The 129,480-nt window shown below is 54.0% G+C and overlaps 1 protein-coding gene and 1 pseudogene across 1 annotated transcript; one reads left to right on the plus strand and one right to left on the minus strand.

The window, feature by feature from the left end:
- Window positions 1-60,887: 60,887 nt before the first annotated feature.
- Window positions 60,888-71,301, minus strand: LOC123614888 (uncharacterized; annotated as a pseudogene).
- On the plus strand, window positions 71,104-119,690 carry LOC123614872 (twist-related protein 2). Its single transcript, XM_074364628.1, has 2 exons — window positions 71,104-71,817; window positions 118,976-119,690. The coding sequence occupies exon 1, from the start codon at window positions 71,300-71,302 to the stop codon at window positions 71,780-71,782; it is 483 nt and encodes a 160-aa protein (XP_074220729.1). The 5' UTR covers window positions 71,104-71,299; the 3' UTR covers window positions 71,783-71,817; window positions 118,976-119,690.
- Window positions 119,691-129,480: the final 9,790 nt, after the last annotated feature.

Here is a 129,480-nt window from a genome sequence, read left to right on the forward strand (position 1 = left end):
GCACCCACTCCTGGCCTCACCCCCTGCAGCTCAGATCTGCTCAGTGCCACTTGGTAGTCGGAGGTGACTAAAAATCAGACCCTTGTTTTGCAGTCCCTACCGTTTTTGCTGGAGATTAACTGAAGGTGTCGGTTCCTTGGTGACAGCAGAGGTGATCTGGAGGACAGCTCCAGGACCGTGAAAGGAATCACTGCTCAAAATCTAAGGAAGCAACAACTGCCATTTCTCCCTTTCTGCAGGACTGTCTTCTTTTAAATATACGAGGCCGCCTGCATTGCCTATGGGAACTTCTAGAAGAAACCGAGCAAGTGGGCGTTGTGGGGGACAGCCCACCTGCAGTCTCATCAGCCAGTCCTAGTCAAGCTGAAGTTAAGGGCAGTTCTGGAGACTGACCCTTGGCGCTGGGGAAGGCTCAGGACTTTCTGCTTTAACTCCTTGTGGTTTGCTTAGACCCAGAACAATGGGATTGGAGCAAGGACTCGTGCAGTCAAATTTCATATTTGCGAATTCTAAATTTGTATTCACTCTAATTCTAAGAGTGCATTTAAAGCCCCTGGGGCAAGGCTGAGCTTTCTGCAAGGCAGGAGTGAGGCTCTGCTCCCTGTGCCCCCAAGCCCCCTGGATGGGCTGAAGAAGAAATGCCCACCACCAGGAAGCGACTTGGGATGGGGGACGCCTTGGGGTGTGCAATGGGGAGTAGCTGAGCAGTTTCTACACAATTCAAAACAGGCAGAGTGAAGCCAGAGCAGCCCTGAAAGGTTCCCTTCCTCTCTGCTGGATTTCTGTCTTCCCTAAACCAACCAGGTCTGCATGAACTTCTCCTGGAAATAAAAATCAGTCTTGTTCCCAAACTACCCAAAGCAATCTACAGATTTAAAGCAATCCCTATCAAATTACTCAGGACATTTTTACAGAGCTAGAACAAATAATCTTAAAATTCATATGGAATCACAAAAGACCCAGAATTGCCAAAGCAATACTGAAGAAAAAGAACAAAGTTGAAGAAATAATCCTCCCAGACTTCAGACAACACTACAGAGCTGCAGTCATCAAAATAGTGTGGTGTTGGCATAAAAACAGACATATGGATCAATAGAACAGAACAGAGAGCCCAGAAATAAACCCAGAGGCCTATGGTCAATTAACCTCCAACAAAGGAGGCAAGAATACATGATGGAGAAAAGACAGTCTTTGAGGCAAGTGGTGTTGGGAAAGCTGGACGGCCACATGTAAATCAGTGAAGTTAGAACCCCCTCACACCACACACAGAAATAAACTCAAAATGGCTTAAAAACTTAAACATAAAACAAGACTCCATAAACCTCCCAGAAGAAAACACAGGCAAAACATTCTCTGATATAAATCACAGTAATGTTCCCCTAGGGCAGTCTTCTGAGGCAATAGAAATAAAAGCAAAAATAAACAAGTGGGACCTAATTAAACTTACACACTTTTGCATGGGAAAGGAAACCATAAATGAAATGGAAAGACAGCCTATGAAATGGGACAGAATATCTGCAAATGACGCGACTGACAAGGGCTTCATCTATAAACAGCTCAAACAACTCAATAGCAAAAAACCCCAGCCCAATCCAAAAATGGGCAGAAGCCCTAAAGAAACATTTCTCCAATGAAGACATACAGATGGCCAACAGGTACATGAAAAGATGCTCAATATTGCTAATTATCAGAGAAATGCAAATCAAGGCTACAATGAGGTATCACCTCACACCAGTCAGAATGGCCGTCATTCAAAAGTCCACAAATGGTAAGTGCTCCCAGCTCTCTGCCCTTAGAGCCCCTTGGACCCTGAGCCACTGATCACAGCCCGTCAGCAGCCAGACCTCTACCACTCTCCTCTTGCATACTTGTCCCCCTTGACCTCCTTTTTCCTTCTGTCACCACCCACTATGGGCTCCTCCCCCTGGGACAAGGAGACAGGCCCCTTGGCCTCCTGGCTCCAAGAGCTTCCCCAAGTGCAGGGTTGCTCACCCCATCATCGCTGCTCTATGCTGTCCCGTGGCTTCCTGCCCCACCCGCAGCCCCACCCTCAGGCACTGCCCTTCCTGCACAGACTCTGAACCCACCTGAACTCACTTGCTTCCCAGGTGCCTGCACTCCCTTGGGGTCCTCCCCGTACTGTCTGCTGCCACTTCTGCCATGGGGGATGCTCAATCCCAGCACCTCCTTTACCACAAGGCGTGGCCTCCTCAGAATTCTGCTCAAGAACCTCCTCCTCCCTGAATGCACGTCTCATCCTCATGATGCAGCCTTGGCTGAGCTTGGGTAAGCAAGGGGTAGCAGCACCAGCAAGAGCTCTGGGATGGCAGCCCTGGGAGTGATGAGGAGACGGGAGATGGAGCACACCGGCTCCTGGGTCCAGATCCTACAGGTGCTATCAAGGGTCGCACTTGGCCAAAGGATCCGGTTCTGCAGTAGTCTGTCTAAGTAAGGGGGGGAATGGGCAGAGCGTGCCTGCTCACAGCATCCTACAGGAGCCAACACAGTGACCATGGCGGGAGCTTCCCCGGTCCTGAGCCTGGTCCAGAGACGTTATGTATCCTCACGATGACACAGCATCCGAGGAGGAAGGGACTGGTGCCGTCCTCACTGTAGAGATGGTCAAACTGAGTCACGGGGGTTGGAGGGGTGACTGTGCAGGCCACATGTCTGGCACGGGATGGAGACCCTGCAGCCAGACGCCAGGGTCCATGCTCACAACCACCATGCTCGTGTTGAGGTGCACAGGCGAGGTCAGGGGCCCTGGGCTCAGCCTCTGCAGACCCTGCCTTTAGGGACATCCCTTCTGCCACTCCACGGGCATACGCTTGGGAGCCTGTCTTCTCGTCCCCTCCAGGCCGCACCACTGCCGCTGAGCCCCCTCCTCAATCTCCCGCAAGCCACGCCGGCCTCCACGCCCGCACTGCCCCGCGGTGTCCTTGCCGGCCTGAAGCCCAGTCCCGCCCTCCAACCTGGGCCCCACGTTGATGATTCTTCTAAATTCAAGGTGGGCCCCTCCCTGCTCCCTCCCTCTCTGTACCCCTGGGGTGCAGCCTCCTCCTCTGCCACCCCCAGCCTGGCCCCGCTGCAGCCAGGCTGAATTCCCCGCGTTCTCTGCAACAAAGCCCTCCTCCTGCACCCACACTCTGACCTGACACTGTCCTCGCTCTGCTCCTCCCTCTGTAGGTGGCTCTGCCCGCTCCCCAGCTCTCAGGTGGGCCGTCACTCCCTGTGGAGCAGCCCTCACCCCCAAGGACTGGCTGAGGCGCCTGCCCGTCCCCACACAGCCCTGAGACTTCCGGCCGTAGCACGTCAGCAGGTGTGGCTTACATAGCCACATGGCCCCCGTGCATTCCCGACTCCGAGCTCCCGGGGCAGGACCTGCCTGTCTTTGGAGGGGTCTGCACTCCGGGCAGAGGCAGCCCGTGCCCCGTCCGCCCCCAGGGTGAGGGCCCCGTCCAGAGGCAAGGCCGCCCCATGCTGTCTCCTGCCGTCTGTGCTGACGCAGCTCCTGGGGCGCCCTGTGCATCCGCCTCCGGGGAGCTGTGCTCCCAGCCGCGCAGGCGCAGGTGGTGGGGGCCTCCCTGAGCCCGGGAGCAGGGAGCCGAGCCTGGAGAGGGCAACTGGGACATGGCCGGTGCCTGGAACCTGCAGGCCACCTTCCTTGGGAATGCTGATGTTGCCACTGTCCCCTGAGAGCGCCCCAGGCTCTGAGAGGTCAGGGGAGGTCTCAGCCAGGTTCTGCTCTGCCTGGGACAAGGCAGGTGGTACATCAATGCGTGAAGTTGTACATTTTCTGCCGGTGCCTCTCAGACCCGGCAGAGGGGAGCACAGGGCGCTGGGCCACCAGCCAAAAAGCCGGATTCCATCCTACCCCTGCCCCTTTGTAGGACTAATTCCATCTCCCCTGGGCTCAGTCTCTCTGTTTGCAGACAGGGGCAGTGGTCCAGCTCTGCCCCTCACAGGCCATTTGAGGACCAGCCAACACCAACAGTGCCGGTGGAGCAGCATCCTGGAAGCACCATGACCAGGAGCAACGCGGAGGCCAAGGCCAGGCTGGCTGAGGGTCCCTGGAGGCCTGGAGCTGAGTAACATGGCGCCCAGAGGGTATCCTGGCTTCTTGTGGTGATTGCCCGTGATGACGTCCTGGTCTGCATTCATGACCTCTCCAAGCATGACTGTCATACTTTTTACATCTTAAATATAGACCCTTTCCATCGAGGTCTTTTGATTAAATCTTGTCAACGATGCGGCAGACAAAGGAAAGGGGCTGCAGGACCAAAGGGGTGAAGCACAAAGCATCCTGCCTCGCGTCTTCCTGGGGTGAAGAGTTGGCCCCCATTAGTGGGCCGGCCCCAGCGCTCGCACAGACATCCGCCAGCTGCTGCTCTGGTTTACGTGTGAGCATCTGCCGCCTCACAAAGCAGCCGTCGCAAGTCACCCGGAGTCACCCCGTAAATCTGCACGGCAGCCCGGGGGGCTGGGAGGGGCCGGCAGGTTTATGAGGTGCCATCTCTGCAATTCATGGGGCCAGGGGTTTGCAGGAGGGAACGGGGTGAGAGAGCAGGGGGTCAGGAGGGGAAGGACCAGAGATCAAACTTGAGTGAGAATGCTCATACACTCACATGTGCGCACACACACACACACATGCACACACACTCACATGTGCGCGCACACACACACACTCACATGCGCACACACGGGATTGCAGGCCTTGCCAGATTACTCCAGGGACAGTGAATGCATTCCCTTTCAGAATTTCCTTCATGGCCTGCGTCCGCCCCATGCTAGAGTAGAACATTAAAAAGCGGGGAACGTAATGGGGAAATCCAGATACCGGCCATGCGTGAATTAGATGCCATTAGTACAAACTGGTTTTCTCCAGTTTGGAGTTTTATACTAGGTGTTCGGGTATTAAATAGGTGCTTTTAGGAAGAACCTGTTAGGTAGTGTTCTTAGTTGGAAGGCAGAGGAAAACGAGAGGAAGTAACCTTCACTGAGCACCTGCTACGTGCCAGAGCCCCTCGCTGTCCCACCTTTGCTTACATCTGCCATCTCATTTAATACTCACAGCCGCTCTTTAAAAGGGGCATTGCTTCCACATTTTCCAAGTGAAGAAAATGAGATCTAATGACGTGTCCCAATTGACGTAAAAGGACAAGGCTGGCTTGTCTAGTCCACCCCCTCAGGCAACGTGCGCCTATCAGAGTGATGACGCCATGTGACTGCAGCCCGACAGACCCCTGCAGAACCTGGCTGGCGCCTGCTGAGGGTGGGGCCTACGTGTGGAACAGCTTCCCCTTTGAAATCCTTCCCTTCGCAGCTTGTCGCTGTGCTTGGAGGCGCTGTCAGTGCCTGGTAAGCACTCAGCTTCTTCGATTCTCAGAGCTTGCAGCACTGAGACCAGCAAGGCCCACCCTGGGAGCCTTCTCAGGCCCCCGCCTAGGGCTGCATGGCTGAGGTGCTCATCAGATGCTTGTTAATCGAGGAGTGATGAGATGCAGGCACGCATAAGTGAGGTGCACTTTTCTCAGTTTTACAGTTGAACAGGTGGGTGCACATTTGTCAAATTCAGGGTCGTTAGAAATGAACTAGTGTGTGACACGAAGGACCATCACTCTGGCCATCACCACTCATGGGAGCGGCAGCTCCATGGCCACCAGTGCCCCTGAGGCTGGCTCACAAGAGGCTCACAAGAGGCAAAGACTCACCTGTTTGCACACAGGGAGCAGCCATCCTCTGACAGCCTGGTAATGCAGGCAATACGTAGAAGCCACCATCTGCAAGAGGAAGGAGGCAGACGTCCCCCGAAGGCTGCAGAGCAGTGAAGAGCTGGAGACGCTACTGAGATGGGAAGATGGCTTGGAAGCTGCTGTAGCTGGTCCAGCAAAGGTGATGAGGCTGCAGGGGCAGAGATGGAGGAGGAGTGGGGACAGGCAGACGAGGAGGATAGCGCAGTTAGACTTCAGGTCCCCCTGCACGTGAGGGGCGAGGAAAAGTCTGGGACGGCTCTGGGTGTCTAGCTTGGTTGATGAGCTGAATAAATGGTGTGGTCTCTCTTGAAGAGAGGGGAAAATGACGGAGGAGAATATGGTCACAGAAACCAAAGGAGGAGAAGAGTTCAGAATGGAAAAGTGATCTGCAGTGCCAATCTCGGGTTCAAAACCACTGAAACATGGAAGGAAGCAGGGATTCTTCTGTTCCCTACCGTGCCTGGAGAAATCCTCACCACGGGATGCCCCAAACATTGGACGGAGCATAAAAAGAAAATGCTTTAAGTATGCACGACTGGGTTAGTGGAGCTGGAGGGAGATTGTCAGAGCCTGAAGCAAGCCTGAATCTGGATAAGGAGTCCAGTCACTGGAGACGGTACTTTCCTGGGGACAGCGACTCATCCCTGTTGGCCGACTGCCTGGGTTTAATAGGCCACGTGATTCAGGGAGAGAGCACAAACCTGGGGGCTTGAGACTGGCTGGGAGTCAAATTAAAGAAGCTTAAATAAAGCCAGAACCCCTAAAATGTGCCTCTTCAGTAGGTAAAATTTGGGGGAAAAACAAAACAACTTGTCTTGCTGAAAGAGACGGTCTTACCCTGGATGGATCTGAATAAAGGAAAAGAATGCTCTAAGAATTCCTAATGTAAAGCCAATATTCACAGGATTTGGGACTGGTATCCACACTATGACACTCCTTGTGTGGTGGAAAGGAGCCAAAAATTTACTTTAAAGAAGTCGCAGGTGGGTCAGTTCCCCAGGCACCTAGAAGATGCGAATTTGGAGGATTAAACTTTAGACTTGAGCCTCAAAAGATCAAATCCTATGGACTATGGTATTCATAGTCAAATACCCAGTTCACACAGAGAAACAAGCCGCCAAGAGCGAGAGTCAGCAGAAGCTACAAACTGCAGAATGTGACCCACAAAGATGAAGCTGTCGTCCTTATGCTAAGATATAAAATACACTTCTTTTATCTGTTTCAAGAAATAAAAGAAGACTTTGAAAGTATTATAACATGAAGTTATGAAAGAAATAAACAAGTAGATACAAAATAGAACCAATAAAACTGCTAAATAGGAAAGACATAGCTAAAATTAGAAACTCAATGGATGGCATCAACAGCTGACTAAATACAGCTGAAGAGAGACTAAGCAAATTAGAAGACAGAACTGAGTAATTTACAGAGAGTGTAAAATGTAGAAGAGATGGAAGTTATGAAAGGTGAAGAGATGGGAGGTAGAGAGAATGTGAAAAAGACAGTATTTGAAGAGATAAAGGAAGAGAATTTTCCATAACTGAGGCTCTAACGCTCAGATTAAGAAACTAGTGAACACCAAGAAGAATAAATAAAATCACCTGAGAAGTGACCTGAGGAACCCCAAGACAAAGAGCATCCAACAGCAGAGAGGGAAGACAGCTCCCTAACGATGCGGAGCAGTCTGAGCGCATTTCAGCGACAACAGAAACTGCAAGATCGAAGAATAGCATCTTCAAAATGTTTTGAGAAAACAATGATTGATCTAAAATTCTATGCCCAGAACAACATATGTTCCAAAAATAAGGGTGAAATAAAGATTCCTTAGATTAACAACAATGGAGAGAATTCACAGCAGATAGACTTTTGGGAAGGTAATTCTGAAGGATATGCTTTAGGACACATGGCCCCCAGTGTTCACAGCAGCACTAGTTACGGCAGCCAGGACATGGGAGCAGCCTGAGTGTCCACGCACAGAGGACTGGATAAAGGAGCAGTGGTGTATTCGTACACTGGAATACAACTCAGCCATAAAAAAGAATGATAGAACGCCATTTGCTGCAACATGGATGGACCTGGAGATCGTTGTTCTAAGTGAAGTAAGCCAGAAAGACAAAGACAAATGTCATGCGATATCACTTACGTCTGAAATCTAAAAAAACACTAATTCTATTTACAAACCACAAACAGAGTCCTGGACATAGGAAACAAACTATGGTTACGAAAGGGGAAAGGGAGGGGGAGGGATAAATTAGGAGTTTGGGGATTAACAGACACACATTAGTATATATTAAATAGATAAATGGCAAGGACCTACTGAAACTAACACTGTAAATCAACTACACTTCAATCAAAAATAAAATTAAAAAAAAAAGAAAAAGAGGATATACTTTAGGAAGGAGAGTAGTTCCAGAAGGAAGGTCTGAGATTCATGCAGAAACAGTTTGTGAAACACAGTAATGAGCACATGGGTCAGTCTGGACCCCATGAACACACTCATAATAATGCCTAGTCCGTGGATGCAGGCAAGGCAAGACAGCCGTACGTTAACGAGAGGAACAGCACACAAACTGGGGAGCAAATCACGCCTCAACAGAGGTCAGAGAATTTGCGTCCCAGACCACGTGCTTCACCCGTGCTGCGGTTAGGCTGTAAGTCAGTGGCACAGATGGTTTGTCTATGGACCTGTGACTGATTCTAGCACAGACTTGCTGCTAGGCTGACCCGGCAGGTCGAGGGGACCAGGTTAAACCATCACGTCTAGTGATGGATGAGAGGCAGCTGGTGGCACTGGTGTGGACTGGCTATTCTGCAGGCCCCTCATCCTGGAACTTATCCTCACCATCGGCCTGCATGCCGAGGGCTTCTGCACAAATGCCGTATAGTCGTTCAACCAATACCAACCAGAGTTTCTGAAATTAAACATGTTCCCATGTCACCTTCTTGTTCTTTTCCGGTTCCTGGGCAGAGCTCCCTGGACACCAGCTCTCAGACCCGCAGCCACCCTGGGCCTGGGAGCAATCAGCCCACCCCCGCCCCATTTCCTTTCGAGCGCCCCGCTCCGCAGGCTGGAAGGCTCGGCAGCCGGCCCCGAGGCAGTGGATGAGGTGCAGGTGTGCCCCTCTCGAAGGAGAACGCCTCCCAGGCTCCTGCCAACTGCTCCCCCGAGGAAACCATCACATCTCGTCTTCAACCGGGGCCTTGCGGCAGGACAACCGTGTGGCAAGTTCTCCTGCTCTGAAACTCCAGTTTATAAGGGGTTTATGGGAGATGCGGGGCCTGGGCTTCTGCCCGACAGCAGAGGGCATGGCTGCAATAACCACCCGAAACATCTGTTGGAAACAGAAAAAAATATTTTGAAGAAAGTACTTCCACACCCCCTGCCGTGGCTGTAGACCACATCTGCCCGGTCTGCGAAGGCTGAGGTGGGGGCACATGAGTGCCCGTCACGCATCCTCTTGCTGCTTTGCACTTTGATTCAAGGGCTGGTTGCACTTCGGGTTCCACAGGACGTGTGTATTCCGGTGTGTGTTAGCCAGGGTTCTCCAGAGAAACAGACCCATAGGCGGAGAGGGGATTTATTAGGACAACTGGTGTTACGTGGTTACCGAGGCCGGGAGGTCTGCGATCTGCCGTCCGCGGGCTCCAGCACCCGAGGGCTGTTGGTGCAATTCAGTCCAAGCGCAGAGGGCTGAGAACTGCGGGGGCCGCCAGCGTCCAAGGCCTGGAGTCTGAAGGCCAGGGAACTGGGAGCTCGCATGTTCCGGGACAGGAGAAGCAGGCTGTCCCAGCTCAAGAAGAAAGAGACAATCTGCCTGCCCTCTGCCTTGTTGCTTTGTTCGAGCTCTCTGCGGATGAGAGGGTGCCCACCCGCGTCGGTGGAGTGAGTCTTACTCAGTCTGAGACTCAGATGCTAATCTCCTCCAGAGACCCCCGCACGGACACACCCAGGAGTGACGTTCCACCACCCACCTGCGCTTCCTGCAGCTAAGCTGATGCATCAAGTGAACCATCCCATGAGGGGTCATTCACTTAGCATTTACTGAGGGCCTGTCAACTCCCGGCTCTAGTAAGATGAAGATGGGAAAACGGAGCTCCTTCTTCCTGAGCTGATGAACAGACTGAGGGGCTGGGGGAGCTAGAGACAGCGGGGCATTGCCAGTGATGGGACCAGGGCCTGGGGCAGAGCCGTGCAGGCGCAGACTGGAGGTTACTGCCCTCTGCTCTGTGTGTGCACGCGCGCGTGCATGTGTGTGTGTGCACGCGTGCAGTTGTGATCTCACCTGTGCTGCTACAGACTCTGCAGAAGCAGCGGCGTCTGGGGGAGGCCCTGCAGGGTAACTAGCAGCTTTCTAGGCTGAAAAGAAGAAAAAGAACTTGTTGCAAAGAAGGAAGAACCAAGGAGGAAAATGAAAACATGATTTCACAACCAACACCCATTCAGCCATTTATTCCTCAGCCAGGGGCAAGCAGGGGCACGGGGGCAGTCAGACTGGGGTCTGCAGACGCGATCTCCGGCAGAACTGTAAAATTTTGATTCATTTTCTGGATCCACTAGACGGCTGGCTTAGAACCAACCGAGCCATGTGATTTCAGCACCAAGTCTGCGTTGCGTCCCTGGTGGAAAGGAGTAGGCATAGCACTGCTCAGAGTTACAGAGAACGAACAAAGGGGCCCTGTGCAGCACAGGGCGTCTGCACAGGTGGGAGAAGCAGCTTTCCACACAGCACGTGGACCGGGGGGTGGGAGGGGCCCAGGGAACAGGTCCTCCCACCAAGCATACCGTTGTCTTTGGAAGAGAGACATGAATCTCAGCAAAAGAGCTTCCCCCATTCATCAAGCTGATGCTGCAAATGAGGCTCTAAATGGTTCTGTTTTATCTGTTCTTCTTACGCGTATCTTTTCATTATTTGTTGTATAAAACCTTTATAACAAAGGGTCAATGCTTTGGCTTATGTTTATGTCCTATACAAGTGTCATTGTAATAAAAATAATATTAGAAACACTGGGTATCCATAAAAATTGTTTTTCCTTAAATGGATCCATATATTCTTCAAGTTTGAGAAACCCCGATCACTTTATTTTTCTTTTTAAAAATAATTGCATCTATATACCATAACACTAATATACCATAACATATTGCTTTCCTCTTATTTTTTTCAATGTTTAAAACTCTGCTTTTCATTATCAAAAAAGCCAGGCTGCTCTCTTCTCAGATCCACACTGTAAAACAAAGAACATGACATTCCGTTAAATTAGGCTTTATAAAACATCGCGGCGCAGTTAAAAAAAAAAAAAAGATGATGAAAAATGTGAAAACATCAATGACTTTTTATCAGAGAAATTTCTTTCACCTCCAGAAAAGACTGGAATTAATTTATGGAGCCCTGGATGTAGACAAGGGGGGCTGAACTGGCCAGATCCTTCTTTTAAGTAGTAAAACGAAAACTCTTCAGGACGGATTTTTCGCATTGTTCTCATACTGGCCGAAGTACCGCCCTGGGCCCATGGCGTGCTCTCCCTCTGATCTGGACAGAGCGCGGCGCTGCCAGGTGAGTGATAACTCACGCGGGTGTGGGTGAAAACCAGCTCACCCCGTGGATCGAGCAGACTTCACTTAGAAGTCATTGCAGCTTTTCAAAAGAAGATCGTGTCCCTTTGAAATTCCCTTAGAGAAGAAATTCCATCTCTGCTTTTTATTATACGATTGCATTAACTCTTACATTGGGATAAAAAGAAACACATTCTGTTCTTCAAACAATAGAGAAGGAAAATGTCACTCTCACCCGGCTTTTCTTTTTGGGGGATTTCTGACACGTTCGTATCCTCAAAGGCATTTTTACTCTTTGGGGGAGATTTGAGGGCCAATTAATTTGGAAATAGAGTAAGTGCGTTCTTTCCTGTGCCTTGAAAACCACCCCCACTCTTCTGATTTTATCTTAATAAAGACACAGATACCACTTAAGAAGCTTGGAATCCAAATGGTCAGAAGCGAAGAACGTTGAGGTAGCTCTGTGCAGGGTTCTCTGGGGGGAGAGAAGACGTGACACGTCCTAACCTGGAACCGAGGAAGTTCTGGCGGTCACAACGCCTCCTCACTTCACCAGCCAGCCCTGGACGGTGGGTGTGGGTGTGCAGGGCACACGGGGGTGGGGGGGTGCATCATTCTGTTCGGCTTTGGGGTAGAAAGTGCTCACTAAGTCAGTCCTCACGTCTTCAACATGGGGTCTTGATTAGTGTTACAAGAATGAGCAAGATTTTTTTGAATTAGAAAGTGAGTTTTGAATGGAAATCTCAGAGATCTCAGAGAAGCAGGAAATTTCAGAAGAAATCTCAGACTGTGAAGAATAGTGGATGATTTAATATTATTTTTAGGTCTTTACTGGCAATAACACTCTTTTTTTGTTTTTACATATGTGGCTTTCTATATATTTTACGTCTTCTAATCACATTTTCATTGCCACTGTTGTGTCTAGAAATAGTTGCCTTGAACATCCCAAGTACAAGCTAAGCCACTGTCAGCGTGTCCTCTTACCAGGTATACAGTCTGTGATAAAAGATGTAAAAATATAAGCCAGCTTGTTTTTGAGAGAGTCTGTCAGCTTCATCACAGCAAGAAGCACTGGCATTTCGGGCACATGCTCACGGTGGTCCCAGGGTGGGCCTCCTGCCCGGGACTGGAACTGGTTGGTGAGAGGCTTACTGCTGATCAGCCGATCTGCGGAGATTTACCAGGCAGCGACCTTCACTTCCCAGAGATGACAGTCCCCTTTATTAGCTGGCTGTCGTGATAGCTTCTGCCTGCCTTCCGTGTCAGATGGCATAGAAGACGGTGCGGGAGTGCCCTGCAGTGTGCAACAGCCCCCCGAAGTGCGGCAGCAACGCCGTCTTTGTATTTATCGCCATCTCCTCCTCCTCTTTTCTAACTACTCCATGGGCGATGGGGAGTGTCTGCCTGACCGGTTTTATTCTCTTCTCTTGCTTGTTTTGCCTACCAGCCTCAGCCAAGTAATTTATCGGCAAATCGGTAATGTAGTTAGGTTTCTATGCCGGCCGTAGGTAGGTTGGAGCTGATTTGCAAGAGACTATGCAAAACAACCTAACTCTGAGAACTGAAAAGTGCAATATTTGAAATAAAACCTCGCTGGATGGGCTCACCAGCAGGCTGGAGTCAGCAGAATAAAGGTCTGTGAACCTGAAGACAGGTAAAGAGAAATGATTCTGTCTGGAGAGTAAAGAGGAAAAATAGGAAAGAGGGAACAGAGTTAGGGCCTGTGGGCGTGATGAGCCTCTGAGCGGCCGTCTCCACGCCCACCCTCCCCTCTTCCCCTTCACACCGCACGTAACCCCACTCTGCTCCTTCTCCCCGACTCAGGACTGGATCCCAGCTGCTCTCGCTGCCTTGAGACCAAGCACTGCACATCACATGTATCCAACACTCAGCAAATACGTGATACATGACTGGGTGGGCGCTGTTTGCAGACTTGCCTACAAGGGTGAAGCAATCCACATTCTCCAAAGTAGGGAAATGCTTAAATTATGTAGATCTGTGTATGGAACAGATTACAAGCACTGAAAACTTTAATTTTGAATAGTACTGATGACATAAGAAAGCTTTCACAATATGGTGCTACATGACTATAGGAAGACAGACCACTTCACATACAGTGTGGCTTTGCCTTTCCTTGCAAACTATGTCTTTTCATTTATTCATTCAGCAGAAGTTGATTCATGCACAATATTGTGAAGTGTCACTGTCCTAGGTGCCAGCTGATGTGTGTGTGTGTGTGTGTGTGTGTGTGTGTGTGTTTGTGTGTGTACATCAAGCAAGCCATGTCCTCATGGAGTTTACGTTCAAGACAGAGCAGAGAGACAGCAAACAGAACAAACAGCTGCACATTTAATTAGGTGACAAGCACCATGAGTGAAAACAAGACAGGGAAGAGATGTAAGTGGTTCTCAGGGGAAACTTTAAACAGGGCTCTCAGGAGAGTCACACAAACACTGAACCTTGACTTGAAGGAGCCACATGGACATCTGAGAGCAGCCCATTCCAGAAGGGCTAGGAAGCTCAAGGGATCTGAGCCGAGAGGAGACGGGTGTGTCTGAGGACTGGCGGGGAGGCCGGTGGGGCAGCAGCAGGGAGGACAGGCACCGAGTGGCCCCGGATGCAGGCAGAGGGGCCCAGGGCACCAGGCTCCTGGAGGGCCTGGCTGCTCCCTGTAAGGACTCTGGTTTTTACTCTCTAATAAGGCAGGTCGAGCAGACAAGTGATCTGACTATCTGACTGAGTCTTGAAAGAGTTACTCTGGCTGCTGTGTTGAGAAAAGATTCAAAGGGGCCAAGACTACAGTGTGTGTGCATGTGTGTGTGCGTGCGTGTGTGTGCCTGCCATGTGACTGGACAAGGTGTGAGGCGGTCACCTTCAGGAGGAAGTCTCAGTCTCACATCTCGGAAATGAACATCATATCATGGCTTGTGTAGTTTTTCTGGGGGAAGAATTTGCACGAGCCTGCAGTGAGCTGTGAGAGGTCCCGGAGCGTCAGTCACCTACATGGTTGAAGGGGGGCTGTACTCATACTTTTGAAACATAACGACGTTTTCAGTTCTTTCCCTGAGATTAAGCCCAAGCAGTAGGGGAGAGAGCAGTTGGGAGTAGATCGGAGTGACCGTATCTTGGGATCCGGACCACCCTTGACGATGGGAAATGGTCCAGAGAACTTGTGAGACTCTGTGCTCACAGGAGCCCCTTGGCAGCAGAGTGTTTCCTCGTGCTTCCTCGATGGGCAGAGGCCGCGCTGGGGAAGTGCTGGGTGTCCTTGGGTCTCGCATAGAGTGGACACTCATGTGTTGTTTCTCAAAGCTGTAACCTCATTACCAGGGGAGTAGAATAAGGAGAAAGCTGACTGCCCCTCAGTGGTTCTGACGTTTGTTAATTGCATGCTAATTCCCAGTCCACAGCAAATTGTAGCTCTTATCACTCCTTGGTGTTAAGATTGTTAACTTTTTCTTTTTCACACCCCTGTCCCCTCACCCTAAGCACTTAAACATGTGAGCATCTTTATGTAGTTGCTCCTATGAATTTTAGCTGGAAATTAAACCTGAGGAAGGAGTTCAAAAATGACTTTAATACAACTTTCCGTTGAAAATTGCTTAAAACTCAATCCTTTCATTCTGTCCTCTGCCCTTCACTGGGGGGTCACCGCTGGTAATGCAGGGAACAGCTGCCCCGATCCCATGTGAATGCACAGCTGGGCCACCCCAGACTCCTGAAGCCCGTGCTGTGCGTCTCTTGGTTTCATGGGCGGCTCTGCCAGATGTGGTCTTGCTGATGCCAAGCACAGTGAGTCTCTCCAGCAAGGCAGACATTTGAGATCATTAAAGTAACACATTTTCTCCACTATGTATAAAAATAGATTCAAAAACAAATGTCTTCTGTAGAGCACAGGGAACTATATTCAGTATCTTGTAATAACCTTTAATGAAAAAGAATATGAAAATGAATATACGTGTATATATACATGACTGGGACATTGTGCTGTACACCAGAAATTGACACATTGTAACTGACTAGTATATACTTCAATAAAAATAAACAAATAAAAATAAAAATTAAAAAACAAACAAAAAATAACAACAAAAATAAGATAAAATAGATAAACAACAAGGACCTACTGTAGAGCACAGGGAACTATATTCAGTATCTTATAAAACCTATAATGGAAAAGAATCTGAAAAAGAATATGTAAATATAATTATAACTGAATCACTTTGCTGTACACCTGAAACTAACACAAAATTGTAAATCAACTTTATTTCAATTAAAAAAAAGCAAAATAAATGAAGTGACACATTATAGGTAGCCCACCTATGATTCTGAGCAAGACCTTTCATTGGATTTTGACTGCTGGGGCCCGACGGTCTTGAACTTCCCAGCTGCCACATCAGGGGGACAGCTTTCCCTCGGCTGCTCATCTCGGGTGGGTTAGTGGCTCCCGGGCACACCCCTGAGTGCCCACCTCTTTGAGGCAAGTTGCCGCCCGGGTCTGGGTGCCCAGGTCGTGCTGCGGGAGGGTAGTGCTGAAGAGGACAGCTCCCTGCGGGCCCCTTTGCAGGACGGCAGCCCCGGGCTTCAGAGGCGGTGCCTCTCTCTGTCCCGAGGCGTGGAGTCAGAGGCCAACATCAGGGCGAGGAGGTCAGTGCTCAGGCATCCCTGCCTTCTGTGAGCTGATGCCATGTTCTGACCCTTCCATATGAAAAATGGCCCGCTAAAATCAGCACCCTCTGCTCTGTGGCTGCCTGTGTTGCCTTGCTCAGTGACATTCTCATCTCAGGCTCTGACTCCAGACCATACGTAGGTAGACGAGAGCGTGAAGAGGGAGTGCAAGTTTCAGAAGAACGCCACCTGGAAGATGAGCAGGGAGAGGCTGGTCCATAATTGTCAGCCTGCGACACGTAGACAAATGCTGCTGTGCAGGAGTGTAACCATTCAAATTCACAATGGAGACAATTTAAATGCTGTTTCAAAATAATATCCCACAGAGGGGTGTGCCAATAAATTGTATTAAAGGAACATTTAAATCAACATATTTCATAAGTTCATAGAAAGCAATTGTAAGTCATTAATTTGAGGGTTATGAAAAATATCTGGTATTTGTCCTTGCTTTTGTCTGGACTGTATAAATTTAGATTTGAAAGGTCTTCACAATCCAAACACGAGTTGACAATACATATTTCATTGTAGATGGTCTTGAGGTTCTGTTCTTTGAAGTGTCATCAGTTTTAATGGTGCCAAAATGAATTACACTCACCTAACAAAAATGTTAGGCACTGGGAATTCTGAGTTGAGTTACAGATGAAATTTCTAATTACAGGAGAGTTACCTGGTGACTATTCGTCTGAAACACTACGTGGAGCCCTCGCTCCCAGCCTGTTTCACAGCTCATCACCATCGTTCCTGCCTAGCTCACCTCCCGTGCCCTCCCCCTCCCCGTCACCGTCACTGTCCTTACTTGCACAGCCACCTGGTGTCAGCGCCTTACCTGGTTTGTAGGAGGAAAGAGCACGACACGCCGACCGGTCTCTCTGCTGGCCTCCCTGACGCTCCGTGGGCCTCGAGCTCCAGCCGCGCCCCTGCTCCCTGAGCTCTGACCTCACCTGCAGCTCCCCGCCTTCTCCGAGGTCCCAACCCTCCCAGCCCCGCCCTCTCCACGGCAGGTGTCCAGACAGCCTACAGCTTGGGTAAGACCCCTCCTCCGCTGGCCTCCACACACTGCTGGCAGCAGGGAGGTGGGCCCTGAGCTCTGCAAGCCCCCGACAGGCCCACTGCCTCATCCCTCCCCACGTCTTCTCCTGACTCCCACCTCTGCCACGGCTTTGACGGCCTCCATCTTCCGTGAGGCCACCAGGACTAGCCCCAGGGTGCTCTCCCCACCTGCTTCCCCAGCCAAGAGGGGAGCTCAGGGGCCCAAGCCACCTGCAGCCCGGCCTCGGCTTCCCGCTCTGTGGGGAGCCAGGCCCGGCCCCCAGGCCCGCTGTCCCCCGCCCAGCTTCACGTGCCGCCAAGCGCTGAACCACCAGTGACCTGGGATTGTCTGTCTGTCTACACACCAGAATGTACGCTCCATGAGAGCAGGAGTTTTGCCATTTTATTCACAGCTGTCTCCCCAGTTCTTAGCTCAGTCCTCGGCGCAGGTAGGTGGTCACGGCGTTTATGTAAGAGACAAACGAATGACTGCTCGTGCTGCGCTACTGGCCTTGCTTCTGTTTCTTGAGAAGACAGAAGGCACCAGAGGAGAACTTCCACGTGCCCCACCACCTGGACCAGCAGGTAACTGTACCTGACTTCTCTCCTGCATTGAACACGATTCCACCTTATCTGCCCTGTTGGCTTGTTTGCTGTAAATCCATGCTGCACAACCACACGGGACACAGCGCTGTGTCAGACTCCACTTTGAGGCGGTGCCAGTCCTCGCCCTCCCGTACCATGCAAGGGGACACCCCTGTCTCCCTCCCCAGCCTCAGTGCTCCTGCCATGCATTTTACACCTGCGTTTATTATAAACCCATGATACAGTTCATTGATTTTTGATGACATTAAGACATTTAAAGCATCAAACAGTAAAACATTTAAGAAGACAACGTTCTGAAGATGGGTGGTAGTGATAATTTTCCAATAATATGAACAAACTTAATGCCACTGAGCTGTGCACTTACAAATGATTGAAACACTAACTTTTGTTATGAGTATCTAACCATAACTAAAGTTTTTAAAGATAACTCAAAAAAATTTTTAACCATATGTATATTATTTTATTTCTTGAATGATTTTTAAATGCTAACATTTTACCACAATGCTTCAAATTTTTTAAGAAATTAAATGTCAATAAGTAATTTTATTACATAAATACCCATCATGCACTCATGTATTCACACACCGATTACTTATTTTTATATATAAACATATAAAACATTATTCAATGAATAAAATTTTAGAAATGTTTTATCATTCAGCAACTTTATTCTTTTCCTTAACGTAAGTTTTTATAATTCTGTATATTGATACATGTAGGCCTGATTCACTCTGCCTGTATAATATTCCATTATATGAGTAATGCAGCAATCTATACATGTGTAGATCTAAAAGATAACTCAAAATTTAAAAGGAGAGTTGAAGCAATGATTTTCTGTTCTCAGCCTGAGTTCCGACGTACCTGGGCCTGAGCCATCCTGGTCGCTCTGTGTGGTCTGCTGGCCCCGGGGCCCCCACCCTCACCGTGAGCGGGTGCCCCCCGATGCCCTCCCCCTGCAGTGGTGGATACAATGCATGCTCTGCTCCCTTGGAACTGAGGAAAGCGGAACTCAACACCCAGCTCAGACAGTCTGAAGCCAGGGGCCAAGCCCGTCAGCCTGGACCTGGACTATCTTTCCCTGTGATAAGCACCACTTCTTTGTGCCATGTTAAGTTTTTTAATAGTAAAACTGAGGCCTTTCAACTTTTTCCTGTGAAATGCTGCACTTGCGCTTAAACCGCCCCCCCAGGGGGCTGTGAAAGCGGGGTTCTGTGGCAGCGCGGTCTCAGGGAGAGACGCCCCGCGGTCTCGGCTGAGGATGCGGGCTCCATCCGAATCTGCAGTGAGAGGGGCTGCCAAGGAGACGCTCACGGCACCTGCAGACATGGGGGTCTGGAAGGGAACCGGGGTGGCTGCTGCAGTGTCCTCTGTGTCCCTCTGGCCTCACTCGGAGCACGTGTTGAGTCCCAGGGCCCTCACAGTGAAGGGGTGTTGACCCTCAGGGAAGTGAGGACAGGGGACAGGGAAGGAACACCAGGAGCCGTGCTGGAGAGACAGTGCAGACGCGTGGAGGGTTTTGCTTGGAAAACGGCACAGAAGACCATGCAGAGGCGGCCTCTGGGTAGCAGAAGGCATCACACACACCATTGGTCTCTTGGGAGATCAACTATTTTTATTTTTTTAATTAAAAAAATTAGCTTTAAAAAATTGAATAGTCAGTTTACAATGTTGCATCAGTTTCTGGTGTACAGCGTAGTACCTCAGTCATACATGAACACACATGCATTCATTTTCATTACAGGTTGCTGCAAGATGTTGACTATAGCTCCCCGTGCTGCACAGGAGGAACGTCTGTTTTATACATAGTAGTTATGTCTGCAGATCTCGAGCTACCAACTTATCCTGCCCCACCCGCTTCCCCGCTGGTGAACATGTCTGTTTTCTACGTCTGTGAGTCTGTTTCTGCTTTGTAAATAAGTTCACTTGTATTTTTTTTTTTTTTTAGATTTCACATATAAGTGAGATCATATGATATTTCTCCTTCTCGCTTACTTCACTTAGAATGACGATATCCAGGTCCATCCATGTTGCTGCAAATGGCGTTATTTTATTCTTTTTTATGGCTGAGTAGTATTCCATTGTATATATACCACTGCTTCTTTATCCAGTCCTCTGTGGATGGACACTTAGGTTGCTTCCACATCTTGGCTGTTGTAAATAGTGTTGCTGTGAACATTAGGGTGCAGGTATATTTTTGAATTAAGGTTCCCTCTGGATATATGCCCAGGAGCGGGATTGCTGGGTCATGTGTTAGTTTTTTGACCAACTATTTTTAAATCACAAATAAACAGGGAGACAGAGTGAGTCTCACATACACACATGCAGGAAGGGCCACTCGGAGTGCACGGGCCCCTCCCCGGCACCGTCAGTGTGCGAGCTCTTCTGGGGACGTCAGCCGGACCTGCTCCCGAACGGGCGCAAACCCAGAGCCCCCAGCTCGCGGAGTCGCAGTGAACGGAGGAGCTGCTGCTGCTGCCGAGACGACGGACCCTCTCAAGCCTTAAAGGGGCTCCTGTCCCGTCGGGTGCAGGGTGAGGACTCTGCCAAGTGGACCCAACAACAGGAAAAGGAAGGAGGGAGGCAAGGACGGGGGCAGGGAGGTTCTGGGGAGGATGAGCTTGGGCGGAGGGGGAAGCCGGACGGTTGCAGAGACCTGGCTGGGGGGAACCTGGGGTGAGGGCGGATGCTGGTGGGTTTGCCTGGAGGACAGAGATGCGAGGGAGCCTGGGGGAGAGGAAAGCTGGGCCAGGAGGGCCTTGAATGCCGCATTGAAACGATGGGATGGGCTCCCTTCGGGGAACCTGGGTCGGTCTGGTCCCCGCCTGAAGGCTCCCCTGGTGCCTCGGGACCACACGCTCCCCTGAAGGAGCCCCCTTCCTGAAAGGATCCTGGCATGAGTGGACCCTGAGATGCTCCCTCAGGAAGAAAGGGCAGCTTGGCCATCAGAACACGAGGCAGGTGGCAGGGGGTGGGGAGTGGAGGCATCATGGTGGCCCCATCTAGCTGGGTGATGACTTTGGGGGGACACATGGGGCCCAGGTCCAGCCACAGTTGCAGAGAACAGGGACAGCAGGTGGCGCTGCTGACTTGGTCAGCGCAGGTGATGGGACCCCCCCCTCCCTGGGCTTGCCCTCTGGCTGTGGCCCTGCTGCTTCCTCTGTTGCCCTGGGAGGAGAGAGGTGGCCAGACCCCAGGCAGCTGAGGCCCGCCACTTCTGGGGCAGCCGTTCTCAGCCTGCCCCAACCCCAAGCAGCCCCGCACCAGGGCCCGTCCGCCTTGTCAGCTGGGGAGACCACGGGACACCACGTTTCTCTGGGACACGGGCCTTTCGGGGGGTGGGTTGGTGTCCCAGAGCACCTAACGAAGCAGTGGGTGGCTTAAATAGCAGAGGTGCACTGTTTCCCTGCCCTGGAGGCCAGAGCCCAAGGCCACGGTGTCGGCAGGGCTGGTTTCTCTGAGGCTGTGCGGGAGAAGCCGCCGCAGGCCGCTCTCCTGTTTCTGGCGGTTGCCAGCGACGTTTGGGTTTCCCTGTAGATGTGCCAGCCCCGTCTGCATCATCGCAGGGCGTTCTCCCTGTGAGCCTGTCTGTGTCCAAATTTCCCCTTTTCATAAGGACACCAGCCACATTTGATGGGGGCGAACCCTCCTCCAGCGTGACCTCGTATTAAGTAATTACATCTGTGACCACCCAGCTTCTAATTACGGCCACAACCTGAGGTCCTGGCAGCTGGTGCTTCAGCAGGTGAATTGCAAGAGGCCATGGTTCCGCCCAGCCCAGCTGTGGCTCCCGGCCCAGGAGCAAGCTGCCTTGGCTTTCCTTCTTCTCCATCCCGCCTGGCTTCCCCTGAAGCAGGCTGGGACCGAGGCTGCAGGTACCGGGCAAGGGGGCAGGTGTCGGGGACACTGGGACACACCCACTGAGCCTGCCTCAGCACCGGTTTCCTCCGCAGGAAACGAGCGCTGTCCGGGACGTTACTGCTCACGGTCTCGTCCCATCACTTAACCCCTTAAAGGGGTGGAAGATCTCCCCAGGCTCTAAAAGGAGACCCCATCCGCCCGCAGTTCCCACGAGTCACCCCCCTTGTGAGCAAACGAGGACAGTGTGAGGGGCAGCCTGACACCTGCCTCGGGTGCTGGGCCGCGCGAGGCCGGCTGTCCCCTGCGGTCACGTGGTGCTTCTCATTCAGCCCCTCTCCACCAGCCCAGCGTCCTCCCCTGCAGCCCGCTGCTCCCTCCCGGAGCACGGAGCCCCCCACCCCACCCCAACCACTTCGTTAGCGTTCATTAGGGAGCAAGTGGGGTTTGACCTCGGGCCCTCAACTCTGCCCACTGGGCAATCAGGGCAAATTCTAATTTCAGCCACAGAAACAGCTAAACTTCGCCAAAAGGGAGTCCCTCGCCCCGGCCCCCACACAATGATACGTACTTCAAAAGACCGTGGATGTTTTCAGAAGCAATCACAGCCAGTCAAGAGGCCGTACGGAGAACGTGTGGGTTAAAAACATCACCCGTGAATGATCCAAAGGGCCAGCTCGCTGCCGAGCTCCAGGCCCAGGACCTTGTGGCCGGGGTTGGGGGTGTGGGGGGGGTGCGGCTCCTTCCCATCTCCCTGGCTCTTGCCTTTGTGTCCTGCACACTCCAGATGCCCCACCCAGGCCCCTGTGGGCAGATGTGGGTGCATTCATGGGCACGACTCTGCGACTGCTCAGGAGAACAAGGGTCCAGTCTGCCTCCTCAGGGCAGCTTGCCAGCCCGACAGCCCAGGCAGCCACAGTCTCCTGGGTCCGGGAAACTAGAGACAATGCCTTTTCCATGCAGCAGACATCAGCAAAAGGCCAGCTTCTCAGCTGAAGGCTCCCCAGGCCCCAGACAAATGTGTCGCCAGATTCAGCATCTCAGGTGCTGCATCTCCAGGGGGAACTAAAAAAGACAGGGATTTCCGTGTCCTGAGCTCAGCAGAAGAGCAGAGGAAGGGATAGGAGAGAGCAAACAGTGAGCAGCGGACATCCTGGAAGACTTCCCAGGGGAGGTGATCTTTAAGGATTCCAATGGGCAGAGAGTCATGTGAAGAGATTTGAATAAGCATGGCTACTTCAGGAATTAACTCATTTGATTAATAAGTCTTTGCTGTGCTGACTGCATGCAGGGCAGGGCGCCGCGGCTGGGGGGGAGGAAGCCGGCCAGCCCTGATCTTGCGCGGCTCATACTCCAGTAAGAAAGGCCAAGCTGCAGAAGTAGCTAGTGTGATAAATTGCCAGGCACTGCGGCCAAGAAACAAACGAGACCTCGTGCCGAGGAATAATGGGGTGGGAGTTCCTCCTGAGACGGGAGGTCCTGCACCCAGGGGAGCAGAGACCTGGAGTTCAGGAGGTGGGAGTGTCCCAGGGAAACGCAGCCACGGAGTCAGCGCTGGGGCCAAGAGTGGAGGGCGGGGGCCAGCGGGGGCGGGGCCGGGGCAGCAGCTCCTGCCCGGGGGAAGCAGTTCAGGTTCTGCTCTGAAGCACTCGAGGCGCCAGCCGGCTGTCTGAAGCACTCGAGGGACGGATGCTGGCTGTGTGCTGAGGCTGCCCCGGCTGCAGCCGGTGTGCAGAGGCCAGCAGGGGATAGTCAGAGATGCTGCTGTCTGCGGCTCCGAGGCCGTGGGTGTGGAGAGAAACAAAGGAACCCAGGAGCTACTGCCTGGACGCAGGGGAGAGAGGAGGGATCGCGAGCTCTCTTGCTTCTGCGCCAAGCGGTGGGATGGACAGTGGACAATTTAAAGCGATGGAGTCATGGGCACTTGACCTAAGATGCGCCTGGCCCATCCGAGTGGAGACGCCGAACCCACAGAGGGACATGTGAAACTGCACCTGGGGGCCAGGACCACCCTGCGGTAGTGGGTGTTCAGGGGAAGAGCCACCCGAGGTGGAGGGAAGCTGGGGTTGTGGCAGGCGAGTTGCCCGTGTGACCAGAGGGATTGTTGGAGGTCCCAGCACCCCGATCTGGCTGCAGACTAGCCTGCGCTCTAGGGCGGGGTGAGCCCGCCAGGCACCGAGAGTCCTGCCCGCCACCCCCAAAGCCGGCCTCTCCTCTCTGGGAGCCAGGACCCCTGCCCGGCTTTGCTCCGACACTTGGGCCCCTGGGGAGGGCCCACCCCTCAGAGGACGGACCCTCACTGTGGGTCAGAGATGCCGTTCGACCCTGAAGCCACGTCCGTGTGGGGGAGCATGGTCACGATCCTCCTATTCTGGTCATTTCTGAGAAGGCCGGCATCCCTGGGTCTCCGCCCTGCGGCTCCAACAGGATGGCAAAAGCAGCGCCGAAGACAGCCCTGAACTCGCGGGGCCTCGGACCCGGCGCCTGCCCCGCGCTTCCAGCCCAGCCGTCCCTCTGCCGTGACAGAAGCGTCCCAGAGGGTGGGACACTGGTCGCCCCTCCTCGAGCCTCTCGTCCCCCACCAGAGCTTGTGCTTTCCGCAGCCACGTGTCCGCAGAGGCCCCTTGGAGGAAGCGTGCCTCCTTCAGCAGCCACTTTCTACGGAAGAGAGTAGGGACACGGCCGGCAGCCCCAACCGGGGAAGGGACGGGGCTCCTGCTCCAGAGCCCGGCCGGGCAGCACAACTTGGTTAACGAGAAACACGCTCGCTGTTTCTGGCTAATTTGGTTTCCTGCCAAGACAAACCAACCCGAGGTGTTCCCACCTCCCTGGTCACACAGCTGCCCGGGGTCTCCTGGAAACTGAGCACGCGGAGGAGGATGCGTCCTGCGCTGTGGCCACGGGGGCAGCTGTCCCTCGCTGATTGCCTGGGTTTTTGCTACTTGGAGTGGGGCCTGGGGGGGCTGCCTCCCTTTGGCACCAGGCCTCTCAGCCCCGGCCTGGCCCTCCCCTCTGGAGTCCTGGGTGGAGAGGGTCCAGGAGAGAAGAGGGCTGCGGGTGAGCCCAGCCCCACTGGAGGGAGCGCCACAGAAGACACCGCACGGCCCGGGATGACAGCCCCCACCTCCCACTTCACCCAAGACCCTCTTGCTGTCGTGTGCCTTAGACAGGCCCGGAGCCGTGCCCCCGCCACACTGGCCCACGTCCCAGCAGAGAGCAGGACTAGGTGGCCCGCTCGGGGGCGTCTGAGGCCCGGCACGGTGGTGGTCCTCAGGCACAGCCCGAGAAGAACTGGGGTCTAACTTCATGCTGAGGCAAGACCAGCTCAGAGCTGGTGGTGCCCGGCTCACTGACGGACACTGACTGCGCCCCTGCCCTGGTGCCCGCCTCAGTGGGGGGGGGCAAGAAAGTGGGTCTCAGAGTGGTGGGGGCCAAAGACTGGTCCTGCCCCCTCCCATGGGGGCCAATGGCTGCAGGCCTTTTTGTGAAAGGACACCTAGACCTGGGGGTGAAAGGTCAGACTTGCAACTCAGGTGGGTAGACGCCCCGAGCGTGGGTGCGTGTGGCCTGACCCAGTCACCCACTCAGATGAAGCTCCGATTGCTGGCTGAGAGCAGTGGGGACACTGCTGCGACTCCATGCCTGCTCGCCTGGGCCTTTGAATTCCGGCGGACTAGTCTGGAGGCCGCCGTGGGCAGAAGAACCGGCCTGAACCAGTCTGAGGAGGTGGACGTACACCTGGTGGGCTGGGCACCATAAACCCAGACGCAGGCGGTCCAGCCACAGGTCTTCGGTGGCCATCGGTCGAGCCAGGAGGAGGCAGCGCCACGGTCTGGTTGGACGGACCTGGCGGAACAGCTCTGCAGTTGGAGAAGGCAAAGCCGAGGTCAGAGTGCAGCGTGGGATGGAATGGGGGGCAGGTAGGAGCTGGCCTGGGGCTGGGAGGACCTCCTCACCAGGGGCCACAGGCAGGAGCAGCACCTGGGCTGCTGTAAGTCGTGGGCTTACTCATCCCTTGTTCAAGGAGGCTCTGTTTTCCGGAATTAGGCTGAGCCCACAGAGGACACTGTCTGAAATTAACTTACGTGTCCTGGAGTGAACTTGTTCCCAAAGGCACGTCTTCTCCTTCACATCTAGTCCTTCCTCCTGCTCTGCCGGCAGGTCCTTCCTCGCAGGTCTTTTCTGAACCGCCACGAAGACGAAGCCCGGGTGGTTCTCCGTCAGTCGCTCTCTGGGGTGTGACGCTCCAGGGCTGACGGGGGTGCAGCCTCTTCCGGAAACACGGGTGCCCGGGAGGCCTTGACCGGGAGGAGCTTCTGGGTTGCGTGGGGGCTTCCTGTTTCGGTGGCCTGGTTTTCTGACTTTGAGTGAGGGGCTTCGTCTGTCACCAATCCAGATTCGAGCTCATGTTACCTGTCGTTCCTTTTCCAGAAGCAGCAAAGGAGAAACTTCGAACTCCGGCCCCGTGACCCAGGTCCTGCTCCCGCCTCTGCGGCTGCAGGGCTCCTTTTCTCAGACACAGGCACTGTCTCCTTCGACACCAGCTGAATTTGTTGTTGGAAAGAGTTCTTGAGTGAGCTTTGGCAGTTTGTGTCTTTCAGAAAGACTTGGTCCATTTCATCAAAGACAGTGAATTTATTGGCATAAAGTTTTCATAAAATTCCTTTACCCTTTTAATTATTCTTTTAATTTCTCGAATGTCCGGGGTGGTTGAGCCCTCCTGATGGACAGACCCCTTTGTCGCCATGAAATAAGTTTGTCCTGGCTGATAGTCTTTGCTTCGAAATCTACTTTGCCGCTATTAACACAATCATGTGATCACTGTAGGTTTGTGTAAACCAGCCTGGCTTGGAGTATCCTCTCTCCATCCATCCTTTTGCCTTTAACCTACTTGTGTCTTTATACTTCACGTGGTTTTTTGTAAGCGGCATAGTGTTTGGGTCTTGCTTTCCATCCAAGATGGTGACATCTGCCTTTTAATTGAAGCACTTAGACAACTTACATTTAACGTGATTATTGATATGGTTCGATTTGAGGCTATCTTCTTGATACTGGTTTTCTATTTGTCCCAGTTGTTCCTGTGGGAATAATTCAGTAGTTTCTATGATTCCTTTTTATCCCCTTGTAAGGCTAGTTAGCTATATATAGATCCTTGTTTTATCTGAGAAATTGCCTTAGGGTCTGCGCTGTGGTCCTAAAGCTAACACAGTCCGTGTGCTGTGGGCTGTCCCGCCCCAGGGAGAGCAGACGAACCTGACAGCACTGTCCTTCCACTTCTCTCACTTCTATCAGCTTATGTTTTGCTGGAAAAAAAGCGAAAAACGCTTTGTTTTACTTTCATTTGAGGAAGACATTGTAGTTGGGTATAAAATTTTAGGTTGACAGTTTTTTGGTTTTGTGATTTAAATATGTTGATTCATCACCTTCCCATTTGCGTAGTTTCTGATGTGAAATCTGTTCTTGTCTTATTTTTGTTCCTCTGCGTAAAACGCCCTCGTCTCTGGCCATCGTGTGGACTTCCCTCTCCTTCACTGGCCTCGAGTGATTTGTTATGATGCGACTCAGTGTAACTTTCTTCACACAGTTTCCTCAGGATGAAGGTTCACTGAGCTTCCTGGGTCTTTGAGTTGGTCATTTTCACATCAGATTTGGAAAAATTTTTATTATTATTTCCTTTTTTCTTCCAATAGTTTTGTATCTTCTATGTCCTTCCTTAATGTTTGGAACGTATGGAATGCAGTTACGATGACTGTCTTGATTTCTTTGTCTGCTGGTTCTAACATCTGCACCAATTTCGGGCCTATTTCACATTATTGATTTTTCTTCTCAGTATCGGTTCTATGTGTTTTTTGTCCTGCTTGATAATCTTTGATGAGATGCCAAATATTGTAAATTTTATCTTGCTGGGTGCTGGGTGTTCTTGTATTCCTGTAAATGTTCTTGAGATTTGTTCTGGGATGCAAATGAATCGCTTGAAAACAGTTTGATCTTCTTGAATCTCGCTGCTGGTGGGACCAGAGCTTCGTTTAATCTGTGGTACTGATTCTCCATCACTGAGGCCCCCAGAGGTCTTCCGGTCTGGCTGGAGGAAGGACAACTCCCAGACACGGGTGAGCGCTGGGCACTGCCCCCTTACCCTTCTCCTCCTGGTCGTGGGGAGACTTCCTCACACACATCTGCTGGCCAGAAGTCAGCATAGCACTTCAGAGTTAGCTTCTGTGGACCTCCAGGTTCTCCTCTCTGGTACAATGCCCTGCAAAACTCGGAACCCTATCTTCTCAACTCAGCAAGTCTGCTGGGACCTGCCCGCCCACCCCACCATGTGTGGCCTGGAAGCCCAAGGCTATGGCGGGATTCACCTCATTTCCTTCCCACCCCATGGGGGTCACTGTCACAGCTTGATTCCAGTGTCTTGAAAGCAACTGCTGCCCATTTGTGGTCTGGTTTTTGTTTCTTTTCATTTCAGGTGGAAGGACGTGGCGAGGTCTTTATTGGATTTCAGCTCTGTCCACGTCCGTGATCTGTCTTCCTCAGCGTCCACACCCAGGGCTGCATCGGGGCTGGGCGCTCGGTGGGCGCTGGGCGCTGAGTACGTGTTGAGTACACGAGCACATGAGCACGTTAATTTAACCAGGGAGGAACAAGCACGTAGAAGGCATTCTTCACAAGCCTGAGGAGCAGCCTTTTGTGTGCGTGCGTCTTATTTCTTCTCAGTGCAGATCTTGAGGCCAAGGAGCCTGTTGAATGGACTCTTATAACACCCTTAGGGAGGAAAAGCTTGGTCTTGTGTACTTTAGGCCTTTAATAAATATTTGGTCAATGAATAAACAAACAGGAGACATTTACGTGTGTGTGTAAACAAATATGGTTCAGCCCCAAAGCTCACAAGTCTGCGTTTAAGCCTGGCAGCGCCGCCCGTTTACTCTCTGCCCGGCACGTGCCGTCACAGCGGCAGTCAGTATCCACCGAGGGCAAGAGGGCAACTCGGAGGGCGCAGCGGGCGGGCCCCTGCAGCGGAGGCTCTTGTAGTGCCGCCTTAGTCTTTTCAAGGGGCTTAGATTCTCTGGGGATGGAAAGTGAGGGCAGAAAAGTTAGCCGCTATCGAAAATTAGTCACAAAAAAAAAAATGGTAAAAAATTAGTCACAAGTCAGTTGGAAAACAGAAGTCAGTCTTCACAAATGGGCTGGTGGGTAGCCACTGCTCACGACATCAGCCTGATTCGAGACTCAATGTTGCCACTGGCCCAGCCATTTGGAAGGGACTCGTTCATCTCAGGAACATTCTTTCATGCAGGATACGTGACCCGGCTGACAGTGGGGGGTCCGAGCAGCATAGGTCTGGGAGCAGGTATCAGCCTCGAAAGGGGGGGTCACAATCGATCAGCAGGACACAGGGTCCACCCCCAGTCCGGGGAGTGGCTGTGCTGTTCAGTTAGGGGACAGTGGGCAGGGACACTGGGAGTAAATAACCCCTCAGGCTGGACCAAAGCAGAGGCCGTGAAGACAAGAGAGTGGGTTGCTTGGGGAAGGAAGTTTTCAGTGTATCTCCCCTTACAGACGAGTTAAACCTGTTTCCAATCTGGTACCAGAACCAGTTCACCCGCACAGTGTTTTAGATACAGTCAAGATCACACTGGGATGAAACCAAGCTCGTGGCTGCGTGCTGAGCCCGGAGGAGCCTGGCCGCCCAGCCCGACCCCCACCGAGGTTTTGAAACTCATCACCCGGAGCCTGCAAGCCTGGGGTGGGGAGGCGGTGGATGTGACATTTGATTTTTAAGCCCTGGGCGCCTCCCCACCTAGATTACTTTGCCGTGAAATCAATACCTGACCCTAAGCTATTTTATAGCCAGTTTTATTTGTTAAATGAATTCTAGCTATTTGGTGACTACAAGATACTCTAATTTTGAGCAGTCTCAGCTCTTCAGCCGTCTCCATACGTGTTCTCAGTCCCTTGAAGAAGCCGTGGCAGGCACTGAGCCCCCGGAGACAGGCCCTGAAAGGCTGCAGGAAACAGCAAACTGCAAGCCTGGCTCCGTCGCGTGCGGACAAAATCCGCTGCACGCATCGCCCTCTTGTGGTCACGCGGCAGATGGAAAACTTCAAAGGCGAGTTACAGGGAGGCTACGGTCTGCACAACAGAAACGTGTTCTCCGTTAGGGAAAGCCGCGCCGAGCATCCTTTCTTCCACGTTGTGCACACACACGAGTGTAAGCAGGCGGGATGTTGCGTCAGGTCACCCTCCTCTGTCAAAAAGAAATGAACGTTAGGTGTGTACATTTTAATCTTCGGACCCGCAGATCATCACGGCGGCTGCCAAAGTCACAGGGCGTCCAAGCTGCACAGCGTTTCCAAGACCGTCTTGTTCAAATCCTTCTTTTTTAAAAACGAGGGAGTTCAAAGTCCTCGGAGGCCGGGACTCAGGAAGAGCAGGGCAGGGCCTGGGCCCCGGTCGCACTCCGGATTCTTCCTCTGGCTTCTCTGCGCAGCCCTCCCCGGTCAGGTGGGCTGGCGAGGCTGCTCTGTGGCCTCACCAAACAGCCCATGAGTTTCGGTGTTTTCTTTTTTAGCTTGGTGTTTAAAAATGTTTTTTTTTAATTGTAGTAAAATACACATAACATAAAATTTATTTTCGTAACAACTTTGAGCGCACAGTCCAGCAGCATTAAGCATCACTGTCCATCTCCAGAGCTCTGTTCATCTTCCCAAACTGAGACTCTGTCCCCACCAAACACCAGCTCCCTGTTCCCGGCCCACAGCCCCCGTTTTACAGTCTGTCTCTATGAGCTTGGCTACTCGAGGGCTTGCCTCAGAGTCGTCCAGAATTTGTCCTCTTGTGACGGTTTTATTTCACTCAGCATAATATCCTCCAGGTCTCTCTGTCTTGTAGCAGGTGTCAGAACATCCTTCCTTATTAAGGCTGAATAATATTCTGCTGTATGGATGGACCACATTTTGCTTATCCATTCATCTGTTGATGGACCCTTGGGTGGTTTCCCGAGTTCATGTGGTTTTGCTGAAGGGACACCCACCATCACATGAACGTAGAGTGAGGGGACGGAATTCAGTCACATCCTTCTCTGTGAGTGGGTGTGTCCCGTCCCAGCCAGGCATCCGGAGGCCTTCACCTGAGGTCCCAGGTGTGTCAGGCAACCTGCATTCCTTCTTCCCTGCAGAAGAGCTCAGGGACCCGGGGTCTGGCTCAGGCTGCAGCCCGGGATCAGATGCTGTTTGAAATTTGGAACTGGATTCAGAAGGATCCAGAGCTTGAAAAGGAATGTCCTTTCAATTGATCTAAAAATCGAGAAAAAAGTGTTGGTTTGCTGAACAGGTAGCTTTCAAATGAGCAACTGCCAAGTGCGTTGGAGAGAACTGGCATCAGGGGCAGGGCGGGTGGCGACGATTTTGCTCCTGCCCTGCGTCAGCAGCCACCACGGAGCGTCACATGGCTCGGGCACTCTGTCACCGTGGCCTTGCAATTCTCTTTAAAATAAGACTCTCTCTAAAACGAAAATCCTCCTGAGCTTGTGCTTCTCTCAGTGCCCACTCTTCCTGAGCATGGATGCCGTGGCAGGGAAGGGACTTGCACAAGTGTCTCCCGTGAACCGTTTGCTCTCTGTCTGTGTCTGCGGGCATCCTGCTTCAGAATCCACCGAGATACCCAGGGGCTGCTTCTTGCTGCAGCCTTCACACCAGCCAGGTGGGTCCCCAGATCAGAACTACGACACGAGGCCAAATTAAATGTTCCCTCGCCTTCACTGCAGTTTTCACATTTCCTTGCTCTTAGCCGATGCCCCCTTAAAAATCCTGCAACAGGCTCACCCTTTCCTATTAAAACAGACTTGCTGTTCCTTCCAGATCATGAAAGCTCCAGGCGAGACAGGTGATCTCAGCTTTCCTTTGGTTTTGCTGGACACCCTTTGTCCCTACAAGTGCAGAGGCCCTGACCGACCTGCACTGGCTGAGCACTGGTGGCCGAGCACCAGGACAGCACAGGCCAGACAGAAGCCCCCAGGCGACCAGGACAGGAGCACCCAGGTGCCCTCAGCCCTCTCCCCTCGGGCTGCAGTCAAGGCAGTTTCAGGTCCCCAGAACTCATTAGAGGGTCACCTAGGTTCAGATGAGTGGCTGGAACAGCAAGCAGGTGCAATGAGACAACGCTATGTAAAGTCAGGTTACATCCTCCCCGTGAACCAGGAACCACATCTCTTTATGAACACCTGCAATTTGCTTCAGAAAATAAATGTGCCTTCGGAGACGTATTTCCACTGGGGACTAGGGGTGTCCTGCATGGAACGGTCACTTAGAAGTCTTCTAGAAGAGGAACCTATTTCTGGGACTTCAAAGTTTTGTATACGTTTGAAGCCATAGCCTCCGTTAATAATGACAGGCTTTAAAAAAAAAACAAAAAACCTCCCAGTTTTGCTACCTAAGTGATACTCTGCGTAAATCTTTTAAAACTAATTTTTAAAACCAGAAGTGTGTTCTCATAGCAATTTCTTAATTTCTAATAAACTCAATGGAGACCATTTTGCAGTTAATGGAATTCTTTTTTAAATTACCCTTTAATCTTCACTTGTTTGAGCTCTTAGAAAATGGCCAGTTGCTAAATTGAAGCTTAAATGAATTTCTTCTTTATAATAGTTAAGAAGGCACCAAGCCTTAGCAAACAATTTCATGTCTGATTAAAAATAAAAAGTAATTTTAAAGTATGTATGCAGGAAAAGATACCATTTAAATCATACAGATTTCTTAAAAAAAAAAAAAAAGAGAGAGAGAGATTTCTCTGGCTTAATCGAAGGCTCTTTATATTCTGGTGAAAATGTTGGTAATTCTCAGTGTAGCTTCCTGAAGGGGTTTCCTCAGAAGAGAAAGGAGATGCTTTCAATTCTCTTCTTCCTATTTTCACAGGAGTGTTTCTGACACAGCATGGTGATATTTTTTGATGAAAATGTCATAGCAAGCCTCTGGGTTTTCCTGAATTTGTGTAGATAAAAGAGAAGGACAAAAATATTTTCCATCTGTAATTTTTTGAAGTTAGAAGACTTTTTTTTAAAACCTGCATTAAATTAGCAATGGAAATCATATCCCCTGTCTCCAACCATTTCTAAAGTTGAGAATCATTTCATTTCTGGAATTCTGGTACATTTAATTCTTTGACAACACGTGTGCCCACATTTACACACAGATGCGCGAAGACAATCGTTGCAGAGGGGAACATTTTTCTAAAATATTAGCCCGCAGAGTTTAAAAATGAATGTGTTTGGCCCATTGACTTGTTATATAATAGACTTTATTTAAAAATCAGGCTTCGGATTATTGGCTCTTACTGAGACTTGTCACAGTCTATTTTATAATGAGAAAACAATGTAACAGGAGTGTAAGGTTTAACCAAAGCTAATTTGATGCAATATTCCAGTTAGCATTCTCTGTTTAGGTAAAGTGCAGACCCACCCACATCCAGCCTGCACTCTGCGTGCGAGCGGTCCTAGGCGTCCGGCTAAGAGTCCGCCGTCCCTTTGTCCAGGCGCGAGTCAGCCAGCCTCCCTGCTGGACTCTCACGCACTATTCCGTCTCCACGGTTTCCTAGAGCTGTCTTCTCAAAGCAGGAGATATGCTCTTTTATTTTGTCATGCAAGTGCTCCCCACAGATTTATGGTAGTGGACACACCTGCGGGGGGACCACCCCCACCCCGTGCACATCTGAAAACCCTGCCACGTCGTCTCTGTCTTTGAGGGGAAACAAGTTGTGCACTTTTCCCCCTGGATTCATTGCAAGAGCTGACTGCCTGAGTCCTGTCCCCGCGCTGCTCCTGCTTGTAAAACTGCAGGTGTGTCGTCGGCTGTCCTCAGGTCCCGCTAGAGAGAGCCACGCCAAGTCCCCCTGTGATCGGGGTGGGGGGGCATTCTTCTGCTCCTTTAGTCAGTTGCTAACACTTCGCTGTTTAATATCACAGCGAGCACAGCCACCAACAAGGAAGGACGCCCTCCCGAAATAATTTGAAAAACCTTCTGCTCAGTAACAAACGTAAAATCTATCATTATTCAATACAGAGGAATTTTCTTTTCTTGTAAGAAAATAGCAGTTCTGTTCCTGATGCTTTATTTTGATTGTGGAAATTCTTTTTTTTTTAAAGCAACTTCTCTGTACAAAGAAACATTGTATCTTTTGTTTATTTTCATCCCTCTGATCTGACACAAAATAGGGAACAATGTTTTTACTTGAGAGCAATTAGTCCTGTTCCTGTTTCAGAAAAATGGTTGAACACAGGCTTAGAGAAGAGAATATGCCTTCAAAAATGACTGACCATTAAGTCCTAAAGACAACTTAGAGGTTTTTTCCTCTAGCAAATAACCATAATTTCCTTGAAATCTAGTTCTTTATGTAATTAAAGTTATTTATTTAAGGATTTAAATTTGCTTTAACATTTTAAATGGCCTCAGTGTCTGTGTAAAATTCAGCATCTTGAGCCTGGTCGGTGTTGGGTCCGACTACACATATAACTTTACCACTGCTCTGTAAGACTTGCCATTGTCTTGGCAGGCAGCAGTTTAAAACGCTGGCCTGCCAGGGAAGGAACTGGGAGGTCACCCCTGCTCCAGCCGGGCTGGGGCTTTTATGGTCCTGGACTCCTCCGGTGCCTCCCAGATGAGTCTCCGAGTTTGATTCCTTACAGCGAGGCAGGGACAGGGTCTCAGGCTTGTTTATTGATACAGAATGTTCAAGACCAACAGCCAGGCTTTTGCGTCTGATCAAGCGACTTTGTGTGCAAATCTTATGGAATGTGGCATTCCAGACTTTAAAAGGAAGGGGGGATCGCCATGGCAACGGCACAGGGGCTGGGGCTGGGGGTCCCCGTGGGAGCTAGGAGGCCAGCAGAATTTTAAGCATTTGCAACTTACAAAAAGAAGAAGAGGGAAGCTCCGTCCCCCTGCCAGCTCTGTCTGCAGGAATGGACACGGTTGGAGGGCTCCTCGGAAGGGTCCAAGGAAACGCGGCTCGAGCCCGCATGTCACGTGCTGGGAAGGGCAGTGGGCTGAGGAAGAGCAGATCCGGCCTTTTCCACTGAAGAAGGAGCCGCTGTTGCTGCCTAGGCTCCCAGAAGGAGCAGAGTCTAGGAAAGAGGCCAGTGGCTGGTCAGCAGGTGTCCTCTCCTGACCACCAGCTCCGTGTGCCCAGCTGGACTGCGCGGCGGCTCGGAAGGCTGCCGGAGGTGGAGGCCCGGGCTGCGGTCCCCGGGCCCGGCCGGCGCCCTGCCCGGCGCCCTGCCAGACGCACGCGGAGCCGGCCAAGCGCGGCCCGCGGGGCTCGTGGCTCCCGATGCTGTACGTGCGAGAACAGCTTTAATGGGCATGGAAACTGCAAATAACAAATACAAGTGAGTGGAGTTTAACAGTCACTGCAAACGAGCGTGATTTGTGGTTGTAGCTTCTGAGGAGGGAGGAAAGAGCAGACTGATAAATGCGGCTCATTCAGATGCACTAGGGACAGAGCTTTATCATTCCCCCTTTCCCCCCGAAAAAGGCCATTGTGAAGGTGAAAAGCCCAAGCGCGTGGTGCCCGCGTCTGCGTCAGGGCCTGCTGGCAGCCCCTGGCCCCGGGGCAGGAGCCTGGCGCCCGGCCCGGGGCACCTGCAGGGTCTCGGGGGAAGGCTGAGGGGGAGGCAACGTGGAGGCAAAGTGCACTGAGGCCCCCGGGGAAGGCCGCAGAGGCCGGCCCCTACTCTGCTTCCAGCCAAGTCAGCCTGCGTGGGGAGTGAGGGCGGGGCTGCCGGTTCCCTGGACGACGGAGTCAGAGGGTCGTGTCCTGGACGTCTGGGGGTTAGTGGTGCTCCGCTTTGCACAGTGGTGGTGAGCACGCACTGGCCACACCCCAGACCTCGCTGCCACCACCGCGATTTCACACTGTCTCAAACAGGCACAGGCTCAGCCTTTGGAAACAAACTCCCACAGAGATGACGGTCAGAGACGCAAGGGTCCCGCAATCCACCTCTTGCAGGAAGTCAGGCCTCCTTGATTTCAGGTTTTCCCTCCTATCTGGTGACCGTGGGTGACTCATGTTGCCTCTGATTCTGCAAAGTGGGTCTAATTCTATTTTGCCCCCTCCAAGGACAAGCCATCAAGGAGAAGAAAGCAGGTGCTGATGGGAGCGGGGAGGGATGGGGGAGGGGTGAGGCGGGAGGTCCGGGATTTCAGCAAGTGGCCTGTGGCTGTCTTGGAAGTACTTAAGGAAGTTTGGAGAAGTGTAACGGAGAAAGTAGAGGTAACCCCTGACTGAGCAAACACCAGAGAGCATTTGATCATCTCTGCCCTTCCTTCTTTCTTTCTTCTTCTGTCACCTGCAAACAGGTTGATGACATACAACTTTTTTATCGTAATAAAAATATTCTTAGCAAATATATATACACCATTTTAACCATTTTTAAGTGTATATTCAGTGGCATTAAGTACACTCACATTGTTATGAAGTCATCACCACCATCCATCTCCAGAACTTTTTCATCACCCCAAACCGAAACTATGTCACCATTAAACACTCCCCATTCGCCTCCCCCCGCCCCTGGCGACCCCCACGTACTGTCTGTCCCCATGAACTTGACCAAGTACTTCATACAAGTGGGATCATGTGGTGGTTGTCCTTCTGTGGTGGCTTATTTCACTCAGCAGAATGTCCTCAAGGTCCGTCTGTGTTGCGGCACATGTCAGAATTCCCTTCCTGTTTAAGGCTGAATAGTCTTCTATTGTCTGGATAGACCACATTTCATTCCATTTATCCATTTATTCATCTGTTGATGGATTTTGGATTGCTTCCACCTCTCGGCTATAGTGAATAATGCTGCTGCAAACATGGGTGCACACATGTCTGTTTAAATCCCTGATTTCAGCTCCTTTGGGGAATACCCAGAGTGGAATTGCTGGATCATATGGTGACTCGAAGTTTAACTTTTTGAGGAGCTGCCTTACCATCTCCCCCAGGGCTGCACCATTCCACCTTCCCGCCAGAGACGCACAGGGTTCCGGTTTCCCCCTCCTTTGCCAGCTCTGTGTGTTTGCTTATAACAGCCACGCTAGTGAATGTGAAGCGGTGTCGTTGTGGTCTGGGTTCGCGCTTCCCGAGCAGTCAGTGACGCTGAGGTTCTTTTCATGGGCCCATCGGCCATTTGTACATGCTCTTTGGAGAAACATCTATTTAAGCCCTCCCATTTTAAAGTCAGATGGCTTGGGTTTCTGTTGTTTGATGTACCTAGATTTACAGAAGGTTCTCCTATCCTTGTATATGGGGAATATCTTTCTAACCTGCTTTCCTGACTCCCCACTGTCCCCTCGCTCTTGAAACAGGGGGTCATGTAGCAGATGGAAAATGCAGACCTGGCTCAGACCCTACTCTCTCGCTTCCCAGTTGTGAACTCCTGGGCAAATGACCTTCTCTGTACCTTGGTTTTCTCACGTGTAGAATGCGGATCTAGTGTGCTTGCCATAGACGCTGATGGTGGCATGCTCCTCTCGTCCTCACAAGACCCCCTTAGGTGGACAGCACCATCCTCTGCATCTGTGGGTGGGAAAACCTTAGGAAGATCAAGTTACTTATCCAAAGTCACTCAGCCACGGGGGGCGTGACCAGGACGTGAAGCCAAGGGCCGTCCCATATCAGAGCCATGTCCTCAGCCAACCCTGCAGGGCTAACAGCTTGTCCTGACCTTGAACAAACCAGAATTTATATCTTGAGAGTGGCAGTGGTTACATAACTGTATACATTTATCAAAAGTAAAAAGGATGAATTTTACTAAATGCAAACTATGCTTTGATTTAAAAAAAATTGGAAAAACAGGTTCTATAATTTCCCTGTTTGTACAAACTTTTTTTTAGTTTGTTGCAGTTTGCAGGCATTTAATGGTGTTCTTTGTGCGGTTTGCTTCACAGGAGACCCTCACTTGCCAGTGTGGAAACAGCAGCATTTACCAAGCTGGCAAGGCCTTTCCGGGGAAGGCCTGAGCCTGCCGGGTGGCAGACATCCTAGGCTGAGCTTCCCTGGGTCAAATGAGCGGCTCTGCAAGTCCAGCGCAGGGCGAGCACCGCAGAGAGGAGGCTGCCTCGTCCCGCCCAGCCTAATTCTAAGTGCTGTCGCTGGGCCCAGAGGCTTGTCGCTTCGGCCTTGGCTACCCTCCTTTGAGAATAGAAAGGTGTTCCCTGGCTCTGGCTCGGTTCAGACCGGCTTAGCCTGAGGGTCTCTGGCCCTGCAGTCATGTGTGGGACCCCTTTGTCAGAGCGGCTAAGCTTTGTCGGGAGGACGTGTGCAGAGAAGACTCACGTGTGTGATCATGTGTGCGTGTCGGAGAAAGACGAAAACAAGCCAGCAGAGCTCTCCTGGTGGCCCTGTCTTCACCTCTGAAAGGCTTCACTCAGACTCCCATGCCGGCCAGCTCTGCCGGCACAGCCACCAGCATCGCGGCACCTGCTGGCCCCCCGCAGCCCAGCCCCACGCCTGCTCGTCCCCGCGACATCGTCTGCCTTCTCTCTGCCCCTGAACCACTTCCGCTCCGCCCGCTCCCCGCCATCTCATCCCTCTTAACCTTTCTCTGGAAGCCTTGCACCTTTCCTTCTGCGCACAAGCCGCCCCTGCTCTGCTGTTCTGGAAAGGGACTTGCAGCTCGACCTGGGTGGGCATTGCAAGGACGCGGGACTGTGAAATGCACATTGGCAGGAGAGAGAATACTTGGGTGGCTTTCGAAGGCAATTTTGTTGAATTAGTGCCTCTGGCATGAAATACACACACACATTCATTCTACTATGTGCACATTTAAACACATTCAGTGTAAATGTGATGGGGGTAACCATGAATATATCTTTACATGTTAAATATTTTAAAACTAAGTCTCATTTTCTGATGAACCCCTGGTTATATCTTCTTGACTGAAAATTGGTTAGGAATTTCGGACGGTGATGGAATTGTTTTACATCTTGATTGTGCTGGTGGTTGCACAGCTATATTCACTTGTCAAAACCAAAAATGATTAATTTTACTGAGTAATCCATTTTTCTTAATAAAAAACAGAGAAACAATGGGTTACAAAATGAGGAATTCAACGGGTCAGACAGATATTTGAGCTGCATGACACCAACAGCCGGCTGACAGTGTATTTTCATTTCATTAACTGACTCAGTGGTCATTCTGAAACCTTGGAAAGGACCAATGTCCACTTCTAAATGCAGACCAGGCTGTGGGGCACACTAGTTTTTCTTTTCAGTTCTCCTCCCTCTTCTAAGGACCACACTCCCTCCTCCACCCCCACCAGGAGCCAGCGGTGCTGGCTGGGCTGATCGCCAGAGCAGCCTGCCCTCAGCCCATGTGAGTGGGCACAAGGCCCAGCAGAGCCAGTCAAAATGCTTCCCCTGGAGGCGGGAGGGGGCTGGTCTCCTGGGAGGGTACAGGCAGCAGAATGCTGGTGGCCAAAGCCATTGCAGGAGAAAGGAGACAAGATGCAGGTAAGGGAGGTGGAACTCATGAAGCAGGAGAAATAAGGACCAGAGGAAGTGCCAGCAGCGCCCTGCCTGGTCCTGCCTGGGTCTTCACGCAGAACCTCAGATCTGGTCCAAAGCAACGCAGTGCAGGTCTAACAGAGAGGGTACGTTGGAGGAAGGAGGAACTTCTAACAACTATGCTGGCAGAGAAGATGGACTGAGAAACAAAATGTGTGCTCGAAGCAGGCTTTCTCTCAGACGAGAGTAGTTATGACGAAGTAAAAGGATGGACAGTAATCGCATCCCATTTCCTCCTAGCTCTGGGCCCCCCAAGTCGGGTGAAGTTCAGTCTCAGGGAGGAGGGGCTGGGTGATGGGTCCACTGCCAGCTGAGTGTGGGAAAAAGAGACCACACAAAAGCTGCAAGTGGAGGCAGCAGACACTGAGCTCACCTGCGGAGGAAAGGTGGATTTGTAGTGAAGAAAAGAAGCTTTGGAAATGTTATCTCAAAATGCAGATAAAAATAAGAAAACTGTAAGAGAGAAAAGGATCGACAAAGAGGACAGAGAATGAAGACCCATGGAACCTGTGCAGAAAAGAGAAAACAAAACACAAATCAAAGTTACAATAGAAGAAAGCTTTCCTGAGCGATCGGAAGATACCTGAAGATGCAAAATCAAGGTGATTCCTCAGCTCACTCCCCAGAATGTTGCCGCCAGGAAAATGAGCATTTTGAAAGGAAACGGAAGTGTGAGAGTAGACAACAGGAGAACGAACACGGAATGTGGAACTGTTGACGCTGCGCTTCCAGGGAGGAAGACTGAATATCATAAAGACACAGATCCCTCCTGAGCTAGTTCAAACTCAGATTCCCACAGAGTTCCTCAAACTTCACAAAAATAGGTCCCCCTGGAAGAAGTCGTGTGAAAAGGGCGGAAAAAGGAGAAGGAAGGCAAGAGTGAGAAGGGAAAGGAAGAGAGAGGACCAGTCAACTCAAGCTTCCCGCAGTTTTCAACCCATGGTCACTGAGTCGATTCCATTACAAAGGACCCAGCAGTCATGAGATTTGTTCACGCCTGTTCCAAACATTTAGAACTGCTGCTTTAAGCTTAAAATATTGAGCCAAGATAAAAAGCACGAAAGGCAAATCTCCAGTTCCCAGAAATAAGGAGTAGAAGGCCAGCTAGAGCAGAGAGCAGGAGCTGGCGTCACGCGCCAGGGTGGGTGTGCGCTGGGCTTGTCATCGCGGTGGAGGCAGCCTGTGACCAGGAGCAGTGGTAACCTGGCATCGCTCTCCTTACCTTAAGCTGGGAGACGAGAAGCTGGAAACCTCTTCACACACGTGAGCAGAGAGCAGAAGGATCTCCACACTCTGGCCCCAGGTCATGGCCTGGAAGAGAGCTTCCTTTAACAAGCTGTGAAATGAGCAGAAACTGAGCCCATGCTGTGTGCGGGTGTCAGGCCCCAACTCACACTTCTCTTGGCATACGAAACACCGTGCTGCAGTCCAAGTCCCAGGGGAAAATCAGCTCTGGGCAAGTCTAGCGTCAGCTGAGACAGGCCACAGAATCTGCTCCTCCAAATGGAGAATTCACGCCCAGAGAACTCAGTTTAACAGAATAATCTGAACGAAACTCTAAACTAAAAATGCTTCAAATATTCAAGACATCAATGGAAGGGAAAAACGCTTAAAACAAGAATAGGCAATTAGGAAACAAAAATAATCAAATCTGGAAATAATCAAGTAGAAACCTTAGGTGAGTGAATTTTTTTTTAAGCTCCAATGGTAGACATGATGTAGCTGAAGAGAGAAATAACAAAATGGAAAAAAGTCTGAAAACTCATCAGCACGCAGCACAGAAAACTAAAGTAGAGCTGCGAGCGAGAAACTGAGAGCCGTGAAGAGTGAGACGCTTAAATGTGCATCCAGTAGGAGTTCTAGGAAGAGGCAATGTTGAGACTTGGGTGCAGGCGGTATCTGTAGAGCTGGTGCCTGAAAACGTTCCAGAATTGAAGGAAGACCTGAGGACTGTGATTTAAAAACTCCCCAAATCCTAAACAGGAAAAGTAAAAGCAAGAGGACAGAACAGAGCAAACTGTCAAATATCAAGGATAAGAAAAAAAGTCTTATAAGCTACTAGGGATGGGAAGACAGACACACAATGAGGGAACAGCAGTGAGATGGCTGTGCGGATCTCACAGGTAGACCAGATGTCAAACACAGTGAACAAACACCCACAGGCATTACATTGGTCAACTGACCCGGGACAGACGGAACAGGATAGATAACCCAGAAGGAAGGAAGAGGCGTATTTGGCAAAGAAGCCACCCCAAAGCAGTGAAAACTGGTGTTCATGTAACTCATTAGCTACTTAGAAAAACACACTCTCCATCTACCTTCTACAGCCACCATCACTAAGATTAAAGATTAGATTTTTAAATAACAACAGTACAAAACGTGGTCTGAGTAAATTAACAACGTGTTTAACATCGCAGATGATTAAAGAAATGCAGATCAAAGCAGCAAGTTATCAACAATCAGGGATCTCTTTTTAATGTCGACGTCCAGTGCTGGTGGGCACAGCTGGTGGAGGGAGGGGGTGAGCGACTAGGTATTTCCCAGATTATGACAGGGACGGGGCTACAAAATGATGGTGCATCTCTGGAGAGTGATTTGAAAATGCGTATTTGAAATGAGCAAATGCCCGTTGTCTTTGACCCAGTGATGTCGTGCTGACTCAGTTACTCTAAAGAAACAATAAAGAACGAAGATGATGATTTATACACGAAGGTAGTCATCACCACCTCATTTATAATAATGAAATCTGAAAATAAAACACAGCGTCTGTCATCAGAGATAGGCCTTCAAATAAATCATGGGAAATTCAGCGATGAAACGCCATACAGTCAGTATAAACTCTTCCTCAAGAGTCTTTAATAACAGAAAATGCACACGGGATAAGATCAAGTGAAAAAAATCAGATTACACGACTGCATATAAAACCAGTCATGAGCTCTTTGAAAGAGCTCGCAGCTGCACGGTATTGGTGGAGGTTCTCTCTGAGAAGCAAGTCAAAGACTTCTCTTCTTCTCTTTAAACTTCTCTGCGTTTTCCAAGTTTTCCACCATGTGACTGTTTTATAAGCACAGCGAAATAATGACTTTAAGAAAATTAAAGCCCCTAATGTGAAGGGAATCCCTTTGACGTGAAGAATGGCTGGGACCCTGTGTTGCTGGGGTCAGAAGCCTTTCTCTGGGGAGAAAGGATGCCGTGTGACTGGGAGGACAGGCTTTGTTCTGGGACCCACCATTTGGTGAGGAGCTGCAAGAATATTAAGTGCCGTTTTCCTGTGGGTCTCTCTCTGCCCTTGACCTCTGCTCGCTGTCGCCCTCTCTCCCTTCCACCCCGGACTCGGACTTGCTCTCAACTCAAAGAATTGTGGCTCTAGCAGGAGGCTGCCAAGAGGGAGACCAATTAGCGCAAAGTAAACATTTCTCCACTAGGAAAATGGATGGAGGCCACCGGAGCGCTCCTCTGAAGGCAGAAAGCGCGAGGTCTCGTACACCCTGGGCAGCCACAGCCAGAGATGAAAGAGACAAGAGGAGGTCCCACAGCCTCTCGGGCCAGGGCCTGCGGGGCAATTAGGCCTCACGTTTATTTATGGAGCTAATTTTGCACGTATAGCTCCCATTTCCGCCTGCAGATAAAAAGCAGAGATAATCAGCTCGGTGCTGGCCGCGGATGCTTCTGGAGCCCCTCACTGGGACCGCTGGAAGCAGAAAGATGCCAAAGCGCTTGGTTCTGAATTAGGTCAAAGAATTCTCTCCACCGCAAACTATGCTAACTCCCTTCTCACCCCTGCGTCTTCCTGCAACGGATCTGAGCAGGGGCTATTTACTGGATTTCCACTCGTTGTGGGAAGCACTTTTGAAAGGAAAAATAAGGCGGGGGCGATGCATTTTCCTATTAAAAGGTTAAGGCTGCCGTCATCTGCCCTCTTATCCCCAGGTCCTCCCGGCGGCCGCATCAAAGCTCTCCTCGTCTTTGCCCCACATTTCCACTCACCAAGCGCTTTTCTGGACGTGGCTTCCTCGTCAGAGGTCATTGCCAGGTGATAAGGCGCAGCCCGCCTCCCAGCTGTGCGCACGTCCCTCCAGCGCATGCGTGTTCCTCTGAGCGTGTCCTCAGAGCCTTCCAGCACATCCCTGCACAGAACAGACAGGCTGCCCCGTCACTTCTGGGGACAACTGGGAGCTGGAAAATATATAATGATTTGTTCTCACAAAATTTCCTCACCTGCCATTATTAGCATTTGGGGTACGTAGTGAAACAAACAAACTCAAACCTTAAAACCTGAGCTAACTGCCTCCTGACCCTAAAAAAGAAACCAAAAAACCAAAAAAACAGTGAGGTTGTAGCTGATGGAACAAGTAATTATAAAATTAAGGTACTTTTGAGCTAATTGAAAAGGGAATGGTTTATTTTCTCCCCTCAGAAATAACTGCTGCCTCTTCAAACCTGAAATTAAAATTCCAAAGAGGGAAATAGATTACTTAACATGTTTTGAGATTTAAAGTTAACTTTATTAAGAATTTAGAAGGGATTTTTCCTGCTCAAACCATCATGTATCAGCTTCCCGTAGAAGTTCTTCAAAGTTCTCTCATACCCATCGTATTGCCCTTTTCAATGAAAACAAATTTAAAGGAACGTGAAAGGGTTAGTTAATTCAAACCTTCTCTGTTAATCAGCTCCGCAGTGAGGAAGCTTTGATATTGACCAAGACAAGCCTTGGGGACAAACAGACTTGTTCTCTGCTGCATCTCATGGGACATGGGATCAGACCCAATAACCTGAGACAATAAACACAGCGAGTCTCCTACAAACCCACAAAGTCGGTGGGTGTCGGCTTCGTCGCGTTAAAAAAATAAAATAAAAGGGGCTTCAGACATAGAGCAGCCTTGTGATTTGAAACAGACAAGAAAAGTCTGACGTCTGAAAGAGTGAGCAAGGATGGCAAGCCGCCGATACTCAGCTTCGGTTTCCAGGGAGACGGTCAGTCCGCTTAGGTGACCGGAAGGCGGGTCTGCTCCCGCGCGGGTGCATTTCACCCCCAAGCCCAGTAAAGCTCGGACGTGAGAGACCCTTTATCTTTCGCTGTTGCCCACTTGCCTTTCAAAATGCGTGTCTAACTCGTTTTCTGTATTAGTTGCTAACCATTTTCTGGCGGTCATTGTTCTAAGCGGAATCTTATCTAAAAAATGATGAAAGAATTAGAAGAAAGAGTTGCTTGGAAATTTGGTTGTGAATTTTTTTTTTAGCAAAGAATCAACCTGGCTGAAAGCAATCCCCGTTGGGCTTTCTATTCACTTACGGGGAAAGAATGACCTTCGATCTCCCGCCACCTGTGCCGGGAGGGGCAGGCGCTCCGGGGGCGTGGCCTACCGAAGCCCCGCCCACCCGTGGATGCAATTCTGCAGACCCGGCAGCTTCGACTCCTTGAATAGACCCTTGAGGTCGCTGCGGGTGGTCTTCCCTGGGGTGCCCGGGCAGGGTCAGGCAAGCCGCCTAGCGGCAGAGGGGGGCTGTTGGCATCCGTGGGCCTGACATCTTAGCCTGCCCAGGGCTGGAGCCGTTCTGGAGCCCTGAGCTCTCTTCCGCGCCCTGGACAGAAAGGCAACCCGAGAGACGTCAACTTTAGCAGATGTGCACCTGACGTACGTTCTGAGCTAGCACTCTGGTGGTATGTAAGACACCTCCTTCCCACACCTCAGTAAGAAATTTCCAAGAATCGAAGTCTGATGCACTGATACGCATGAAGGAACAAGGGTCCACGATGTCAGACAGGGAGGACACTGCCTTTGCGGGTGGGACACTTACATCTCGCGGTCGAAGTACAAAGCTGACCCCCAGTCAGGTCGAGGGCGCATCAGTGCTGCAGCTCATCAGCCCGAGTTTGAGCCCCTCTCCCCCAATTTCAGATTTAAGTACAGGCTCCCGAGCTCACTGATGCCCACAGATCTTCAGGGGCGTGCCAGAGCTGCTGCTGGAGCTGCCACGGGGGCTGCCCTGCCCACCCCCCAGCCTCCAAACTCCAGCCGCGGTGGAGGAGGGGCAGGATGGTGAAGTCTGCGGGTGCTGCTCCGAGCAGGGCAGAGGCAGGGCGGGACCCCCTCAGGGCAGAGGAAAGGGACTGGCACCCCCGACGCCGCTTGGCTTCCTCCCGGGCGTGGTTTAGCGGTTTCATCCAGCCCCCGTCCTGCCCAGTGCCCCGGGGGTGGGGGGCCTACCAGACACAAGAAGCACCGGATCGCTAAGCTCAAGGAGCTGCTCTGGAGAGTCAGCGAGCAGTCCACCTGGAGGCGGAAGTGCGCAGTCACTGGTGGGCTCACATCGAGGAGAAGACGCTTATCCACAAGTTCAGGCACCAGCCGCTGCCGTGGGGCACACAGCGCGCCGGGCTGTGAGCGCTCGTGCCCAGGGACGTCGCAGCGCCTCCGTGCTCTGCGGGCGGCGCGGCGTCCCATTTTAAAGATGTCCCTGATGTCACAGCTCCCTTCTTGGAAGGTGCGTCTTCAGCCTGGGCAGAGCAAGGAGCTTCCCCAGCAAACAAATTTCACTTCTTTTTATTATTGAAAGACGTTCCTTTGTCATTTAGAACTTTAGTGACATGCAGTGCACACATAGAAGAATATGCATGTAAATATCTACAAACTAAACACACCGAGGAAACCAGCTGCAGAATTACCAGCGCTGAGAAGGCCCCTGTGGTGCCCCCTCCCAGGCCCCACCCACCTCCCCAACAAAGCCCCGCAATCATTAACTGTTAATGACGCGGGTTAGTGCGGGCATGCGTTTGTCTCTGTGCCTTATACACATGAAGGCACGTAGCATCTGTGCTCTTCGTCCCTGGCTTCATTCACTTAACACGGTGTTCGTGGGATCTGTCACGTGCAGGGGGCGCGCGTTCTTTCCCACTGCTGAACAGCACTCTCTTGCGTGACTGTATCACAGAACAGGCATTAATTCCTTCGTGGCTGTGCGGTGCACTCAGTGTAGACAGTAAGAGGCATTTCAGTAGGTGCCAGACAGGAGCTGTGACAAAGGTATTGCTGTGACTAAGCCATTTTGCGGTTTATATATATTTGCAAATTCAAATTCTTTGTGAAAGAGCTAATAAATAAAATATTTCCATTGTGTTCATATCACTAAATACACTGGCTTTTAGAGAGCTTTTGATATTCAGGTAAATCTAGTGTTTTTTACTGATGCAAAATGATGACAAATACCTAATACAATTGACTTGGATCATATCTTTATTTCAAATAGTAAAACCAGATATGCCTTTCTTCTTTTGTGGCTAAACCAGCGTCCGTTTGTCACCTCCTCGTTCCTGTGGGTTGGCAGTCCAGAAACAGCTCAGCTGAGTTCTGTCGGCTGAGCCGGATTCTCAGCGGGCGTGCGGAGTCCTCATCTCGGCTCAGCCGAGCTGCTGGTGGAATTCCGTTCCTTGTAGTGGCAGGACTGAGCCCTTGGCATCTGGAGGCGGAAGCTCGTCAGGGCTTCTCCCAGGTCAGTGGAGCACCTCTGACCTCTGGACCATCTTGTACAGGGGTCACCGGATTAGGTCAGGCCCATCCAGGACAGCATCCCTTCGACAGGCCCTGCCCATTCTCAGGAGGCGGGAATCACAGCAGTGCGGGCCCCGAGCTGGAGGTCTCACCGCCGCGTCTGCGCCTCAGCGTGGTGCCTCCAGCGTGGCGGTTTCAGAGCAGCTGGGTTCTTACATGGCGGCTCAGGGCTCTGGGTTCCTTGCTTCGCATTTCTGTTCCTCCATTGCTCTTCCCCCGTCCTCATGCTCCGAGAGTCTTCCCACTCTCTTTCTATTTAGAGGACTTCCTTTAGCCTGTCTTTCAGAGCAGGACTGCTGGCAGTAAGTTCCTAGCGTTCCTCCATCTGAGCGTGGCTTTGTTTCCTTCACTCCTAAAGGGGAATTTTGCCAGATATGGAATTCAGTGTTGACTGCTCTTTTATTTCAGCGCTTGAAAAATGTTGTGTCCTTCTGGCGTCAGTGGCTGTCCAGATACCCACTGTCATTCAAACGCTTTTATTCTGAGTGAAGCATCATTCCTCTCTCACTGATTGCAAGATTTTTGCTTTGTCTTTAGTTTTCTGAAGTTGGGTTGTGATGTGTTTTGGCACGGGGTTCTTTGAATTTGTCTTGTTTGAGGTTTGTTCAACTTCTTGAATCTGCAGATTTACGTCTTTTGCCAGGTATGGGGGGTGATCCAGCCATTATTTCTTTGAACTTTTGGGGCTCTCCCTCTCGCCTCTCTCCCCCTGGGAGCTCAGGGACGTAAATACTGGACCTCGTGCTATGTTCCCGCAGGCCCTGAGCCTCCCTCTTTCCGGCCTGTTCTCCCTGTCGTTCAGGCTGGGTAATTCCTGTTGCTCTTTCTTCAAGTTCCCTGATTCCTTCTTCTTCACTCTCCACTGTGCTACCGCGTCCATCCGCTGGGTTTTTGATTTTATTATTTCAGTTGTTGTGTTTTTAAATCATCCATTGTCTCGGATCACATCTTTATTTTAAGTGGACTTTTAAACTGGTATATTTCTCACCGTGTCCCTCTGTCCCATATTGTAAACCTCACCTAGGCAGAAGCACCTTTCCATGAACGCTGTGCGCTTGTAAAGTTACAAAACCAGACCTCCAGAAATACAATAAATTCTGGCAGGTTGGTCCCCCCTAGAGAGGAGGCCCCACATCCAGAGCTTACTGGCTTCGTGGCTTCCATGTAGTGAGCCTCGGGGGCTTCTGCTCAGACATCTTCCTGCCACAGGGCTTGAGGCCCACCTGGCATCAGGTCAGGCATGAGGCCTTCCTCCCTATTTCTAGGGTTGGTTCTAATTTAAGGTAGAGCCTGGGGTCATGGGAAAACCCACTATGGGGTCTGGGTGCCTCCCCCCGACAACAAACAAGACAAACTCTCTTCAGTTGCCAGCCTCCCAACTTTAGTTGAAGCCTGTAGGTCTTCAGGTGGAAATGGCTGACACCTCTTGACTTAAATGCAGGAGCTTGAATTCAGGCTCAAACACCCAAATTTGAAATACTAGAGTGTGACTGACCTCTAGCTGTGAATTTTGAAGGGTCTGTAGATCATTTGTGCCTGGGAGCAATTTAGGAAGCTCGGCCACCTTGGCCAGGGGTCCAGACCCCAACCCCTGGGGTGCTAAGTCTCATGAAGCTGGGGTCTGCTCTCTGGGAGAAATGGGGCCATGGGCTGTGAACTGGGCCTCTGCTGAGCCCCACTGACGGACCTTCCAAATAAGGTCACATTCACAGGTTCCAGGGATTAGGACACAGACATACCTTTTTGGGGACCACCGTCCACCCCACTACAAGGCCCAGGCATGCAGAAGGGCAGGATCTGCTCCAGCGTGACCTCTGGAACCAAAACTCCAGTTCTGAGCCCGCTCCTCGCAGGACGGCCCTCTCTTCTCTGGACTCTTACTCATGGTTTAGTTTGTCCCAGGCCGCATCCAAGAGCAGTTCCACAGGCCCGCGGGCGGGGTGACAGCCCGCCCTGTGTGACCGTACCCCCAGGCAGCAGGAAGTCTTCACCATCTCCTAAGGCTGATGTGATACATGCTGATGATAAAAACGTTGTTTTTTTTTTTAAAGTCATCTGGAAATCAGAACAAGAAAGTTCTCCACTCAGCTCTGCCACATCTGGGTGCCGGTGATTCATGAAGAGGCAGCCTCGTTCTGGTTTTCATTTCAAGTGATGTTTACAAGGAGTTTCAAGCAGTTGCCTCTCAGAGGGCCCTCTTTTATATACGGCCACTTGCTCCTCACAGAGCCGCTTCTCTGTTTAAAAGCAGAATAACATTTTCCACAACCATATCTTAGGAAACATTGAAAGGATTAGCAAAACTCCTATTTGCAAATCAATTTCAGATCGACTGGTCTGCAAGCGGAAGATGCTGTGATTCCATTTGCTAATTAAAACCATTTCCCTGAAATGCTGTTCGCCTCCCTAATTTGAATAACAAAGAGAGACACAGCTGTTGAATCTTCTCAAATATTTCTGAATGCGGGGTGGATGGAAGATATGAGACACCGAGAGCCTGACGCACAGACGCAGAGGAAACGCCGATGTGCTGACGCAGGTGCTCAGAGCCCAGCGAACAGACTGTCCACTCCTGTCCGCAGCCCCAAGTGCAGGGCTGGGCCCCTGCTCACTCTCCCTCCCTTACGGCAGGATCGAATCTGCGTTATCCCGGCCTATGGTCATTTTTAATAGACTTTCCCCGACTCCATCCTCGGCTTCATCATTAACTCAGAAAAACCCCTGATTACGTTAGAATGTCTAAGAAGCTAACAGCAAAGGAAACAGATGGACGCGCAGCGATGCATGTTAAGTCAGTCCCGGGTTGAATCTAACTCCTTAAATGGCCTCGCTGAACACAAATTTTTGAAGGTTTTTAATGGAAACAAAGCAAGTGGTGATTCCATATGGCCAAAGAAGCCAGAGAACGTGTTCTTTTCACTTTCCATTTCAGCCACGAGGCGTCTTAGACATCGAGCCCTTTCTGACGCTGTTCTTGTGTCTCGCCCTCCGTCACGCCTGTCTGAGCGCAGGCAGAAAGGACCTCAGAGCTGACAGTGCTGGCGGCTTCTCTGTCCTCATTCTTGCACCCAGAGCCTCCCTTCCAGAGGCTGGGGCTCCAAGGACACAGCCCAGACGGAGGGTTCTTGCCTCTCACTTGTTTGTTTGTGTTTGAAAGCCTGGATAAGAAACCTCTCAAAGGAGACAACTGTCTGGGGGGCACGTGGACCAGTTCTCCTGCTTCCTCCCTTTATGGAAATGTCGGAGCAGATGGAGAGCGCTGGGTGCTTGGGAGGTGAGGTGGATGGGACGGAGCTTATGCTGGGTCCCCAGCAGACTCTCACCCTCCTTCAGGCAGAAGCAGGAAGTCACACCTCCCGTGCCACCTAGTGCTGACCCCCTAGGCTTGGCTGCCGCCCCATCCTCGCTGCCTGTAAACACGGCTTACGCGCACCCACTGTGACGCGCTCCTTCACTGCCCACAAGGCGCAGCACACCCTCCGCAGGAGAAGCGGCGACCAGAGCCTCTCCACCCTGCTCCAACCCCGGGGACGTCAGAATCAACCCCCACCTCCGTGCCTGGACGACGGCACCGTGTGGAGTGTGGTCTTTGAGTCCAATGGAGGCGACTGGGGAAAGGCCATCGAGGACATGTCTGAAGAGTGAGCTGCTGCTCACCCTTCTGGGAAAGGAGGCGCGCCGGGCCCCCGACTCTGCTGTCCCTGTCCCCGCCGCCGCTTGGCAGTGCCTGTGCACGTGGCTGCCTCAGGCTGCCGGCTCCGGTGGCCGGCTCAGCACGACCTCGGCAGTTTGCAGCAGCCGCCAGTGTCTTTAGGCAGCTCTTGTCCTTCCTCAGCTCAGATTGTGACCTAGGCTAGTTGACAGCCTTCTATTTCTTCCTGACTTCTGTGTGATCTTTAGAAAAGTAAATATTTTTAACATTAAAACAAACAAACAAACAAAGCCACCGGTCACACTGAGACCTCCTGGATACGGACGCCAGGGGTCATCTCTGCCATTTCATTTAGTGCCATGTCCTGCTCCTGTGCAGGGCCCTTACCTACAGCTTCTCATAAACCCTTGACACACTTCTGCAAGGCAGGGTGGGGCGGAGGAGGAGGAGAAGGAGAAGGAGCAGGAGGAGGAGGGGGAGGAGGAGGGGGAGAAATGGGGAGGAGGAGGAGGGGGGAAGGGAAGGAGGAGGAGGATGGTATTCACATCTTAAAGAGGAGGAGGCTGGGGCTCACAGCAGCTAGGCAGCGTGTGTTAGAGAGCTGGTAATAACCAGGATTTGGACGAAGCCTGCCTGCCTCTTTCCTCTTCCACCTGCTCCTGTTTCTTTCCTCTGCCCCCACCCCCTGGTCTCAGGCTCACACTTCCCCATCCTCCCCCAGGCTGTCCTGGCACCTCCTGGACCATACCCTCTCTGCAGCATCTCCTGATCTAAGTCCTCCACCCATCCTCACTAGAGGCAATTCCTTCTCAAGGTATTTAGCCAAACAAACTCAAAGCCTTGGCGCCTTCTCGCCCCCGCCGCCCCCAGCCCGACCACTTCTGGCATCCTGGCCACTGCTCTCCAGCTCCCACGCTAACCATCCTTTCTGGGGAGACAATGCCACTCGCTGTCCCTCGGACCGCTCTCCTGCCCCTGCCATCGTACGCCTGGTGGCTTCTGCCTTCCAGATGTTCTGCTGGAAGGTCTATTTTGGCAAGCGTGTGTTGTCACTCATTTTCTCTTCTAATAATTCACACATTTATGTTTGCAGTATTTTTAATTATTATTTTCCTTTTATTTTTTTAAATCTTAAATGTTTAAAATTTTTACACAGTGTTAAAGGAGGATTCCCACTCACGGCTACGGCAGAGCACTGGCTACACTCCCCACAGCAGACGGCACATTTTTAAAACTTTTCCAAGGGCTCACTTTCATTCTCTGTCCCTTTTTCAAAGCGCCTTGTCCTGTTTTAAAGGCAAAAATGCCTCTTCACTCAGAAGACTCAAATTATCTGTTAGGTTATGTTTGCTCGTAGATTATCTCCGGCCCTCCTAGCTGCGACGCCGAGAGCTCAGGCCTGGGCTGGCCCTTTGCGCCCGTTCTCCTGTCTGCCCCGTGGCTTGATCCTCCACATGAAAAGGCTGTGTTTAATCTGGGTCTTAGTTTTGTGCCCCGCACGTAATGGTGTCTGGTTTATGTTGCTAACTGACTTGTTTCCAGTCTAGATGTAGCTGATCCAGGCTGAAGTGGGAAGCCGCACCGAGTTACAGCGTCTGGGGTTGCATTATGCGGCTGATTTGGGGTTAACTATTTTGAGTGCAACTCATACGTGATCTGGTTTTGTTCATATTAACTAGAGTTTCACTTGAGATTCACCACCAAAGTGTGCCCACGGCCCAGTCGTCCCCAGTTCACAGCAAGCCCACCTCGTCCCCCCAGGTCAGACCAGCTGGGAGGCTCGGCACTGCCCATGGAGCTCGGGAAGTGCCAGGGCGCCCCGGGCACCCAGTCCTTGTGCAGTAGCGAGTCCACCGTGTTTAAGGCAAGAGAACTCTGTCCTACCAGGTGACATACCCTCCCGGGAGAAACTGTGACCCAGGGAAAGAAGCAGAGGACAGGAGCTCTGCTGAGGGGACAAGGGACAGGGTGATTTGTAATTCTAGGATTTAAATATTTAAGAAACTTCAAGCATACACAGAAGTGTGACAGTGTAATGATTTTTCATCACCCGCCATCCAGGTTCAACAATTACCGGTATGTTGCCAAATCTGTTTCATCTTTACCTTCCATTCTCTACCATCACATGTTTTCTTATTCAAATGCTCAAGAGTTTGATCCAGACATATGTCTGTTTTTTCACTGAAAGTTGTGGGAGAACCTTGGTAGTTGGGGGACCTCAGTTCAAACTGATTCCAGTTCTTTCTGGCTTTGTGAGCTCGGGAAGTAAATGGGTCTCTCTGCGCTTTTCAATAAAAGGATCGAGACCAGCCAATTCTTTTTTTTTTCTTCCTAAAAAATTAAAAAAATTATCCCTCCCCTGCCCTTTCCCTATTAGTAACCATAGTTTATTTCTTATATCTATTTTTGGTTTGTAAATAAGATTTGTATCTTTTTTTAGATTCCACATGTAAGTGAAAAATATGGCATCTGTCTTTCTCTGACTTACTTCACTTAGTATGATAATCTCCAGGTCCATCCATGTTGCTGCAGATGGCATGATTTCATTCTTTTTCATGGCTGAGTAGTATTCCATTGCATATACATACACCACAGATTCTTCATCTAGTCCTCTGTTGATGGACATTAGGCTGCTTCCGTGTCTGGGCTGTTGTAAACAGTGCCTCTCTGAACACTGGGCTGCAGATGTCTTTTTGAATTAGAGTTTTCTCCAGATACATGCCCAGGAGTGGGACTGCTGGATCATAGGGTAAATCTATTTTTAGTTTTTTAATGCATCTCCACACTGTCCTCTGTACTTAGACCAGCCTGTTCTTAGCATCACGATGCTGAGCAGCAACTTGGGGGAGGGACGGCATGAGGGGGCACTGGGCAGCAGGCCCACCACGGCCTCTAATGCTCTTGTATTTCCAGGGACCCAGTGTTTCTATCTACACGTGTCATATGAAAAACCCTGACTCCCACAAAAGAAAGAAAGCAGGCAGTCACAATTGACTCCTCATCCCGTTCTCCTCGGCTCTCGAACTCTCTCACCTGCTCTTCAAAGCAGGCTTTGATGAGAACATTTTTTTGAACATCTTTATTTGCCCCAAATGGAAAGAATGGTCTCATTAGACCAGAGCTGAGATTTCACTTCAGGTTCCGGGTAAACTAGCTCCTGGGTACCAAACCCATTAGACACACACATAGTCACTGACAGCAAGTCTGTCACCTAATTCCACGGAAGCTCTTCCATCCCCTAGTGCAGAGTTAAAGTTAAAGCAAAGAATGCACACTGGGCATCATTTCGGGTCAAGGGCAGCTGAGTGAGCACCTGTGGAAGGCGAGCGGGTGGCGCACGTGGTCGGGGGCGTGCAGCACACGTGGTTTGTGTGTCAGGGACCCCCGTAGGGAGCATACACCTTGTTTCAGAGACGACACTTCCTCACATTCAATCAATAGTCATCTTAATCATAACAGTAGCTAGCTCTTGCTGGACACTTACTGTGTTCTCGTTTCCGTCCCAGACCCACGCGATGCCTGGCACCCAGGGTTCAATCAACAAATGTGAATTCCTGTTCCACCAGACTTTGCTCGTGGGCGGCGTCCCTGGAAGGGGCCCGTCCCAACCTCACCAGTGACTGAAAAGACCTCACATATCACTGGACCCTGGGAGCAGCTCTGACACTGGGCCTGGGGCTGACGTGGGGCTCGTCTCAGACAAGCTCTGGCACTGGGGACGTTTCAGCTCTGCAGAGTGACGATGCCCTAAGGCCGGTCCAGCCAGCCTCCGCACCTGCCTCCGCAGCTTAAGGAGGGCTGGTGCGTGCCGGGAGGGGACATGGTGCTGCGTGGTGACAAGCAAACACAGGTCACGGCGCACTGAGCTTCCTAAAGGACCACGCAGCTCGAAAATCACCTCCAGCAGCCACCAAAACACATCAGACTTTGGCAAAACCTGTCCCTCTGGAAGCAAGACCCCAAGTGAGACCGGGCTCATGCCCGTGGGCCTTGATCACTATTCTAAGTGAGCTGTCAGCTCCTCCTGACGTTGGCAGGGTCTGTTCCATCACAGTCCTCAGTTGTACACAGCAGACAGCAGCTCTGAAGGTCAGAGCTAGAGCAACACAAAGTGATTTTTTAAATTAACAATAAACCAGTTAGGTTTCTCTGTGGCAAGAAATGTCACAGCTCCCTTCGCCCCAGGTCCTACAATGTCCTTGTAACTATTCCCCAAACTACTTCTCTAATGTGCCTGGAGGTTGCGTATTTCGGAGCTGGCTCTGGGCCAGTATGTCAGCAGCGCTGGAAGGACGTGGGTAGGGTTTCTCTGTGCCCCTCGTGTGCAGCAGGACCACTGCTGATGTAAACCCAGGCATCACGGACGAGCCCAGCTGGATCTTTTTGGAGGAGATTTTGATACTGAAAGCATAGGTATTGACCTTAATGAAATTTCACTCCATCCATCACAACCATGGTCATGTTTGATCAGAGGCCTCATGTGGGGGCCTGGCTAGGGGGATTCTTAAAAGGAAAATTAAGCAAATACAACAATTAAGCAAATCCAATTGCCTGGTGGGACAGGGGCTCCACAGGCCAGACTCAGCCAGAAAAGCAATTGCATTGATGGGGCTGCGAACACCAAGCCACTCAGCCCCAGCGACCTGGACGCACCCTTGGTGGTTAATCCAGGAGGGAGTCAATTAGCTTCCCATGGCTGCTGTAGCAAATTACCACAAGCCTACAGGCTCCAGACAGCACAAACTTATTACTTTACATTTCTAGAGGTACGGAATCTGAAATGGGTCTCATGTGGCTAACATCAAGGTGCCAGCAGGGTGGTGGTCCTTCCGGAGGCTCCAGGGGAGAATGCCTTTCCTTGTCTTTCCCAGCTCCGCCTGCATTCCTTGGCTCACAGCCACGTCGCATCATCCAACCTCTGCTTTCATTATCCCACTTCCATCTCTGACTCAGACCATCCTGCCTCCCTCTTATAAGGAGCCCTGTGATTACACTGGACCCACCCAAAGAATCCAGGATAGTTTCCCCATCACAAGACCCTTAACTGAGTCACATCTGTAGAGTCCCTTCTGCCGTGCGAGGTAACATGTTCACAGTTTTGGGGTTAGGGGTTGGACACGTTAGGGCCATTATGGTGCTTCCGCAGGAACAATGCTCTAAGTCAGAGGATGGAGTTGCCCCTTCCAGGAGGGGAACTGTGGGAGGTGAAGTTCTGTATTAGCCCAGGGCCCACCTGGGATCACGTGTGGAGAGGAACACAAGCCTGGAAACCTCAAGGCAATACATGTGAGACTAAAGACCAGAACACTCTCTAACACCTACATTAGGCTTCACTCCTTTTCTTCGTCATCACACCAGCTTGTTGGACTGTATATCACTGTCATCCCAATTTGCAGAAAAATAAATTGAGGCTGCAAAAGGTTGAGTTACTTGCCCAAGATCACAACTCTGTTTACATTTGTGGTAAGTAGTGGAGTCTGAATACAAATTGAGGCGTGAATGCTCATTTTCCTCTTTTATCATGAGTTTAAATATTTCAGAATCATGAAAGCAGAAATCCTAGATAATGCAATAAGACAAGAAAAGGAAATAAAAGATATATAGTACGAAAGGGAAGAAAGAAATCTGTGTTTGCAAATGACATGAATGGAACTAAGAAGCGATTGTAACAAGGTTGCAGCATACAAGAATAGTTTGTAGAAGTGAATTACCTTCCTATATACCACCACTGAGCAGGTGGAATTTGAAACTGAAAGCACAATGCCATTTACATGAGCACCCCCAAAAGATGAAATACTTGGGTATAAACCTAACAAAATATGTATAAGGTCTACAAGAAGAAAACTTTGATGACAGAAATCAAGGAAGAACTAAATAAATAGATATTTCACGTTCATAGACAGGTAGGCTCAACACTGTGATGATGTCAGTTCTTCCCAAATTGATCTATAGATTCAAATGATCCTAGGAAAATCTCCGCAAGTTATTTGGTAGATATTGACAACTGACTTTATTTTATTTTATTTATTTTTTTTGATAACTGATTTTAAAGTTTATATGCAGAAGCCAAAGACCCAGAACCGCCAGCACAAAACTGAGGAAGGATAAAGTTGGAGAACTGACAGAACTCAATTGCAAGATCTGCTATAAGGCTACAGTCATCAAGACGGCGGCGAAAGAATAAACAAATAGATCAATGGAGGAGCACAGAGAGCGAAGAGAGGCCCCTGTAAGTGCAGTCAGCTGATCTTTGATAAAAAGGTAAAGACAACATGATGGAGCAAAGATAATCCTTCCAACGAATGCTGCTGAGACAACTGGACATTCACATGCAAAAACTGGGTCTAGGCACAGACCTCGTACCCGTCACAAAAATTAACTCAAAGTGGATCATAGACCTAAATGTACGATGTAGCACCTCAAAACTCCTAGGAGATAAAACAGGAGAAAACCCAGACGACCGTGGGCACGGCGACGACTTCTAAGGCACAGCACCAAAAACACCGTCCATGAGAACCGGCACGCTGGGCCGATGTCATTACGAAGGAGACTTCTGCGCTGAGAAAGGCAACGTGGACAGAATGAGAAGACGAAGCACAGCCTGGGAGAAAGTATTTGCAAAATAAACCTCTGGTAAAGAACCGTTATCCAAAATCCGCGAAGAGCTCTTAAAATGCAGCACAAAGAACACAGCCAACCAGACTTTCAAAAGGGCCAAGGTCTTAACAGGCCCTCAGTAAAGAAGATGCGCTGATGACAAGCAGGTAGAGATGCTCCTCCTCACAGCTCATCAGGAAAACGCACATCAAAGCCACCAGACCCCACCACACCCCTGTCAGGACGGCCGAAGCCTGGAGCCCTGGCAGCGCCAGATGCTGCTGAGGACGTGGAGCAGCAGGAGCCCTCGACCCCTGCTGGTGGGCGTGCAGAATGCTACCGCCACTTTTGAAGTTTCTTACAAAACTAAGCATGCCCTTACCATAGGAGCCAGCAAATGTGCCCCTTAGTGTTCACTCAGGGGAGCTGAAAACTCATTTCCACACAAAAACCTGCACACAGGTGCTTATAGCAACTTTATTCGTAATTGCCAACATGTCCCTGAGTAGGTGAATGGATAAATAAACTGTGGTCCATCCAAACGATGAAATACCATTCAGTGCTAAAAAGAAATGAGCTTTCGAGCAGTGAAATGATGTGGAGCAAACTTAAATGTGGGTCGCTAAATAGAAGAAGCCAATCTGAGAAGACCACATACTGCATGATTTCAACCATATGTCACTCTGGAAAAAGCAAAACTGCGGAGACAGTGAAAGTACAAGCGGTGGCCAGGGCTGTGGGGGAGGGGCGAATGAGAGCGCACAGAGGATCTTTGGTGCCGCGAAGATACCCTGAACGGCACTCTGATGATGGACACACATCATTGTACATTTGTCCAAACCCACAGAACGCCCAACGCCAGAAGTGAACCTTGTGTACACTACGGACTTCGGGTGATGACGATGTGACAGTGTAGGCTGGTCATCTGCAACATGCGCACCACCTGGCGGGGGTGCTGGTGGTGGGGGAGGCTGTGCCCGTGTGGGGCAGGAGGTGTATGGAAACTCTCTTCCTCTCAGTTTTGCTGTGAATCTAAAGCTTCTCTGAAAAAATAAAGCTAAAAAACAAAAAAAAAAAAAAAAAAAAAAAGAATTGTGACAGCGCCCTTTCCATGGAAAGGAGGCGTTTTCCATGATTGCTTTCCAACGGAAAGTCCTTACTGGAAGGAGCCATCGGGTTAAGGCCCTCAGATGCTGGAGCGAAGCGCTTTGCCTGGGATGCAAAGATCCTCAGCCCGTGATTCACGACACCAACGACTTCCTGCTGATTCCTCTAAGTTTAAATCAATCTGACAATGCACATTCCTTGTTTCATGTGTTCTTCAGATCCAGTCGCTTCCAGGACCACGCTTCATGACGTAAGCCACAGACAATGCGAGTCTGTAAAGTGTGACTAACGAGCCATGTGTCAGTGAGACGATCAAAGGTTGTGTGTGTGTGCGTTCTGACTTGGCGGGGTGTCCTTCCAGAAGGGCAGGGCTCCGGGGCCCCCTCCCTCCGGGGAAGAGGCGGGGGGACACCACTCCACCGCACAGAAGGAAAGCGGTCAAAGGAAAATTTTCATCGTATGAAATGCTTTTATGATCCAAGAAGATAAGGAATGTCGGAGCGAAGAGAAGAAAGAAGCTAAAGGGCAGGTCCCGTGACCGGCGCCGGGCCGCTCGCTCCCCACCTGCAGACGAGTGAGGACGCCCTGTGGCCCTGGGTCTGCGCAGAGCCCCAGCTCAGAGCCACCCTCCGCCTCTGCGTCCTCAGCCCTCAACAGAAATGGATTTCCGGACAAGTCCACAAACGTGCGGGCCAGCTGTCACGCTCAGGGCAGGCTCTCCGTGGACGAGCTCTTCCTCTTGGGGCTCTGGTTTCACGGTGGCAGTGCTGAGCCAGCCCCCGCCCAGGTCCAGGGCGAGAAGCCCCCGAGTCAACACCAAGGAAGGTGCCCCGAGACTCACTGGACCAGGAGAGATCCTTCCCAAGGCTACTTCCAAGAGCAGAATCATGGCCCAGGAGGGTGAGGGCCAGGGCTGGGCAGTCCTCGCTCCGGGCGGGGATGGGGGAGCCCGGGAGCAGCTCGGGGGGCGCGACGCACGGTGCACCAAGGCTCCTCAGCTGCGCTGGGCCGTCTGGGCCCGAGGAGCAGGGGGCCCGCTTAATTTACTGTCCCAAGAGGGTGAGCGGGAGCCCTCCCACAGCCGCGGCAGGACGTGGGGTGCACGCCGCTGTGCAGTGCTGCCCCCCTTAGAGCTGTGGGGGGAAGGGAGGGGCAGGGACACCCCTGGGGCCTCTCTGCACGTGCCGGCCTCACCCGCCGCACAGGCGGAGACGACTCTGTCCGCGGGGTCCTGGACGGGGCGGGTGGTGCGTGACTGGGACGCCCTGTATGATGTTTGATTTTACACGGGAGAGACTTGTCACCGGGAAACTCCAGGAGTCCTCCCTTTGAGACTTCACAAATGCATCCCCCTTGGGCTTGGAAGACCACCCAAATTATTCTGACAAAGAGACTCATTAGATGCAAGCTGGATAGAAGCTCTGGTCACGAGGAGTGACCGGAAGGACAAGCGAGACGTTCTGCTGACCACAAGCAGCTGTGGGCCACGGGGCCAGCACGCTGCACATCTTTACATGCCTGCAGTGTGGCCAGCGGGGGGACGGTGGCGACACGACACGCCGGGCAAGGCTCTGAGGGGAGTTGCGCTTCTCCTCAGGCAGCGGACGTCGCTCGCGCTCTGTCCGCGAGAAGGAGCCCGATGATCTACAAGCCCAGAGTTCCCCTTTAGTCCCAAGAGAATGGGGTCACCAGGCGACAGGGAAGCGAAACCCCACGTGTGGCGAGCCCCCGTGCGGGGGACCGGTGGGCGACGTCATGTTTGGTGGGCCGTAAGAGGCGGTTACCATACAAGCAGGAAGGGAAGAAACAGCTGAACGTTAATGATTTCTCAAAAGCCGCACACGATGTCCTGGGTTGAACGGTGGCCCAAGAGCTATGTCCATGTCCCAGTCCTGAGAACCTGTCGCCTTCCCTGGAAAAGGGCTTTTTGCAGATGTAATTAAGTTAAGGATCTTGAGATGGAACCATCCCCGATCATTCAAGTGAGTCTTAAATCCAACGACGAGTTTCCTTATAAGAGACACACAGAGCAGACAGACACAAGGCCAGGTGATGTGAAGGCCGACGGGGAGACTGGAGCGAGGCAGCCCCACGCCAAGGGTGCTGGCAGTTGCTGAAGCCAGAAGAGGCAGAGAAACAGGATCCCCCCGGGGCCCCACCAAGGAGGACTCCTGCCTTCCGGGACTGCGAGAGAACACGTTGCTGTTGTTTTACCGAGTCTGCGGTAATTTGTGCCGGCAGCTCTAGTAGATGAGTGCAATGGGCTGATGTGACAGCTGCAAATCCGTGGTAATTCCGGACACAGGGGAGCCCACACTCACCCCCCGCCTCCTCCTGTGGGCCTCTACCGAGTGCCTTCAGGAAAGATGGGGGGCGGGGGAGGTGGCGCACGGGCACGAAGCCCTGCCTTCACCCACCCTCCTCTACTGTGGCGCAAGAGCCTGCTCTGGGGACAGCCAGCCCTCGGGGCCCAGGACAAGGTGCTCTGTGTCTGCGGAGAGGACGGAGCAAGTGTCCTCCTTGAAGGCGGGGCTGGACCCGGCTCGAGCAGGGTGCTGGGTCTCAAGCAGAAGTCCGCTTCTTCCTGCTAGAAGAGGGCCAGGAAGCTCTCTCCCCCCCAAGAGCCTCCCACACACCAGCAAAGCCGGAGCTGGCCGTCGCCAGGGAAAGGCAGGACGGCTGAGAAAGCCCCGCTCTGAGACCTGGATGCGTCCTTCAGACTGAGGCTGGAGAAGAGAGTGGAGACATTTCTCTGGACCCTACTGCCAGGGTGTGCGATCCAGACCACCCCGGGGAGAGGGTCAGGAACGGGGAGGGAGCTCCGCCTTAGACTCAGGGTCAGAGGCCTGGGCCGCGGGGGTGGGGGTGGGGGTGGGGGGCCGGCTGTCAGTACCTAGTCCCAGGCGGCTCAGGGCGGAGACTGCGCTCCAGGCCGACAGGGCGGGTCGGTTGGTGTGTGGGCCCAGGACTGGCCGGGCGGGCGGGGTGGCAGAGGGATGTCCTCAGGCAAGCTGGTTTGCCCTCTCCGGGATCTGGCTGCCTCTGGGAGGGGCGGTCCCTGTCTGGGTTCGCAAGGCCCTAAGATGTCAAAGCGCCACAAAGTACAGAAAACAGAAAGCGTGAGTAACTCACCTCTCCCTCCTGACCCCTGGCGACCGCTGATCCGCTCTCCGTCTCTGTGGATCTGCTTATTCTGGATATTCCACGTGCGTGGAACCAAACAACACATGACTTTTCTCCTGGCTTCTTTCATTTTGCGTAACGTTGTTAAGCTCCATCCAGTCGTAGTAGAATATAATCAGCATATCATTCTTTTCTAAAAAAAATCCACTTTTACACAATTTTGGAAGATGACTCTTCATTTACAGTTATTACAAAATATTGGCCACAGCCCCTGTGTTGGGCAGCACATCCCTGAGCCTGTCTTACCCCAGTGGCTGTGCCTCCTGTTCCCCGGCCCAGACGCCCCCGCCCTCCCCTGGCACCACTGGTCTGTTCTCTGTAACTGTGAGTTTGCTTCTTTTTTGTTATATTCACTAGTTTGTTGTATTATTTAGATTCCACATACAAGAGATGTCATACAAGTACTTCATTCTTTTAAGTCTGATTAATATTCCACGTGTGGCTACACCATATTTTGTTTATCCATCATCCATCGATGGACATTTGTGTTGCTCCATAGTTCGGTCACTGTGAGCAATGCTGTCATGGACATTTGTGCACAAGTGTTGTTTGAACACCTGTTTTCAGCTCTTCGGGGTGTACGCACCCAAGGGTGGAGCTGCTGTCACGTGACCAGACTACATTTAACTCCTGAGGAGCTGCCGAGCTGTTGTTCAGGGCAGCTGGGCCATCGTCCCTTCCGGTTTCTCCAGGTCCTTGCCAACACGTGTTGTTTTCTGTTTTTGTTTGTTTTGTTTTGCTTTCTACATAGCCATCGGCAGCTGAACTTACACGTTGTTGGTGTGAATGCAAAATGGTCCAGCCATTTTGGAAACCCGTTTAGCAGTTTCTTCTTAAGTAAAGCCCAAGCTTGCACACGACTCAGTAACGCCCATCCCACTCCTCGGTGCTGAGCCGAGAGGGAGGAAAATGTGCGAACAGTGACTTGACTGCAGTTACACTGATACTCAGCCAAACCTGGAAACAACGCCAGCTCCTCAGCTGGCGGATGGATAAACGAATTGTCGTGTCCCCTTACAACGGAGCACCCAGCCGTAAAAGGGAACAAACTACAGATGCACACGCCGACGGTGGACGGATCTAAAAAGCCTTATTCTAAGTGTAAAAAGTCAGACACAAAGGGCTCTATCCTGTACAGCTTCGTTTTTATGGCTTTCTGGGAAAAGCGAAACAAGAACATAAATTAGAGCCGTGGGTGCTAGGGGCTGGGTAGGGGGAGGTGACGGGCTGCCAAGGGCACAAGGAACTTTCTGGAGAGATGGAAATGTTTTGATTGAGGAGGTGGTTCCACACTTGTCAAAAGGCACCACAGTTTAAACTTACAATGTATTGTAGGTGTATTACACCTTCAAATAAGGAGAGCGGGCCCACTCCCCACTGCACGCTTGGAGAGAGCCCCTTTCCGGCCCTAGTGCACGGACCAAGCTTGCTTGCGGGCTGGGGAGCTCGGTGCCTCAACACTCACAACGAGGGGGTCAGAGGAAGGCGCGGTGGGGAGGGAGCCAGGCTCCAGCTGCCCCCGCGGCCGGCACTGGTGGACTGCTTTTCTGTTTCTTGGGTTTTTTCACTCCTATTATCCGTCCTTCAGCCTCCTCTTCCTCGAGGTGACCATTTTCCTCTAATTGGAGCATAGAGAATGCACCCAGTTGTTGGAGGTCCCCACCATTTGCACTGTTATTGATCAGATACCAAAATGGCACTTGTGGGATTTAAAAAGCACCATTTATATTCCAGGTTTTTATGCAAATACTCTAAAAATGGAAAATGAGTGTAAACACTTTCTTCCTTTCAAACTGCAAACTTCTGGACAGAAAAAATATCAGTGACTGTGATCCAAGCTGTTCCGTCACGAGCTCGCTGGCCACGGATTTCAGGGCGGATCCTGGGCCTGGGAGTCACCCCCGACCAACAGCCCTAACGAGGTAGCACACAGTACACAGAGAGCATTCCCCAGTGGCCCGGGGACGTGAAGGGGACATGCCTGTCCTCTGATGCTAGCGTTCAGCAACTCTTCCTTGGGGGGAGAAGTCTCAGTCAAAAAAACAAAGTAAAGCTGATTTCCCTTCATATTCAGAGTTCAGACAGCATCCCCTCGGAGCTGGGCGTGAGGGTCTTTCTGAAGAGGCGGAAGGAAAAGTCAGCTGGGCCAGAGGAGGGAAGGCAGACTTAGAGGAGAGGCTGGCGCGGGTAGGCCTCACACCCCGTCGGGGACCCGGCGCCCGCCCCGTCACCATCATCCAGGAAGAGCGGAGACCGGGAGGCCTCTCACCCATCCTTCCTGGTCGGGGACAAAGAAATAAAATGGAGGAAAACGGAGTCAAGTTAAATAACTAAAAACCTTTTAAAAAATGCGTAGCCTGGAGAAGTTCCATGTCACCCCTTAACCCTACGTAAACACACACACACACATTTTCTTCTTTAAACAGGGACACCCAATCCCTGTCTCCCCTGGGCACTCGGGAGAGCGCTGCAGCCCACCGCCCGCTGCTCTGCTGACCTCTGTAAAAGAGACGCTCGCCACACACCCCAAGTGTTTCCCCAGAAGGCCTCTTTGATGAGTTTTTATATTTAAGATATAATCAGAGTTGTAACACACACGTTTAATTCCAAATTCATTCTTTAACACCTTTTAGGTCAAATCTGTATGTTTATTTAGATAAGTGTTGAGGACTTTTTAAGTCAATTTTTCAACGAATGCATTTCAAGTTTTCAGAAGAACATTTTAAAGCATGTATACAGCTTTTAATTTAAGATCTGCTAAAGCTCAAAAGTGTCGTGCAGAAGAGAGACCATAATTTCTAATTATAAAGCACTGGGGACGATAAATTCACATGACCTTTTCAGGGAAGTTTACAACCGGGCCACAACGGGGCAGGGACTTTATGAGGGGTCAGGGCATGCGTGGTCACCAAGGCTCCCCGCACATTACTTAGGCAGCCTACAGAGAGTCGCAGTCCGCACGCCCTGGCACCACCCCCGCTGCCCGCCTTTCTAAGACGCTGCGGTGCATCCAAGTGTGATGTGAAGCTTCAGTCCCCAAGCCTGGATTTCAGTTTCTGAAAACAGAACCCAGACATCCTCATGTTAAAGGAACCTTAGGGTTCTTTCACCCCAGCCCATTATATCACAGAGGGGAACCCGAGTTCTGCTGAGAGGGAGGGACTAGCCCTAAGGGCACGCCTCGTCAGTGACAGAACACAGAATCCTGACTCCTTCTCATCCTGTTCAGCTCGGCTGCATAGGCTGGAGGTGGATGTGGCTGGGTGTTTCCCTTTTTACTTATGAGATAAAGCAGCATTTAAACTGCATGTCTTCCTGTTCCCAAGTTGTATATCTAAAATGGTGAAACATAACTTATACAGCAAGACGGGAAATGGGTAAACGCAGCCTCCCTAGTTAACGCCAAGCCTAGCTCGAGGGGCTGCACAGTCATCCCAAGGGAAGTCAAATCCCGTGCCTCCTCCCCCTTAACTCCCTCTTCATCCACCACCATCGCCAAGTGCCTTGCCCTCCCTCAGTCCCCTGGTCCCCTAGTTCCCTGGTTCCTTGGTTCCCTGGTTCCCTGTTTCCTTGGTTCCCTGTTTCCTTGGTTCCTTGGTTCTCTGGTTCCCCGTTTCCTTGGTTCCCTGGTTCCCTATTTCCTTGGTTCCCTGGTTCCCTGTTTCCTTGGTTCTCTGGTTCCCTGTTTCCTTGGTTCCCTGTTTCCTTGGTTCCCTGGTTCCCTGGTTCCTTGGTTCCCTGGTTCCCTGTTTCCTTGGTTCCCTGGTTCCCTATTTCCTTGGTTCCTTGGTTCCCTGTTTCCTTGGTTCCCTGGTTCCCTGGTTCCTTGGTTCCCTGGTTCCCTGTTTCCTTGGTTCCCTGGTTCCCTGTTTCCTTGGTTCCCTGGTTCCCTGTTTCCTTGGTTCCCTGGTTCCCTGTTTCCTTGGTTCCCTGGTTCCCTGTTTCCTTGGTTCCCTGGTTCCCCGTTTCCTTGGTTCTCTGGTTCCCCGTTTCCTTGGTTCCCTGGTTCCCTATTTCCTTGGTTCCCTGGTTCCCTGTTTCCTTGGTTCTCTGGTTCCCTGTTTCCTTGGCTCCCTGGTTCCCTGTTTCCTTGGTTCCCTGGTTCCCTGTTTCCTTGGTTCCCTGTTTCCTTGGTTCTCTGGTTCCTTGGCTCCCTGGTTCCCTGTTTCCTTGGCTCCCTGGTTCCCTGTTTCCTTGGCTCCCTGGTTCCCTGTTTCCTTGGTTCCCTGGTTCCTTGGTTCCCTGTTTCCTTGGTTCCCTGTTTCCTTGGTTCCCTGGTTCCCTGTTTCCTTGGTTCCCTGGTTCTCTGTTTCCTTGGTTCTCTGGTTCCCTGGTTTCTTGTTTCCTTGGTTCTCTGGTTCCCTGTTTCCTTGGTTCTCTGGTTCCTTGGTTCTCTGGTTCCCTGTTTCCTTGGTTCCCTGGTTCCCTGTTTCCTTGGTTCCCTGGTTCCCTGTTTCCTTGGTTCCCTGGTTCCCTGTTTCCTTGGTTCCCTGGTTCCCTATTTCCTTGGTTCCTTGGTTCCCTGTTTCCTTGGTTCCCTGGTTCCCTGGTCCATTGGTTCCTTGGTTCATTGGTTCCTTCTTAGTTCCTTTGTTCCATGGTTTCTACGTCAGCTGGTTAGGCTTTTGCAAAGCTTCCTAGTTGGCGGTCACCTTCCAACTTCTCTCAAAATAAAAGTCAGTCATCACATCTTTCCTTAGAACTCTGCTGTGGTTCCCATTGCCTTCAGAAGGAAATCCAAATTTGGCAGCAGGTCCGATGAGACTCTTAAGACTGTGGCCCCAAGCCTCCTCCCTGGTACCACTGATACAGCAGTGCACGCACCTTGTTCATGTGCCTGGCGTGTCTTCCGGTGGGAACCCCCCACTCTCAGGGCCATCAGCCCCCCAGTCCCATGGTGGAAGTCCAGCCAATCAGGGTCCTGTGCTCAACTCCTCTGCTGGAGCAAGAGGAGAAGATTGTTTAATTAGTGTTGCCATCCCAGGAGAATATGACCCTGGAGTGTCATGCCTGCCGTCCCCAGGCACAGAAGAGAGAGCCCCGTGCACACACAGAGGGAAGCAGAGCTGAAGGCTGGAGAGGGAGAACAGAGATACAAGTATCATCACTGAAACTCCTGGATCCAGCTAAGCCTGAAGCCAACTGGAGTCTGAGCTTCCAAGTTGTGAGCCAACAAATTTCTTTTCTGTTAAGCAGGTACAGGCTGCATCTGTATCGCCTGCAACCAAGAGAGTGCTGGCCCCTGAGCCCCTGATCTCCCAGCCACAGGGACCCACCCATGGTGGGGACACCAATGCCTCTCACCCTGTGAGTCTCAGCATGCTGTCATCTCTCTGGTAGCCTCGCTCACCCTTTGCTGATGTCTTTCCCAGCACTCCGGACCTGCGGGCCCCTCCCTCCTCAGTGCCCCCCAGCCTGGGTTCATGACCCTAGGATACCCCTCGAGGGGCTGATGGCGAAGGGCCTGTTCCAGGGCTCCTGCCCCACTGCTCAGCGTGGTGTTAAGCCCACAGTCAGTGATAGTTAATAGGCCCTGGGCTAACCCTCCGTCTTCCATTCATCTCTCCCCGCAGCGCACAGCGAGGCGAGCGCTTCTGTTAGTGCGACCACCAGCCCTGCGCTCTCTCCCCTCGTCAGGGGCGCCAGGATCTGCTGGGCTCCACGTGAAAGCACGAAGTTTGAAGAGTGGGGGCTGGGGGTCGGGGGAGGAGGGGGCAGAGGATGTAAGTGACAGGTTTTAAGAATAAAAACAGCCAAGACGGGAGAACTTACAGGAACAATTTGAAAGGGGGTGTGAGGAGAGAAAACAAGCCTTCCTGATTCACGAATGAAAGTGAGGCTAAATTAAATCGAGCGCCTCCTAGAACAGCACTGGACGGCGGCTTTTCCCAGTCCACCGTGGTTAGAAAGCTCCTGTGTGGTGACACGTTTCCAGCAGGACCACGAGTCACTGAACACTTCCTTTCTTTCTGGCGTAGTAAGATGCACTGGGTTCATCTTATACAAGTTTTGCCACAGACCTTAAGCCAGCCATTTCTCCAAGGAGAGACCACAAGCTGGACCCCGGCGGGGCTCACTGCCGCTGGGTCACAGTGTTTCTGCGTCTTTTCAGTGGCCCAGACTCAGGTGAGACCTTGTTTAAGAGCAAACACATCATGAGCTCATAGTGACGTTTACAACATGCTTAGAATGACTTGGTCTCGCCTAACTTCTTTCATTTTCAATTTGTATCTCTTTTCTTTTCGGCTGAAAATCTTGATTTCCAAAGAGGTAGACATAATAACTTATTTGCTTTAGCTCACGGTTTCAGAATGACAACAGCAATATTCCTAGAAATACAAATACCAAAACCAGCGCAAGCCTTTGTGCAGCTCCCTCTCGCCTCGCCAGTCTGTCCCTCCAGGGCTGGATGGAGTCAAACCACAGTGCTTAATGCGCTCTTAAACTATCTGTCTGCATGGTTAAGCCACCAAGATGACACAAAATTAGGTACATTTGTCTGATTTTGCTTTTGACTTTTTAGAGATTCCTATTTTTTCTCATTTGGGTTTAAATTTTAAGTAACTATGTAAAACATTTATATGATTTCAAAGTCAAATCTGCCAAACAAGGTTTACGCAGAGGAGCCTGGCTTCTGTCTCAGACCCCACACCCTGCTTTGTCTCTCTCATTCTTTTTAAGCCAGTGTTGGTCTTTCTAGTGTTGTTTGTATGTATGTATGTATGTATGTATGTATGTATGTATTTATATTTTTAAAAAACGTTTGTTGGTTTTTTGGGGGGGGTAGATAATTCAGTTTATTTGTTTACTTATTGGTGATGAGGTTTTTCCTTCTTTCTTTTACTGGAGGCACTGGGGATGGAACCCAGGGCTGCGTGCATGCTAAGCACGCGCTCTACCACTGATCTATATTCTCTCCCTCTAGTCTTATTTTAACTTGAAATCTGGTATACACTCCATGTGAAAAACATCACACTATGAGATTGTTGCAAGAACAACTTTGACTCTAAAGGCACTTAGCAATGTGTAGCCAAGGCCCATGGCACTCCCACATTACAAGTGATTCTGTGTCGCAGGGAGGGTGCAGCTCAGTGGTAGAGCACGTGCTTAGCATGCACGCAGCCCTGGGTTCCATCCCAGTAACTTTATTAAAAAAAGAAAGAAAGAAAAAAAGCTAACCAGGTGGATGTAACTGAAATGAAAAAACCACACCAAAGACAAGAACAACAACAAAAACAAGTGAGTGTGAGTGAGGTCAAGAGAGAAGCGCATGGCCTGAAGGGTGGACCAGGAGCAGGACCCGTCCAGCTCGGCTGAGCACCCTCCTCAGAGTGCCCGGAGTGCCGGCGTCCCGGGTCCCTGTTATGGAGGGTAGGACCCACGCCGGCGGGCTTACTCAGGAACAACTTATTAGAGGGTGTGACAGAATTGCAGTGGAGCTGACAGACTCTAGGCAGAGCTGTGGGGACTGCCTTGCAAACTGTGCAGCAGAAACGGAGTCAATGCCTCACTGCCCCAGGGGAACAGCGACTCCAGAACCAGCCTGGAATCAAAGCGGCCCTGCTTCCCGCATGGCTGCCACTCCCAGGCCACACCACTCCAGCTGCGTTCCACTCCAGGAAACGGGGGCTCACCCCCACCTCCAGATGTCCAGCACCCAGACGCCACACGGCCAGGAGCACTGGCCATCTCCACCACTGGGCTGAGCAAGGGTGGGGCAGGGCCGTGGCCCTCTTCCTCTCCCACATCCCACAAGAGTGCATCTTGCAGACAGGGCTGCCAAAGTCTGAAAAAGGTCATTTTTGGTTTTTCATCCCCTGCAACTCAGGAAAGAAGAGTAGAAGAAGGAATGGGAGGGAGAGTGGGCACCTGTTCATCATCCCACCACGTACACTGGAGGAACAGCGACGTCGGCATTGTGGTGGCAACATTAGAGACCAAGGGTATAGATGCTATAATGAGGGCTTGTCATATGCCCTCCCGAGCAATTTTTCAAGGGGAAATTTTTCAAAGGGATTTTCCTAAAGTAGAATCTTACCTGTATGTGCCATGTCCCTTGGACATCAGGCATCGGCCCTTTGTAAGCCCAACCCTGCCTACTGCTGTGACTTAGGCAGTTGACTGGCTCTCAGATCCGCCTGCCAGAACCTGTACTCCTGCCCCGGCAGCAGGAGAGACAGAGCCAGGTGGAGCAGGCTGCAGGGCAGGCCCTTCTCTTTAAACACTCTGGGGCTCAGGGGTGGGACGTCTCTGGGCTCTTTAAGCCAGGCGGGAAACCGGGTCTGGGCCCTCGGTTTCTCCAAGACCAGAGACAGAGAGCTGGTAAAGAGCCTCCAGTCGCTGCTGTTCTGCTCCAAGAGGAGCAGACGTTGAAATGCTAGCCCCAGAAGGCGCAGGCCCGTGGGTGCGGGAAGCCTCGGGGAGGCTGCGTCCCCGCCAGGACAGGGCGCTCCCCGGGCTCCTCTCACTCCCTCTGTTTTGTTCCTTAAGTTTTATTTTTAAAGAGATACGGAAAGCTCTTCTGCTGTGCTGGATTATCCGAGGGCCGTTCCGGAGCGGGAGAAGGGGCGGTCAGGCGGGGCAGGCTGGGCGCGGCGACTCCCAGGACCCCGCCGCTTTCGGATTGTGCAGCCCGCGGGCCGGGAAGGAACTGCGAACAGCACTGTTTCGTGGCTGCATTTGGGTGAGGGCCTCTCCCCCAGCTCTGTCTTCGCTCGCCTCGCCGACTGCGGCGGGAGAAACGTCCCCGGAGCGGCCGGGCCCACTCACGCTGCCCGCCCTCGGGTGTCCCGACGCGGTGGTCGCAGCCCGGCCGGCCCCAGGAGCGGCTGCGGCCGAGCTCCCCGGCCCCGAGTTCAACGGCAGTAAAAGGGCCCCGCCCGCCCTCCGTCCCGCGGCCTGCCTGACAGCCCGCTAGGCCCGGGCCTAATTGAGCGCAGGTCACCTGGGAATAGGTTCAAAGGCATCCAGGCCGTAAACCACCTCCAGGCCCCGAGCCAGAGCGGCCTGGCGAACAAAGAGCCCCCGAACCACTTCAAACGCGCCCGCGCTCGGCGTCCAGATGGCGCGAGGCCGGCGTCCCCCGGCGTCGCCCGCCGAGGCCCGGCCCCGCGCCTGCCTTCCCGGGGCTGCCTGCGGGCGCCCAGCGCAGGGGAGGCCGAGCGGCTCCCCAGACCGCCCTCTGTCCACGGCCGATTCGAGAAGCAAAGGGGGAGCGCCGAGACTGGGCCCCGGCACCGCGGCCTAGCGGACGCCCCCGCCCCCCTCCCGCACCCCTGGCCGGGCGGTGCAGGTGGGTGCGGCGGGCACCAGGCGCTCCCGCGGATACTCGCTGTGGCGCTGCGGTTTTAAAGCGCTTAGAAGGCCTGTATGCAAAGGGCTTCAGGGCGGGGGCTCCCCAGCAAGTTGGGGGTGAGGAGCTCCCCGATAAAACGGCTGGACAGAGCGGGCCGCCTCTCCATGGATCCCTGCGGCCCGTGCGGGAGAAGCGGCGTCTCCAAGAGCATCCGAGTGTCCGCACGCCCGCGGTCTGGACGCCGGGACTAATGCCCGCGCACGTCCCCCACCTCTGGCTGAACTTGGCGGGCCACGGTGCGGACTCGCTGTGCGCTCGGGAGCAGGCCAGGCGCACTCGGGCCCAGGTGGCCCCGGGGCTCCCCGTCGCGTCCTCACCTCCTGGGAGCGCATCTAGGGTAAGACTCGCCTCCCGTGCCCCTCGCACCGCGGGAGAGACCCCACAGCCCAGCGGGGCCCGAGTTCCAGTTACGGAGCAGACAAAGCCAGGTCGGCTGAGCGCAGGGCGCGGGCGGCCGGAGAGCGGTCAGAGCCCATGGTTGGGGCGCGGGCGGCGCGCGAGGGCCCGGCCTCCCGGGTGCCCGCCGGGGCCGGGGCTGAAGGGGGAGGCAAAACTGAAAGTGCCGCGCCGGGGGGCGGGGGCGGCCGGCGAAGGCCCCAGAACTTGTCCTGCCCCCGGTCGCGGTGGCCAATCAGAGCGCCGCCCTCGCTCCTGACAACTATTTAGCAACCCAGCCCGGCTAGAGTTTCCAAAAAAGTTAGAATAACTTCCTCTCCCGGAGACCTCGGTTTTGCACAAGCCGGCCTTGAAATCAGAGCCTTTCGAGCAACTCGGAGAGCGTGTGCTCGGCAACCGCGGGCTTGGCCGGCGGCGCGCGCTCGGCGCCCGGCGCCCCCAGCCCCACGCGCGCCGGCCAGGCGCCATGGAGGAGGGCTCCAGCTCTCCCGTGTCCCCCGTGGACAGCCTGGGCACCAGCGAGGAGGAGCTCGAGCGGCAGCCCAAGCGCTTCGGCCGGAAGCGGCGCTACAGCAAGAAGTCGAGCGAAGATGGCAGCCCGACCCCGGGCAAGCGCGGCAAGAAGGGCAGCCCGAGCGCGCAGTCCTTCGAGGAGCTGCAGAGCCAGCGCATCCTGGCCAACGTGCGCGAGCGCCAGCGCACCCAGTCGCTCAACGAGGCCTTCGCCGCGCTGCGCAAGATCATCCCCACGCTGCCCTCAGACAAGCTCAGCAAGATCCAGACGCTCAAGCTGGCGGCCAGGTACATAGACTTCCTCTACCAGGTCCTGCAGAGCGACGAGATGGACAATAAGATGACCAGCTGCAGCTACGTGGCCCACGAGCGCCTCAGCTACGCCTTCTCCGTGTGGCGCATGGAGGGCGCGTGGTCCATGTCCGCCTCCCACTAGCGCCGCGCCACCCACGTCCGGACCGGCGCGCCAGGGTAGGTGCTGCGCGCGCGACGGGCGCCCTCCGCTGCGGGGGGCGGGCGGCCCGGCCCGCGCATCCCTCCTGGTGGGCGCCCGCGGGCCGCGGCTGCGAGGATGGGGCGCGCTTTTCCTCCCGGCAAAAGATTCGGGTCTATTTGGGGAGTTCCCAGGTCCCAGGGGCACCCCTGTGGTGTTTTGCAAGCTCCCATGTAGGGTGTCCGTCGGCAACGGGCAGACTGGTGACAGCCGCGTTTTCCATCCTTGGTGCTCTGTGTAGGGAGATTTGTAGGTAACTGTCAGGGGAGTGGGCATCAGAACTGCCTGGAGCGGCCAGGGGCAGAGATCTGGGTACCTGCTGCCCTTTGCGTCCCTCCGAGGGGAGGCCGCCCGGGAAGTTGCCCTAGCCAGTCCGTGCCGGGCTGTGGCTTCGCCCTCTTCCCGGGGAGCGGCGGAGCGCGTTCGTCGTGCGGACACCCAGTTCTGTTTGGCTGCTCGTGCAGGGCATCCCGGCCTGCGCCTCGGGGACCTGGCCGTCGGCTCCGTGGCTGGCCGGGTGGGCGCAGAGGTGCAGATCGGCGGCGCCTAGGTTTGCCTGGGGAAGGCAGGAGAACACTGCCCTGCGCTGGTGGCTGGCTGGCTACGGGGCCAGGGCAGCCCGAGAGCCGGGGATCCGGGGCGCCAGGCCGAGGCTGAGGCGCGGAGAGCGGAGCTCCGAGGCCGGAGGCACACACCACGGCTGGGAACCCCGGCTGTCCGCAGGCAGGTGGAGCGGATCTTGGAGCTGGGAGCCTCTGGCCCCAGCCTTGAACCTCCAGAGTCTAGGAGGGGTCTCTGCCCGCTCCCCGACCCGGTGTCCCGCCGGCTGGAAAGCGAGAGGGGTCCAGGCTGGGAAACAGGTTTGCGGGGAAAGGGAGGAGGTGCGGCGGGGCCCTGCGCGGGAGAAGGCACAGGGGTACGGCTGCTGAGAGCACCGGAGGTTCTGGGTTCCTTCAGTAGAGCGCGCGGGCGTCCTGCACCGGCCCCCTTTCATCAGACGCCTTGAAGTCCCGTAGACAATCCTTTAACTGCAGAGGTGCCGTCTTGTCTTTTCCAGAAGGCCCTGTGAGCATTCTCTCTTCATCTCCCTGAAAATGGCTCTCACGGACAATGAGATGAAGGGTGCAAGATTTTGGGGGTGGGGGAGAGGGCCAGGTTAAAAATCGTTTCTACTTAGTATGTTTTAGTTTCTTGCTCATCTTGCAGTGTTTTTGTAAGTCTCTACTTCACACAGAAGGAATTTAGATTAACCCAGAGCAGGCAGCCACCTACTCTCTATTTCTTTTTTATGTGTCCTCTAGTATCTGCAAGTGTTTTTGCTGTGGCTACGAAAGACTGATCTAGCACAGGTGGATTTTATTTTATTTTTTAAGTTTTTAATTTCTAAATAAAAAATTCTTTTGGTGAAATAGTTCCTTAAGAATACACATTTTATAGGTTTTCAAAAAAGAATTTTTAGCAGGGAATAACTTATGGGAATCTTCTACTATCTCTGTCAAAAGCAGATGGAAAGTGTCTCAATCACATATTTCCCTAGGAAAGAAAGTTTGGATTGGCTGAGTACTAAAATGCTACAGTGGAATGATACATTAATTCTGGTTTTTGCTGCCTAAATTATGAGCATCCATTAGTTAATTCCATTTACCCTTTATACTATCCATAGTTTACAGCACATCTGAAATACGAACAAACAGATGAGGAATGTCATCTTTTTAAAATGTACACATATAGCTTTGTTTAAGGAAAATGTCAACAGAATTATCATTAAGACTTCCCTCGAGAAAATTATGGAAAACAAAAGCAAGAGGTATTATTTTAATGCAAGAATTTAGTAGGAGCATTTAAAATTCATTTAAAAATAATTACCTTCCTAAAACTTAGAGAATCAGATACAGACCACAATGAAAGATTATATAAAAAATAAAAGGCATTACTTGTAATAAAGAAATGAAAAGTGGTAACAGTTTGCTTGGGGGGAAAATCCTTAAAATGTAAGAGATAAACACATTCAGCTAAAGAGCGAACGATCTCTGTGGGGCCCATTTGTTTTTATTTTTATCTACTTGAATGTAACTGACTAGTTCCGATAAACCAGGTTCTTGAGGTAGGTGGACATCCACGCTGCACAGGAAGAGAAGGGACCGCGCTAGCACACTGATACACTGACACCTTGTTTTTATGTATCAGGCACGTTAGACAAACTTTGTATTCTTTTTGTTTTTTAACCCATTAGCCTTTGGAGGTATAAATATAGTCATTGGGTTGATTTCCCAAAAATGTTGGTCCATGGCATTTGATATTTATTTGTAACATTTTTAGGAGGTGCTAGTTATATATATTAGTGAAGAGTTTCTCAACTTTTCCATAAATCGTAAGGGATTTTGATGTCTGTTTGGAGATAGAAGAGCTGCCTCTAGATGAAAAGCAACGACATTCAACACCAAAATCATCCTTTGATATAAAGAGAAGCCCAGGAGGTGCCGGAGCGCCGCCGGTGCTGTGTTTATCCTGACTTTCTTTGGCCTGCTATTTAAAAACAGAAATAGACAATAAATCAGGTGTCTTTGGACGGTCAGCTGGGTTCGTCTGATCGGGAAATCTCCAAAGGGGTTTTCAGTATTCGCATTAAACGCCCGAGCCCGGGAGCAGAGCAGAGGCACCTGGCTAGGATGGTGTAGGAAACGTACTTATCGGATATTTCCCCTCTTCTCTGCTTTGTGGTTAAAAAGAAAAAAATCTTCTCTAACTTCTGTAATAGGCATAAATTTTCAATAGGTTCCGGTACTCAAGAAAGTAATTTTTTTTCCCTGAGAACTTTTAGTTACTTTGGAGAGCAGAATGTGCCCCTCTCACCACCCAACATATGTAAGCCTTTTCTTCCCTCCTGAACATTTACTTCTCGAAGGTGTTTGTTAACTGCTATATTTGGAATGCTAGCTGGTCTCAAAAGAAAATTAATTCCCTCTGGAGAATGGACGTGCAGAATCCTAGGAGACCTTTTGGTTGGTCACGGGAGGAAGTAGAATGAATGCCCAGCTACCTGAAATAGACTGTTTTGTCATAAAGCACCCATTGAAAAGATCCGATGTGAGAGCTGAACTCCGTCATGTGGCGATCGTTCCCTTAACTATCTGTCGTCCTTCCTTCAACCTTGCAGGAAGCAGGTCCCGCTACCCATCTGGCCAGAGTGGGGGCTGGAGTCTCGGGACTTTGAGCACGGCTGTTTGAGGCCGTTTGAAATATAGTACTTTTCGGAGGTTTTCTGAAAGCTGTACTATTTTCAGACAAGTCTTGAGCCTGAAAGAACTGTGTTTTCATCATCCTTGCCTCACTGTGTTCTGGATAGACGGCACAGATGCCAGAATCCATTCGCCTGGCAAAAAGATCATAAAGTAAACTCTTTTTGAGCAGTGCACTGTAACTCATAACTTTAGTTTAAATCTGGGCTTTGAAAAAAAACAAATATTTTAATAAGGCAATTTTAAAGGCTGAACTTTTATGACAGTTTTTAAGCTTAGTATTTATATTAATCTGTTCTCACTGGTGTCTTTAAAAACCCTGTGAATGTATGCTGGAATGTCTGTTTATGTTTGTGTCTTATCCTGGGAAAGGATAAGTGTGCTGCAGAAAGCAAACCAAATACAAAGCTCTCTGCTAGCGAAGAGTTCACAGATGAGGCAGTAAAATTCAAAGAAGAGATGAAGAAGTTAGTGTAGCCAAGAAACAGAACGCTGTACAGAAGACATGGAATCTAAGAGACACGGACATGGGTGTGTTCGAACGTAAAGCCAAGATGAAACACTCAAAACAGAAACTACTTAAGAAAATATTTCACATGGTCACCTGAGCCTGCACATGTGATAAAGCTGTTTGGAATGAAGCACGCTCGCACACACGCCCGGGTGCATGTGAAGCTGGCGACATCTGAGCGAGGCCTGGAGATTGTATCAATGTCAGCTTCCTGGTTGCGATGCTGTATTACAGTTTTGCAAGATGTTACCGTTGGGGGAAACCCGAGTGAAGAACACAAGGGGATCTCTTCGTATTATTTCTTACCACGTCATGTGAATCTCCAAGCATCTCAAGATAAAAAGTTTGGAAGAAAAGATATTCCACAGGCATTAAAAAAAAATCCTGTATTCAAATGAGCAAATTATATAAGGGATTATTATGCCTGTGTCAGAGTAATAAACTAAAAAGTTGCTTTGAGCAAAAATCCACTTTTTTCTGCTGTCTTTGCATTATTGCATTTTTTCAGAATATTAGGAATTTCTCATATTTCCAACATATAATTAACTAGAGGTGGTTCCTTATAATTGTAAAACTGAGAGCAGAATCCCAGAAATCTGAGAGAAGTATCAGTCAATACATTCATGCCTATTCTAATAGAGAAGACATTTTTCAAAGGAATTTTAGGAAATATTTATCTAAAACCAATACATCATTTGCTTTTAAGATACTAACTCTATATTGATTTACATCACACCCACACCCACACACACACCCACACACACACACACACACACACTGTTCTAAGGCCAATGATTTTTCAAAATTACTCATTCAAGTGTAGAGATTGAAGTTTTAGTATTTAGGGTCATGCACAGTTGGAGGGTGGGGAGACAGAGAGACACAGAGAGAGACAGAGAGACAGAGATATCAAATCTAAACTCGGTCGTGGTTATTTTAAATTCATATCTGTTTGTTTTTAATAGGAAGGTATTTTGTGTTTTGGTTCAGTAGTGAGTCTTTGAATGCAATTTAATTATATTAAATATGCCTTAATTTAATGTTTGTTTTGGAATGAGGCAGTGACATTAACGCTGTGGTTTCCATGCCGATGTCAACCAAGGCTCTTCAGTGATTACTAGCAGTTGTCACGCTAAAAGGAGACAGATCAGAAGGAGCCAGCACGTAACTTGACTCTGACATAAAGAGAAATTTTTTGTGGCTATTTGGAAATAGAGTCATTTTGATTCAAAACAGTGTTTTACGTGCTTCAAATATCTCTATTATTTAATGTAAACTCTGTTGTTCAGAATGATGTGACCCTGTGATTACGGGCGAGAAGGACCGTGGCGCAGCCGCGAGGCGTGGCGCCTGCGGAGGCTGATGGCTTTCTCCCCGTCGTGACGGTTTCCGCTGACATTCGACCAGGGAGAGCGCTGGATGACCAGCTTTTTGTGTCATCTCCTGCAGAGCTGAGTGATCTTGCGTCTCACATCCTGGGAGCGATGCCCCTGTGGCTGCATGCTTCCCTCCTTTCTTCAGACCAGAACTTCCCCATCAATTGAATGAAGGTCAGGGTTGGGCCCAAAGAGCGTTAAGTTTTCAAAGTCAGTTATTCTGGAAAATATGTCTTTCTTTTTTAGCTCATATTCGACCTTGCAAGTAGTCACTTGCATCTTTGTGGGGAGAAAATGGTAAATTGGGTCGTGCTGCCTGCCGTTAGGTTCGTTTTCCCTGCTGTTGCACTCGATGGAGAGCTCGCGTTTGTTTTTCTGGATGTACAGATGTGGTGTGGGATGGACAGGAAAGATCTGGGCTGAAACTACTTTTTGTTAACCCTTTGATGGTGACAAAATGCCCAACCCCAACCCCATGGCTGAGGTCTGAGGTGGGGTCACAGCCAGAGCCTCTCCATGGCATCGGGCAGAGCAACTCAGAGAGAAGCCGAGGGCAGCTGTTTAGCCTCGTGTTTGGGGTGGGGAGGCGGGGGGACCCTTTCTGCAACTCCCCCTGGGGAACAAATGCCCCAACTTTTGTTGTTTATGCTGTTTTTCTGTTGCTACACAAATAAAATGCCACAGTGGCCCTTCCGTTAAATTCACGACAAATGTGTCCCTCTTCTTAGGGATTTGAGAGCTTTTTGCTTCAGAGGCAAGTGGGGGTTCCTTGAGGGACAGCTTGTAAAATAAACAAAGTCCCTGAAAGAAAGCACAGGCCGATTGTTCATCGTCTGAGTCTGCCTGACGTTCTGCAAGTCTGGGTGCAAGCAGGCATCGTGTTCTTCCCAGCACGAGACCTAGAGATGCATATTGAGTTGCTGTTTCCTTTCATTAATCTCCCTTCTTCAAGTCGATTTGTTTGCAGGGCCGGCAGTGGGATCAGAAGGCAAAAGCCGTTCGCCTTGCTTGACTTGCGGACCTGCCGGCGCGGAAGTGCCTGCTGCCTGGCCTCTGCTTCCGGGACTCGGCCGGGGAAGGCGGGGGTGACAGGGCAGGCCGGCCTGCGGGCTGAGCGAGCTCTGTGCTGCGGCCCGCGCCTGGAAGGCTGGGCGCGCGTGGAAGCCCGTCCTGGTGAGACGGCCTCGCGGGCGCCGCAGCGAGGTGCTCACGGTCTCTGGAAAATGCCCGGATGGCTGCACGTTGGCGCAGAAAGGCTGGAGGGAAGGCTTTACTTCCCTCCTCTGATCCGGCACCAACACACTTCTCATGTCTGATTGGGTTCGACTGATAAACATCTTCACTGAGGGTGAGTTTGCCTGAACTGAGATCATTTTGGATTGCGTGCGGCAGATACACTGGCTCCTAACGCGCCGAGTCGTCAGGGCGCGCGAAGCCAGCAGCCCGCCCTGTGCCGGACGTCCGTGTGCGGCGGTGGGGACCTGAGAGAGCTGGGGCCCTTTGTGCGTCTTCCTGTCTGGTGAGCATCTCTTCTGCAGCAGCTCCCTCTCCGACAGCCGCCCCCGGCCCTGCCTGCGCCCAGAGTGCGCTCTGCAGGTTTTCTTTGGCTGAGATCCGTTATCGTTATCACTAACCGAAGTCTACCTGTGGTGCTGTGTTATAGTAAGGGCAAAGGCTGGGCACGAAGCCCGCCAGCGGCTCCCGGTGACAGCGGAGACGCGAGCGGGGGGGGGGGGGAGAGGGGGTGAACGCATCCTCCCGGCTCCCTGAGCTGCGTGGCCCCAGGGCTCTGGGAGCTCAGTGCGGCCCAGCAGCAGACGCGCGGCCAGACACCACCCCCACCATCTCTGGCTGCCTCTCCTTACTGCTCTCTAAGAAAAATGTTCCATTGACACCAGGACGGAAGCGCCCCAAATGGACATCTGTCCCCTGGGAAACCGAGCTGTCCCGTTTTTGTTGATTTTTCTTGTGCAAAATGACCTGCTTCAAACCACCCACAGCTGCACGGGACCACGTGGTGACCCCAGGAGCGGGTGCGCTCAAGAATGGTGTTCCCGGTGTCCTTGGGGGGCTGAGCCCGGTCTCACGCACACAGCACCACCTCTTCTGTGCAATGGCTCAGGTGTGATAAAGGGCAGAATTAACTCAGGTCTGTTTTGCTGGATGTTAAATTACGGCCAATTCCTGAACTCTCTTTTTGACGATTTTTTGAGAATAGGGGTTTTCTTGTAATTAAACAGTAAGCAGAAAACGTGGACTGTGCTGCGTTTATCTGCTCGTCTCAAAGGTCGCTCTTGTGCTACGTCCACTTCTGTTTGATGACGTTTCACAAAGGATCAGTTCCGCATCAGTGCACTGCTGAGGGATTTAATCTCCTCATGTGTCCCCGGCGCCTCAGTAAACACGGATCGATCCTTTACACTCCGTGCTATGACAGAGGCAACTTTTTCAGGTGTGGCGAAGGACAGGAGAAAGTGAGGATGCGAGCGGGAGAAGTGACGTGTGGAGAACTCCACACGGGATGGGGGGGGTGCGGGGGCCAGGGTCTCTCTCACAGGGAAACAGAAGGATGGGGTGGGGTGTGGGGCGCCTCCCTCTGCTGCTCCCTGCAGACCCGTTACCTCTCCCCTGGGGTCCCTCAGAAACCCAGAAGACAGTGCTTTATCAGAACAAGCACCCTCTTGCCTTCCCAGAAAAGTGACATTTTGTAAACTCCAGTACCTCAGCGCTGCTGCAGCGACGTCCCAGGTGGGAGGCTTCCGGGCCACGGGGCTTAACGAGGACCTGCAGGACCTTCACTTCCCACGTGCTCTGGGGGGTGGGGGTGTCAGCACCACCCGGCCAGGGCGTCAGAGACGTCCCACAGGTGGCCCCCGACTTTCAGGAGCCTGCCACAGTCACTGGGTGCGGCAGGTACCAGAGAAAGCAGAGGACCCCGAGAGTGCGGCGGCCAGGGAAGTCACTGGCAATGCACAGGGGTGGGGGCCCGAGGAGGAGGGTGCTCAGCCAAGCCAGATGGGTCCTGCTCCCGATCCACCCTTCAGGTCATGCGGACGAACGCCTGAGCCCAGCACGGCTCAGCGTGTGCCAAGGCCAGTCAGAGGGCTTGGCAGCTCAGCGTTCCTTCCCCTCCTGGAGGTACAGCCTCACCACCAAATTCCACTAGAAAGACAGTTGACTTCCAGGAGCTCACACCCGCCCACCTCCGGGGTCTGCAGGGGAAACAGAACAAGCCTGGCTTTGCTGGGAGAATGCAAATGACCATATTGTCCACCTCACGAGGCATCCTTCTGCTGTGCGGCAGGCCTCTCCGAGTGGCGCTAAAACATCATTTTCACCGATGACAGACTTCATCCTCCCGGCTTGTTCCTCAGCAGTGTGTCGGGGTGGCGGTGCCTCGAGCCAAGCTCTTGGACAGTCAGCTTGTGTTGTGTATATATATATATTTTTGACAGTGACAGCAGCGTTAATTACATAATTCCACTTTTTCTAACCAGAAGGAGGCAAAGGGGGCACAAGGACATGGAAAGCCACGCGGGGTGCTTCTGGCTCCGGGCGCCCGCCGCAGCTCCCCCGGTCCGGCTGCCCCGGCTCGGCTCTTCCCGGCCCGGCTCCCCCGGCCCGGCTCCCCGGCTGGAACAGTGACTCGCGGGTTCGGAGGGCTCTTTGCTGTGCGTGACTGTGTGTCGTCAGCGTGACTCGTAGCGGGGATTTTTGCTGTTCAGTGAAGTCACTCTTCCCAGAATAAATCGTATGTAGTTCTTTCCCTTAAGAGACTTCTCTGACATGGTATTTTTCTAATTTGGGAAATTTTAATTAGACAGAAAGCAAAGGCTGTCGCTTCTGTGGAAGCAGGCTCGGTCCCGAGTGAGTCTGTGGGCGAAGTCCGCTGTCTTGTGCCTCGGAGGTCAGCAGTCCGAACGGAACTTCCCTGGGGTTGCATGTGCAGGGGGCATCGCTTCCCCTGTCAGCCCTGCAAACTCTCTGTGGTCGTGGGCATGTCACGGCCTCGCTGGGACTCAGTTTCCCTGTCTGTAAAATGATGGAGGGAGGCTCTGATAGTCCTCCAGGTGTCAAATTCCAAAAGCCAGTAGGACCTCCCATTCCGTCCTGGGTATGGACCCCAAGGAATGGAAAATAGGTGCTCAAACAAAATCGTGCGCCCGTGTTCATTGCAGCACTATTGACAGTACCAACCGCACAAGCAGCACGAAGGCCTGTCAGCGGAGGAAGGGGTCAGGACGGTGTGGTCTGTCCACACCGTGGGCTGTTACCCAGCCAGAAGGGACGGCGCTCCGATTCATGCTGCAGCGCGGGTGAATCTTGGAAATGTTATGCTGAGGGAAAGAAGGCAGACACAAAAGATCAAATAATGCATGATTTCATTTATATGAAACATTCAGGGGAGGCAAGGTCGACTCGTGGCCGCCAGGGGCCGAGGGCGGGACTCGGGGCCGCCAGGGGCCGGGGTGGGGGCACTGGGGCAGGGCCACTTCGCGGGGGCGGGGTTTCTCTCTGGGGAGATGAAAAAGGTCTGGGACTAGACAGAGATGACGTTTGCACAACGACCTGAAGGTTGTGTGCTTAATGCTACTGAACTGTACACTTCAAAATGTTTAAAATGATAAGTTGTGTAGTGTGTGTATTTTACCACCAAAAAAACCCCAAACCAACCAACCCTCGCGTCGGACCACGGGCCCCTGGTGGCTGGGGGCCTGGGGTGGAGGTCAGCTGGGCCTTCAGCTCTTGTCTGCTTTGCGGGCCGGCGCCCAGCCCGCCCGCGAGACGCAGGGCTTGTCGGGTGGCTCTCACCCGGTCAGGTGTGCCTGCCCGAGAGCACTTTCCTTTCCAGTCTGCTTCCTAACGTGCTCATGAAAAGGCTTTCTTCCAGCAATTCTGATAGCATACTTTGCAGCATGTGGATCGGACCTCTGGAAGCCTCTCCATGGCCCCAGGGTTCTGGCCTGCTGGCCGTCGACCCAGCAGACCAGAGTGGGGAGCAATTTCCTCTGATGGGGGTGGTCCAGGAGCACGTGAGCCCGTCACATCCAGCCGTGGGCTCCCCAGAGCCCGGGGGCCGTCCATTAATCGGATTGTTTTAGTCTGGTTCACAGGCTCACAGGCCCTCAAAGGGGACACTGTGGCCCCCCCGACTTGGTGATTCCTGCAGAGCAAGGCCTCTGGCCCCAGGCCGCTCGTCTCTGGGGCCGCCTTTCTCAGGGCTGGGCCCCCAGCAGAGTGCAGAGTGGGCAGGTGACTGGCGTTGTGGGGCTGCCCCCGGGGAGAGGGAGGTGGTGAGACAGGATTCAGGGCCAGTCGGGTGGCTTTCCCTCCTTCCCCTGCTGGCCTGTGACCCCCGTCTCCCGCCTCCCAACAGCCGTGTCCCCAGGACTGGCCACGAGGGACCAGCAGACAGTGGCTCTCCCAGTGTTTCCCACCGTGATCCAGTTCGGTCTCTCCATCACCTGCATGGGGTTACGCAGTGAGCATTTTGAGACACTTACAGAAACCCCCAAAGATAGTGTTGGGCTCACAGATTGTTTGTGCTTTGAGAATCCAGAGAGAAGGGCTCAGAGGAGCTGAAAGCAGGCCTTAGTCTCTCCGGGAGGGACGAGTCACTGAGAGCAAAGCGACATGGCTCAGCTGCTGCCACTGCCCCCTCTTCCTGGTCCTCTGTCCCCCTTCCCCCCAGAAAGAAAGGAAGCCACCAGGGAGGGAAGGAAGGAGGCAGAGACTCCCTCGAGCCGCTGAGAGAGGACTCAGACGGAGACAGAGGACAGGGCACCGGTCACCTGCCCGCCCCCCTAACTGAGTCCTGCAGTTGACTGACAAGAACACGGGTCACCCGGCAAACCAGACACGTCTTGTCTCGGGCCCCCTCCGTCACCGCCGCGGGGTCCCTCCTGCAGCTGTGGGTCTCGGAGCCCAGTGCAGAGGGATGTGCTTTGAGTCACGAGAGAGTCGTTCACATTCAAGGCACAGCGCAGCCTTCCCCGGGGACACTCTGCCCTTCTCTCCAGCCACCTCTGCTTCCCAGTAACTGGGAAGCTTTGTCCACCGTGTGCCACACTCCAGGGACACCCGGCCAGCACTCCAGTCGGGGCGGTGTGTGCAGAAGGGGTCTCCATCCTTCGTCCAGCAGGTTTTCAGAAATACCATCCAGGGGACCTGAACCAAGTCGGCATCCTTGGGCGCACTGCACAGGGCGGGCGCCCCTCTCCCCCCGCCCCTGCCCTGCTCACTGTCCTCTCTCGTGGGTGTCACAACGTCTGCCCGCTCAGCTTCTCCCTTAAAACGTCTGCCACCAAAGCTAATAGAAAGTCAGGCCCCCTGGTGCACCCTGGCCGACACGTTCATTTTGTCCCGTTGTGGTCCACGGCTGGTCCGGCAGGGATCACTGACATGTGTGGCACCCCCTCCCCAGCTGGGAGGCAGCAGGGGCGGTGACAGTGTACAGTGAGGGAACTGAGGCGACATTACTAGTGTGGACCCTTCACAGCCCCTGGTTCCTAAAGCTGATCATTGGAAGAACAGCAAGCACAAGGCATAAAGGAAAAGAAAAGCTCCCGGGCTAGGGAGGGTGTAGCTCAGCGAAAGAGCATGTGCTCAGCATGCACGATGTCCTGGGTTCGATCCCCAGTGCCTCCACTGAAAAAAAAAGAAAAGAGTAACTCCAGCTCAACTGAGAATTACCAACCACCAGGAAACTGGGGTGGTCAGAATGTTGAAGTGAACGGGGAAGAAAGTATTTACAATCTGTTTTATGATGGATCAATATTCTTACTAGACAAAGAGCCCTTAAAATCCAGAAGGAAAAAGACAATTACCCAGTAGAAAATAAGGGCAAAAAGTATGAATTTACAGAAGAAGAAATTCCGTTGGCCAGGACACATATGAAAAGTGCGGAGCTTCAGCAACAGCCAAGAAATTCAAAATAAAACAGGAGGATACCACTTTTTGGTTAAATTGGAAAAAATACATATACTGTCCCCATTATTGAGGAGTGTCCTCTTGTCCTGCCTGGAAGAAGATAAATTGTAAAATCTGCTGGGAGGTTAAAAAGGTTTTAAAAATTGGAAATGGGCTTTGATTGAGCAAATCCACTTGAGTGAATCATGGCGGCTCTGCCTGGCAGCCAAGAAATTCACATCAGCTTTGCTAATATTAGTGAAATGTTCAAAATGTCCTGGGAAATTGCTCAAATAAGTTGTGGTTTATCCACATACAGACAGCAAATTTTGTGTCGTAAGCAACTATTCAGAGCATGTGACCCCAGCTTGAAAACGCAGCGTGAGTGCTTGGGTGGGTGTGATTGCCTGGGGAGAGAGGCAGGAACTACTGTCTCTAGACCAAAATGTTAATGGGACGTTTCCCTTTCCTTCTGATTCTTACTGCTTTTCTGTATCTTCCAAATCTCCTGCAAACGTCCTGGACCACTTTTGCGATTTAGGAAAACAAGTCAGTGCTTTTGCAAGGTGGGCTGGAGGTCTCATACCAGGTGTCGCGTCCTCTGGACTCTGGCTCACCAACCCCCCAGCCCCACCTCGTGAAGCGCTGCTCCTGCAGGGCGGCCCCACTGGGACCTCACTCAGTGTTACCACATCAGTTCCTCCTGAAGTAACACCAAAGTCACCTGACAAAACAGATGTTTGTATCTTCTGCAGTCCACGCCTCAAGACGCTGTCCTCTGTGTTCGCACAGTGCCTTGAATGTTAGGGTAACTGGGCACCTTCTTCCAGAACAAATGTGCCAGCACGGCCCGGCCCGGCTCCCTGCAGGCAGGGAGGGCGTGTGTCTGTCACCTTCCCGCCCTTGTCGCCCTTGTCGCCTAGGCAGGTCCCGAAAGGCGTTAAGTACGGGAATTAGCTCCTCCTCTTCCCACCTGGTCACCCCCTCGCTCTGTTTGCTTTCAGCACCCTCATTCGTCTGCATTTTCTTATTCTTCTCCATGTATTTGGGGACCTTTGTTCTTAATCATAAACCACGTCAGATGTGTGGACGCAGGTGGAGGTAACACAGTGAGTGACCGGTCCCCTCACCAGGACTGAGAGGAAGAAACTTCCAGTGGCGTTGCTGGTCACTCGTCCCCAGAATCTGAGATTAAAGTCACTCACTCCTAGCTGCTGGCCTCGTGTGACCAAGGGCACACGTTCAGGACTGAAGCTGGCGATGCTGGTGGATTTACTACCCCTCCCATCCCTGTAGAACGCGGGACCCCAGCTGCTTGCAGCCTCGTCTGGCATCGGTGTCACACCTGCACCTCGGGGCAGAGACCAGCCTGGCGACCCAGGCGGAGCCCCAGGCTCTGACTCTCACACTTCCTTTCAGATTCTCAACTGTAATCTAATTTGGGCCAGGCCTGTCTTCTTTCACACCCTGGGCTGCGCTGGATGCATACTTCTGGCACATTCTGGAACCACACTTGCCAGATGACCAAATCCTTTTCAGAAAGATGACTGAAGTATTTGTAAGTTTCCATCGCCGCCGGGTGAAGTGGCTCTGAGGCTTCCCGGAGGGAAAGCCCCGCACGCACGTCCTGGGGGCCCTCCGGCCTCTGCTCACAGCCCTGAGCACCCTGAGGCAGCACGCTCTGCTCTAATGCTCAATCCGAAACAGCGATGCCTTTGCTGCAGAGACATAAAGAAACCAAGAGGTTAACGGCCGGGTTAGTCCCCGCTGTGGGCCTCCTGCATGAATCAGAGCCGACTGGGGAGCGAGGAGGGTGACTCACAGCTTTTTGTCTTCTGGCTGCGCAAATAAACAGAGCAGGAAGGCTTGAATGGGATGCCAGGAGCACAGGGCGGGAGTGGCTCCCGGTCCTGAGGGTCAGCCCAGGCAGGGGGGCACAGGGGCGCAGGAGGTCCGAACCCAGGCCGAGGCCGAGATGCTGGGCCACAGGGCACAGTAGGGCCAAGGGGAGGTGGGTGCAGGCCATGGCTGCTTTGCAGAGACACTGGGCTGGATTCCACTCTGCCTGGGGTCCACCTGCCCCGCCTTCCCCGGGTATAGGAGGAACCCTGTCCCATGTCCTGCCCCTGACCCCTGCAGAAATGCCTGTCGGGCACCTCCCTCCAGCAGTTGCCCTTCTCTGAGCCCATGTGCTCTCAGGAGGGGGATCCTGGGACCCTCTTCAAGGTCCACAGTGCAAGGCCTGTGGTGGGGCCGGGCCTCAGGGTCCACAAGAGGTGGGGGGCTCTGGAAGGCCTCCAGGGTGCAGCCAGGTGAGAATTTGGGGGTGACTCCATGGGCCACCCCACAGCTGCAGGCCTGGCCGCACGGGGTGGTGGGTGAGGGGCCTCCTCTCTCCCTCCAAACTGGCTTAGAGGGCAGAGTCTCACTGCCCAGGACAGCACTCGGGGTGGGGAAGACCAGGGAAGGCGCCAAGCGCCCAGGAGCTTGGCCAGTCTAGTTGTTTAATCCTGAGAGTGACCCCGTGCGGTGGGCGCGCTCACTCCCGATTCCCAGACGGGGAAACTGAGGGGTTTAGCTCAGGCTGCCCGCTAGCAGCAGGGGGGGTCCCGGAATCAAACCCAGACCGCCTGTGCCTTCAGCACAGTGTCTAAAGCGTGAGACTTCCCCTCTGTGTCAGACGTGGCCCAGCTCCTGTTCCTGGGATGGGTTGTGATCCAGGAGGTCTCGGATTGAGACAAGTGAGTGGCCTTCACGTGCGGCGGGCAGTTCCCCGGGGAGAGATCGGGAGCTGGACCTGCATGCTGGCTGGGCCCCTGCGGTGTTCCCGCGCCCCCGCTGCTGCCTGCGGGGGTCCAGGCAGCTCTCTTTGCTTTTCTGCACCTGTGCGTTTCTGCTTCCGTGATGTCGGGGCTCAGCATGGACCCGGGAGCCCCGGGGTCCAGGAGTGAACAGGGTAAACACTGCCCACCCCAGTTACCCTCCCGGGCATCTCGGCTCCGGGTGCCCCGCACACAAGCCGCAGGGGAGCCTCCGGACTCACGGAGCCGGGGACCAGCGGAACTGCGCGTTACGACGTTGCACGTGGAGTCACTGGTCTGGGGCTTGTTTTCCTACAGCGGAATTAGAAACGCAGAGAAGCCTCCCTGCCTTTCCTAATGTGTGATGTAAGTAAATTAGCAGATTTAATGCTCTGTCTTCAGCGTGGGATCAAATGTGATCCCAATAAGGGAGTATGTCCTGCTGCTCTGGGCTGTGCCCGGCAGGGGCCTGGCTCTTGGGACTCATGATCCCTTCTTTCAGAATCATTCTTTTAAAAATTTTTGTTTATTTAATTTATCCCTTTTATTAAACTACTTTTTAAGAGCTATTTAAGTTTCACAGCAAAATTGAGGGGCGGTACAGAGATTTCCCGTGTGCCCCCGCCCCCACACGTGCACAGCCTCCCCCACCATCAGCACCCCCACCGGACGGTGCGTTTGTGACAACCGATGGCCTCGCGCTGACACGTCCTCACCCAGAGTCCGCAGTTCACGTTGGGGGTCGCTCCTGGTGTGGTGTGTCCTGCAGGTTTGGGCAAACGTGCAACGATGTGCACCCACCATTGCGGGACCGTGCAGAGCAGTCTCGCTGCCCCAAAGGTCCCCTGTGCTCCCCCGCTCACTCCTCCCGCCTCCCAGACCCTGGCAACCCCGATCTTCGTGCCGTCTCCATAGCGCTCCCTTCTCCAGGATGCCGCAGAGTGGGAGCCACACAGCGCGAAGCCTCCTCAGACGGGCTGCTTTCTCTCAGGACTGCGTATTTCAGGCTCCTCCATGTCTCTTCAGGACTTGATGGCTCATTTCTTTCTAGCGTTGCCTGATGTGCCGCTGTCTGGCTGGGCCGCAGTTTGCCACTCACCCCCCGAGGGACATCTTGTTGCTTCCATGTTTTGGCAACTGTGAATGAAACTTCTGTAAACACGCACGTGCAGGTTTTTGTGTGGACGTGAGGTTCCAGCTCCTCTGGGCCAACGCCAAGGCGCCCGCCTGTCGGTGGGAGCACGCCCCCTCCGGCGCTCGGTGTTGTCGCGGGGTTTTGGCCTTCCTGGCGGGCGTGTCGGGTTATCCCGGTGTTTGGGTCATGCCTCACGTTGCCGGCCAGGGCACCTTTGCCCGTCACCGGTCTGATCTAATCCCTTCTGTGGTTGATGGAGTCGTGTTCCTAACGTACCTCACCAAGCTCGGGCGCCCCCGGGTCCTGTCGCACGTGGTTCCTGCAGCCATCCCCGCTCTGGCACCGCTCCAGGTCCTTCGGAGCTGCACTTCTGAGCCGGAGCATCCTCCACGGTCAGCATCCCCGGGCTGGGCGCAGGCCTGTCCCGTTCACGCTGTGCCCCACGCCCGCGGAGGGGCCGCGTGGAGCAGGTGCTCCACTGGAGCAGGTGGAGGGAGTGAGCGCATCGTGGTGCCGCCTCCCGCAGATGGCGCCGCCTCGCGCTCTGTGCCTCTGCTGCACTCCGCTCCCCACCTCCGGTACCCGGTCCACACCCGCTTCTCCGGAGGGCCCTTGGCATTTCTCGTGGCCCCTCTGTCGCCCTCGCAGTGGCCCCGTTTCTGTGACTGTTTCCAGGCACGCCCCACTGCGCAGTGTCTCCTGAGTGCTGTCAGGACCACCTCGGTTAGACAGCCGCCTGCCCAGCCCGGCCTGAGGCCAGGCACGTGGTCTGCACGCAGGGCGTGTTTGTATGACCCGAAAATGCGGGAGGACCCTCTGTTTCCCTACCAAGTGCACAAATCAATTACGCTGCGTGTGTGTGACACAAAAACACATTTTCTCTTGTGACGGAAAAAAGGATTTGTGATTCATGCTTCCCTGGCTGCCTGCTGGCAGCAGTGGGGGTGTCTTGGGGTTGTGGGGAACAAAGGGTCAGCCTGTCCTGTAAGTGACTTCTCCACTCTAGACGCCAGTGACGGTTTGCAGGAAGGCGCTGTGAAACTGGAGGGAGCACGCCCCTGAACCGCTCTCTGCAGACGAAGGGGGTGAGGAGGGAGGACGGATGGAGGCAGAAACTGCCCCAGGACATCCCAGCAGGGGAGAGACTGGGGGAGAGACACATTCGGATCTGGGGGGTGGGGGGTGTGCTCTGGGGAACTGAAATGCTGTACACAGTGTGATGTCATCTCCTCTGCCCTTGACACGTGCGCGTGCACACACACACACACACTGCAGTGAAATAGCCATTTCTCACCAGGCTTTGTGCAGTGGCTTTGAGGTTAGGGGCACGATAAAGAGACTCTCAGCCCAGCTCCTGGGTCCTGGGGCGGGGTGGGCCGTGGTGGGAGACAGTCGCGGCTGGTCCCCTGTGATAGAACAGAAGCAGCACGTACCCCGGGGCTGCAGGATGCCCGGCCGGCCTGCTGTGTGGCCAGGTGCACCGGGCCGGCCGTGGGCGAGCTGCCAGCAGCCGGCATCAAAGACAGAGGGCAGGGTGGGCAGGCGGGCCGCCAGTGTGGGCTCCACTGATCCTGCCGCACTGAGGGAGGGCCTCGAACCCTGGGCTGAGAGGCACTGTGGTCCCCACCGGAAAGAAGCTGGTGGACGGCCTGGGAGGCGAGGGTGGAGCAGCCCTCCCCTGGAGGTCTCTGGGCACATCCCCGAGGGCCTGGATGCTGCGGGAAGGAGGACACGTGGGGAACCAAAGGGGAGGGAGGTGCCAGGTGGAGGCTGGAAGGAGGAGGGGCTGGAGGCAACTGCAGACAGGATGGGGGCACAAGGGCACCTGAGTGAAGCTCTTCACGTGGACTAAAAGGGCGCTTGAGTGAAGGGACGGCGTTTAATGGAAGCCCAGGAGAGGGGGCTGGCGTTCCTGGACCGCCCCCCACAGATGTAGCCCAGTATAGACAGTCCCTCAGATGTAAGCCTGAGTCACGGGGGCTCCTCCGGCTGCACAGCAAGGTTCCCGGAGGCCTTGACCACCCTGGGGCCTCGTCTGGGGCAGCCGTTCAGAACTGGGCTCTGCGGGGCCCAGGGCCTTTTCTGGGGTGGGGCCTAGAGCAGGTGGGCTCCACGCCTCAAAGCTTCACCTGCAAGGGGAGGGGCTGAGTCACACGGCACTGGGGGTCTGACCAGCCCGGACCAGGGTCCCCTCCCCTCAGCATCACGGCATGCCGACATGCAACTGGACCACAGGAACGCGAGCTGGTCCCCTCCAGACAGAAGATGCTCTGTCCCGGACGAGCAGCTGAGCAGCCCTGGCGGTGGCTCTGTCTGTGAGATGAGCCTTGTTCTGAGTTAGGATTCTCTGGGACCGGGGCCCCCCATGCTGCCCTCCAGACGTGGCTGGCTGGGCCCAATGCAGACGGGGCACAGTCTAGTGACTGGGTGAGTCCTGAGGGAGCCCTGCGTGCCGGGCACGGTGCAGGGCTAGTGCCCACCAAGTCCCCAGGACAGCGCAGCGGCGTGTGCGGAGGCGGAGACATGGGAGACAGAGAAGGAGCAGTTGCGATGGCCCAGCCCGGCCGCAGCCGCAGGCCGTGCACTCGGCCTTGCCGGCGGGGATCCGCTGCTGCTGGCGCTGACGCCGGTGACGCAGGGAACGCCGAGCCGTCGGCGGTGATGGGCTGTGCCGTCCTGGGCAGTCAGGTCGTGTGGAGTGGGAGTTGGGGTGCCAGTGCCTGCAGATTAAGCTGTTTCCTGCAGAGGAAGAGGCCGGGGGCGCTGCGCACAGCTCCCTTGAGGAGTGGGCATCGTGGACCTGACCGCACAGAAGGGACGTCGGCCCAGCACACGGAGCACGCGGGGAGAGGGATTTCTCAAGAAGCACTGGCAGCGCCTGCTGCTGGGGCTTGTTTACCCCGTGGAGATGGAACTTTATCCTTCCAAAAAGAACAGCTTGGCTGTCTTCAGCAGACCCTTCAGGAGACAGGCCACACCAGCAAAAACAGACGGCGGGACTCCGGGAACCTCCTGTGGGTGAAAAGGCACAATGAACAGGGCAGAACGGCCACTATGAACAGAGAAAACACGCGCACATCGTGCCTCTGAGGGGTTAATATCCAGAATACACGAGGAGCTCCTAAACTTCACAAAAACAACAACAAAGATCTGATTTAAAAACGGGCAAAATACCTGAATAGGCATTTCTCCAGCACCCGACACGGGGGCCGAGCCCACGGAAAGACGCGCTGCCGCACTCGTCATCAGAGGATGCACGCCAGACCCCCGCCAAGGAGCCACTTCACGCCGCAGGGCGGGGGCAGCACCTGTCAGCGAGGACGTGGAGAGACCGGGCCCTCGTGCTCCGCTGGCAGGAACGCGAAACGGCGCAGCGGCTGTGAAGGACAGGCCGGCGCTTCTTCAGAAACGAGAGCTGGAGTCACCGTGCCAGCCAGCAGCCCCTCTCCCGGGCACACAGCCACAGGAGCGGAACGGGGGCCTTGCAAGAGGTTTCCGTGCACCTCGCTCCGAGCAGCATTGTTTACAACGGCCGGAAGGTGGGAGCCACCCAAGCGTTCGCTGAGCGTCGAGTGAATCAGCGAAATGTGGTCCGTCCCCGTGACGGGAGACCACGCGGCCCTCGCGAGGGGAGGGCCTCCGCGCACGCCGCGATGTGGACGCACCTGGGGGACGCGAGGCCGAGTGAAGGACGCCAGCCACGGAAAGACGAGGACTGTGTGACCCCACTCACATGAGGCGCCGGGAGTGGTCAGATTCCTAGAGGCAGAGGCTGGGCAGAGGGGAAATGGGGGCTGCTGTCTAATAGGTTCGATTCCAGGTTTTCGAGATGAAAAGGTTCTAGAGCTTGACTCACAGCCGTGTAGGTGTTCTAAACGCTACTGGACGGTACACCTAAATGGTAAACGGTCCATTTTAAGCTATGTTTTTTCCCCTACAATTAAAAAACGTCCAGGGGGTGTTCCTGTCATGTGAACAGGAAGGTGAGCGAGTCTTGGGCAGTGGGTCCCCACCGAGGGTCCTGCCTTCCCTGGCGCCCTCCACGAGCTGGTGTCGTGATCACGTCACCCTGAGGGGCCTCCCTGGGAGTTCTGGGTCAGTTCTGACTGGGTCCGCCATCTGGGCCCTTGGACTTGGAGGCCAGCCCAGGGAAAGGCCATTTTGGGGGCTCATTTCATCCTCCCCCACTCGGGGTGGGAGTTCTGGGCTGACAGTGGCCTGAGCTATAGGGCCTGCGGGGGGGCTGGATGGGTCGGAGGAGTGGCCTGACAGGTGCACGGCCTGGGAATGTCCGGGCTTCCAGCACCTTCTAATTGGAAGTGGGGCTCACACGTTCCAAAGAAAAGGGTGAACCCCGACCTTTGTGGAAACTGGAGCCCCTGAGGATCTTTTCGTTCGTCTGCATTTGGATTTGGTGACTTTCTGGCCAACCCCATGGAGGAAAGTGCGATGCTCTTCCTTTTCTAAGAATTGCATTCAATATCTTTTAACTTGATACAGATACGCTATCTTCAAGGTCATTCAAACAAAAGCCTTCAGATGTTCTTGGAGCTGTGAATTATGGAACAGCACACTCCTGGGGCTGGGGAGGTGGGCTTCGCCAGCGGGGCAGGCAGGTCGGGCCCAGCAAACGCCAATTCAGCTTCTGGATGGAGTCTCCCCATTCTGCAGAAGCAAATGTGAGGCCACGGACACACGGCCCGGCGCACATGCTCTGTGGGGTGGTCAGAATGGCTGGTACTGCGCGATGGAGGTACTTCTTCAGAGCCCTGCCTCCATGTCGTAACGGCACATCTGCTGAGCTCTGACTGTTTGCATCCCTTGTACTTGGGGCTGGAGGCTCGAGGTGAAGGCGATTTGACCTCTCCCACGGGGACTCGCCATCCAGCCAGGGAGACAGATGCATGATCAAACAGGTACAGTGCCGGATGTCAGTGTGGTATAAAAGGGGGTCTGCAAACAAGGAAGTGGTGCATTCGTCGCCTGGACACAGCGGGAGACCAGACAAAGGCACAGAGCTTCGGTGGACACCGTCCTTCATTCGGCAGAAATTTACTGAGCTCTGTCTGTGTGCTGGGCTCCGAGTCAGAGGCTGAGATCAGCGAAGAGAAAGATAATTCCTGCCACCACGGAGCTTGGCCTGGGTGAGGAGGGGACAGGGGACAGGAAACACGCCGAGAAGCGGGCGTCAGGTCAGTAGTCAGAGACGCTGTAAAGGGAAGTCACTCAGAGGAGTGGGGCAGGGGGTGGCAGGAGGCTGGCATCACGGCGGCCACTCAGGGCTTCTCTGAAGAGGCAACTTGAGCAGAGGGTTAGCAGGGCTGTGCCGGGAGTGGTCGGAGGAGCCCCAGGTGGAGGGGACGGCAGGTGTGGGGCAGGCCGTACCTGGGGAGGTGGAGGGGGCCCCTGGAGCGACAGCTGGAATCCACACCTGCACGCTCCGCAGCACAGCCTACTGCTACCAGGTCACCCTGCCAAGAGGACACAAGCCAAGCTCGACCACTTGTCTTTGAGGGATTTGATAAATGGGCCTGTGAGGAATGCTCTGGAACATCTCAATGCCAAAAACAAAATAACAAAGTGCGTTTTTTCAGATCTGACTTGGGAGAGCCTGGAAGCCTGTGCTTCTCTGATCTGTCCCCGCCCCAGAGCTGGTCTGAAAGCGGGGACTGTGGTGAGTCAGCTCGGAAGTGTGTTGGTAGCTTGCTCGAGCCTTGCTGCTCCTAGTGTTTCAAAAAAAAAAAAAAACAGAAAAACAAAGAGAAAGAAAGAAAGGGAAGAAAGAAAGAAGGAAAGAAAGAAGAAAGAAAGAAAGAAAAAGAAAGAAAGAAAGAAAGAAAGGAAGGAAGGAAGGAAGGAAGGAAGGAAGGAAGGAAGGAAGAAAGGAAGAAAGAAAGAAGAAAAAGTCCGTGCCTTAGAGAGGTGAGGGGCCCTTCTGGAAGACACCAGGTCTGAGGATGGTGATGGGTGGGGACCGTCTTCCCAAATCATGAGTTTCCTGAGGAAGGGCGGACCGAGGGTGGCATCTCAGGGGGTTAGTGGCCCCCGCTTTTCACGGGAAGCGACAACGTGGGCCCACAGCCGCCCAGGCACTTTTGTTACCTCCTCGTGCATCACTCAGTCCAGTAAAACAGAAACTTAATTCGCTTGCAGCGCTCACCTTCCCCGCTGTGGTTGTCTGAATGCAAGTGCGGTGCTCCTTTGCGGTCCCGTCACTGGGCTTAAAGTGTCAAATTAGTTACAACGTTCTCCTTTTGTAAAAGAGTTGGGGGGCCGGTGTCAGGACACAGCCCATTGAGACGTTGTGGCGTCGCTTTGCTTCTCCAACAAAAGGCAGAGCATCTGCAGTGACTTGTGCCATGGCTGGTCACTGGCTCCCTGACTTCCTCCCTGCTGGATGCCAGGCTGCTCCAGCCCCGGTGCCAGCCCATTTCCAACTGCCAGCAGGTGTTTTTCTAAAGATACCCTTTGCTCCTGTCCTAGAGAACTTGCAGAGGCTTCCTCCCTGCAGGTCAAGGTGAGCATCCTTTGGGTGCTCTCTGTGATTCAGGCAGAGAGGTACCCACCCTGGGCTCTCACACCTCTGAGCCCTCAGGTGTGAGTGAACCTGTTACTGGGACACACTCTACCCACCCCATCTGCCACCTGGACCCCACCCCATGAGCCCCGGTCCTCGGGCTCACTCTGTCCGTGCCGTGACCTAGAATGCAGACGGCACAAAAATGGGTGAAGGGCAGCAGAGTCTACACAGCTGAAAGCGATTTGTTTTCTTACTCCCGGAAGACTCAGAAAACAACGCAGAAAGTAGGAATACTGCCCCCTGCTTTCCCACCCCTTAAATTGTTGGGCTCACACGGGCAGACCGTGGCTGGGGACTTGTGACATCCTGTCTCTGGCCACAGTGGCCCCAGCTCTGGGGTGAGACGTGGTGGACAGCTGGCCTTTCCAGTAGCCCTGACAGCTGATGAGAGGGAAGGTCCCACCGCAGGGCTCAGCCCTGGATAAGACGGCCACTTCCGAGACGCCTCAACAGTGCGCCCCCTGGGGACGGACTGCTTTGGCCCTCCAATGCCCTCCTCCATGGGGGAAAGCAGATTCACTTAGAAGATCAAAGAAGAGAAAATTCAAAGTCTGTGTGACAGTGGCGAAACCTTCTGACAAAGGGTGTGTCCCCTGTGGCTTTCTTTTTCACGTGGCATCTGTTGCTCGTTGGGAAACCCCAGAATTGCACATCACCTTGAAGCAGGGACTGGCCTGCAGTGAGCGGGACCCTGAACGTGGGACATGGGAGCCAAGAAAATGCCGTGAGCTTCAGCTTCCCGACCAGGGTCGCAGGAACGCCGTGAATTCCCATGAGGACACGCACTTGGCATAGTTTCTGGGGTCACGGGTCTCTGCTCATTTCTCCCCTGTCCCCAAGCACCAAAAAAAAAAAATGGATGGAAAGGTTACCCCATGGATCCTTGGCAGAAACCCCTGGGACAGCACAGCCTGGTCCCCAGTGAAAGTTGACTTCAGAAGATTCTGATGCAATAGAAGGAAAAAAATAAACGACAAGGGAACCAGTTCCTTGGGGCCCCCCTGTCCAGCAGGGCTGGAGGGAGGCACCGGGATGCCGGCCGGACTGGGTGCCCCGAGGCCCGCAGGCCAGGGGTCAGGTCCACACGCACTTGCTGCCTGTGGGCAAGGGGGCCTGGCAGAGCTAAATCCCTGTCGCTCCCCTGCCTGGGCCCCTGGGTGGCCGTGGGAGGGTGATCTGGCCACCCGGGAGGGGCCGGGGCAGCTGAGCCCTCGCTGGAGAGGAGGCACCACGGGCACCCGGGCAGGCTCTGCCCCGGGGACCAGGGGCTCTCAGCCTCATGACTTTCCTTCCTCCTAAGAACCTCAAAATCGGGAGGAGCGCAGCCTAGGAAAGAACTGCTGGCAGATGTTTCGCGAAGTGCTTGTTCCGGAAGAGATGCCGGGCTCAAGGCGAGTTCTGTGCGGGAGACTCCCTTCTCCTCCCAGGGACCCCTCAGGCAGCAAGTAGGCGCCCCTGGTGTGTCTGCTCCCCTGGGGACCGAGGAAGCGCCTCCCCCTGGAGACAGCCTCCAACCCACAGAAACCAGATCAGAGAGCAAGAAAGCATCTTGGTACTTGTCACAGCTGTGAACCACAACCTGTCAAAGATACAAACAGACAGGCAAGCAAACAGACTTATTAATTTAGATTGAATTCTATGTAAAGTATAAGAAAAATAAAGTCAGCAATGTTTCAAAAGAATAAAGTACGTGATAAGGAGGTTTTATTTGTGGATGAAAAGGCCCGTTTAACACTCAGGTACCTGGGCCAGGTTTGTGACACGCTGTCAACATGTGTCAGAAGCCTGAAATCTGTCCCCAGTCCTCCCGAGTCACACAGTTCAGCCCACCCACGGCAGAGAAAGAAAATAGATACAGTCATCTCAACGGATGCTGAGAACGTCTCTGAGAAAATTTAACGTGTTTCTTTTTTTAAAAAATTTTTTCATTGACGTGTAGTTGATCTACAATGTTACTGTCATGTGTGCAGCCATGTGATGCAGTTACACGGATATGTACATGTACTTTTTTTCTTTTCAGATTCTTTTCCACTATACGTTATTACAAGGAGTCGAATATAATTCCCTGTGCCACATAGTAGGTAAAGCATTTCTGATATAAAATCTCTTTTTCTGGTTATTTGAAATCTCCAGAAGCTACAGTATAGATCTGTCCTCACCTTCACCAAGGGGACCTGTTCCAAGGCCGACGTGACGGTCATGGCCTCTGCGCAAAAGTCAGGAGGACCCTCACCACCGTTCTGTGTGACTCTGCCTGGAGCGTTTAAATGATTCTGTAAAACAGGCCAAAGAAACACAGAAAGGACAGCTAGAAAACAGCCACAATATTATTATTCCGAGCTGAGGGAATTTTCTGCCTGGAACCTTGTCCCTCCCCACCGTCATCAAAAAGAAGAAATCAAGTCAGAACCATCAGAACTAAAGAAACCACTTCGAATGGAGGCCGATTCCTAAGCGAAGTTAAATTTTTCAAAGTTCCTCCAAGGCGCGAGCAGAAACCGCTTAGAGTGTCTAGTGGGAAGTCGGCACCTGTAACGGCGAAGCATACTCGACGCCTCGCCTGCGCGTCTAGAGGAGAGGGGAGGGCTTCCGTGCAGGGCCGTCTCTGCCGGGGCCCAGCGCCGGGCTGTCGGGGGTGGGGAGCCCCGCCCCCTGGGAGGCGGTTTGGAAGGACATGTTGCTGTGAACACGCCATTTCTTTCCTGAGTTAATTCATATGTTTCATGTCGTGTTTTTTAACACCTTTATTTTGGCCTGGTTCCTGTGCAGTAAACTACGTATATTCCAGATGCACAGTCTGGTGAACTTTGATAGATGTGTGCACCCTTGAAACCACCGCCACGGTCAAGACAGCTGCGTCCCCGTCAGCCCCCAGAGATGCACGTTTCCAGCTCCCGATGTGCCCCTCCCCCCACCCCTCCCCTTCTCCCCGGTGGCCGTAAGTTCGTTCTCTGTGTCTGTGAGTCTGTTTCTGTCGTGTAGATAAGTTCATCTGTGGCCTTTTTGTTGGATTCCACATATCAGCAGTATCACATGGTATTTTTCCTTTTTCTGGCTGACTTCACTCAGAATGACGATCTTCAGGCCCGTCCATGTTGCTGCAGATGCCTGGGGAGGGGCACCCGAGCATCGCTGGTGGAGTTTTCCAAAGCACCCCTTCCTCCCTCTGCGGCAGCCCCTCCCCCTTCCAGCGTGCCCACTGGGGAGGCACGTGCTGACATCACCCCCCATGATTCCCGTGTGCTGCTCCCACTCCCCGAAACCAGGGCCTGGGCATCTGGCCTGGGGGTTAGCGGGACCTCATCCTGAGTGGAGCTCCGGTCCCAGGGCTGCAGACACCCCAGCTGTGCTGACCCTGGCCCCTGGTCAGGCAGGCTGGACACGTGGAGGGGAGGGGGTCAGGAAGGCCTTCCCAGGGCAGCACCCCGAGGTGAGAGGCCGCCCCCCCACGAGGGAGGAGCAGCAGTCTTTCATGCGGCTCTCGCTTGGGGCTCACCTGCTCATGGCTGCGCAGGTCTCCACGCGGAGATGAAGACGGGGTGAAGGTTGATCGTGTTGGGGGTGGTGACTCAGGGCCGGAGGGAGGGAAGGCCCCAGGGAGAGTGTCTGCCTGGTGAGTAGACAAGGACCTCGGACAGAGCCCTCGGGTGGCTGACACCTTAGGGCATAGAAAGACACGGGGCGTTACTGTTACTGCTATTGTTGTTGTTGAGTGAGCAGTGGGTGCCCACCTCCCCAGCCAGCGGGCCCTGTGCCCCTATGTCCCCTAATGGGGGCTGAGGCGAGCTGCCTGTGCCCGCTGCTCGCTCCCTCACCCCCGCCCCCGCCCGCCTCCGCTGCAGGGAGGGCTCCTGGTGGCTCCTACCTGGGCTGGGCTCACCATCCTGGCCACCAGCTCTCATCCCTACCTCAGCTCTGCTCCATTCAGCAGATGCATCTTGAGTGTCCCCTGTGTCTGCAGTTCTGGGCACGTTCCAGTGGGAGCCCTGTGTCTGCAGACATTTGTGTAAGGGAGAGCTTGGTGGGGAGCCACTCAGCCTTCAGATGGGGATGCGGGTGTCGCCGGGCTGGAGGGAGGAGCCAGTGCCCACATGAGTACGCCTGGGCTCCCACCAGCCCCGCGAGTAAGGTATCCCATTCTCTGTCTCTCTTTGTCTCTCTGTCTCTCATTCACACACACACGCGCGTGCACACACACACGCTATCTTGCTTGTGAGCGCACAGAGTCAGGATTTAAGGCCAGGCCCCTCTGGCTCTGAGCCCTGCTCCTCCCCTGCCCCAGCAGCCGCCCAGGTCCCCCGAACCCAGGGGCACAGGGTAGGACACACTGGCCCGTCCAGTGTCCTCCCTGCCTCTCTGCGGCCTTCCTTCTGAACCACCAGACGTTTAACAGGACGGCAGCTGGAAAACCCATCAGCCCTTTTCCCCACTTTTGTGCTGTGGCCCAAACAGAAACACAGAAGCCACGAGCCCCTCGCCGAGCCCAGGTGCCCGGCCTCGCCAGCAGACAGCGCTGAGGAGCACGTGGGAGTTTAATTGGGGTCGACACTGCCTCGTGTTACTCTCATTCCAGAGCCTCTCTGGCCCTCTGGGGCCGCGGCCACCGCCGCTCCAGGTCCGGTTCCTCCCTGCTCTGGCCTCCCGGCCAAGGAACTAACGATCTATAAAGGCACTTAAATTCACAAGGAAGACTCCCGGGGATGAGCGAACTTGATGGGAACTCGCGGACTCGTGTTCCGAGAGAGGGGCTTGCGGGAGCAGGTCTGTGTGGAGCACTGTGAAGTGACCGCTCAGCTGTGGGAGCTCTCCGAGGGCAGAGCTGCTTCTAACAGAACAGAAGGATGCTTCTCGGGGAGCTCTTCAGAAACCCGGGCAGTGCAGGCCGCTGAGAGCCAGGGCCGGGGGGCTGGCTGTGGGGGGACAGGGGGGCTCGGTCCAGGTGTGAGCCCAGGAGAGCCAGGCTCCCAGGTGACACACGCCTGAGGGCGTCTGGGTTTGACCTCGTGGGTCATAGGCCAAGGGCATCGTCCACTGTGGCCTGAGGATCAGAACCTGAGACAGCACAAGGAGTCCGCGCGGTGGGGGAGGGCTGCCCCATTCTCAGCGCTGGAGCCCAGGGATGCTGGACACCCTCTGGGCAGCGTGGCCCCGGGGGACTCAAAGCAGGGGCAGTTTGGGGCGAGGGGACGTGGACTTTTCTGTGATGACCCTTCCTTCCAGCTCCTATTTTTCCACTAGTTCTAGAGGCCACGGCAAGCCTCCTGTGTGTCTGGCCTCCTTTTTCTGCCTGCGGTGCCTGAGGCACCTTGGAGGAGAGCGTGGGGTTTCTGAGCATCCTGCTTTATTTACTGTGAGAAGGGGCTGGGGACTGCTTCCTCGGCCCCTGAAGTCACCTCGTGACCTGTGCGTCCCCGCCCAGAAGCGCAGGACCGTGAGCACAGCGGGCGTGCAGGCCCGCGGGAGCCTAGACGGCGCGGTCACCACATCCCTCGCCTTACACTCTCTGTGGCTTAGAGCCCACTGTGCCCCTCCAGCAGCTGCTCATCTCTGAGGAGCCGGACTGGCTTTCCTGACGTGAAATAGGAGAAACACGGAGAGAAAAACCAGAAGTGAAGGGAGCAGGGGCTGGGGACACCGGGGGAGTGACGGCCAGCCCATCCTTCACCACTCACAGGCTTTTAATTCCAATGGAAAGAAAAGGGTTGGGGCTTTGAAGGCAGATCAGGGAAAACACTCAGCACTTAAGCAGAAAGGTTTTCTAGAAGCGCGGCCAGGGAGGGATTCTGACACGGAGGGAGGTGGGTAAGACGCACCCCCAATTTCGGCGTCCGGGAAGGACAGGGTGGGGGTGTTCTCCGTGCCTCATGGAGAAGGAGGCGGCTCTCAGGATGAAAAGCTGGAGGGCTGTGTGCTTTGCTGGTTTCCCAGCTGCAAGGTGTCCACAACTGGCTTTTCTCTCCTTTTGCATCTGCAAGACGTCAGGAGCTGATGGGCGGTAAGAGTCCTTCTGAAGCCTGGCGGGGGCGGAGGCGGGGGCGGCACTCGGCTTCGGGCCATCTGTACCCGCCACGTGAAGTTATCTGAGCTCCTTCTGGCCTCCTTGTTCCCTTCAGGAATCCTCTGGTTAAACCAGCCCCACCCCATGGAGGAACCGCGGGCACTCACAGCACGAGGCGTCTTCTAGGGGAAATAAAGGGTTCGCAGCTTCAACTGGGACTCGGAAACAGGGCTGTCGGAGGCCAGCTGCACCCCCGCAGGAACGGGAGTGAGCTCTCAGGTCTCCTTCGAGATTCTAAAAAATCACCAGACCCCAGGGCTGTGGAGACCTCGAGCCAGGTCCCCACTTCCACCTGGGAGAAGCAAGGTCCAGCTTGGGGACGAGAAGTGACCAGGGTCACTCAGGTAGCAGGTGGCTCAGGGCAGACGGGAGGGCCTAGCTGGGCCTGATGGAGCTTCCTTTGCGAAACAGCCTGACCTCTGAGGGCAAGTCCCAGCACTGGGGTTCTGAGCTCTCTTGGGGTAGGCTGTCCCCACTTCTTACAGATGACCTGTAAAGTAAGATGAAGGGTCCAGGGTCAGGCAGAATCAACCCCGTGCTGGCAGAGGTGGGCCTCCGCACAAGGCCAAGGGGTCCGGGCAGCTGCTGGAAGGCTGGATGGGAAAAGTCGGTCCCTGCAGCCAGCTCCTGCTCCAGAAGGAAGAGTCTAGGGCCTGTGCTGAGCCCAGTCTCCCTTCCCGAATCCAGCTCCCCAGGGGCGTGGATAAAGGGTTCCACCAACTGACCCCCTCCGTGGAAGCAGACAGCTCAGGATGCGACACACGTGAGACGCGCCCCTGAGAAGCTCTTGTGCCTCTGTGCACAGACCCCTCCCAGGCCGGGGAGGTGGTGGTGCCGCCACCACGCCACCTGCTGCTGCCTGGGCCCCAGAGCTTCCCTCTCTGATTGTCTTTGGGGCTGGAGGGCCCCCTCCTCTGGGTGTCGTCCGCTTTTCCCGACCTCCCTCTCACTGTCCACAGGGCGCCCCACCAGGGCCCTGATCCCTGCTGCCTGGTGTGGCCAGTTTCATGTAGCCCAGGCAAAGTGGTGGAAGATGAAAAGCTGGCCTCTTGTGGGTTTATTTATTGGGCACATTTGACCGAGGGAAGGATCCAGCCCAGAAATGTTATTCAGGGCTCTGCCCCCCCGGCTCTCCAGAGTTCCCAGCGTCTGCTGCGCCAGCCCGCAGCCCAGTGGAAGGCGTCGAGGTCTGGGTGCTGTCCCTTCCCCGTGGCCTGTGGGTTGGTGCCAGTCAGCAGGTGAGAGGCCCTCTGATGCTGCTGAAGGTGATGGTAAGCATCCGCCTTTGAGATCTTCAGGAATCCTGCAGACCGGCGTGTGAATGCCCCGCGTGGCCCTGGGGAGGTGGAGGGGATGCTGTTGCAACACTTTAGGGTCATTTCCTGAAGGAACCAAGATGGTTCCTTTCTGTAAAGTATGTTTGTAATCTTAACTTATAATTTTTTTAAAGTTCTGTATTTTTTGTTTGTTTTTTTTTTTTATTTTGGGAGGAGTAATTAGGTTTTTCTTTGTTTATCTTTTAGTGGAGGGACTGGGGGTTGAATCCAGGACCTCCTGCATGCTAAGCATGAGCTCTACCCTCCCGACTTAACTTACAGGCCTAACGCACAAAAGCCAACAGGTCTCCCACTAAGACGCAAAGTGTATGGTGGACGTTATCCTAAAGACCAGCAGAAGCCTGTGTTTTCCCACCTGCCTAGACCCTCTCCTGGGATCTGAGTCCCCAGCTGCTCATGAAATGACATGAACCCCTGAATCCCTGTAACTATCCAAGGTCACAGCTTTACCGAGGGTTAATTATGTTCTCCACTCAACAATTAGAATTCCCAAAACTCAGGCTAAGCTGTATTGGCGGGGGAAAGGGGCTTCTTTCCACAACCTCCTGGTTCACTGAAAAGCTTCCATTTAAGTTTTCGGGGCCCCAGTCCGAGACACGAGGGAGAATTCAGCTTCCTTCTCAGAAGATGCCATAAGGTGCTGGTGCTTTGAGGATGAACACAGTGTCCAGGGTCACGCCTCATCCAGCCCTGAGTTCACCTGGCTCGCACTTGGAGAGGGTGAACTTCCAGGCTGTCGTCTGGAGCGAGGTGGGTGTTGGGGGTGGACAGCGTCCAGGCCACCACCGTGGTCCATGGGCTTGGGTCATGCCCATGAGCCGAACAAAGCGAGCAGGCGGGGAGCGAGGCAGGGGAAGCGGAAGAGTCGTGTGCTTGGTTGGGGGGCTCTGTCTTCAGCACGGGGTCCCCGCAGCGAGAGAAGCTTCCCCATGGGGGAGGGTCCACTGCAACACCTCCTGATCGTGGTGGAAGTCAGGTGACCAAAGCAAGAGCCGGGAAAGAGAGGGAGGGGCGTTGTGTCCAGGCCCAGCCCTGAAAGGCCTTTTTATTTTTGAGATTTTATTAAATATTTTATTGGAAATGTAACCTGTCAGTTTTCAGAGCCTCGCAGCACCGTGCCTCTGCAGCCTCTCTGATTGGCTGTATCTGACTATGTTCTTTAGTGGGCAGTTGGTCTTAAGGGGTGAAATAATTGTTTGCTTTGAAGAGGCAATTTGACCAAGTTGCCAAAAGTCACCGTGTACAGGGGTGACAGAGAATTAAGGCCAGAGTTATATATTTGAAAAGGACCTGGAGCAGGGCCAGAAAGGAGGAATAAGACCCTAGGAACTCTTAACTGACTCCTTTGGAGTAAATGTGTTAGCAGCGTTCAAGGACGTGCTTGCACAGTGTACAACACCCCACGGAGAGATGCTGAGAGATGAAAAGCCAGCCCATGCGGGCACCATCGCTCAGCAAGGAGCCTTCACGAAACCTTGGACATCCAGCAAGATACTGCCACTCAGTCCATCACGACGAGGCTTCCGGAGTCACCCCTCCCAGTGGAACCTTCACAGCAAGGACACCATGCTGCCGTCCTGAGAACCAGGGGGCCCATCACTTGGGCGGGGTGGGGGGCGAGGGAAGTGGGGGTGGCACCTCGAAGCCCAGGAATAGCCCGCCCTTCCTGCCTTCCAGCCGCCACATCATCTCCATAAAGCAGGGTCAGTGGCTAAGACCCCATTGTTACAAGTCAAGGTGGATTCACGTCGTTGCGGTCATCTTGGTGTTTTGCTCTTAGGGTTGACCTGAATGAATATTTTTTAAAAGTTAAGTTTTTTCACACATTCATTCAGTATGGGGCTCTCTGCACTTCCCCCCCCAGGAGCAGCTTTAGGTGTCTGACCCTCACATTCGGGTAAGAGTAGTGTAGTTAAAGTATCAGATGTTTTCCCAAGTGACTGTCCACAAATTACTTCTTGTGTTTCTGACAAGCGTTTGTTTAAAACCCTTGCCTTGGCCCCCAAGGCAGACTCAGTGCACACCCAGACCTTGGTCCTACCCACCCCCACACCTTGGTCCTACCCACCCCCACCGCTGCCCCCGGGACCCTGTGGTTAGTCAGGGCCATGTGACCAGTTCCAGCCAATGAGGTTCGAGAGGAAGTGGCAGCAGCATCTCCAGGCGGAATTGTGCAGGAATCCATGTGGCACGGACGCTCTAGTCTCTCTTCCCAAGTGGCTGGGAGGCCGTGTGTCCCCGACATGCAGCTCCAAGACAGAGACTCTGCCGGCCCGAGTCCTGAGTGACCGTGTGGAGCTGAGCCCCAGTCAGCCTGGAGGGGCAGGATGCACAGAGCCAGGACTGTGCGTCACCCCGCGGAGGTCACCCCGCGGAGGTCCCCGTCTGTCTCTGCAGCCCCGCCGCCCTCGCCCCGACCGCAGCGGCCCTGCACGGGGGAGGGCGCCAGTCTGATCACGCGGGGCTGTCTCGCGCGTCCGGGGCCCAGATGTGTTCACTCTGCCTTGTGAAACGGCGTGCGCTCGGGAAAACGAAGTCATTTCAGATTCATGTGGGGGGAGCTCGGTTTCTAAAGGCACTTTTCACTAAAGTTTCTAACAAATCATTAAACTGTTTCAGAGTGTGACCATGGCTGCGTCGACATGCTTACGAAACGTGCACTCCGTTCCCCAGGTTCCCTTGAAGTAACTGCTGTCAGGTGTTGAAAGCGTTCTGGTGGTTCTGCGCTTTCCTTAAGCATCATTCGGACTCTCATCTTTGGTCCAAGGTGTACTAGCTCCTGTTCAGAGCCCTGCCTCCTCTCCGGGTTTTGCTGAAGCCCTTTTCTGTCTATTAACTCTCCTCGTCTGCGTCTGCTTGCAGGGCAGTGTTTTTATTGTAGGTGGATTCAACCTGAGTTCTTTAAAACTGCACAGAACATCTGCATCACGTCTATTTATTGACAAAGCTTGATTAAAGAGAGTCTGGATGGGAAGACGGATTTCTGGATCAAAGATTTAAAGGAGATGCTGAATTCCTTTATAAACACTCACATCGACACTGCTCTCCTCACTCGTGGGTCTCTCTTGGCAAACGGAATTACTATAGGATGTTAAGCTGGAGTTCAAATGGTAAAGAAAGGCATTAAAAATGGCAGATCATGGAAGGGCGGTTCCCACTTAGTGAGCGAGTGGCCTTTGATTTGGTCAGAAACGTCGTAGCAAATATCCGGACTTCAGCTACTCTGCTTTGGTCGCAACTCCAAGGTCTGTCCCCCATCGCTGGGTTTTCATTCTGCTGTCTTTCAAATAAAAGTAGTCGTTTCTGGCTTCCAAACTCAGGAACATTGTTGCAATCAGTGAAAAAATAGGAGTATTTGGGGAAATACATGGCTCTGCCCACCTCGTGTGCATCTGTGATTCCCACGAGCGACTGTCAGGCTGATTCTGCCAGGAATTTAAGAAGAGGGAGTCCTGTGCCCTCCTTGGGCAGGTCCCCCAGCCCGCTTGGCTGGTGCGGCAGGTTCCAGGGCGCCAAGGGGCCCCTTCTCCATCTGCTGTCCGGCGCTCGGCCATCCACAGAGCTCCTGGATGCAGCAGAGATGTCGTGTAGGCAAACGGGACAGACACAGCTATGAGAGCAGTAGGGTCTGATGGAGCCTGCCCTGAATTCACACCGACATCTGTGGGACGGGCCCGTGAGGAACAGTGCGAGCGTGTGGTGCCCACTCCCGAGCTGTGCAGGACCAGCTGGACCCTCCAGACGTGAAGCACAGCCTGCAGGACGGCACGGTGTCAGGCCTGGGTCACCCCCGCTGGGCAGAAGTCATCACCTCCCGTCTGAGCATCCAGGGAGCATTTCATTTGTTTTCAAATGCTTTGCTCCAGTGGCCCTCAGCTCAGGAGGAGGTTACCAAGAACCAGCGGTTTCCCGAAGCCTGTCAAAAAGACGGGCCGCATCCTGCCACCACACACGCGGTGTCCGCCCCGCTGGGGCTGGCGTTCGGAAGTGTGTGTGGGTGGCAGGCACTTCTCATTCATGCCATTTCCTGTGGAAGCACGCTGTGCGGGAAAATACAGACTAATTCAGGGCTTTCTTTTTTTCTTGTACAAAAAATTTTCTGAAAACACAGTAAACTCCATAAGATTTATTTGAGTCTGCTATAAGTTTTACATGTGGGATTTCAATCTGGAATTATCAGAGTTTTTAAAAATTGAGCAATAGTGAACATATTTCTTTATCTATTTACTTGGCCCTAAGGGCAGAGAGCCATCTGGGACGAGGGCTTGTCTCTCCAAACTCTTGGACAAAAGACAAAGCCGAGAAGACCCCAGTGGGCACCTGTCCCCCAGGGCCCGCCCCTCCCGGACGGGAGCTGCTCAGTCCACCAGCGTCAGTCGGCACCAGGCGGTTGTTAGTGGGCTGACCAGAGTCTCATGTTAAGTGAAGTAAATCAGACAGAAAGACAAATACCACATGACATCACTTATGTGTGGAATCTAAAAAAAGGGCACAAATGAACTTATTTATAAAACAGAAACAGGCTCACAGTCATAGAAAACAACCTTATGGTTACCAAAGAGGAAGGCGGGGGGTGGGGGGAGATAAATTAGGAGTTTGGGATCAGCAGACACATACTATACTGCATGTAAAACAGATAAACGGCAGCGACCTACCGTACAGCACAGGGAGCTACAGCCAAGATCTTGTAACAGCTCGTAACGGAAAAGAATCTGAAAAGGATATGTGTACATATGCATAACTGAATCGCTGCTGTGCACCTGAGACTGACACAACACTTTAAATCAGCTCCACTTCCATTAAAAAAACAGCCTGTCGCCCTCACTCACAGGCCCTTCCAGGTTCAGTGCAGACAAAGAAGCCCTTAGATTTGTGTTTCGTGAGGTTAGAAGTTTGAATTGCAAAAACGAAACGTTGGGAATTACAGCTCTTTGTTGGAAGGAGACTGACAGCCGTCTTTTTTGGGGAGAAAATAGCTGACACCTCCTGCAGGGGCGACATCACCTCCGGGTGTGTTTAAGGTCAGCGGGGTGACCTTGAGCTTCTCTGGGGGGCTGGGCCCGGTGGATGCTCCCGGCTCTCAGTCAAGGCCCCCGGGCCCAGCGCGGGGGAAGCCAGAGCCTCTAACGTGGGCTCTTCGCCGCCTGCCCTCGGAGCTTGCTGGCGCGAGCTTGCCTTCGGTTTCTGCGTCCACTGCCCCTGGGGCTTGAGGGCTCCCAGGTGTCTGAGGTCAGCTGTGGGATGACCTGGGGGTTAAGAGGGGAGTCCTTTCCCCGGCAGGTCTCCAGGGTGAGTGATCGAAGACGATGGCTTCACCTGCCAGCAGGAGACTAAGGTTGTGAGCGGGATGTGGAGGCCCGGGGACAAGACAGGCGGGAGCCACGGGCTGGGACCCCCTCCGGCTGCTGGGGGGGATGGTGTGGGGGCTGGGGGCTGGGAGCTGGTGGACGGGGCCTGTGCGTTGCCCAGGTGGGTGGCCGGTCCAGGAGCCCCAGGCTCCCAGTGCCTGGGCTGTGTCCGTGTTTGCCTTGGAGACACCTGAGCACTCGCTCTGCCGGCTCATCAGAGGACTTCCGGTTGGGGTTAGTGACCACGGGGCAGGGAACGGGCTGTGCAGGACGAGCTGTGTTGAGTGCAGGTGTGAGGGGTCAAGTTCAGCAGCAGGTTTGTCCGTAGACCAGTCCCCCATTGCTCTGCACTCATCCGCCGCGGTGACCTCCTCCCGTCCTCTTCCCATGGGCTCTCATTGCCCGTCAGGCTCACAGTTCAGTTTCATCTCACCGCTCGGTGGAACCCATCCCACAGCCACCATGCACACCTTCCCTCTGGACCCCAGGGCCTGGCTTCCTCGTGGGCAGTGGCCAGGCCACCACCAGGAGGGTCAGTCCTCTCCCACCTCCACCCCAACCACTCGCAGCCATGCGGGCCGGCCTGGCCTGGGGTCGTTACTCACTCACCCCGTCCTGCTTCTATGAGCTGATTTTACCTGAACACCTGAGTGCTGCCCACACCTGAGAGGGGACTGGGAGATGTCCAAGTAGGAGGTTTTCCCGACCAAGAGCAGTTTCATTCACGTGGTGCTTAAGTTTAAGAAGACAAAATGGGCTAAAAGAAGCTGAATCTGGAGCTGGGGAAGCAAAAGGCCTTCCAGCGGCGTGGGTTAGCCGAGCCCCCAGCTGCTCTCTGGAAAGCTGGGACATCCTCGTGCCTCGAGGTGCATCCTCCACGGCAAGGCACCCCAGGGGCTGTCGGTTTTTCCAAGTCAATCACACTGTCTGGAGTCTGCCAAAATCAGGGCTCCCAGAGACTGGCAAGGCCGGGGACGGGGTCATAGTAGGATTCCTCCTGTCGCATAGTGAGGTTTTTGCACTCTTCTGGATACGCATGCATTTATGCCTGGTATTTCAAAAGTAGCCTATTTTATCTGGGTGGTTGGAAAAGAAGAGTGCCCAATAAAATAGATTTAGGTGGAGTGGTTTCTGTAAAGCATTTCGCGTTTTTAAAATTACTTTTCGGAGATTAATTTGGGAACGAAAAGCTGGCAGTGGTTACTTAGGGACAGTTCATCGTCATAGCCGATTTGTCACTGGAAACAGTTTCATGTCCCCCATTTTTCATCGTGCGTGGGAAATGTTCTTTCACATTTTCCAGACCGTGCTCCCCCGTAAGAGACGGGGTGGCAGGCGCTTCAGACAGCCGGAGTCTGGGTTTCACTCCCTGCTCTTGGTCCTCTGACCAGAGTGGTTTACAGCCTCTGTTGAAGATGTGGAAGTGAGCGCACCTCCTTCAGCAGAGTCCCACACATAGAGCCAGTCCCCAGGGCGCTCACGTCGCTGCAAACGTGCAGGAGGCGTCTCCTAACCAGACCCGCCCGCACTCCCCTGGACCTGCCCTCCCCCTGGTCGTGGGCGACTTCGCTCCAGTGCAGGTCCTGGTCCTCCCCTGTGATGCAGGCCTCCCTCCAGCAGGGGCGCTGCTACCCAGCACCACATACCTCTTACAGACTATCCATGCTCAGTCCCCAGATGTGTGCCCCTAAATGTCTGGGTCCCCCAGTCCCATCACACACAGAGATGGAGAATGAGGCCCGGGTTTGGGATCCAGAGGCCCGGGTTCATATCCCAGCAAAGCAGGTAAACTGTGTCCTCATCCCTTCGAAGGTGGGGGGGTCTTCCCATAACCCTCTTCTGGGGTTCCGAGCGATACATCCTGCTCAGTGAACTTGCCGGCTGAAAAAACGGACAGCCTGCAAGTTGAGAGCTGTATTTTATTTGGCTTGAACCTGGGATGACGGCCTCTCCAGTCGCTCTTAAGAGACTCTTTCCGACTGTTGGGGTCGGGGGAGCCAGGATGTATAGGGGTCTTTCCAACAAAGACCAGGTAGTCAGAACATCAGAAGATGTCTGTTAATTAAAGGAAACCAGGCATCTCGTCAGGGAACTGAGCGCTTCCCTGCGTCTGGGAAGGTGCAAAGGTCTGGGCTCACTGAAGTCATTCCTTTGATGTGCACCTTGGCTCTGCAGGGCCAGTGTCCTGTCCTCCACACCCCGAGTCCCCTCAGGGGGCTCCACCAGGGGTGGCAGCTGAGGCCGGGCCGCCCGCCTGTCTGCATCCGACTTCCCTCGGCTCACTGTCTGGTCGGGGGATGGGGAGGGTGTTGGCGGCAGCGGCTGCTGACTGGAGGGCCGCAGCATCCTTTGTTTACTGATATGGGTGGCAATATTTTTCATTTACAAACTCAACCTTCAGGGTGCCCTGAAAGCTCCAATAAGGCGACCCGACTGGCACTAGTCTTGTTATTTCCCCACAAGAGCGCCCCCTGGAGGACCTCTGTTTAGCGCCTGGGGTTACGGCCTCTCCTTTAGCCGCAGCTGGACCCCGCAGTCACCACTCACCCCTGCTGAATCTCCAGCACTGCTGCGTCTCCTTTTGGTCCTCGGCCTCTTCGTGCTGGACCGCAGCGGGGGCCCTGCCCGAGTCTCTCCCCTCCTGGCCATCCTTGGGACCACCCCACCCTTGTCTCTGAAAGGCACATCTCAGTGGGCCGGTGCACCCTTCAGCCCTTGCACTGCCTCCGCATTGCCCTGTGCGGCCCTGCACATCTCTGGCCCCTCCCCAGAGCTGCCTTCAGCATTACTTCCACATCCCCACCTGCCTCCAGCCCCCCTCACGTGTGCCCGTGAGGCCCCCTCACCCTCCCCACCCAGGACCAGGCCCCTTGAAGACCCAGGGCCACCCCTTGGCTCGGTGGCGAGCTCCTCACACCCCTGGAAACGTGGCCTTGCCTTCTCGGTACTTTTATTATGCCCCTTTAACGCTTCCGTTATAACATTTCTACTCTTTTACCGGCATCACATGCTTGTATTTTAAAGTGAAATAATTGTAGACCTGTGTGTGCCTATATGATAGCTTCCTTAGAACACACTACATTTTTGTTCCAATAATTTACTTTGTTGTCTGTCCCAAGTGAACTTGAACTGGCCAAGGACAGGGGCCAAGTCATTCCCAGCCAACGTCCAGCAGAACACCTGGCGTCGGGAAACCTTCGATTAATCTCCTCTCGAGCTGGGTCTGCCCTGACTGGGACCCTTGTGTCTTCAGATACTCGTCTGTCAAACGTGTAAGGACACTTGCTAAGTCAGTGCCCCGGGCCTGGACCTGTGTGACGGGAGTGGCGGGAACGAGGCTGGTCGCAGGACAGGAGGGATTTCTAGCCCAGGGCTTGGCTGACCTGAGTTCTGGTGGTGGTTCTGCACCTGTCTGGGGCCTTGAGATAATTCACCCCCAGCTCCAGGTCCCTGTCTCCCCATCTCTGAAATGACATCATTGGATGGACCATTTCTGAAGGCACTTCCTGTCCCCACAGCCTGAAATAGGGCCCTGCAGGGTGAGTGTCTGTTCCTCCCTCGTCCAGCTGGGAGCTCTGCTTGGAAGCTGAAGCAGTGACGTCTGGAGAGAGCATAACTCACCAGCTAAAGCAGTTCTTGGACCTGGAGGCCGGGTACCAGGAAGAGGCCGCATCCTCCTCTGGCCGCTCAGAACTGCTCCACCTCTCTGCAACTTGGGAGTGTCCTCTGCGGCGCCCGTGACTCATGGAGAAGAAACGGGACAACCTCCCTCGGAGGCCGAAACACTGCGGACAGGCCGGCGGGAGCACGGGCCTTCCTGGGAATGGAGCAGAGCTGGCCCCGGAGGGCCTCGGGGCTGCCGGGCATGGCTCTGCCCGCCAGGTCTCTCCAGGCAGCGACCCTGGGAGGCACCGGCCAGGAGGGACCCGCCCCGCCTCCCGGAGGCAAGCGTGCTCCCTCTGCAGGCGGTTCTCAGGGCGACTTCTTCTTGACAGACAGGTCACTCCACAGTCAGCCTGAATCACCGAAGCCAAACCAAGGAGAGCGAGCGAGCAGGCCAGCCCCACTGCCAAGTGGACGTGAAGTTCTCCATCCCCGGGAGGAGCAAGGCCAGCAGCCCCCTGCAGGTCACCAGGAAGCCACCGGAAACGAGCCCTGGCATCGTGAGCACCGTCTTTCCAAAGGGGGTGCCCCTTTCTCACGCCCGGTGGGTGAGCCGGGGTCCGACCCCCGCGTCCTGGAGCTCAGAGGGGGCTGCCTGTACTCGCCCACCTGCACCCTCTCTCCGACCCCAGACCTGAGCTGTGCAGGGGCCCCCGGCCAGTGGCGTCTGCAAGCCCGGGCTTGTCGGGAACGCAGGAGCCCACAGGAGGCGTCGGCAACACCAGCACCGACGGGCACGGCCCCTCGGGAACACAGGGCGGCTGTCCTGAGCCTCACGGGGCTGAACGCACAGGTCCCGGAATCTCCGAGGTCCTCGCGGAGCCCAGCAGAGCAGACAGCGCCTCGGGCACTTCTCAGCGGGGCCAGCAGAAGCCCTCCATCTGCTGGGGGTCCTAGGAGCTCTGTGGGGTGGTGGGGGGATCCCGCCCACCCAGCCATTCCTGGGAAAGCAAGACTGTCCAGAGGGGATGGACCAGGCCCCACAGCACAGAAGCTCTACATCTTAACTCTGCTCCCTGGGCAGCGCAGGGCGGCCTCCTAGCCACTCACCAGCCTGATGAGGCTCACACGGCCATGGCTTCTGTCCCGCTGTCTGACAAAGGGCCCGGGGGCTGCAGAGAGAGGCTTGTAACAGCTGCTTCTGGGTTCAGGGACCACTCCCAGGCCCCTGAGGAACAGGGACCCCCCCGAGGGGGGGTCCCGGGGGGAATGAGTTCGCACAGCTGCCCAGAGGACCTTGTCTCCTGATGTCAGCACTTCTTGGTTTACATTTGCCTGGAGGAGGGCAGAGTTTGCCTTTTGTCCATCCCGCCTCAGCCGCCGTCATCCCACAGGAATGTGTCCGCAAACTTCTCCTTTGAAAGTCAGGTTGTAGTCAGTGGAGCCCGACCTACAGGAGGATGGCTCCAAGCTCCCTGCAGCCATTCTAGGTTTTAAAAATGGATTCCCAAATAGTTGTGTGTGTGTGGGGGTCTGTCTTGCCATTTGGCGCCACCATTTCTCTGCCTTTCTGCCTTTCCAGGCTTCCAGGCTTGGCTCACAGCCAGGAGAGGTGCCTGGAGGTCGGCAGGGAGGGAGGGGCCCCGAACTGGGAAGATGCCCCGTCTCTGACCCATGGAGGGCCCCCACCTGGCACCCTTGCCCCACCCAGCACCCAGCAAGTGTGGCTAGACCCCTGCCTCTCTGATGGGCCAGGTGAGCCTGGCACCTGTCCACTCAGGGGCGGTCCTGTCTACGCTGCCGGCTGTCTGGTCATTCAGGCCTGATTGGAGCTCACTGCCGGAAGGTCAGGCTGCCCATTCTCTCCAATGAAAGCAAAACCCCTATTTCCTCCTGTCTCTGGACAGGCATTTGTCACAGAGACAGCGTTGGGGCAAGTGGCGCTGGGGCAGTGAGCTCCGTGCCAGCCGCCCGCTGGCACTGTCCATCCTGGCCGGGTCAGCAGCGGGCAGGGAGGCGGGCCAGAGCAAGCCTGCCCTCAGTGCCCCGCGGTCTCTTCCAAGCCCTTACCCAGAGCGAAGAAAGAAAACCCGTCCAGCTGAGCGGCTGACCCGTCTCAGACTCCCCGGGAGCTGTCACCAGCACCCCTGCTGCTGCCCATTCAGGTGGGTGATTGTCAAGGGGCCGCCGACCAGCTGGACCCAGGTGGGCTGCACAGCGGTGTCCATGGTGTGCCCCGGGCAGGACCCGGGGGTCTCTGTGTCTAGGGATCTCGGGCAGAATCGTAGCCGATGGGCACAGCTTCAGGGCTTGGCTGCCAGCTGTGGGCCCAGCCCCCAACACGCAGCATCAGATGCCCAAATTCTTGTCTCCAAGCAGCCGTGTGCCTCTGGGAAGTCCCAGCACGTCTCCGCTGCAGTTTACCTCTCGGAACAGGGGTGCGGGCGATACAGGCTTTCTGCTCAGGATGCATCTCAGAAGAGCCGGGGATTTTGTCAGAGTGGGCGGTGATTCCTGGCCTCCGGGCTGGGCCTGCGTTTCTCACGAGCCCCTGTGTGACGCTGACGCTGCCGGTCAGGGAGCAGCCAACTCGGAAGGAGCAGAAGCTTAGGAGCATGTGAGCCTGAGTGCATCGCAGAGGGCAGGTTCTGGAGGGAGCCCGGCGCTTCACGCTGGGCCCCCTCGCCTCTGCTGTCTGACCTCTCAGTGTCCCTCTTTCAGCGGGGCTTATTGGCCACCTCCTGGTTGCCAGGTGCTGCTTCGGACCCCGGGGGCCCAGCTGGGGAAGAAGCAGCACCTGCCTGCTCGGGGCGACCGGCACATTGACCACGAGCCTCTTGTCTGTTTGCCGTTTTGCAGAGGGCAGGGGATTGTGACATCCTTGGTGCCAGGCCTGCGAAGACAGAGTCCAAACTGTTACTCATCTGGATGGAAGACTTTCTCAAGTAGTGTTTCCCAGAAGCGGCCCCTGAGAGGTGCATTTCCTGAGGCCTCCAATGCCTGATGTTTCTTCCCCTCTCCTGGGTCTGGGGGTCCTCGGGGTGCAGAGCTCAAGGGATGCTGTTCTCCACAGAAACTCTGGGCGCCCTGGGGTTGCCAGTGGGCAGGTGGTCTGAGCACACGCGAAGCCACCCCACCTGGTCCTCTTTTGTTTCTTTTTAAGTCTGGAAGCCTGGAGGAGGCTTTCTCTCCTCTTAGAATCCAGAATGTTCTTTGTGATGTGCCTCAGTTGCCTGTCGTGTTGTTTGTCCTTCCCAGAACGTGGCATTCCCTTTCGTCCGACACTGTCATCTTCCTTGGGCTGGGGCCGCCACCCTCCCGGATCTTGCCGGGACCGCATCTGCCCCACCCACCCCGTCCTTTGTCCTTCTGCACAGACGCGGGAGAGCTCCGGGAGTCGGTCTCTGATTCAGTCACAGCTTCTCATCGCTGTCTGTTTTGCTCTTTTGCTTCCATTACTTAAGCAATTTCGACTTCTTTTCGTGATGTCCAAGAGCCCTCTTCCTGTTCCCGGCTGCTCCTTCTTTTTCAGAGCTGACTGCTCTTACTTTGTCCGCACACGTTGACCAGGTGACAGGTCCCGCTGTCCGGGAAGTCTGACCCGCCGTCGCTGCGCCGGGTGTGGTGCTCGGCTCTGCTGCCTCCGCTCCGGGGTCCTCAGCTGTCTGACCTGAACCGCCTTTTGTTCTCTGCTCCTATTTGTGTATCAGCGACGTTCTGCTGAGGTTAGGATGTTGGCACTACCCCTCCAACCTACTCTTGGGAGTTGTATCCAGATGGTCAGGAGGCTGTGTCCAGGCTTGGCGAGGGGCCTGAGGGCCCAGCTGAAGGACAGCGCTGGACAAATGCCCAAGAGGGAGGGGGCCAACCCAGGCAGAATGAGGAAGATCCAGCAGGGCGGCGGCCCCCACCAGCTTCTCCACCACTGGTCCATGGCTGCCCGCCTCTCCCTGGTGCATTTCCCCCATCCCAGCATACTTGGGAGCCCAGGAGTTGAGGGTCTCTGTTTTAAGCCTAGTGGGGGGGGGTGGGTGGCGGTAGCTCAGAGAAGCAATGTGGCAGCAAGAGCAGATCGGTAGGTGGTAGTCCCTTCAAGTGAGCTGGGCAGTGCCTGGGTCCCATGGAGGCAAAGATGCCTCCACTTTTCATGCTGAAGGGGCAGTGAGAGCTGTGGTGATGCCCTGGACGTGTGCTCTGTGCTGTGCATGGTGGCCACGCCCTGGGCTTCTGTGGGCAGTGCATGTGTGTTCACATGCACTGTGTCCCACCAGAAAGATTTCACATCTGTGCTCATCTCCCTCCACCCTTATTCTTCACCCTGCTTTTTTTTTTTTTTTTTTTTTTTTTGCAGTCCAACCAAGTCCACAGTACTTTGTCTTTGCCCTTCTGGTTGCAGAGCCTTAGCTGCACTTCCTCTAAAAAAGTTGCCACTATCTACCCTGGATTCTAGTTGTTTACAAAACATGGTTCTTCTCCCTTGCTAGATTTCTTTGATTCATCTCTGGGCTTTTTAAACAACTGGCAGCACTCCTGGCACTCAAAAGATGCTCAATACATGTTGAAGAGACAGATAGATAAATGATAGGTGATGGAGGGATGATGGATGGATAGATGGATGGATGTTGGATGGATGATGGCTGGCTGGCTGGCTGGGCTGGATGATGAATGGATGGATGGATGATGGATGGATGATGAATGGATGGATGATGGATGGATGGATGATGAATGGTTGGATGATGGATGATAGATGATGAATGGATGGATGGATGGATGGATGATGAATGGATGGATGGACGATGGATGATAGATGATGAATGGATGGATGGTAGATGGATGGATGATGAATGATGGATGGATGATGGATGGATGGATAATAGATGAATGGATGGACGATGGATGGATGGAAGGGAGGAAGGGGGACAGATGGAATGAAGGATGGGTAGATGGATGGTGGGTAGAAGGAAGGGAGGGAGGGAGGGAAGGTAGAATAAAGGGTGGCTGGAAGAATAGATGGAAGGAAAGGTGGATGGATGGAAGGGTGGGTGGGTGAATCGGTGAATGGATGGAAAGCCTTATAATGAACCCTCCCCTTTAAGCCCACCCGTGCCTCTTTCTGGGGAGCTTTGTTGCTGTTTCACTCTGTGTTAGGTCCAAGGGGTGCAGAGTTGAATACCAGCCTTCTCTGCTTGTCGGTGCCCGATGGTCTGGCGGGGAGAGCGAGGAGGACAGCCGCCCTCTCAGCCCAGCGCCCCCACCCCCGCGGCCCTGCCCGCCGCCGCGTCGCAGCCGGGCAGACAGATGTTGGGGGTGAGCTCTGCGCAGGGTACGTGCACAGGGTTTCAGGCGGCTCTTATACGCAGGGGGCCGTCCAGGGCCCCAGATGTTTTACGTTTGTGGCTGAGAACTCAGCCCATGTCAGCAGACACGGCTGGGGTCAGGGTGACATCTGGGGGGCGGGGGCCCGGAGACTCTCGGTCAAGAAGACTGACGAACCCGCCGCTTGCTGCTGCCCGGCCCCCGCGCGCCTGTGAAGCAGACCCCGGAGCCCCCGCTGCTGGGGGCGGGCCTGCCATTTCGGCTTTCCGCGGATGGCACCGCATTTCCCCTTGGAGGGCTGGTTCAGCTCATGGATCAAAACCTCCTGTAATTATTTCCTCCCACTGAGGAAGGCTTCCATTAGCTTTCTCTAGCGCCCCCCCCCCATTAATTATCTAATTACAACCACATTCTCCGAGAGAGAGCAGCCTTTGACTTTCTGCCCAGGACCACTTAAAAAGGCTTACATATTTGGAGCGCTCTGAACTTCAGAAAAAAAGAAGCAACAGCGTGTGTGTGTTTCCACACACAGGAGTTTCAGGGAAAATGTGTCTTAGCCTTCTTCAGAGCTTTGTCTCCACTCAGCAGAGGTTTCTGGTGTCCCCTGAGCAACTTGGCTTGTGTGTGGAGCTCCGGGTTCCACAGGGAGGAGCAGGGGCGTGGGAGGACGAGGCAGAGTGCCGTCAGGTCCCCCTGACACGTATGTGCTCACACACATGCACACACACGCACACACGTGCACGCGCACACACATGCACACGCGTGCACACGCACACACATGCACACACACGCACACGCGTGCACACACACACACATGCGCACTGTGGGGACATCACCCGTCACCTTATCAGAGACCCTTGCACACTTCTGTGCCTTTACACATCCTGGTCCTAGGACCTAGCTGCCTTTTCCCAGCCGCCTCTTCCAGTAGGAAGTTCCCGGTGGGGACCCATCTCGCAGCCTTCTCCTTGGTGAAGCCATTTCTGCCCCACCCTGCCCTCCCCAAGCCCTACCCCCCAGTCCCTGTTGCAGACCCCATTTGTCCGCCGTCTCAGCACTTAGGTCCAAGGCCAGCAGAGCCTTTCTGGTGGCCGCCTCCCCCACCCAGGGCGGTGCATCCAGAGGGTGGGAGCCTTGTCTTCACCCCATCAGGTCCCCACTGAGGCCAGCATGGCCCCCTGCACAGAGAGGGCTCTCAAGGGCTTCTCAACAAGCGGACTGGCCTCCCGTGCGATCTGGAGGCTACCAGGTTATTCATGTTAGTTCACCAGATGTGGATGGGAGTGCTGTGTGCGCCAGACCTGGGGACAGGCACTTAAAACCCCGAGGGAAAGGGGACCCAAGGTGCTCACAGGCCAGGCTTGAGAAGTCCCGAACGAAGTTCAGGGTCTCCTGGGGAGGATGACGCTGTAAACTTGGGATTGGATACAGGCTGTAGGACTGGATCCTAAGGAACTGGGCGGCCAGTAGCCAGTGGTCCCAAGACAGGAGGTGACAGGCCAGACGCTGCCCCAGCCATCAGCTGCCACTTTGGAGCAAGGTGTGGGGCCCACTGTCCTCACCCCCCACTACCTTCAGCATGTATGTGTGGGTCCTTTCCAGCATGTGCTGAGGTCCTTGGCCAAATGCTCACGCCCGGAATTACTTTCCCGCCCCACTGCACGCCCCCATTGTCCCCACTGCCGTGACTTACGTGCGACCTTGGTTTACAGCAGCCGAGTCACTCACCCCGTAGTCTGGTGACCAGACACCCTGGCCCCGACACGTCTCTCCCTTGCAAACCTGTGGGCATGGACAGCACCAGGGGAGATCCGGGGACCCGCCTGCTGGATCACACGGGCAGGTGCCCCTCTCCCTGTCCCATCATGCTCTGATTTGCCGTCTGCTGTCCAAAAACCCTCCCTTTCGGCAACAGATGTCTCTCACTGACCAAACCTTCATGGTGGGAAGGCAGGAGTGTTTCTGGCAGAGCGTGGCTTTTGTCGGTGGAATCGGCTCCTGGTGCCTCACGGGCTGGTCTTGAGGGAGGTGGCGGAGGCCTTCTCTCACCGAGACCCAGGGCGACGGCGGGCTGGGAGCCGCAGGCGGCCCGGGCCCCTCGGCCACGCGCTGCCCGGCCCACGCGCGCTGTGCGGCCCCGCTGCAGGCGCTCCAGGGCTTCGTGGCAGCGGCAGCGCAACAGTCGTGAGTCCTGGCACGACGGGGGGCCGGAACCCGCGTGTGACGCCGGTGCCGGGGGCCGCGGAGCGCACGCCCGAGGGAGGCGAGACCGGGCCGAGCTCCGCTGTCCGCCGTGGCGCTGCGCCAGCCTTGCGCGGGACGGCACCGGGGGGAGCGACCGGACGGACGTGGACCCCCGTACGTTTTCATTTTGCAGCTTTCTGTGACTCTGTAATGATTTCAAAAGCACAGGTTTAGAAAACAACCCTTCCCTTGACGGCTCCGCCCGCTTCTCCGCGCTCCCCCCCCCCCCCCGCCCCGCAGTCTGCATCACCCTCCCCTCCAGCCCACAGTCGGCGGCGCCGTCATTGCTTCCCCGAAGCCCCAGCAGCCGCCTCAGCCCGACACCCCTTCCCCTGCCGGGGTCCGGCCCCCAGGTCACCCACAGGGTCAGCTCCGTCAGCCAGCGGGCGCAGGAGGCAGGAGACCTAGCCCTCGGGGGCTGGGGCAGCAGGGGAGGGTGGAGGCAGGAGGGGTGGGAGCTGCTCGCCTGGGGACAGCGGCCTGCAGGTGCCCGGCGGCCCCGACTGGTCGCCTGCCCAGCTTCTGCCCGGGCGGGCAGCGAGGGGGCAGGTGTCAGAGCAGTGCCTGCGGTCTGCTGACCCCGGCCCGTCCAGCCTGGGGACCCCTCGATGAGCGAGGCCGCCTGCCCCCAGGACACCGAGGGAGCTGCGGCGTCTCACGTCTCTGCCTTGTCTTCCAGACCGTCCGCAGGGCTGAGGAGCAAGTGGAAAGGGGGTGCGTCCAAGTCCGTAACTTCTGGAACCTCCGCAGCCTCCCGGACACCCTGCCAGCTCCCCAGCCGAGCGCTCAGACAAGGGGATGGCGGCAGACCCGGCACCACACAGCCTCCCCCCCCAGCGACGGTCCCCGCAGAGGCGGTGGCACTCATGGTCCCTCTCGCTGGTGACGTGTTCGTTGGCATCCTCGCCACTTTTTGAGAGTGGTAACAGACCCAGGCCTGGGTTTTATTTTTATATTTTTTTGAAGGGGAGGGGATTTATTCTTTCAGAAAAATCGCTGAATTCATGAGCACATTTACAAGGATGTGGATTTGGGGTTTGTATCTCCCTCTAAGTGCCTTTTTAAATGTACGTATTTTTTTAAATAAAACAGAAATGCATTCCTGTACAATTCTGTTTAAACTGGACCAAGGCTCTCAGAAAAAGAACCTCGCCCTGCCTGCCCGCCCCCAGCCTCTGCATGGCTGTTCCCAGTAAGCCTGGAAGCCTTCCCACACCTCTCCTCTCTTTCTTTCTCGTAGTTTGCTTAGCTAACTGTTTTTAAAAAATATTTTCTGTTTCAGTGTATATGTTGCTTATTTGTTTTATTTATTGAGATGTTTTTTAACAAGCTCAGTGACTGCAGTGTGGCTGTGTACACCGCTCCCCTCCAGGAACAATAAAGTCGTCCCCGCAGCCCTGGCCTCCATCTCTTCTTTCCTCTCCTTGGCAGCATGAGGAGCAGCCTGAGAGCTGTAACGGACTGCAGGAGTAACTGTCCGTTCGCTTGAAAGGGGACAAGAAAGGGTGGGAGACGTCTCATGCCGCACACGGTTGTAGAACTTTCTAGAAACTACCAGCCCGCATGTGGTTGAGAGAGTTAGCAGACGCAGGCCTGGGAGAGCAGGCGAGGTTGGCCCCAGGCCCTGTGTGTGCCTGTGTCTGTAGGTCCTGCCCCCCAAGGGTAGAGGTAGCGAGAGATGGCTCTCCAGGCCGCCTCCTCTCCTCTAGGTCAGGCCTCCCCTGTCCCGTGGCCATGCCTGCTGTCCAGGCTCAGTACTACTCACCGCCAGCTCTGCAGAGCCTTCCCAGGTGGAATTCCTCCCTCTCCCCAGACATGACGTCCATGCCGTCCTTCATACTTCCCTGAGTGGGTTACTGTCCCCCAGTAACGTGAATTCCACATGCAGCTGTCCAGCTCATAGCCGGGTGCACGCAGCTGGACGAGGTGAAGGACGCAGCACCTGTGCGTGCAGGCGAGGATGGAGCGCAAATCCCAGAAGGGCCACGGTCTGCAGCCCAGAAGGAAAATCTGGCTGGGGTCTGGTCCGGGAAGGCAGAGAGACGGCACAGACACAGCTGAGGAGCGACAGGAAGCCCCACGCCCACCTGCTGGCCTCGGGACCATGTCTGTGGGCATCAGTGAGGGTTTGGGGTGGCTACCAGGTTTAGGACTTCCAGCCTGGGAGCTGCAAGTCACAGGTCACCACTCTGAGCCACCAGAAACATGTCTCCTGGGGGACAACTGATACCAGGGTCTGCCCGATGCAGCTGCCCTTGATGACAGCCACACAGACCCCGCCCAGCTCCCAAACCAGGCCCTGCAGAGTGCTGGTCTCTGGCAGGGCTGTGGTGGCCTGTGACCTCTCTGTTCCCACGCCCACTCCTGCTCCCAGGCCCAGCGGAAGGGCAGGGGCTGCAGAAGCGCCAGCTGCCCAGCCCCCGGCTGGGCCACCTGGAGGGGTCCTGTGCATCTGTTTGGGGCCCTGCTCCCTGAGCACAAGCCCCGGCACCCACTGCACACAACACACACACACACCCTGGACTCCTGGCTGAGACCGTGGGGAGACAGAGCTGGGCAGCTACGGCTCCGGCAGTGGGGGCAGGCCCTGCCTGCGCTGGCCTGCAGGGTCCTGTAGAGAAGAGGCCATGAGGACTGCAGAGGTCACGGTCCCTCTCTATGGAGTGACTGACAAAAACACCACATCGTATCACATAAAACTGACAAGTGGGGTGGCCATAAGGAGCTTCCTTTCTGATTGCTGAATTGCCGAATCGTACTCCCCCAGCAGAGCCGGAGCCAATGGCACATCTGTCTGCAGAGTGACCCGTCCCTGGGTCTCCACTGTGGGGGCCAGGCCCTGGGAGCCGCCCACACCGCAGCCCAAGGCAGGGGGCTTCACTGCAGTGGGAGCAAGGGACCAGGGGTACCTCTCTCCCCTGGGAGGGTCGGGGTGGAGTTCAGTGTGGCTTCAGGCAAGGCACCCCCAGGCCAAAGTCCAAGGAGAGAGCTGGAGTACCCGGGGTACCCTACCCTTCGCCCCCGTACCCCCGTCCCTGCCCAGACACGAGCACACTCGGAGGCAGCCCCACTCCCCCCAGGGCCCAGGCCTTGGAATGGGAACAGCCCCCCAGCCCCGCCGCTGTGGCCGCCGGCCTGCTCGCTATTTGTCTTTGGGGGCTCACCCACGTACGTCCCTCTCCCTCTGCCGAGTCGGATGTTTCCTTAATAGACATTAAAATTGTTGTCCAAAAAGTTACATGGAAACAGGACAGAGGTAGTGACACAGAAGTCATTGGAAGCGTTTTCCGAAGGGCAGGAGTCGCGTCCGCCTGAGGGGCTGGGGCTAGTGAAGCCCAGACGACCGTTCCGGGGGTGACCTGAGCACGCACCCCAGAAAAGGCACCGAAGAAAACATTTATGTGTCTGGGTTTCACTTAAAAACCACCACGGTGAAAACAGCAGTTAACACAATATTGTAAACCGACAGTACTTAAACTGAAAAAAAAGTTTGCCAACTCCTACTTAAAAAAATTTACTTTAACAAAAGCAACGGGATGAGGGCATCGAGACAGCTCACTGTCACACAGCTGCTACAGGTCCTGTGTAGGGACGAGGTCCCACCGGCACTCTCCTCGCTGACTGAGAATAAATCTCATCGCTCGAGCTTGAGGATTCTCCTCCAGGATCGACGTGGCCAAGGGCGCATGTCTCCAGAAACGCACTCACCTTAATAGTTTCTGCCTTGACCTTAGAGGAAGCACACAATTCCATTCATACTTCACTTCCTGACCCTCTGCTCAGAGTCCCTGCACTTAAATAGCCCTCTTGTTGGCCTGACCTGAGCCTCGGACTGCGGCCCCAGAGGATCAGAACCGTTACTGCTCCTCTTCCTCCCAACCCGCAGCGGAGGTGGGAGGACCTGACTCGGAGTCTTGAGAATCTCAGGTTGTCTTGACTCCGTGTCCCACCATGAACCAAACTTAGAACACTCATGTGAACGTTCTTTTGTTTTTTCGTTTTTGTCTTTTTCCTATTTAATCATCTTATACACTTAAGTTTATCTAATGGCAATTTTGTAAACCTGTTATTTAATGTCGAGATTCAGACTGAAACATAATTGTCTTGCCGAGACTTTGAATGGAAGTGTTGTCGCTGGACTTGTGAGGTGCCCCACCTGCCCCCCTCCAGGCCTCCCCTGTCTATTTCTTACATCAGAGGGGTGACAACCATCCCACGGAGCACAAGCCTGTCTGTCTTCCCTGCGGCGTGGGAAGGTGTGGAGCCCAAGCCCTGGCGTTCTCAGCTTCCTTCCGCTCTGCCTTTGCCGCCCCAAGGCCTGGACCTTGCAGCGGAGCCTCAGAGACCGGGCGGCGGGCCAGACGTAGGTGGGGGCGGGCCGAGGGTGGGGAGCCGGAGGCGCCCGTAGGGGAGGGAGGCTCCAGGGGAGAGTGAGGGGGCGGAGTTTGGGGGGGAATGACCATCGTTGGGGAGAGAGAGGTGCGAAGACATGTGCCCACGCGAAGAATACACCTTCCTGTAAGGTTGTCAGGAATCCAGCGAAGACGGGGATTAATTCAGCGTTAGGGGGCTTCTTTATAAAGAGGTGACTCCCACATGCAGGGATGTCGTGGAGCTGAGGGGCGGGCGCTGAGCTGGGGGCACACACGGGGGCCCTGATGGGCGTGTGCACTGGGACAAGGGGGCCCCAAGAGGAGGACAGGCCGGGCCAGACCTCGGGAAGTCTTCTGGGGGAAGCACCCAATGAGAAGACAAAGAAGTGATGAATGATGTTCAAGGCTGGAGAGACAGTAATACAAATAGTAAACAGTAAAACTACAAGCACAGTAGCAGAGGCGCCACACCCCGGCATGGCTTTGGCCTTCTCGGTCTCGGTCTCGGTCGGTCTCCCCGTGGACACCGGGCACAACAGAGCCCCCCCCCCAGGGTGCCGTCAGGGTGGGGGAGGGCCGGCGCGGGCGCGGCCTCCACGCAGGCCCTGGCTCCCCGCGCGCATGCGGAACGGGACTTGTTGCCGCCGGTCTCGGGAGGGCGGGCGGCCAGCCTCCTCCCCCAGCTCCGTCGCAGCGTCTCCTTCTACAAACCGTGTGGGGGACGGGTGCCCTGTGAAAGCCCCTCAGGTGGTTGTGAGTTAAATGGTGTCCCCAAATGCATGTGCTGGTGTCCTAACTTCCAGGACCGTAGAGTGTGACCTTATTTGAAGAGAGGGTCTTTACAGAGGGAATCAAATTAAAGTGAGGTTGTGAGGGTGGGCTTCATCCAACATGCGTTCTTGTAGGTCCAGGAGTCCAGGCAGGACATGGACACGGACACAGGGAAGATGACGCGAGGACATGGGGAGAGAGCAGCCGCCCACGGGCCGCAGCGAGAGCAGAGATGGAGCCCCCCTTGTGGCCTCCGGAGGCCCAGCCCTGGCCACCTGGGCTCCGGCTCCCGGCCCCCAGACCTGAGGGGCAGCACACTTCTGTGGCTGACGCTGCCCAGTGTGTGGTCCCTGAGGCCTCCGTCCTGGGCAGAGCTGGAAAGCGCCCTGCTCGTGTGCTTGCTTTGTTGAGAATAAAACAAGAAAAAAGGAAACCAAAAATGGAAGGAACGCACAGCTTGGCCTTACTTCCCAAACTGTAAATGCCTGGAGGGCAGGGCGGTGGGTTCCTCCCCATCACAGCCCTGTGCCAGGCTCCTCTGGGTGCGGGGAGGGAGATGGAGGTGCAGGCAAGGAGGACGAAGGTGGTCTCAAGACATTGGTTCCTGGTCTGCCTCGCGGCATAGACTGGAGAGGGAGATTATGCGTGGACACAAAGGAGAAGGGTCCCTCGGCTCCTCCTCCTGCCGCCCGATCCCCCTCCCACCGGTGGAAGGGAAGGGTGAACGCCTTGAACCCTCACTTTGAGCACGCCCACCTGCAGACAGTCAACCTCCAGGGAGACCAGATGATGCTGAGAAACCAGGGCATGTGGCCACCTGCAGAATGACGGCCCCAAAGAGAGGCCCTCTCTTGGTGAGTTTCTGCCCCACTTCAGATGCTGTGTCCAGCCTGGGCGAGCCACCTTCTCCTGGTCACAAATTGTCCCTTGGACGCAAGATGTCCAGCTTAAAGCAAAACCCATCCAAATCCTTCACCAGCCCAGCTTCTGCTTAAAAGTGCGCTCTTGGGGGCAGAGTACCACCCCCAGTCCCACCCCAGGTCCCACCCTGCACCCCAGCCCCACCCCAGCCCCCACCCTACAACCCCAGCCCCACCCCAGGCCCCACCCTGCAGGTTTTTGACTTCTTCAGCCATCTGAGAGTTCCTTTCTCAGGGCTGCCAGTGGAATGAGCAATTCAGTCCTTCCCTGCAGTGATCAGAGCTGCTGTGAAGACTTCAAGCCTTTCTAAGTGATTTCCTGGTTCCTTCAGGTCAATTTAAACTGACTAAACTCAGGGCTTCAAAATCAAGGTTTGATTTGAGTGAGAAACAGTGTGATCGCAGGGGCCGTAGACACGCAATATTCCCCGAGCCCCACACTCAGCACGGCCCACGGGTGGGGGAGGCAGCCAGCTCTGACTGCGGGTCCGTCACCATCAGACCTGAGACCCCCTGCAAGTATTCATACACTTGACAATGTTTCCAGCACAGTGATTCAGTGATACGTACACCGGAAATTCACCCAACATTGTAAAACGACTATACTTCAGTAAAATAAACTAAAATAAAATACTTACAGCAGTTTAAAAAAAGAAAATGTTTCCAGTTGGAATGTGGAAGATTGAGTCCGTCTCCTTGGGCAATAATTAAATCGAAGACATTTAGAGGTTAACTTGTCGACATCCTCAGATATCGTATCAGAAGAAGGAAGCGGAGGAGTTAAGAGCCAGAATCTCCACTGTTCTAGATCTTGCTGTAGAAGGTGGGCCGTCTGATGGCGCCTTTCCCTCTTCCGCGTGTGCCATCTGCGCTCAGGGTTGATGACTTTCTCTGCGGGCAGCAGCTCCAGGAACGCTGACTCAAGCTTTCTGGAAGGAGGCGAGTTGTTGGCATCAGGAGCCTTCGCTCTGGACTGGGTGTTGGGTGTCTTGCTTCCCGTTTCGCGGTCCAGCGCTTCTCACTAGAACATCCCAGGCTAAGAGGTCTTCGGACATAATTCACAGAAAGAGAGGCTCAGCCAGGGGGCAGGACGGGCCTGGGCTGGGAAGCCGTCTCTGGGAGGGCCTTGGCTGCAGCATCCGTGAACATGCCCGGGAGCAAGACACCAACAGGAGCTCCTGAAGGGAGGGGCGGCCCGGCCCCCGGCCCCTCCCCCACCGGTAGTTCCAAACACACCTTCCTGCCCCCTCCTCACCTGCACTGCCTGGGCGACGGTGTCCACCCGTGGGTGGACCGGGACGGGTCCTGAGCTCCTCGCTGGGCTCTGGGGATGTGGAGCTTTTGCTAGGCTGCACCCCGCACTTGCTCCCTGCAGTTCCGACGTCCGCGTTTGCCCACGTGCTTTGCCCAGGTGTCTGGGCCTTTTCCCGGCATCACCGAGCAGCCCGCAGAGCCTGCCAGGAAGACTGCGGGGTGAGTGAGATGCAGACGGAGCCCTGAGTGGCCATCTGGGGGCCAGGGGAGGGAGTGGGGAGCCCCCCCAACCCCCTCTGGGCTCCCGGCTGTCGGGGACGGGGTGCGCTGACCCAGGACGGGGTGCAGTCTGTGCTTCCGTCAGGGCCCGGCTGGCCTGGGGCCAGAGAGAATCGGGACGCCTTAGCCTTCCTACTCCGGGGCTGAGACTCGAATTCATCTGATGTGGATCCAAGAGGACCAGGGAGGGCATGAGACAAGCCTCCCCGAGACGGACTCCGACCCCCCAGCCCCAAGAAGGCCTCCCTCTGAGCCTCGGAGGAGACAGTCTCTGCACACGAAGCAATGAACGGTTTGGGCCTGAAGAAACGTGCACAGATTCAGCTCTGATTCCACTGCTGGTTTTCTGTCTCCTCTTGGCTGTTCCACAGCTGTTGTGTGTGGTTTGTGTCACACATTATTCCTGGAATGAGCAGGGCAGAGTCATTGTTGGAAACTTAGCTAGGGGTCTCAGTTTGCTTGTCTGTCAAATGGGGATAAAACTCCAATTCTACCTTTCTCGTGGGGTTTTGTGACAACAAGCAAGGTAACCTGTGTGTGCCTTGCCGCCTACTCAGTAGGTTATCAGCCGGTCCTCTCTGCAGAGGCACCAGGCAGGTAAGGCACTACCAGCCCTCGCTCCCCAAGTATCTGTCATCCAGCCGCCAGGTGACCTCCTGGAATGAACAGACCATGTGACACCACTGCTCTGGTCACACAAGACTGAGAATTTTGTTTGTTTCTCTGGTTTGTTCTTTAACCAGGTGGTTGATTTTCGGTCTTGGGGACACAGCAGGAGGGAGCCCAGGCCCCCTCCACACATGCCCCTTCCCACTCGTCACAGAGAGTCAAGGACAATGTTTTCTCTGTGCTCACCCCAACTCCCCAATGTTCTTTAGTTTCTGTTTCACAACAGTGAGCATGCTGTTAGCGGAAGCTTAGCTAAGCCAACGTGCTGGGTCCTCGGACCTCAAACCGACTGAGAGTAGAGTTTTAGCCGGGGAGGGGAAGGCCAACAGAGACACCCCCCCCGCCCCCACATCCCCTCCCCTCCTCCCCAGCCTCCTGGTCCCCTGCACTCGGGGACCAGCCCAGCAGACCGGGCAGAGTGACTTGACCCTCAGCTTAGTCAAACATCTAAATGAGCGAAGAAAAGGGAAGGCGCTTTGGAAGAGGGATGTCCGACGCTCCCAGGCTTTCCTGGAGGAGACCCGGCTAAGCTCAAGGTCAAGGAACTGCGGAAGAATGACTCCAGTAACTGTGCTGTGACTAGGGAGGGTCAGGTCCTTGCAGTGTAGTCTCAGGTCCCAGGAACAGACATGGGACAAGTGGTGCCGTGACCACCCATCTCTCCTGGCTCTGAGTGCTGGGTGGTTAGAGCAAGTGACCCAGCAGGTGCTGGGGGACAGGCCCCTGTGCTCAGACACCCCATCCCACCCCATGGGGTTCTGAGCCTTGGGCTTCTAAGGGGAGCCCTTCTGCAGGTGGCCTCCCAGACAGGTGCCTTCCAGTGCATGGTGCCTCCAGGGCCCTGTTACCTGGGGCACCTGGGGGGCTTGAGGGAAACTACTCGGTACCCAGGAGGGGACAGGAAGGCGGCTCAGTGAAACCTGGGACTCCTGCAGGGGGCAGCGGCTCTTCTGCAGAGCAGGGGTTTGGGGTGCGTGGCACGGCAGCAAGCTGTCCCTTCATGGAGCTGCCCTCTAGGAGGCGGGAGAAGAGTGCCCATGTGCTCTCGGTCCTACTACATCACTAAGCGGCTGGATCAAACCTTTCCTGAAGGTCCCTGAATCCACATCCTCTCCTGAGGTGGCCAGTACACCTTGTTGTCTACTTCCATTTGAGCTGAATTCCCTGTCACCTCATGGTGCAAAAAGCCATGACAGATGCTGTGCTGGAAACTTCCACCAAAATGGAAATTAGATCATCTTTGCTGACAATTCTCATGCTTGCAGAATTTTATGAAGGGGGGAAAGGAAACCTTTCTGGCATATTGGTGTTTTAATAACTCACATCCAAATAGGAACCTTTACAATGACACTGGGAAAAACAGAGCACTGCCAGGTGTGACAACCTGGGAATCCAGGTGCGCGTGAGTGTCACCTGCACACCTGTGCAGGCCAGGAAAGGCCCATGTGTGTTCTCGTTTCCACCGCTGGAAGCAGGAACCAAGAGATGGTCTCTGATTTGACACAATACAACACAACAAACAACCACAGGAAAAGACCTGTTTCCTGGTTTCCCCATCTGTGGGGAGGGGATCCTGGAGACCTAGTGCCACCTGCAGGGCTCTCGGGGGCCATAGGGGTGTGACAACACACACGCAGCTCTGCCCAGATGAGTGCTCTCACGACTGGGGCTGTGTGGACGCCCCGCCTTCTCGATGCCCAGAGACTGGAAGCTGAGTGTTGGGGGCTGAGTCCTGCCTCCGGTTCCTGAGCTGGCACAGCCTGGCCTTGCAGCCCGGGGCCCCGGAGGGCGGGCAGCTCTCTTCTCTGGCTCATGTGCTAAAAATGAGCATCCTTTCAAGGGCAAGGTCCCCGAAACCTGTCTGTGCCCTTCCTGACCCGTGGTGAAGTTCCCGCTGCCCCAGCCCTCCTCGGAAGGGTAGTGATTGAGTGATTCCAGCCCAGGAGAGCGCCCAGAGCAGCACCCAGGCCTCGGGTGCTGTGTCTGTCTGAGACTCACAGTCTTTTCTTGTTCAGATCAGATGAAAATGCTCAGCCTCCCCACAATGGGGGGGGGGTTAAATATTTACTCGGCACACAGAATATTTTTTCTCATTTATTTTTCTTTAACAGACTCTCCATAAAACAGTGTGTTACTTCTTCAGGCTTGTAACTCCTTTATTTTCGTTCAGATTTTGAAAACACACCATTTAGATGCCAAGATTAACAAAAGCTGGCTCTTTATGATGTTGGGAATTGACCCAACAATTCCAGATTTAAAAAAAAGCCAAACTAATCAAGCTGGAAAAAGCTGCACATTCTGTTCGTCGGATGATCCGCTGACCCTGGAGACCCGGTTCCTCCCACTGTCCATTTTGGGAGCGGTAAGAATTAATAAAAAACAAAATGAAAGCTCCCTGCCTTCATTTTTATGTCCTCTGGGTTGATAGCGTCTTCCTGCCCACAGCTCTTCTGTGTAAACAGCCATCTCTCTGCACGGCCACCCCCGTCCCCTCCACCTCGGCCGACCGAATAGGATGGATGCTGGACCCAACTGCTAGGCTGCCAAGGGCAGTCTGGGTCAAAAAGTTGGGCTGGGCCAAGCAGTGTCCTCCAGGGAGTTGGGAGACAGAGAGACTGGCCTCACTCCCTGGTGGTGGGAGCTGAGGCCGAAAGGATGTGTATCTGGAGTTACATCAGGGATGGAGGCATGGTGACATCCGGCCGCAGCAAGCTGGAGAGACGTAGTGCAGAACCCACAAGGCAAGGGAGAGAGAGCTGGCTGGCAGAGGAGTGGAGATGACTGGACCGCCCCAGCAGCAGGTGGAGAGAAGGGTCACCTGATCCTCGATGGCCTCAATTTCTGGACCATGCGTTCAGGGGCACCCGGCTTTGTCCAGACATCTTTTAGGGCCTCTCTCACATCCTCCTGACTCACTT

This window comes from Camelus bactrianus, chromosome 5 (assembly GCF_048773025.1).
Source record: "Camelus bactrianus isolate YW-2024 breed Bactrian camel chromosome 5, ASM4877302v1, whole genome shotgun sequence".
NCBI classification, from domain to species: domain Eukaryota; kingdom Metazoa; phylum Chordata; class Mammalia; order Artiodactyla; family Camelidae; genus Camelus; species Camelus bactrianus.

Excerpts from the sequence above, each read along its gene's own strand:
- LOC123614872 (XM_074364628.1), top strand. The coding sequence starts at position 71,300 with ATGGAGGAGGGCTCCAGCTCTCCCGTGTCCCCCGTGGACAGCCTGGGC.